General features: G+C 34.2%; 5 protein-coding genes across 5 annotated transcripts; 2 read left to right on the forward strand and 3 right to left on the reverse strand.

Annotated features, from left to right (window-relative positions):
* Nucleotides 1-7,903: 7,903 nt before the first annotated feature.
* LOC102801638 (kappa-type opioid receptor-like) lies at nucleotides 7,904-8,947 on the reverse strand. Its single transcript, XM_006817480.2, has one exon. It carries the CDS (start codon nucleotides 8,945-8,947, stop codon nucleotides 7,904-7,906), a length of 1,044 nt encoding a protein of 347 aa, XP_006817543.2.
* Nucleotides 8,948-21,630: 12,683 nt separating this feature from the next.
* Nucleotides 21,631-67,402, reverse strand: LOC100369519 (E3 ubiquitin-protein ligase LRSAM1-like). The gene is made up of 21 exons (XM_078009975.2): nucleotides 66,906-67,402; nucleotides 46,502-46,555; nucleotides 46,205-46,249; nucleotides 44,020-44,094; nucleotides 42,903-43,056; nucleotides 41,496-41,617; nucleotides 41,127-41,217; nucleotides 38,986-39,143; nucleotides 38,725-38,847; nucleotides 38,420-38,507; nucleotides 37,732-37,783; nucleotides 37,469-37,513; nucleotides 35,388-35,458; nucleotides 34,291-34,390; nucleotides 33,087-33,174; nucleotides 31,928-32,002; nucleotides 31,170-31,346; nucleotides 29,742-29,840; nucleotides 29,330-29,461; nucleotides 27,748-27,957; nucleotides 21,631-27,077 (listed from the first exon to the last, which is right to left on the reverse strand). Exons 1-21 carry the CDS (start codon nucleotides 67,056-67,058, stop codon nucleotides 26,943-26,945), a joined length of 2,247 nt encoding a protein of 748 aa, XP_077866101.1. The 5' UTR covers nucleotides 67,059-67,402; the 3' UTR covers nucleotides 21,631-26,942.
* A 271-nt stretch (nucleotides 67,403-67,673) lies between these two features.
* On the forward strand, nucleotides 67,674-93,772 carry LOC102801865 (superkiller complex protein 2-like). The gene is made up of 24 exons (XM_085492249.1): nucleotides 67,674-67,723; nucleotides 70,946-71,061; nucleotides 71,497-71,588; nucleotides 71,910-72,027; nucleotides 72,289-72,403; nucleotides 72,859-72,927; nucleotides 73,266-73,528; nucleotides 73,686-73,823; nucleotides 75,165-75,310; nucleotides 75,892-76,038; nucleotides 76,527-76,611; nucleotides 77,220-77,326; nucleotides 77,460-77,606; nucleotides 77,882-77,975; nucleotides 78,146-78,358; nucleotides 79,060-79,170; nucleotides 80,029-80,259; nucleotides 82,113-82,388; nucleotides 83,357-83,730; nucleotides 84,080-84,290; nucleotides 84,851-84,961; nucleotides 87,243-87,461; nucleotides 88,223-88,363; nucleotides 91,678-93,772. Exons 1-24 carry the CDS (start codon nucleotides 67,684-67,686, stop codon nucleotides 91,876-91,878), a joined length of 3,765 nt encoding a protein of 1,254 aa, XP_085348375.1. The 5' UTR covers nucleotides 67,674-67,683; the 3' UTR covers nucleotides 91,879-93,772.
* Nucleotides 93,773-95,964: 2,192 nt separating this feature from the next.
* LOC100366589 (cyclic AMP-dependent transcription factor ATF-6 alpha-like) lies at nucleotides 95,965-111,597 on the reverse strand. Its single transcript, XM_002731925.4, has 13 exons — nucleotides 111,439-111,597; nucleotides 106,485-106,552; nucleotides 104,459-104,585; nucleotides 103,636-103,995; nucleotides 102,724-102,893; nucleotides 102,184-102,261; nucleotides 101,940-102,047; nucleotides 101,732-101,838; nucleotides 100,876-101,157; nucleotides 100,235-100,328; nucleotides 99,818-100,015; nucleotides 96,953-97,037; nucleotides 95,965-96,257 (listed from the first exon to the last, which is right to left on the reverse strand). Exons 1-13 carry the CDS (start codon nucleotides 111,509-111,511, stop codon nucleotides 96,043-96,045), a joined length of 1,965 nt encoding a protein of 654 aa, XP_002731971.2. The 5' UTR covers nucleotides 111,512-111,597; the 3' UTR covers nucleotides 95,965-96,042.
* Nucleotides 111,598-111,870: 273 nt separating this feature from the next.
* LOC100378507 (exosome complex component RRP4-like) lies at nucleotides 111,871-121,452 on the forward strand. The gene is made up of 8 exons (XM_002731919.4): nucleotides 111,871-111,993; nucleotides 113,029-113,130; nucleotides 115,352-115,397; nucleotides 116,920-117,075; nucleotides 118,797-118,865; nucleotides 119,740-119,919; nucleotides 120,237-120,365; nucleotides 121,059-121,452. The coding sequence occupies exons 1-8, from the start codon at nucleotides 111,881-111,883 to the stop codon at nucleotides 121,137-121,139; spliced, it is 876 nt and encodes a 291-aa protein (XP_002731965.1). The 5' UTR covers nucleotides 111,871-111,880; the 3' UTR covers nucleotides 121,140-121,452.
* The last annotated feature ends 2,210 nt before the right edge of the window (nucleotides 121,453-123,662 follow it).

Genomic DNA, 123,662 nt, shown 5'->3' on the forward strand with positions numbered 1-123,662 from the left:
GCTTTTACTAGACACACATTTTGTCAAGTGTTTCCACCAGGAACATGTTGAAAAGTGATTATTATCACAACACTTTTAAAGTGCTTTTACTAGACACACATTTTGTAAAGAGTTTATAATCACGACACATAGAAAAATGTCTCAACCGAAGACATGTTTTAATAAAGAGATTTCACTAGCTACATATTGAAAAAGTGTTTATCATCGCAACACTTTGAACAGCAAAACACAATATTGACAAGTGCTCGTAACAGAGACACATTTTAAAATGTATTTACATTGATAACATAGTAACAAATCATTAACATTATCATTTTTGATATATCAAATGATGCGTTTCATGATGAGGCACTTTACACTATTGTACAGTAATCATAACAAACGATAAACAAATCACATAATCAAGTAAGAATGTATTCATAATTATAAACATTAATAAAGTAAGTTCTAGTGAAACTGTAGATATAATACCCAATATTTGCGAAAATTTACAATACAAAACAGATGAGTAATTAACTGAAACGAACAGTAAAATCTTTGAACCCCTTCAGTAGTAACCTATATTAACAGGACAAAATTAATTCGCAACATCAGCAGTTTCATCTTGTTCGCTTCGATCGCTTCTCTTAAATCCTGAAAAGTATAATATTATCGAAATGCAGTGAGTAATGTTCAAATAATTATCATTATTGTTTCAAACAATGCGATATAAGATGAAAATATTATTGTTGTTATAAACGAGAATATGACCACATATTGAACTGTAATTTCCTGTTAAATTCTGCAACATTTTTATGATTTTATTTGGTAACTCAGATCTTGACCTGGGGGGGGGGCGTTGGCATGGACGTAATGTGGTATGGAATTCTCTGGTCCTGTAAATTCATGAACTTCAGTTTAATCAGTTATCCCGCACATAAAGAAATGAATGGAGGCCGCTGCAAATATCAATGTAGTATACAACTCAGAAAATCAAAAAAGACTTCATTCGGTTCAAATTGTTATTGCTTCTTCAACTAATGTGCCGCCTGTCTATACACCCCCGATAGTATAATTCAATCATGAATAAGCGTATGCACGACACAAGTTACCAGTTACTTGAACACGCAACACACATTAATGTCAGCCGTCATTTACGAAAGGTATCACAAAATATTCGTAAAGAAGTAGCAAACGTATTTATTGTTCAATATTTGTTTTCATATTGTATTTATTATATTAATTAAATTTCTGAATAACAATTGAATGACTGTGTATTATCTGGGGGGAATTCTCTTCTTCTCTGGGTTCTCCACACGTGTCAGGGGGGAATATCGTCTCGTCTCTCTATCGCGTCCCCTTGAGGTACGGGATCGGGAAAGTCACTTAAACTTTACAGTCAAATAGACGCACACAACGAAATACGTTTCAACTCTCGTCTTAGTCGGTCAGTCGAGCACTCTATAAGACACAGCGCCCTGGGGAAAAGTACCCAAGACTATCGCAAAGCTGACTCAAGACTCGCCCAAGACTGTGTCAAGACTGCCTTAGACTGCGTATCAAGACTACGTCTCTCCTCGTGTACTCGCCAAGACCAACTCAAACAACTTTATTCACTTTCAAAACCTTAACCAATTACAAAGCAGTATAAAGACTCTAGGGCGTAACCTTCATTCATAAAGCCAATCACACTAAGTACTGGACACGTCATATCTTTTGATTAATCGTTCACTATATTAGTAATTGCGAATACAAACTGTCAGAAATAGTAGTCCAAATAGCGACGGTTATCTCGTAATTAGTTCCAAATCACTGAACCAAGTTCCGTCCAGAACCTCACATGGGCCTAAACGATGACAGACATAACACAGCCATTCGCTAGTAATCAGCAAATTAAGTCGATCAACAGATACGTGCAAACAATTTCATCATAGTATTATTAGAGGCCTAAAGGAGCTCGTTTAAATTAGGCGACAATTTGCACAGGTGTGTGGTACTCACCATATTTGAATTCAACACCGAGGCTCCGCCAATAGAATAAGAGCTGTCAAGAAATTGAATCTAATGATGAGATCAAAGGGAATAATTGCCTGTCTCGCGCACCGTCGTCCAGCTTACTAACTCGAACATTGAAAACAACACCGTGCATGTTCAATTCCATCGGTTATTAAATTTGTGGCAGGTACATGGTATGCACACTCGCAAAATACTAAAATCGGTAAATTTATCGCTACATGCACAGTATGACTTGCTGCCAAATTTGACGTGTGTGAGAATTTTTCCCCAATAAATTTGCTGCATACAGTCGATAATAAGTAGTGTGTCTATTATAGATGCATACAAAAGTGTCCTGTATATAATCGGGTGCTTTAGGTTGAAACATTGCATGTTTGTTTGTTTTCTGAAGTGCCACAAAATAAAACAGTTTAAAAAAAAAGTGCTTTAGTTACATTTTGTACGTATATGTAAACACTTATAAAACATGCATAGTCGGGTGTTTTACCTTGAAACATTACATGTGTGTTTGTTTTACAAAGTTCTTCAAGACAAAACAATTTAACAATTTGGAAAAAAAAGTGTTTTAGTGTGTTACTCTCATGAACACAAATGTGTATTATACATCAACACTTTGAAAACATTTATAGTTTGTTGTTTTGGGTTGAAACATCGTTGCTGATTTTGCTTTCTGAAGTAGTTCAAATTGAGCATTTTTCGAGAAAAATAACATGTGAGGATGCTCAGATGTGATTGGAACTACAACTACCGTTCACCAAATGCGGATTAATAAAATCCGTTAGGCCACGAGGTACTTAATTCACCACGTGTCTCTATTTCTAGTTGTACTTAGGTTGGTAAGACCATATAGGTTGGTGCGTGACATAAAATTATTTTCTGGAGGTAATGTCATGACCCATCGCATCATTACGTCACTTTCGGTGATTGTCTAGTTGGCATATATAGCATAATGTTTACTCACGAGTCACCAGACTTTTCACTTAATTTTGCATAAATGTGGATGCATTAGCCCTTAAATGTTCTATCAATAAACACTTTAATTACACATTTATGTCACCGTAAAACACCTAGTGTTTTATTTCGGAAAAGTGTGCTTAATTTTCATCAAAAAGTGCTTTAATAACTTCCTAAAACAGTTTTCTAAAAATACTCAAACACTACTATTTGGATAGAAAATACAAGTGTTTTATTATATAATACACATGTTTTTAACTACAACAGTGTGTTTGCAATTAAAACGGTGTGTTTTAATGAAAAACATGAAAGTGCTTCCGTCATTTACAGTGTTAGTCGCCACGATAATTGCCATGAATGATGGTTCTAGCATAATTGTTTTGACTATTTTCACGAGAGCCCTAGTACTTTCATTTTAACTGTTATAAACACTTGTTTGTGTGGATGTCTCTTTGTCCGATAAGTCTGTACCGCTACGATGAATCAGTGTACTGCGAAATTACCAATATCGCACTTATGATGGTTATCTTCTGCACATGGCAATCAATAAAACCACTTTTCCTACAATTAACTCACAATGTAATTCAGTGTCTACTAAATATCCTATCCTATACTATATGTTTCTGTCAGTTTTCAGATAGTAACATCTTCTTCAATCTTACTTGTCGTTTCTCCAATAGTCTAACACACCAAATTCAGAGAACCCTGACTCCTCTAGTAAGGAGCATGAATTTAAACAGAAGGGAAATGCCTAGTCACGTACCTACGGATACAGGTTAAACTGTTGTCTGTTAGGAGTGTTGCAAGAGGTCTGAGCTTCCAGATGAAGTTTCCGCCAAATCCGTTTGTTACCATCTCCCGATCTGGATCTTCTACCTCTTTCGCCAAGGAGGTCTTGAGGTATGACTAAAATGTCCACTCTCCCGCTCCACTTCACCCCCAACATTGCTCAAGTGATGTTGCATGTATACCTGTGCATGTAATTTACATTAAAACAACACGTCACGCGAATGGCACTCATGAACGACCTGTATCATTCCTTCAGAACTCAAGTTTTGACTCATTCGATGATAATCGTTTTAGTCTATCATCATCAATCTCATTATTGCGGGTTAGGATGTGCTTTGGTCGTGTAGGGAAAACTGTCAACACATATATTAAATATGTCAGCTCATGTTGTAGAGTGGAGTGCGGAAAGGAAGAGGGATTAAAACAGGGAAATTAATTTGCACGAGGCTTCTTAGAACAAAACAAATTTTTGCGAACTGTTCAGCAAAATCATCGCTGTAAAAAACAAAAACAATAAATTTGTCCAAGGCAGAAATGAAATGCCATATGTGTAGCTGACCTCTGATCGTAATGGTCGTCCCTACACACTGTTAGAACGCAAATCGTGTATGTTATAGAAATGCACACAATGTGCATGTAATTTACATTAAAACAACACGTCACGCGCATGGCACTGATGAACGACCTGTATCATTCTTTCAGAACTAAAGTTTTGACTCATTCGATGATAATCGTTTTAGTCAAGGTGAAATACATTTATGTTGACAGTCTAAGAAAACGGGCTCGTGATTTTGAACTCGCCTTAGCCTTTATCGCGAAACGTATTATATTATTCAGTACTTCCGTTTGGGAGATTCGGCCAATAATAAATATAGTGGATGTGATGAGTTTACATTTAATAGCTGATGGTGTAGATGCTGCTCTAGGCGTTATCCTTACTCATACCATAGTTCTACTTATACATCTTACTCATTAGCCTAATATTTGCAAACCCGTACATAGTTTAATTGGGTAGCATCGCACTAAGAGGTGCAAAGGTCAAGACTAATCACACATTAGCACGTGACCGCGTGACAAATAGGTGATCAATAAAGTTATTGTTGAGACCCCGGGCTCAAGCATTCAGTTTCAGTGTATTTATTGTTTTCGATGTAATAGTGCTTACTGTGTGTGATTGACATGTGGATTACATTGATGTCTGTATTTTAAGAGAATCTGAAACATTGCTATTTAATGACTCTGGCGGATATAATTCACAGTCGTGACGTCAATATTACTGACCATAGATCAGCAATATTCACAGTAAACGTCATTTGTGCTAAAACAGTACGCGAAAAAAACGTGCGACAGTACCGTATTTTATCGTTGCTATTTAAGGAATATCGCAAGAATAGAACGTGGTACCACTTAGATCCATTGCGCGTATGAGCGTAGCGCACAACGTGGCAGTCAATACGTTGGTATTATTAGAGGACAATGCAAATTAAATTATGCTGGCTCGTCAGTGATTAAAGCTACGTCCGTTGTGGTTACATACGTAGTATACATTGGATTTGACCTTCACACAAGAAATGGAGCGGTATATTCTGCAATTCTATGTGTAATGATAACTTTACAGATATTAAAATAATGGCTATGAAGACTGCAAGATTATGAAACATCTGGACGTGTATGGTATTGATATACCCTTGCTTCATCAATATTTACTACCTTATACTAAAATATATTTGAATATTTAGAGTACTAACGAATTCCAACTTATGGTCTGGTTAGACTTATTCACTTTTGAGATATAATTGTTGGTATGTCTTGGTTCTTGGATATCTAAGCTTCGTCGTCCTGTACTTCATTTAGTAATTCGAACTTCCCAGTTTGCGTAAAAAGGGAGAGTTTCGCGATTTTGACATCGAAAATGCCTTTGCTTCATTATTTGCCGAGGGACGGCCGCTTAGGTACGTGCTCTGCAACTTGCAGCGCATAAACCTAAACATGTTAGGTAATCAAATTCACGGGAAGTTGACAATCCTTAATAGTGCTAAATCGCCAGTTGTGAACTTTATCAGGATTCCCGTATGAAGTTACACATCATTCTAGCAAGGACAAATATTGATTAGTACTGTTGTGCAGGTTATATAATAAAATATGAAATAATTAATATTTCATTTTTGTTAGTATATCTTTATTTATTAAAATATGTACACAATATATCCAATTGGGATGGGTATTGCCAAGCAAGTTTATAAAATTATAAACAAATATTTTCGTAAATAACACTGACTGCGAAATATGCCTTTGAGAAGTATTACTGATAAATACTTTATATTGCAATTTCTTTCAATTTGAATTAGTTGTATTGCAATGCATTAGTAGTAGTAGTAGTAATAATAATAATAATAATAATAATAATAATAATAATAATAATAATAATAATAATAATAATAATAATAATAATAATAATAATAATAATAATAATAATATTTATTGCATCTTTAGAAATACAGTATTTCTATCAGTACAGTAGCAATAAAAGTATAAATAATGTAAATATATACATTCCTTTATTTCATTGTTGAGACTGAGTTATATAGTTTGTTACGTACTACAATTTATCTATATTGGAAAACGGTTATGGGGATTATTAATTTCAATAAACAATATTCAACTGTCCTTTGCAACACCAATACGATCATAATGATAATGTTTCTTGGTCTTTGTAACTAGAGGCATTATCAGAGCATGGGTCTTATTTTGGAACTCCTGCTAGGATGGTATTCCCAGAATAGCACCAGTTGTTAAAGAAACGTAAAACTTTAATTCTCAACAAGGATGAAAGGACCAGTTACTGAGACAAAGCCCTACTCCCCGCAAAACCCTACAGATACGAAACCCAATTACCGCGAAAGCCACTCACAGCGAAGCTACTAGTGACCATCATCAAATGTTTATACCATTATCAAACATGCACATACCCACCCCACGTTTGTCTCGTCCGATTTGTTGACGCCACTACGATCTTTGTTTTACCTTCGATTTCAAGCATAACGCGGGATCTCGCAGTGAACGAGAAATGGTCTGATACTATGATTAGCGCCATCCTGCGGTTGTGTAACATAATTCAGTTAGCTACTTTATTCCGTATAATACTAATAAGTGTAGACTGGCCCAGTTGTGGTGATTTTTAAAAAAACTGGAAAAAATAGTTTTGCGAAAGGTGGGGTGAGCGCGAAATCACCACAGACTGGTTATATTTGCAGCTAATCTGTTGCTATTATTTATTCATAATATACAGTGACATCACTAAACGGATACAGAAAAGGAGTGGCGTGCGCGGTGCATAAAGAGATAAACATTGTGGGTCGCGTTAAAGATCAACTTGTCGACAGTGCCAAACTGTTTTTCATCTAAACAGAACGGAACAACTTCAAATGTAATTGATTTGCCGCTTCCACACGGAAGCATAGGCGCTCGGAACGTTTCATAAATAATGACCTAAAGTAGGGTCGGCATAGTCTGTCAGTCGCGGTACATTCTCCTATCACTCATAAAATAATGTACCTACTTACCGACTAACTATGCCGACCCAAAAACACACTAGCTCCTGTTTTCACCACAGAGGGCGCGGCAAAAACGTCCAGTCTGGGTGATTTCGCGGTTACAGGGGATTTCGCGTTAACACCTCTATTTCGCTATTTTTTTATTTAATTTTAAGTTTAAAAAGAAATAAATCACCCAGACTGCCAGTCTGAAATATACGATAATACGCCGCACATTGTCAAATCGAGCCGTAACATTTAAATGTCGTTTATTTCAATACAGATATGAAAATATTGTTCTTCATTTATACTTATAGTAATATAATATAATATAATATAATATAATATAATATAATATAATATAATATAATATAATATAATATAATATAATATAATATAATATAATATAATATAATATAATATAATATAACACTTTAAATGACACATAATTGATGTGAATGTTTTGATCAGGATTACACTCATTATGCGATTAAATATTGCCAACATTATAGCATGGTTATACCATTGTAATTCTCGCACACAAAGTTTGAACAATTCATAATGCTGTATACAATGAAGAACAGGCACGTGTACGTAATAGTAATATTGCTGCGTGTAAAAGTGCTATAATTTTAAATGTTAGAGGCGCTTTCCGTAGACGTTGCTGTTCTTTTTGGCAGGCTGATACCCCCTTGTTCAACATCTGCAGGGTTCGCCGGAAGAGGCGCGATAGCTGAGGTCGTTCTTTGGCGAAATGCCGTGCGCACTCCCTGCTTAAACTGGTTATACTGTATTGTGTAGATGAATGGATTGACTATCATGTTGCAGTTAATCAGCAGCAGGGCGACGTTGAACTTGATCCCCGTCAGATCTACTGGTATTCCGACGCAGTATTGGAAATACATGGCCTGCTCGGGTAGCCAACATAAGATATACATAATGAATACGGTTGCCAGGGTTTTGATAACGTTTCGCCGGGCTTTCTCCATTTTGACAGTCCTGCCAGACGCCTCAACGTTTGCTATGTTTATGTTCTTGTGTCGCAGTGAAATAAACATATGTATATAAGCATACAACATGATCGTGACGGGTAAGATGAAAATGACTGTAATAAACCAGAAGCCGTTGAAATGTAGGTAGGTAGTACTCGGAAAATGCATCATGCAGATGCCGTCTTCGGCTCCGTTCACTATCATCCATACCAATTCGCAAGCGTAGCCCCATGCCCAAACAAAAACAATCATGATCTTGGCTTTCCTGTCAGTAAAATTACCGCGATGAAACAATGGGTATACGATACCTATATATCGTTCAATTGTTACACAGACTAAGTTCATGGTAGATGCCACTATGAGACCATACATAAGATATTCAGATACCCATATCTTGCAGATGAAATCGTTGAAAGCTCCAAATTGCAGTGGCCAGCTGATGGGAATAAATTTCATCGCGACTAAGAAAGCAGAACAGAGACAGTCTATAGCGGACTGGTTAATAAGGAACAGATTAGTGATAGATCGCAGAAAGCGGACTCGTAGGAACACGTAAATGACAAACCCATTAGCCAGCATACCTATGACGGCGATGACGCCTCGGCAGATGTCTAAGTTCTTGTCGATGAGCGAGAGTGGCGTCTGCGATCCACGATCGGGCAATGTATCATTCGTCGCTGCCATATTTACTGACTTTACGGAATCTCCTGATAAGACGGCTAACTTCAGTTGTTTCAAGTTTCAACAGCCGAGCGCAAATGTTGAACAACTACTATGCGCTGGTCTGAATTAGTTGCCACCAATAGCCAATCAAAATTGGTCTCAACAGAATTATTCACTTATATCTACGCAGATGTTGCCATAGCAACAGATAAGTATCCAGGTAGCTAGGTGAATCATGAGTGTAGTATGATATCCTGTATTCATAATATATAATATATTAATACAATTAGGTTTATAGAACTCTGCGCGATGCTCAGTCAATTGTTACCTCTTTAGTTACATGTTGCTTACAATGAAATGATGTCACTTCTAGACTCATTTCGAATAATTCGAAAGATCCGCATTGAAAAATCTTTCCCATCTGAACAAAGGACAGTATCCTTTATATATTTAATGCGATAATGGACTATCTATCTTCATATTTCGTTAGCATATCATACACAGACGTTATTTTGCTTACTATATGTTTACATACCGCATATCAGTCGGACAGTTTCTCGTTATAGATGATGTGTGTTCTTCTAATACCGGGTGGGTTGGGTTCATATGGACAATTCTGTAAAGTCACAAGCATGAATTAGAACACCGTGAGCGTATCTCTCAATTGCGACATACGCCTAACCAATTACTGAAATAGACAACTATAATTGCGCAAATATTGTTCGCATTTGAAATTACAGTAAGAAAAGATTCGAAAAGTGATGAAAATTGGAGGGTTTCCATGAGAATCATCAAAACGCATTCAACTGATAGTTACTGTACATATTTCATCATTGGCTGTACTAGATAGGAGACTATTAATGTGATTTCTTCCGATTTCAGCTTGTAGCGATGTATGTTTATGTATAATCTTCACCACAGACGCGATTTAATACTGCATTGACGTAGAGATGTTATCGAAAACGTGCATTTCACGTGCGAATACGTGATATGATTATGGGCGACAGTGAAATTGAAGAATGTTTCAAAATATTAACAATTGTATTATGTAACTCGCTGTTTCTGTTTATGAATTGAGAAAAACGAAGACGTTCAATGATATGGAACATCTTTGCATCTTTGGTACATTCTAATAAAACACATTACTATAATGGTGATTACGTATTTTACGTGAATTCAGGAACCACTACTTCCGTTGCCTTTGCTATTGACGCTTTCTTCTGTTTAGTTCGAAAATCTAAATACCCTACACTTGACGTCTGTGTTATCTCTCACGTCGGGTGTATATGTTAAGTTGACACCAATTCTTCGTCTTTGTGATTATTTATTTATATCTCCGTTTCCAATACAATATTTCCTTTCGTTTTGTTTACGAAGTAGTCGTTCGAATATTCTATACCTCTTCATCTTCCATGTAATGTATATTCCACGATTGGCGGGTAGCTATATCAGGTTGTCAAAACACTGATCAGTTTCTCGAGAAAAGAATTAAACATGCCCCCTGTATATCAAAGTATCAGAAAACCATTTGCCCTCTTAAACATTCAAAGAACATTACTCTTGTTTGTTTCAGTACAATATCTGCAAACTATTTGCAGAGTCTTATATTATTTTCATATTAAATACATGTTGACCGCTAATGCGGAGCTGATTGTTCGAGTGGTGAGATACCGACGACCCAAACACAAATATGCTTTCGGTAATACCAACTATTTAATAGTGCCATTGGTAGTACCAGTTTTTAAATAGTGAATGATAATAATTAAATATTCATCGTTTATATTAAATTGCATAATAATAAGGATTTGGGATGGAGAATGTGTTTTCTATTTACAGTGATATCGATGAGGATTCTATTATGGCTGCTCGTCAATCAAGTTTGTAAATGGCTTCACAAATTGGAGTGGACGCTTGAAAGGTTTGATGTGCGTAATCAGAAACGAGCAGTTCATCGCCGTATTAAAAAAAACACAAAACGTACCGCGGTTCTAGTGCTACAGTGCTCGCATATTTTAAAGACGTGCGTGGCGAATATACAAATACACTACGAAAAAACAGCTGAGACAAACACTAACTAGTTCTGTCACACTCTCACCTGAATTTGTGGATGACATCACAGAATGGAGTTGGCGCTTGAAAGGTTTGATGTGTGTAAACAGAAACGTAAACGAAACGAGTTCATCGCTGTATTGAAAAAGACGAAATGTAGCATGGCTCTAGTGCTAGTGTGCGAATAAAGAACACTAAAAAAAGTCGAACACTAACCAGTTGTGTAACACTCATTTGCCTATTTCTAGAAATGTATCACCCCACATGCATATCCCAATTTTATAAATATATGATAATAATGATTGTTCTAAACAATAAATGATGGGTTCTTGAAGACAATTGCTCAATCAAATTACATAAGTCACAAATATATACCCAATAGGATTTGAATATCTTTATCTTTATCGATAAAGAGCTATTGCTCGAAACGTCTTTATCGATAAAGAGCCATTGCTCGAAACGTCTAGCTATTTTTAATAGTTATTTAGGACTACGATTACCAAATATTATCTTCTATATATCATATTTATCAGTCCGAGCAGCGTTTATTTATTTATAAACTACTATTACGGTATATATTAGTATATCCCCAATAGTATATCCCCTTTGACACATTCACCCATAGCACATTATAGTCCAGCAGCTTAGAAACTCGAAACTCGACAGTTCTGTTAGTACTGTCGATTTCACGTGTTATATTTTTAAGTCGTTCGTTTGCTGTCTGTTTTGTGTGTGCTCCATTAAAGCGGGGGAGTCGTCACCTGCGCATGCGTCAGATGGCTATAGCGTGTCATTATTTACAAACAAGCGTCTACCCATGAATCTTTGTGTTTTTAGCGTGTGTTGTTATCGTCGCTTGAAACTCAATTCCCGCGCGTGCGCAAGTGACGACCCTCCCGCTTTAACTGCCTATAAATTTAGACAGCAATTGTGTTATTTCTACTTAATATGACGATAGTTGTACGCATGGTTGTGATATCTTAATAACTATGATATTACACTGAGCAAGATGTTATTCTTGTTGCAGGAAATAACAGATTATACACCTGCCAAGAATGTACTAGTATTGACTTATTTTGATTTATTCCACGTTCGTTGAAAACAGTCGTTACGTAAACTCGACCGATATGACAGCATGTGTCTATTATCGAGAGAGCAATGCAAAACTAATTAGTGGTTGTTATACACGGAGCGTTGATTTTGGATCGATATAATATCTGAACGCATCGCGTTTCGGAAATTACACAATGATCGGCCAGTAAACATGCCTCTAGATAGCCGACATAATCTGCTATGGAGACGTTATTAGCAAGGTTGATAACATACATTCGAATACGTGAAATCAAATTGAATTCTTGTTTTATACAATTCTTTGACTAGCCTTTGTCTTAAGGTGTGATATTTTGATGATAATGACGATTGTTATGAAATAGACAACATATTGAACAATATTTCCACGTGATATAGATGTATTTCAGTATTGTGTAATTGATCTAGTCTAATATAATTATAATTCTAAGAAGGTAATTACAAATTGTTTATATCAATATAAATATATATAAATTCGTTGTCTACCCATTAATGGCAAACGGGTAAAACACCTGAAATAATGTAATGGCAAATTATATTTTGAGTGTATGGACAGTTTTACATATAGGTATACATATATATTACATACATAGTATATTTCATATTACATCACTGTGACATTAAAATTACATTCAAACCTCAAATTCAAAAATACTAGTTTGTTCAAAACATAGTTGATGATAATTAGTGCTCGCGAAGTAAGGCGGGGTTAATTATTATTATTTAAGTGTGTTTTCTGAATTTGGTTTTGATTTGGGAAATGATGCCTTTGATATGACTGATCTTTATGTGTACAGCTCCCGGGATAATCATTACAATATTACATAACTTACATCTTTTTCCTTTCAAAAATATAATTCAGTGATTTGCTTCTCTCCCTTGAATTTAGCAATGCGGTTGGAATAACCGTTGAAATTTTTTAATTCATTTAGTCTTGGGGGGGACTTCTCTTACGAATTATGTTATTATTAATGTGAGCACGTGAACACTGTCTCCGATTGTTTCCATTGGGATCCTTTCTTGTGCAATTATATATGTAATTAAAGATACAATCAGCATCTCAGGGGTTCAGAGAAGTGCCGCACTGCATGTAGTATGTACATTTAATTGTCTCAAATTGACATGGTATCCGTTTCCCAAGGATGATTGTTTTCTTGTACTTGTACTGTATAAGAGTTTAGGTATTTGAAGCAATGATTATTTGGGGCAATATAACACTTTATGTTTGCATGCAATCCAAAATGGAGATCGCACCACGTGATAATATATATTTAACTAAATTACAAATCATTTGCTAGTGAAGCTTTTGGAATTTGAAGACGCTTGATGACTAGATGCTACAAGCTAAATATGAAATAAATTTGGTTAGTAGTTCTGTTCAGAATGATTTGTAAGCATGTCATGCCATTTTAACGGTAAATCTATTATGACGTCAACAGTCACTAAAGAGATTTTCTTCATGAATCTAGTGTCGCCATGAGGTGTGCTTTTTTACAGTGGTGAGGCGCTTTACTGTGGTCGTGAGTTCAAATCTCGCGTTGTGTGTATATATATTCGTAACATGTAATGAAATTAGTGGTGCTACTCGGTAAATCAAATATAGCGGAAAGACACGTGGCTGCTAAATTTGTATTTGTTATGTTTTTTTATCTGATATGTCAATGATGTTACAACGTGCATTTCAGACTCACAGGAGTATTAGAAATACAACACTTCTTGGTTTTCCTAAGGTCATTATGGTAGTTACACCACGTGGATAATCGTTGTGATTTTTTCGGAATTGAACCAATTTCAATCCTTTATCTTTCCATTAAAGAGCTGAACTAATGCACCACATACAATTTAATTAAGATTATTAGTTTCAAGTTTCCAAAGCAGTGGGGAGTAGGCTCAATGGAGATCTTTCAATTTGTTTCAATCAAAAAGTAATCCACGTTCAACAGTGGCAAAACCACGTCAGACTAATCGTTAAATGAGTTTTATACTGTGTCGTACGTTGTATCTAAATGCTGAAATACAAATATACGATCAATGTCATTCTTGGTTCTCGAGATAACTATTGTTTTGCTATTTTAAGGGAAAATTCAATACAGTGAAAAAAATCATGTGATAGCGTAACATTGTATTTGTGAAATGGCCAACAATATTTCGAGAGTCCGTTTAATCAGTGCAGATTGATAAATATCAACGTTTGTGAACAGTCCGTTGAAAATCGAAACTCTTAATTAATCGTTCTACCTGATTATATAACGGATGCATATCAGATAGTCGAACAGAAAAAACACAATTAAGAAGTACTGCAAAAAAGGGAGGTGAAAGTAGTAATTAAAGTAATTATACATATTATCTCTAGTAAAAAAATATAATTTATAATTTAAATTTGGCTATAATTTACTGAAGGGCTGTATGGAAAAAAGAAGCAAAAGCAGAAATGTTTAATGAAATGACAATCTTAAGACTTGGCAGAAAATCTAAATGTCTGGAGACACTGGATGCCCATAAACCTGCCTTTGAGCATATCACACATCTCTCGCATATATCAATGATGACTTTGTAAAAAGAATCCAATACAATGCAAAATGTGTTCGGTATACACATGCAGTAATTAGCCTTCAAAGCATGACTGTGGTTGTTAGCAAGGCATTATTGACATCCCTTCCGTGTTTCATAAAACTGCAGTGTTAATTTATTAACATAGACTAAAATGCATATACGGTATACGGATTCATTGGCTGAATGGGAAAGCGACCTCGTTATTCAAATACAAATCAGCGCAGCTGTTTTCTTTCGCTAATCAACATTTATCCCGAAAAAATGGAAGAAATATTTTGTGAAATGGGTTTCGATTGTATTGTTTACTGTTGTTTTATTGGCACAGTACCTAAGTTTTTGCTCTCGATACTGTTAAATCCGGAAATGATGGTAACCCCGCTGCAGAACCTTTTAGTTACTTTTATGCACAACAATATACTTACCAGGTGACTGTGTTGTGATGCTTGTTACAAAAACCGTTGTAAATAAAAAAACGTATTGCACCACCAAAACCAATGTAGGTCTAAATAACAATGAGTTCATGCCCTTCAACGTGTTTTCATTGATTGACTTGTTTGTGGAAAGAGATCTCGTCTAATACGCAAAAATAAAGATTGATTACTGCTGATATGGATATGAGTACAGCTGTCGACTTCAAATTGGTTTGCCCATCGATCTGACCTAGGTGTTTTACTTAACGCAGTCATGAACTTAAACCATTTTGTTTTTCATTAACACACAAGACACAATAATGCATTATTAATTGTGTATGTATTTTTCAAAACCATGTGATATATAATGATAAATAATACATTTCAATAGAAAAAAACTAACACATCCTTCACGCTTAAGCTGACAGAATTTAATATTTGATAAAGAAAAAATATGAATAAGATCCACCAACTTATTATTAATACTAAATAGATAATGTAGATGTTTTGTGACTGGCAACATTTTAAAACCGGTCCATTACTTATTCTTTATTGTAACAGTTGGGGGTACTGAATGATTCTCCATTATAGTACACTAGGATATAATAGTGCAGAAACCTAAAAAAAAGTATTCACCTGCAGTTATTTGACTGTAATGATCCATGGTAATCACACATATAAAGGTTGCAATAAGACTTGAGGCCTGTGCGGAGTACTGTGATAAAAAAGATACCTACATTGTCTGTGGTGTGTCTATTTTAAATTGTCCTTTGTGCTCAATTGAAGCAATATATATTTACAGTGTGATGAAACCAACCACACATACTCGATTACTGTCATATGGGGACAATAGAAACTCGACGTAATGTCTCCCCAAGCTACACAAAGAAATGAAACACATGTAATGGATAACAACAGGCTGAATATTCACTCCACCTACCATTAGTACTATGGGGGTGTATTCTACAATGCAAATGCATTCTAAGATGTAAAAAAAAGACTAGTGTGATATATGTACGTACCAATTGCGTTAAAGGTTATGATCTTAAATAGAAACGTGCATTTCAATAAATTAGTTGATTTAATTACACACTCAACTAGTCGAGACACGTGACGACCAAAAACAAAATGCATCATAAATATGTCATACTTAACAAAGATGTATTGCACAATTTAGTGTAATTTCCTCGTATTACAAGATTGTTATCTCCCAAACACTTAGATTACATGAAAATGAGTAATATGATACAATGAAACTCAGCTTATACTATTGATGCATATATGGAATGCGCTGATCCGTTCTTTTTGTATTCCCTTTTAGCATAATACTTTCATCGCAAGTAGTGCGTCAATGTCTAACGAATAGAAATAATGTGAGAGAAATGAGCTGCTTGAGCGGTGCGCTGTGTCACTCATTTAGTAATATAACTACTGGGCTTGTCACCTGGTACACACATGGTAGGGCTCTTCTTGTTCATTTGCCCTGCTTCAAATTTCTTTGACAACTTGCATCTGGCCATGCTCAGTATACCTGAACATCATTTTTGGAAAGGCGAAAACTGGTGCGCAACTGTAACACTTCACAGTTAAATAATTTCGTTCACTTGTTATGTGCACATATTAGGGTCTAGACTATAGAAGAGCTATTTTAATCAGATAAAATTTAGTGTTTAAAATATGCCTGTATTTTTATCATGGTCTTTTATCAATCAAATATATATCATGCTTCATATATTCTTTTGTGAAATACTGACTATAAGATAATAGACTTTTCACTTTTTGCCATTTTTGTCATATTTGTTAGATAAAGCTTGGTAACATCTTAGTTTGCATTCGTTGGTCTCCGCAACAGTCAAAGTCGCCATCTTTGTTTATATGAGACCCATATATCTCGTGCATGCGTGGCGCGACGACTACCGCCTTTTAAACCACGGTCCCAAAAGTATAAAATTAAAGATTGTAACTAGGTTTCTGTAGGCACTCGCATGTCTGGATTACCAACTTTTTTCTGAGAAATTATTAATTTGATTTATTTATGATCAGAAAAGGTGGATGTAGAAAGCAGGTTAACCTTTAAAAATGTGGTTGAATATATCCAACCTAGTGTGGCTTTCACTCTGAACAAAGTAAACTTCTTGGATTCGTCATAGAAACAGAACCAAGTGCCAATTAGTTCACGTTATCACCTGTACAGATGGGAAGCGTGTTTCAAAACGTGATTACATTCAAATGACGTTCAATGTACAGTTAAAATCACCTGTAACTAACGGTCTAGTTACGATTAGTATTAGTTTTTTTTTCTTCAAAAAACGCTTACCTACATATGTCAGAGCATACACATTGAGTAAAGTGATATATTACGTCATTATCAGTGACGTGCACGTGTAACAGCCTGACGTCAACTATCGAAATTGATGAGATAATCAGTAATTGATGCACGCTAAATATCCAACCACCTAGTTTTGACAATGTGAAGTGTATGTATCCCCTGTAAAAATTAAACAGTAATATTCTGGCTCTGTTTTAAAACACTTGACGATTAAATAGATACGTTCTTCATAATGAGGTATTGTGGTGATCTGCAGTACATAAGAAATATTATTACACATCTGTCACCGTAATGCCATATGTTACAGCGTGCCGTAATTTTTAGGTATTTACGGGGTGTGGAATGATTGCGCGCGTAATAATAATAATAATAATAATAATAATAATAATAATAATAATAATAATAATAATAATAATAATAATATATTATTGCCTCCGTATAAAAAGATTTACATAGAATAAGTACAGCAAAAAAAGCTTTAAAATAATAACAAGATATATGTAAGAATTGTACAAAAACAAAAGAACTTAACTAGTATTTAAATGTTAGATACATATTTTTGTTGTGTAAATATAACTGGCCAGTTCTATGATTATGCCAGGATCTTTGCTTGAGTGTATATATGTGAACTGTATATTTTTATTGTTGGATGAAAGTAGTGTCATCATTTTTTGGATGAAGTTTTCCCTCTGTGTGTTATAATTCAATATAAAATGTTCTTCATCTTCAATTGAATTTGTGTCACAGTTTTTGCATATTCTGTTGTTCATAGGTTTCTTAGGAAATGAATATCTGCCTTCCTCTATTGCCAAGTTATGGTTACTAATTATGAGTGTCAAGTTCATTCAAATATGACTCTGTATACATTTAGCATATGTTCTCAGTTTGCTATTTTCATTGGTATATTTATTTCCAAGGGAGGTTTTTAAAATTTGATTAATTTGTTTTTTTGTTTGATAGTGATTTTTTTTTTCTTTTATGAAGTTTAGTGAATTGTCTTTCAATATTGTATGTATTGCATTTAGCCATTTGTATTGTATAGTATTGTGTTGTGTTTGTTCTAGGTATGCCAGTTTTGTTAGATTATCATCTGGGAGTTCCTTTATATGCAACCAGTAATTAATAGCTTGAACTTTTGCACTGAGTAGTAGTGGATAATGACCCACCTTTGCTCTTGATGCTAAATTACAGGATTTTTTATTTACTTGTAAAATTTGTTTGCAAAATTTAATATTGATTTTTTCATTTGATGTTTTGTCCCATTTAGCATTGTCCTGAATGTCCTGCAAGTCTAGGGCCCATAATTCTGAGCTATAAAGCAAAATTGGTTTTATGTAAATGTTAAATAGTTTCATTTTTAGTTTTATGTCTAGATTTCTTAAAAGTACTTTGTTCATTATGCAAATTGATTTTTCAGCTTTACCTGCTAAATTTGACATGGCATCAGCAAAACTCTCATTTGATGTTATTGTGATTCATAGATATGTATAACTGTTTGTTGTTTGAATGTTATCATTTCCAAAACTGAATTGGTATTATTTTCTCAATGTTGATGAACCGAAGATAACAACTTGAGTTTTTGAAAAGTTCACACTCAATTTCCACTTATTGCAATATTCATTTAGCGTATTTAATGATGTCTGTAGACCGGCCTGGGTAGTGGAAATAAGGGCTAAATCATCTGCATATAAAATAGAGTTAACAGTGTTATTATTCAGGAGTGGTGATTCAGTATTGGCATTATCCAAACTATCCTTTAAATCATTAATAAAAATGTTGAAAAGAGTTGGGCTAGTTATACATCCCTGTTTTACTCCTCTATGAATAGTGAATTATTTATATTAATGCAAGCTTTTGTTTTTGAATCCAAGTTTTTTATTATTTTATAAATCTTGTCATTAATGTTATTTTTAATAGTTTTAATAGAATATCCTTACTCTTCATACCGTGTCGAATGCTTTGGCAAAATCTACAAAACAAACAGTTTTGTTTATTTTTAATGTGTTTCTGAATTAGAGTTTTTAATACAAAAAAATGATCAGTGTTTTTTTCTGAAGCCGGCCTGGTTGTTTTTTAGTATTTTATTTTCTTCAATGAAACGGTTTATTCGTTTATTTATGATGGAACAGAAGACTTTACCAATACAACTTTAAACTGATATTCCCCTGTAATTTTGAATTTTAATAATAAAAACAAACATGGCTGCCACCAGGGTTTGACCAGACTTCGCCGATTCTGTTCTACACTTTTTAGATTTCGGTATTCCCATGATGTATCCTTGGTAGGATAAGATGTATAATAATAATAAGATTATTACGACGATACCTCAAGGTATGCACTCAGACAGTACGCATCGACCTCCGCTGCGCGTCGGTCGGAACTGCCGCTGTACTGTCTTCGTGCATACTTTGAGGTATCTTCGTAATAACTTACGACATCCACTGTGTTTCCTGTACCAATTATTGACATATATGCGTGCAATAACAGGAAATTACCCACTATTTTTTTTAATTCGTGTGAATTACTATACTTTTCTGAATACAAATCTTGTGTAAAGCACAGAGGCGATTGTAAAGTTTACAAGCAAAAGTCAAAGTTCATTTTGTTTTGTGCCACCTATATGACGCCCAACAAGTCCCTCCGGGCACAACAATTTCAGACAAAGTCGGAACAACTGAATTACGTCAGAAAGTTTATTACAATCATTCAGATTCTCTGCATCACTCAACAATGCCTCACGGCGCAATAGACCATTTTCCGTTCACTGCGAGAATCACGCGTTATGCGTGAAATCGAACGTAAAAACAGGACAAACAAAGGTCATAGCGTCGTAGTCGCGTCAAACATCGCGTGGGATTTGACAAACGCGAAGTACTTTCGGGGACATTTCCATGCTTAATAATGTGCTGTCCACATTTGATGATAGGCAATTTCGATTAGGTGAGGGTATTCGGAAGCAATATTCCCCTGTCGAAGATCGGCCGGTCGATGTGAGCTACGAAATAAAGAAATTCGAGTTCAAAATCAAATCGTTCGATTTTTGCGGCAGACGTTCGACGCGCGTCTTTCATGCATCTCGCGAGATCTCGCAATTGTACGGAAAATCACCTATTGCTGAACAGCGGGTGAAATAAGATGGTGCAAGAGTTCCAATGATTGATTCATACAGTCACTTCATCATGCGTGATATGTGCATTTATATCAACCATCTTATGTCTATTCGTATTATAACGTGTTCTATGTCATTATTAGTTGTCGACTGTGTTGAGCCATTATTTCAACCAGCCACATCATCATTAATTAGTAAATCCAGTTTACATTAGAATACATTTCTATTATAGTTATGTAAGTTTTAAATGTATATAAAGTGCATTCATTACACTACACATTTAAATACGTGAGTAACCGAAATAACAAATATTTTTAAAAGCAGCATGTTTTTGACAGCGTTTAAAATAAGCTTGGCTGTGACAAATACATGTGTATTAATTGAATGCGTTTAAAATATATTCATTTTAATTTTATTTTATTTCAGGCAGGACAAAAATATACAAACATGAGGTTGAAATATTCAGCAAATCTTTGTGCATCTATAATACTTTGTTTGAATTGATGAGATGATTCCTCTTTTATATCATGGATTACTCTACCACGTAAAAATTACCACCAGCAACGCCTGGCTGCCAAGTGAGTTATTTGGCAACTTTCTTGCGTTACACAACACTGTTCAAAGGAGAATCATAGCAAAGTGGTTTGCTGACAGTCTGGACAGGCACGTTCAAGAGACAAACGCTGACAATGCACTGAAAACAATAGCACACCATTTTGTTTTTCGATTGTCGATTTTTTGTTCTGAGACTAAATTTCCCTGTATGACTTTTGTATAAAAATCCACAACTGGGCAAGTTATTCACATCTTTGTCTTCCATTGCTATGCAGATTACATGGAAGATGTCATATATAGTCATGTCGCATTATTCCCCTGTACGTATCTTCATGGAGTGTAATCATGCTAGGTTGACAAATCATAAAATGACAGAACCCAGAGAGCCATACATAAGAAAGTGAACAAGAAGTCATACTAGAAAAAGTAGAATATGTTGTGTTCTTTTCATATGTATGCAACATCAAAGGTCACCTCTCAATACACCTTTTCAGGTCGTATACAACCAAAACACACACACCCACACACACACGCACAGAATGGCCCATATTTTACAGATTACAACAGACCAAGTGTGCATGACCATGAGATATGTCATCAATGAAAAATGTTTTTGTCACTAAACTTTTATTTATTAAATGTGAACATACAGCATAGTATAAATGTACAATAAAAAAAACAATTACAAGAACTACACTGTGAATCATGAATGTAACTCCCAACCCCATCACTCCAAGCCATAAGAGTATTTTGTAAAGATGCACTAGTTTCATAGTGTTTCAACGAATGCGCTGTATTTATTCAAATTCGAGATGCAGCTTGCAGCCGAGAGTCAAGGTCGTACCTTTAATTACAGCAAGGTTTCACTTAATCACCCTTCCAACTATACTTTGTATACAAGTTTTCCTAATTGGTTAAGTGAATTTTCTAGTTGGAATTCACCGTACAGTTATGACGATTGTCTGAAAAAAAGCTAAAAAAGAACTCCCCTGCACTGTACTTGAGGCATGAAATAGATATAGGTGCATGCATATAACTGTAATTGTCATATTCTGAATGATTTCAACAAAAATTATCTTCACTAATTTTCAGGAAGCTGTTTTCTTGATAATTTGTCTGTGAACATAGTTGAGTCTATAAACATCATAGTAGAGAATTCACCTTGATGTTGCTTATATTCTACAAGTGTCTCAACTCCTGTGTTTAGTCATACCCAATTAATCAACTCTGGTTATAAGATGGTTATAGGATGCAAAGTGTTCCCGATTTAACAAGGGTCCACCCAAAGTACATGGTACACATGTGCCAAAGATCAAATCAATCTAAGTAGTGAAGGTCAAATAGCAAAATTACAAAAATATTTACTAAAATTACAGAATTGAATCTATTGTTACAAATATTCAAAACTAATAGTGGTCAACTAAGGCTACACATATGCATCAAAACAATTGAGTAGCATTTTTCAATAAGTTGAACATTGAATTGGTAATGCAAAGCAGTCGCATCTAGAAAATAACCCTGAATACAAACCAATCAGATCTATTAATTATAACCAAACACATACGTACCATGTTTAAGTGTGAGATCGTGAAAATAATTCATAAAATATCTAGGTAAGTCATAATTGATCAATTTATACAAATTAGTCAATTAATATGCACAGATTTAAAACCAAAACTGTTTAAATCTGGAGATTACCACAAAGCAGCTATGTTTGAAATATAACGAGTCTTTCTTGACATACAAGTGGATTAAAATTTTTGATGTGAAAAATAATAATAATAATGTGTAATTAATAAGCATGAATTTCAGCCCGAAATCTGTGGAATATCCAAGCCCATGTATATGTACAATGTTCATTCAAATCTGTTAAGTGATTCTTGAGATATCTGAAAGTTGTTAAGTGTGTGCAAATGGCCTAATTAATATGCAGTTATCACATGTCTGTGGTGCAAATTATATTAATAGTGACATTCAGCATAGAATATTAATAACTGATATTTCACAATAAAAGTGACATTATGCATGCTAAAGTCTGCAAGCTCAAATAGGACCTGGGAAAACAAAGTCAAAACCAGAATTTCAAACTGAATAACACTAATCACTCGCACAGTGCAATGACAATAACTCAATAGTTCATTTGGCAAAAATATCAAGGAAAACACTAGTGATTGTAAATGCAAATGCGCATCTATGCTTAGATGTTTCAACTCAATTGTTATAAATTAGCATATGATTTGTGAAGCATAGTTTCATAAAATCATAATTTCATTTCTATTTTTGACACTCAGAGTTGGTCATGGGATAAAAAGGATACCACCTGAGATGCTTATGAACGAGTGATATCAGGTGATAACCTCACGGTATCACCCCTAAACTAATCAGGACTGGATTGTTACACAAGTTTTATTAAAAGCAAACGATTGATAATTGAGACACATGTGAAACTAGCCACTTAATACACACAGATTTTCAACAAAGAGCAAATCAGGTCTGCACATTATCAAAAATCATATACATTTCAGTGAAATTCAGTGGTTAATGAGATATCAGTAGAACACACACATACAGGCGGTAACTAAAAACACTCGTAAAGAAGTGGGACAAGTCATACAGATGGATTCAACACAAATACTTGCTACACTCGCATATACTATTATAAGTGAAGAATACCAAGCTAACAGAAGAACTGTTGACTATCTGAGATGACCAGTTAGCTTAAAACAAGATGTACTGATGAAATACACTGAACTTCATGCATTAATTGGCATGATACAGCTGATGATAGAGGCAGACACTTATTCATCACTTGCTGTTTACTTCAATATACACCAAACAAAAGCAGGACTTTTACAACAACAAAAACATGCTTCTTGCAACAACAAAAGAACAAGAAAACAGCAAATGCATTTCTCATCATGCTGAACAAGAAAACAGCAAATGCATTTCTCATCATGCTGAACAAGACAGAGTCTGCAAATACTTTGACTACCGGTATTTGCATTACGATTTATCAGTAGTGATATTAACATTAGAAACAAAACAAATAGTAAAATTTGTAGAAAAAAAAACAATCAAAGCAGGGAATTACAACAGTCACATCTTAACTTGTATGATACAAACTACAACTACATAATTTCACTATGGTCAGGAAATTCAACAATTTACAAATTATTTACAGTTTTGAGAACACCCAAATGTTCATAATAATTAAATAAAACTATCAAGACATTTTCCATCATACTGTGTCTGCTAAAAATAAAGATATTCAAAACCTACAGTCAGAATTAGAATTAATTAGTAGCAAGAAATGTACAATTCATTAATATAATGAAGAATCAACGGTTGTCTATTTAATGATATTACAATTCGGACCAATTCGGGCCTATACTGTAAAATCCGTATTAGAAGCTGCGATTCTATTAAAATGTTACAATGCAACATAAGTGATGCCGTTTTTACTAGATCATCTACAAATATGAGAGACGAGAATCAATTATCCAAAAAGAATGGGTGCAGCTTCTATTAGGGATGCAGCTTGTAATTCAGATTTTACAATAGTATGAAATAAACAAATATTATAAATAACGAAGAATCGCATGCTTGCTGGATTTATCCACACACTGATAAAATCAATTCTCGTTTACAACACCAGGAAAGACGTAGAAAAGCAGAGAAAATATAAACACATTCCAAACAATTTTGATTTTGATTTGAGATTTTATAAGCATAAGATATTAATGGAGTGATCTAGATATATGACAACTCAAACGTAAGAAAAACAAAGGCTATCAAAATACCTTCTTAGCAGAACACATTATAATATAGTCAAGTCTCAGTTGTTTATAATCTTTAGCCAACTAACAAAGTCGAATCAATAACTTTGAAGAACATCATGTGAAGGTACATTGATTAGAATTATTTACATAATGTAGTTTGCATATCACATGGTTAGTTGCCAGTAATTGTACATCTAATATTAACTCATTACACAGTGTGACTTAAAGTTGTATTCTGAGAAGACCACAATATATTTTTTTTCTGTATAATGTGACAGAATATATATGGGGAAACAAATCAGTATATGTTGTCAATATCAATGTGAATCACGCACCAAAATCGTATGAATCAGAACCAAATGGTATTACGTAATGAGTTTGGATTAACAAACATGACAAAGCACAGATGGCTGGCGACAACTGTCGTTTTTGTGGACCCCCGGAATAGATTTGGAATTATAGATCCACAGAAGTGGATACTATTATTAACGACATTTGAAAACAATAAAATATGCTGACATTATGTTTTCAGACGACGATTTCGTAATTCACACATAAGAGGAAAGAAAATATTTACACGCTGGACAAAATGCATCATTAAACTATTACAGTGTAATACTCATTATGCACATTAGTTAATTTATATGCAGAGATTGAAAGAAAAACAAGTACAAGTAGGAAACTAATATTAATCACTATAAAGTACTCACCAAGTCTGGCATTAGTAGATAGGTATGGATATATACAATGTTTAAGATACAGACAGAATAAAGTATAACAACTATAAACACAGACAATTCAGACTAATTATAACTAACTAATAACTAATAAATAACTAATTATTTCATAGAACAACCATCTAGACAAACTAGGTACGAAAACACAAAATAACATACTTGATTTCCAATTTAAAACACTAAGTGTCTATAATCAATATAATGTGTGTAACTGTGTGTCAGTGTGACTGTATAATTCTCTGTATTCTCAATGTAACACAGATAATCTTTTATCCATTCAACCACAATATTCAACAGCTTGGTCTGATCTACATATATGTCTAGTTAAAAAAATGCTAGACATTTGGGGATAATTAAAAAAGACAAAATAAGAAATTTGGGATTTTAAAAACGCCACTGTTATTGATTCTGCATACTTAGTAGTTAATATATAAAACAAAAACAATATAGGGTGATGTGCTGGTTTAGGAGAGTTTACCAAAAGTGGCACTCTGTAACTTTGAAGTGTACTAGCCTGCATGAAAAGTGTAAAAAAATGTTGAAATCATGATATATACATGAATTTATGAAAAATGATAATCAGAAGGAAATTGCACTGGTTAGGCATCATGACTGAGATAATCCCGGTCATCACCTTTGAGTGTAAATGTATGTGGCAGGATAGCAACTGGTGCTAATGAACGCTTGACCCTGTAACTGTAGAAATATACAATGTATGTATCATATAGATGCATGAATGATATCAGTTGTATATACACTGTATATATCTATCTATCAGCCTCACTGTTAATCACTTTTGTTACAGTTGACAAATAATAGAAGTAGATCCATGTCCTAATAAGTTATTTAAAAACATTTTTAAAAATTACAGTAATTTGTATAGACTGACTTGTTGGATTATCATTCATTTCTTTCACTGATGTTTTTCTCAGATGTATGATTCGCAGATACATGTAATCATCAGTGGTATTTATTTAAGACAGCAATCCAGTATCTTAACCAGTAGTAGTTAGTAGCAAGAATTTTATAAAGTAGACTGCAGTAGGCTCTAAGGGATGATTATATACATTGTAATATACTGTGGAACGAGAAATTATTTGAGAAAAATATATACTGTATGCATGAATATTTTATTTGCCCGATATATATCTTAGATATGATGTTGGGAGCGCTATCTTTTCCTCAGTACCATGCATACGATTAGTGGGGAATGACAAAAAGATTGGAAAAGTCACAAAATTTCAACTGTGCAAAATTGAAACGCTTGACTCTTACACGAAAATAACGATAATAATTTCCAGTTCTACAGTATGAATGCACTTATACTCCCAGGGTATATGACTGGATTGAAAAACAATGACACAAAACGAGATCATGTTTTCTTACAACTAAGGTGTAAATTAAACCTACGACTGATTGGCATCGATGTTAATGATGACTTTCAATGTGATTCTTCCTCTACACATAGGACACTCAGAAATTGTAGATGAGCACTGGTAGCAGCAACACACATGTCCACATGGCAGGAACACCATATCAGACTGAAATAAAAAATTATGAGAACTTATACAGCAGTATGATTACGACTATATTATATCATAGATAAACTACACTCTGAGAGAGAAAGCATCATTTTGGGGTATTATCTATCTACGACAGGAACATAAATAGTAGGTCTGAATAACTATTAGATAAATTAGCAAATATGATAGCCAAGGCTGACTGTCACATGACATGACAGAAACACCAGGTAGTACATTAAAATTTTCACCACCAGTTCCTTCTTTCCATCACAAATTCACAAAATAGTCCCATTTATAGTCTGCACTTTCCTTCACAAGATCGGGACAAAAATAGCCAAATTTTTTGAGTAAAAACTGAAAATTGAATCATATTCTATCTGTTGGCTCCAAAATTATTGTTCATTTCCAGAAATATTGAAGAATATAAGGAAAAAAATTGCAGAACAGTTTGGTGGTGAAAGGGTTAACCTTGTAACTCCACAATCTTTATACAGGATTGGACAGGAGTAATATTAGCACATATCATGTACAACTGAAATAAACTGAGTATGTATACTGATCAATTCATCTACTAATTTAAAGATGTATGGCAATTTCAGCTTAGATGATTCATTCAGATCAAGACTGATGCCGATCTGAAACACATGGATGAAAATGGTTGTAAACCATGGAGGGCATTGTTTCTTACCATTTTATCCATACATACTACACACTCTGCATTGACATGTGTTGTGATCTCTTCGATTGGTGGGGCTGTCGGCTCAGCAGCTGATGGCGTTGCTGATTTAGTGGGTTGTGAATTAACATCTAACCAAGGTTGGTCTTTCATTTCTTTTGTACGATACTCATCTATCGCCAATAATAAGGCCTTCCGTAAACCAACTTCATGTACTCCCATCTAGAAAAGATAAAATTGAAGCATCAATATATAGTTCTTTTTTTTTATTTAAATTCATAAAAATAAAAATAGCATAACTATAATGTGTACATCCTTTTCCATTGAGAACATAAATTAAATAACAAATGTATGGATGGATAAAAACAATATCTCTTCTTTGCATGGTAAATATGTGTATAAAATCCTGAAACAATGTATTATTTAAGCAGTTTGCACAAAAAATAGTTATTTTAATTCCTAGAAAAATTAATTAATATTCATATTCCTCAAATAATACCACATGTACTGTAATGGTATCAATGTTTCTCATAGAATAATATAACTTGATGGTCTACAAAATTCTTGAAAAATAATGGTACAGCAACATATCTAAAATTTGGCAAGAAACACACTAGCCAATGTGTCACCTCAACTAATACTACATATAGTGTATTAATCGCATTGTATCTTATCAAATAATACAGCATAAATTGTAAAATATTTCTCAAATAATAGTTTAGTAATATATTCAAGCAAAATAAAATACTATTCATAATTGAAAAGCAGAAAAAGACTGCACTTGGCACATTTTTGATTGACTGGTATACTCATAACAACTTATAGGTTTACTACACTTGTTGAATCAACAGATCTCAGAAAGTTTATTACTAACATCTGATTCCCATTACCAGCAATATAAATGTCTTCACTCTGTTTACTTACTGTATTTCTACGTCTAAAAATGTTTTATTTGGGTCAACTTTTACCCTACATCTTGAAATATGCACTTGCTAGTTTCACCAAAATTGAACTTTGTTGACATTTTATAGCGATTAGTAAGATTACTAATTTTGAAGCTGGCCCCTAAAAAATTGCTTGAGTTATTGTAACTACAATAAGATGATAATTTTAAATGAAATTTAATGAATATCTGGAAAAATATATATAGAACATGTACCATAAATTGAATATAATATAATATCCAAGTTTGAAAAACATTAAATAAAAAGTAATTGAGTTATTGTAACAACGAGGAAAAGTTTTTATGACAAAGGCAATGATGACAACACTGACAACAAGGACTGACATTTTCTCATCATATACCTTGCCTTTCATGTACAATGATACAGACAAAATATAAAGCAGTAGAAGAAACCTATATACGCTGAGCTTATAGTCTGTCAAAGCTAGTCATCGTTCCTTAATTATTCCCAGCTAGGGAGAAGAAATCTACATGCATATGAATGTAGCAATGACAACTTGCATTCTCACCAAAGATTACCAAAATCATTAATATTCATGAAATATCGAGTCTCACTTTGAGGGAGGGGGGCACACTTTTTTCCAAACATTTTCCGCTATGTACAGGATAGAGTTAATTATTTTAACTTACAATCTTAAGGTCTTCTTCAGTCATAACACACAAGGTTTCAATTGATACTCGGTGTCGTGCAAACTGAGGAATGTAGTCATCAGCTTTAGCCTTTGATAAAATCTTCATCACGGCAATTTCTAAATTGTGCTCCTGTGAAACGAAGTAGACAGTAGAATAATTAGGGTGCATGTCTGTCTGTGTTTGTTAAAAGCCAGAGCAGCTTGTTCTATTGTGAAGATAATCATTATTATTTTTAGATCATTTTTACATCACACTGTTCTTGTATAAATATATCTACAATGGCTGAGAATCAAGTTTAATTGTCAGAAGTTAAATCAATCAGGCATAAACAAAAGTTTTCTACTTATTGTTGATAGAGGGCACTGTTGACATAGCCTAGCAGTCACAGCATAATGATAGGTTGACTTACATGGTCAATCAATGACTGTGGTTTTTGATCCAATAAACGTTGATATTGCACAAGCCAGTAATCAACAGCATCATCTTCCCTTTTTCTTTCCATTTCAAGCTGTCAAATAAAAACAAAGCAATAGTTTTAATCAGTTTGCAGTGTGCGGAAAATCATAATTTCATACTGACAGGGAATGCATGGAAACACAGATTACTGCTTAAAATTTACAATACCAAAAAATGGTTGATAAAAGAAATAATTATAATTTGGGGATTTTTTTACAAAGAACAAGCAGAAATGATTCGACTTTAATGTTGCCTCACAACACTGGGTGACAGGTCAAATAATGCACAAAAACACTAGGGTCAGAGGTCAAATGAAGCACAATAACACTAAGGTAACAGGTCAAATAAAGCACAATAAAACTAAGGTCTTAGAGTTTTGTCTAATAAAGTACAACAACATTAGAGTCACAGGTCAAAAAGTACAACACTAGGGTCATGGGTCAAATGAAGTACAATAAACTAGTATCACAGGTCAAATCAAGTACAATAACATTATGGTCGCAGGTCAAATAAAATACAATAGGGTCATGGGTCAAATGAAGTATAATAACACTAAGGTCACAAGTCTGATGTAGTACAGCAACATTAGGGTCACAGGTCAAATAAAGTACAAAACCATTAAGGTCACAAGACAAATAAAGTAAAACACCAGGGTCACGGGTCAAATGAGGTACAATAACATTAGGGTCACAGGTTAAATGAAGTACAATAACACTAGGGTCACAGGTCAAATGATTTACAATAACATTAGGGTCACAGGTCAAATGAATTACAATAACATTAGGGTCACAGGTTAAATGAATTACAATAACATTAGGGTCACAGGTCAAATGAATTACAATAACATTAGGGTCACAGGTCAAATGAATTACAATAACATTAGGGTCACAGGTTAAATGAAGTACAATAGTAAAGTATAATAAGAAACATAATTGAACAACCATTAACCTCATTAAAAGTGCAATAATATAAGGTTATTACGAAGATACCTCAAAGTATGCATGAAGACAGTACAGCGGCAGTATCGACCGGCAGTATCGATGCGACAGCTTACTGTCTGAGTGCATACGTTGAGGTATCTTCGTAATAACCTTATTATTATACATCTATTCCCTTCAAGGATACATCATGGAAATGCCGAAATCCAAAAAGTTTAGAACAGAATCAGTGAACTTCTTTGTATGGAGTCCGGTCAAATCCTGGTGGCAGCCATGTTTGTTTTTATTATCAGAGGACGCTTACGCGCGTAATCATTCCATATTTGGAATTTGCATTTCCAAATATGGTAGTATGAAAATACCCCGTAAAATACCGCAAAATTACGGCACGCTGTAACTTATGGCGTTACGGTAACAGATGTATAATAATAAGGATTACATACCAGTCTTTTCTTAAGTTCTTGTTGTCTGCTATCTTGTTCATCCATCAGCTGGAGCAGCATATTTGTGAGTTCACTACGTCTCATCTGAAGTATATGCTGTTCAGTCTCTGATCTCTCATTCCTCTTCTCCCACTCTATTAGTGACAACTCAGCTAACTGCTGCTGAATCAACGCAATCTACAGGTACACATATTTCAAATTATGTAACACATACAGTTGTACCTCTTACAATGTTACTGTGAAAATCTGTATTAGAAGCTGCGGCTTCTATTAAAATGGTACAATGCAACAGACGGGATGCGGCTTCTATTAAAATGGTACAATGCAACAGAGGGGATGCAGCTTCTATTACAGCATCTACACATATGAGAAATGATGAAGTTTTGGTTCTCAATTTTTCAAAAAGAATGGGTGAGACTTCTATTACGGAAGCGGCTTCTAATGCATATTTTACAGTACTTTTGATGAGACACACTTCTTTCAATTGACAATTGACAAAAGAATGCTGTGAAACGTTGCCACCACATGTGACTGTTGGCAGGATAAACTTACAACTAGTACATGTACTGATAAGTATGAATTGCCTAATTTTGAATATGAAATGGTCAAAATCAAACACGACGGCGTCTACTCTGAGGCATTTACGTACTTATCTTAGATAAGTATCATGACACCTCTGGTAATGAGATGGTTTTTAACATTGATATAAAATGATCCCACTTATGAATACATGCTCAGAAAATAGAAGGACCACTCACCTGAGCATTAACACGCTGGTTTTTGGCATCTTTCTCCAGTTGCAGGGCTTCAAAGGCTTCCATTTGAAACTTTTCCTGTGAAAGTTAAACATAATAAAAATAATGAATCTTTACAATTGCTGAAAGATATTAAATAATTCAATTAGAATAAACTATAAGATGGCAGCAAGCTGAGTGAGTCAGAAAACACTAATAATAGTCATTGGTTTACTTACTTAGTTCATTTACTGCCTAAAGCAGACAATATCCTAATGTACCCAAGACATAACCACCTTTTGTGCATTCAAAAGTACAGTAAACTCTGAGAATAACTTAACTCCTGCACTGACTTGGCTTTTTCACTTAAATTATCTTGTCACTCGGGATTTCAACTTACTATTTGTGAAATTTACCTGTAACGTTGATACAAGGCATTTTTTTGACAGATTCCTCTGCATAATTTAGATATGTGTTGGTTTTGAAAACAATTAAAGTTTGCTTTGAGGCAGATGAAAGCTTACTGAATGTTATATTACGCTTTGACTGAGCTGTAACAGTGTACATACAACGTCATAGCCAACTACTACTAAATATGCTAAAATCAGTCACAAAAGTGATAATTATATTGAATACTACAGTGCATGTGGAAGGTATTGCCTGGCACCTCCCACAGAATAATACTAGGACATAATAAAAACCATTCGCTGCCTATTATTCTCATTGGACGATCAGTAACACATGCAACGAATATACAAACAAGGATTGGTACATGTATGGTTTATCAAATATGTCATCAAATTTGCATGAATTATTTAAACCATCCATGATTCTTTAACGTTAATAAATCCTTCTTATTTTCATCTTGCAAATTACCTATCAGTAAGTTTTTGTCTTTTGCTTGTAAACGTTCTATGCTAAAGCACACTTATCATGTACTGTTGATTTCTTTATCAACTGCATATCGATTAATTTTGTTGTTGAAATTTTGGGCTGTTATAATTGAAATAAAGGCTCCACAATGCCTATTATAGCATGACAACAGGGCTTGAACAGGGATGTTTGCTTAAATCTATTGCTTGATTGCATCTTGCCTATTATTGCGCAAATCCGCTTCTTTGCTCTGTTATCATACAAAAATGGGCAATGTGTCATGCTTTATTTCTTGCATATACATACTTACATCTTTCATTAACTGCTTCATCAGTGAATCTTTATTCATCTCCTTGGCATGCAGCAATAACTCCAACTTGTCAGTATTATTACATTCACTGAGAAGATAGAATAAGAAGAGTGATTGTGAGTTTAAACAGCACATGTCAGCAAAATGAGTGATTTTTTAGGATTTTCTTTGTCTATTTGTGTGAATACGAGATGCTACAGCTCTGTAAAACCTGAAATGAATAAATTATTGAATGAAATGAATGCATGTACATGTACATTACAGTGATATACATGCACAATAAAGAATTAGAAACATACAGCATGGATAGATTCTTTGTAAACTTGTTAAGATTATATATTGAGAGTAAAGCCTTTAAGAAGTCAAATAAAAATTTAGTTCATCACTTGAGGGCACTATTTATTATTGACAATTCTCACAACTATAACTTTATGCAAGTCAGAACACGCATTTAGTTCACCACTTGGGGCACCAGATGCTCCCTGTTTAGGGGCGTGATCACCTGGGTCAAAGGTGAGACTAACATTTGTTCCTTTGTTTACTTCTTAGCGGCTGTGTACCTGTGGGTTTATTCTGTGTGTATTTGGATGTTCTAATCTTGGCGAACATATGTACATTACAGTTATATACATGCACAATAAAAAATTAGGAACATACAGCATGGTGTTTTTCCAGTGATTTCTCTAGGTGCAATCCAAATACAGTAGGTGTGTCTTGTTTACCTGAGATTTGCAAGAGGTGGCCAACATGTTAGTTTTTTTCATGTGGTTGATTACTGGCATGTTGATTTCCCATTTTTAAGCCATGTTTTCAACTTTGTTTATTATTTTCATATAGCAATCTCGTCATATGTTACATTGTCGTCGATGGAGTTTCAATTAGTGGTATGAGCCCATAACTTTAGAGACAAGTAAGAACAAAACCAGTTCACCACTTGGGGGCGCCATTCATTATTACTGATAATTTTGATCACTATTAGAGTTTTCTGATTAAATGGTTTTAGATTGTTCACAAAAATTATCGTAAAAATTTCGACTCGCCAAACACACGGCAATTCATTACAAAATGAAATGGCAGTGAAGTCATGTTTGATAATGGGCCAAATGACATATAAAAAGTGTTAAAAAACATTGTTTGCTTTATACAAAAATTGAAGATGTACTATATAATAATGGCTGACACGAATTTAAATATCCAAACTTACCCTATTTGTGTTGTTTTAACAATCTCAACCTTCCTAGCTTCATAGGTCTGACGTAATAACTCTAAGTTGTAAGTTTCTTTCAGCATGACATGCATAGACTCTGTACAGAATCAAATAAACACAACCATTAGAGTAGATGTAAATTAATGACCAACAGACAGGAAAAACATTGCAGCACATCCCATCTTTCAAACATTATTCAATTCATCACTTCAAAACATCACACATTATCTGTCATTGTCATGTAAGATTCACCATGCAACAAATTGAACATTTACATATTATTTTTTTTCTTCATGCTCTGAGATAGAAAGAAAATGCAAAAATTGAATATGATATTATCAAGATTGTAAATACAAAAAAGTGTTGTCATACAGTTATAACTACTTCACTGAGCGTGTCCTATTTTGTGGCGTAAACTTTCAAATTTACAAAATGTTTGTTAAATAATTATGTATAATGTAATTTGCATTCCGATACACTGATGATTCACAAATAAATATGTTAATTGCAACTGGTAGCTGTTGTCATCATAGCTGTGGTATCTATGTTAGCCATGGTAGCCAGTTGTAGCCATGGTGTTTTAGTGTACCGGTAACACCCACACAAACTGTATGGTCAGCATTTTGTACATGACTTCATGACTTTGTACATGACAAATCAACCAAAACACAAAATAAATACAGCAACTGCTCCACCTTTTTGATCACATTTACATAAACATAAAAAGTCTCTATTCAGTTCTTTGTCACACATATCATGAGAAAAAAGTCTTAATTTGTATAGTTATCACAACCAAATTTCTCATAGACTTAATAATATAGGTCCCAATATCGCAATAATAGTTCCAAACAAGCTTGGCCAACTTTTTCAATAGTTGAAAAAGAACTATAATTCACCCTAAAAAATCAAAAACCTTGACACACTAAATAATTTGCTGATTCACAAGCAAGTAAATATGTAATACCCCTCACCCAAGCATTTCTACTGCCATTCTGTGATTCCATGGATGTCAAAGCAACAGAGTTTCACAGACATGTCATTCTTATGCATACAATGGTTTAAAAAATGTTTTGTTTTTTTTATTTTCTACAAACCTAAGACATCCTTCTCCCTGAGATTATTGTGTTCTTCATAAGCAATTTTAAATGTTTCGTCCAGTTCCATTCTACAATGTAAAGAGATCAATATATATAATGTAAACTGTTTTAATATTGCAATAGACAAATTTTCATGGATTTCGTGTGCAGGGATTTTTTTAAACAAGGGAGCAGGGGCGCAGCGCCCTCATGCCATGGCAATGCAGGCCCTTACCTGAGGAGCAGATCCTCTGGCAACCATAACATTCTTAATGACCAGGGATCACATGTGGCCACAGTCTTCAACTGTGACTTGTCTGATAGTAATTTTGGCCCCAAGGAGGCCATAAATGCTCCATTTTAACTTATCATTAAATATTTAAATTATCAAAAACCCCACACCCTGGTAGGGAGAACCCTATCTCCCCCACTTGGTGGCGCCGCTGAATTGCAGTGCTCCCTTTTGCATTTTTTTTTCTAGAAAAAAACCCTGGTGAGTCAGTGAGAATGTTTCTTTTCAACTCCAAAATCTTGTCTTCACAAACGTGAACAATTCCTAGCAGCCAATTTACAATAATTAAATATGGTTAAAAAGATATTTGAGTCTGCATTATGTCCAAATATGGTGAACAAATGAAATCATTTCAGCTATTATACATATAATATATTATGACCCCTTAAAACGATATTCTTGGTTGTTATAACCTTATTTGGGTTTGTTTTACATCTACAACCAACCAAGCCAAGCATCGAATGTCTGTTCATCTCAATGAACACACATGCAGACAAGCATGTAAAAAAAAAAAAAAAAAGTAATGTTCGTCATTTATATTATTTACTTTTACATCCCTTAATACCAGTCAGCAAATTTATCATTGCAACATTATACAGATTCAGGGCCAAGTATATACTCTAATGCTGATATACGGATGAAGGTTTGTTATAATATAGGCTAAAAGACCCTCCAGGTTACCACCAGCATTGCCTTGCTTTTTAGCTTTCTAGCACCATCTGTTCACCCACAAAATCCCATGCTTTTCAAGGGGAGCTATCATATGCACATGCACAAAGGCATTTATTGGCACAAGCATGGTATATATTACCGACATGCTAATTTATTTCAGAACTATAGGAGGGCAGCCTACCTCAAAGGAGTCCTGAAAAGGTTTCAATGCTGAATAAATAAAAATCTTAATATTGAAATCAAATGTTCTTTTAGAAAGTTGTATTGTGTATCATTAACATAATGGTTGTTGGAGTCATTGTGCTTTTTTATCAGTTTTCTGGAAAAAATATTACTGCTGTATAACCCATTTACATTCATCGGTATTTAATTTCATTATTTTGATGTTTTGAGCATATTCACTGTGGTTTTAAATTAAGTTCACAAACTTGTCAGAGAAACAATAAAATTACACTTCTTGCCTATTGCCTATTGAACAAATGACTGTGAGTGAAATGCCGCAGACTGTGATAGTACAAAACTATTTCCTTGAACCCTTTTCAATGTCAAGTCAACTTTTATCCCCTTCCACAAAATAAACACACATACATGTAATGTTTCCCTTATTTTGATCAAACCTGTAGAATTAAATGTATGTCCATTTGGTTCAAAATTATAGAAAAAATCGGTTAAATTAGTCAGGCGAAAAAAAATTATAAAAACTAAAGTTTGGTTCACCATGTGCCAGGTTTAGAAGATATATTATGTCGCAGAGAAAAATAAAATATTTTACCAATCGAGTTGCATTTTACCAATTTTCGAATAGAGCTAACACTTTTACTGAACAAACACAAATGAACATTATTGTATTATTTGCATACCATCAGAGTTTATGATGTAAAAATATCTGTAAGGGTCAAATATTTGCAACAACATCCTTCGACCTAACAGGTCAAGCCTGATATTCTGAAGCCATGGTCAAATTTGAGGTATGAGATAATTCAAACTTGACACCAATAATAGAGATTCTCCCAAAAGTGCAAGGTGGGTGCTTAGTCGAGCATGGGTGCCAAGTTGGACAAGTACAGTACATACTGGTATTATTATAAAATAATGGCAGAAAAATAAATTTGTAGTATAATTATATATAACTAACCTTTCTCTTTCAAGTGCTTCCAGTAGTTCTTCAGTCTTGCGAGCCCTAAGCAGTAAGAACATGAATCAGATAACGATTACTATATTCAAATATAAAAACTACAAATTGATTTATATACATAGATCACAAAGGTTAAGCATTGCGTAATGTGATAAATTATTTATAAAAAACCCAAATAGTTGTAATCAGTAACTCAAACACAAACAAAAAATGTTGATTTTTAAAGCCAGCAAATTTAAAAAAAAAAACACGATTGTACTTACTTCTCATTCATTTGCAACAACTGATTCATCAACAACTGGGAGTTCTTCTCAACTGAGAGAAATAACATAAGGTAAACAATTAAAACAGAAGAAACCTAATTGCACTGTATTACTGTGGTTTTGAATTTGTTTGGAAAATCTATAGTCAGCAATATTGTCAGCTATTTAACTGAAAATACAGGTGTGTTGGTTGCAAGCAATGCTGCCTCCAAACTGATAATCTTCTTCTAAAATCCTTAAAGCAACACTGCTTGCAATACAGCTGTATTGTCAGACAATTAACTGATAATATTGCAGAAAAGGAAACATATCATATCCACAGTAACTGTGTAAATCAAGCCTCAGTCAACTAACCATAGAGAATTTCAACAACATAAACTTTAATGGAGTGAACATGAACTCAGCACCTGAATAGATACATACATGCATTATAGCTACAAGAACAATACACTGGTTGGTTGCTCATTTGCAACAGATGCCATATAATCCATGTTTGCAACGACACACAAACATCAATTCAATTCGATACTGACAAGCACAATTGTTGTCACATGTTAATTTGTATGAATCACCAGTAAACTTTCATGTACAGCTAAATTGCTGCCACTGAGTCACAGAAAACATAGGACAGACACACTATTCTGTTCTTAGCTATGCTACGCTATGACGACAGTTCACATCAATATACCTTGGTATAACAATGATACCAGCTGCATCTGTTCTTGGTGGCTTTTCTCAACCTGTGATCTGATGCCTTTATCCATTTTATCTTGATCCTATAAACATAAATGATTCTTGTTTAAACAATTCCTGTTGCAATTAAGGGAAAGTCATTCATGCCTAAGATAAAGTAATATGGATGAACTAATGAACAAATGAATGGAAGAAGACCGTATTACCGTAAAAGTCGTTGTTTTCAAAGAGGGACTGATAACTGTAAGAATAATATTACATAACTAATGAGTATAAGACAATTAACTATTAGTGCCATACCTCTGCAATGATGTTAATTATATCTTCTCTTTGTTCAGAAGCTTTCACTATTATCTCAGCTTGTTCTTTCTGGTGTTCCTCTAACTGTCGCTCCAATTCTACAGCTTGCAAACGCTTTTGTTCCTACAAAGACAAGTGATGAGTACCGGGGTATTACATTATTTGGTAATGACATGACCCAGGGTAACCTCTTCCTCCATCATCACCCTCATATATACAGCCTGGCCACCCCTATAAAGAACAATAGTGGACATCACCCACCTTGGCTTTCTCGTACTGTGTAAGAGTATCTTGCAATGCATTGTCGTCATCTAGAATTGCTTTCAAGGAGTTAGCACTGAAAGTGGTGGTCATTGTTGTTGGCACTTCCAACAGGTTGAGTAGAAACTTGGAAGGTGGATAGTATTCAGTTCCAGCAACTGTCAACAAAATAAACAAATGCTTTTAGATTAAAGCGCTACAATTGACACACTGAGCAATTACATAAACTGAAAAAAATACAATATTTATAGGCAATTAAACAGTAGCTGTGCAATGACTTTAGAGGGCAGCCACAGTGATTTATATCAGCTTGGGCACTCATAATATCATATGCTTCTTCATAATCAATGTCATTTACTGCAATGTGATAACTATGTATAAAAGAAACTCATGTAGAAGTATCTGGAGTAACAGTATCACATGTAATGGCATTTTAGTTTTAGTTTCAGGAACTATTTCAGTGAACACTGATACATCTCTGATGTGAATATGCCTACCTAGACAGACATACATCTCTAATGTGAATATGCCTACCTAGACAGAGGTACATCTCTGATGGGAAAATGCCTACCTAGACAGAGGTACATCTCTGATGGGAAAATGCCTACCTAGACAGACGTACATCTCTGATGTGAATATTCCTACCTAGACAGAGGTACATCTCTGATATGAATATGCCTACCTAGACAGACGTACATCTCTGATGTGAATATGCCTACTTAGACAGACGTACATCTCTGATGTGAATATGCCTACCTAGACAGACGTACATCTCTGATGTGAATATTCCTACCTAGACAGACGTACATCTCTAATGTGAATATGCCTACCTAAACAGACGTACATCTCTAATGTGAATATGCCTACCTAAACAGACGTACATCTCTGATGTTAATATGCCTACCTAGACAGACGTACATCTCTGATGTGAATATGCCTACTTAGACAGACGTACATCTCTGATATGAATATGCCTACCTAGACAGAGGTACATCTCTGATATGAATATGCCTACCTAGACAGAGGTACATCTCTGATATGAATATGCTTATCTGGACTGAGGGGCATTACTGATGTGAATATGCCTATTTGAACAGAGGTAAATCTCTGATGTGAATATACCTACCTGAACAGATGTAAATCACTGATGTGGATATGCCTACTTGAACAGAGGTACATCTCTGATATGAATATGCTTACCCGAACAGAGGGACATCACTTATGCAAACATGCCTACCAGAACAGAGGTAAATCTCTAATGTTGATATGCCTACTTGAACAGAGGTACCGGTAAATATCTGATGTGGATATGCCTACTTAAACAGAGGTAAATCTCTGATGTGAATATGCCTACCTGAACAGCGGTACTTCTCCAATGTGGATATGCCTACCTGAACAGAGGTACATCTCTGATATGAATATGCTTACCCGAACAGAGGGACATCACTGATGCAAATATGCCTACCAGAACAGAGGTAAATCTCTAATGACGATATGCCTATTTGAACAGAGGTAAATCTCTAATGTCGATATGCCTACTTGAACAGAGGTAAATCTCTGATGTGGATATGCCTACCTGAACAGAGGTACTTCTTCAATGTGGATATGCATACCTGAACAGAGGTACTTCTTCAATGTGGATATGCTTACCCGAACAGAGGGACATCACTTATGCAAACATGCCTACCAGAACAGAGGTAAATCTCTAATGTTGATATGCCTACTTGAACAGAGGTACCGGTAAATATCTGATGTGGATATGCCTACTTAAACAGAGGTAAATCTCTGATGTGAATATGCCTACCTGAACAGCGGTACTTCTCCAATGTGGATATGCCTACCTGAACAGAGGTACTTCTTCAATGTGGATATGCATACCTGAACAGAGGTACTTCTCCAATGTGAATTTGGCTAACTGAACAGAGAGACATCTTTGATGCGGATATGCCTACTTGAACAGAGGTAAATCTCTGATGTGAATATGTCTACCTGAACAGAGGTAAATCTCTGATGTGAATATGCCTAACTGAACAGAGCTACTTCTCCAATGTGAATATGCCTATTAAACTGAACAGAGGTAAATCTCTGATGTGAATATGCCTACCTGAACAGAGGTAAATCTCTGATGTGAATATGCCTACCTGAACAGAGGTACTTCATGATTGCATCAGTTCCTTCACTGCATATAGCAGAAGGTGGCATTGTCATCTGTTTCACATCCAAGATAATATTCTAAAGAAACATAAATGTCATTAACATATATCCATTTCAACCAATCATTGAAATAGGTCCTCCAACAAAATATACATATTAGACAAGATCAAGATACTGCAACATCAAGTTCTTTATCAATTCCCTCATCTGTAATGCTTTGTTATGAATAATTGGCTTCGTCACTCACATCAATAATCTGCATGACTAATATCAGCTGATAATATCAGATCATATAACCTATTCTTACTGCAATTCCACGATGATTATTACTGTAATAATAATAATTACATACTTACTTCTAAAGTCCTAATCTGATGGAAATCACTCGGCAATGACTTAATACTATTGTTGGATAAATCCAGTGTACGTAGACTACCCAAATTAGAAATCTCTTGAGGCAATACTTGCAATTTATTCCCTAAAGAAAAAAAATGACAGTATATTTGATGTGAAACCTAAAATACATTTACTAATAATGGTATGTGTAAAATACAGTTTTTAGAGAACTCACAGATATATTTTATTATTATACATCTGTCACCGTAACATCATAAGTTACAGCGTGCCATAATTTTGCGGTATTTTATGAGGTATTTTCATCCTACCATACTAGGAAATGCGTGATAACGTGCGTAAGGGTCCTATAATAATAAAAACAAACATGGCTGCCACCAGGGTTTGACCGCACTCCACACAAAGAAGTTCTCTGATTCTGTTCTAAACATTTGGGAGTTCGGCATTCCCATGGTGTATCCTTGAAAGAAAAAGATGTATAATAATAAGGTTATTACGAGGATACCTCAAAGTATGCATTCAGACAGTACACTGTCGCATCCACCTCCACTGCACGTCGGTCGATACTCTCGCTGTACTGTCTTTGTGCATACTTTGAGGTATCCTTGTAATAACCTCATATTATTACATGCATATTGTGTGAATCACCATAATATGACACAGAACTGTAGTGATTTGTAGTTTTTATTCAATCTGTATGTCAGATTGAACACGCTAAGATTGTTCTATTGTAATCAACCTCATGAGATGTTACGCCATAAATGGACACCATTAATCTGATTTTAATCTGCTGGATTAATATATTGGAGCTATTTCGATTGGCAGATGCTCTTGGAAGTGATAGGGGTGGCGATCAGGCAAACACAACAGCAGAAACTATGAAATTACATTCTGATGCTGCTGGACGATGTTTCATTTGATGAGTCATCAAAGATGGAACTCATCTAACATGGCAGAAAAAAAACAATGTTCAAGCTCGAAATCAATGCAGGTAATCAGTTTGACAAATGTTTGCATTCAACTACTGCAACCATTACAGCAAACTCCACCTGGAGAACTTTGTTTGTCAGTGTGAGACACAAGAATGGGAGCGAATATGACCCCGACTCACTGACAACATACATGTACAAGCACAGTATGAATCAATATCTGAACGAAAACAGATACTGTAAAATAATTTATTTTAGCTGGAATTAATTTTCACTGAAAAGACTTTTTGGGTGTTTTGTATGGAATTTATTTTCACTAATTTTTAATGAGTTGAATGCAAAATATAGGAAATAAAGGTCTATTTGCTGGATTTTATTTTCACTGAATCATTTCTTCAGCAAAAATAAATTCCAAGCAAAAATAAAGCATTCTACAGTACTACAAAAGCTATAAAACTGTACATGTAGTGTTTACAGTACCTTTAAGTATCAAAGTCTGAAGTGACTGTAATTTGCCGATAGACTTTGGTAGTTTTTTAATTTTGTTGAAACTGATGTTCAAGACCTGCAATGACAGTAGCTCTCCAAATTCTTCAGGAATTTCACTGAATTCATTACTGTGCAGATCAAGTACCTGAAACAAACATACAATCATATATCAGAATACTGTCACAGTGGTTCTTTACAAGGCGTACCTCTACATGGAAGTGATGATAGTTTCACTACACACAATATTGGGGCAGTGGCTACAGCGCCCTCTTGCAGTATATAGTAGAAAAATTATATCTTTTGTTTTTATGTTAATCTATCTAACTTCATTTTGGGTATACTACCTCCTACTTTCTATATGTAAAAACATTATAATGTTATGTTGGTGCTAGTGCCAAACAGAAGTGGCATGGCTGCAAGGTGTTGCTTTAAGCCATATTCTGCCAAAACCATGTACTTGTCCATCGACATAACCAGATAAAGAATATTTAGCTGGAATTAATTTTTGCTGAAAATACATTTTGGCTGTTTTGTATAAAGTTTATTTTCACTGATTTTTGATGAATTAAAATGTAAGATGTAGAAAAAGGGTATTTTCACTGATCTCAATACTGATCTCATCAGTGAAAATAGCAAGGATAAAATCCAAGTGAAAATAAAGTATGTTACAATAGTAGCCTGGTATTTAAATTTTCAATTTCAAAATAAATTACATATTTAGTATATACATACATAAAACTACAGATTTTACCACTAATCTAAACAACTGACTGACAATTGTAAAATAAGTGGAACACTAACCAGACACAGCAAACACATGTACATGTCATTTATCATAGGTGTGCCATTTCTAATTTCTATTCAACTTTGGCTTAACTCAAATCCAATTCCTTTTTTTGAAGTGTACATATCTTTTATTAAAGGTTTCCCATTATTATTTCCTAATCGACCTTGGCTTAACCTGAATCCAAAATTTTTGTTCACAGAAATAACTTAAAATATTAGAACAATTGTACTTCATGTAATCCAATGCGTCAGTTGAATACAACAGGTACAAGTGCTAATAAAGATTTAATAACTGCTTTATCCAGACACACAAAACTCTCACCCTTAAAGTAGCAAGATCACGAAGGCTTCCACCACCTCTGAAAGAACTCAACCAATTGTCATGGAGCAGCAACGCCTGGAAATATACACACAAATATTGTACATTGGAATATCAAACTTTGAAGTAATACAAGTTTATGAAGTGTGTTTGTTTTTCTTAGTGGTGAAGCAAATAAAACAAGAGCAATGAATATTTGAACACAGGGGGCGCTGTCTCCATTTATGATTTTGTATGTACCAGTAGGTTAAAGTGCCTGTGCAATGCCCACCCCCCACGTTTCCCATTTTAGATCTGTGTCCCACTGAAATGGGCAGTTATTGATTTTTTTGCGGAAAATGATTACTCGTATCCAAGTAATTTGGGATATTTCTCGTGTTGTAGCCACGCCCACCTATCCTGAAACGGTCGACTGTTTCCGGATTTTCGACTCTTGCCGAAAGTGCGCCGCCAAATGCCAAAATGTGAGAGGAAGTCATACCCCTGAGCCGTAATAACACTGGTCATTCAGTATACTTTTAAACAATATACATTTTTCAGTCGGCGTTTTTTTTTTTCTTTTTATTTTGTATATTTTCTTTCTTTTTTGAGAGAGAGAGTTTTTAGATGTTGTGTTGTGGGCAGTTGCAGTGAAACGTATAGTCATAGTGTAAGTATTCACACGTTTCTAATCGATCCGAAGGTGCGACATCAGTGGACGAAAGCCACTTGACCTCAGATTCCATTTTTTTGGAAAAACTGTCCTCGTCCATGAAAAAAACAACTAGGTTTAAAGAGAAACGCCGACAACATAAACCTGGCACAACACTTTTGAAAGAAATAGATTCCGGACCATCACGGAGGCGGATTTCAGAAGAGAGAGAGACGTCCGGCAAGTGTTTCAAATGAGTTGACTTTTTTTGAGATCCTGATTATCGTTTTATAGAGACCATTTAGTCCCTGTTAAGTAAAAGGTAGCAATAATTTTGACAGTGACACCAAAACGAAGCGTCGGACAAACAGGAAATTACACAGCCCTTACACACTGCTAATTGTTTTCATTTTCGAAGGCTAAAAGTTTCTGAATTGTTTGGTGATTGGTGTTGAATGTCGAATTCACACCTCTGTTCTTTTTTTACCTCCATGCTTGCAGCTTGATCTGCGTAATAATTTATGAAATAAGAATCCGGGCTTGGTCAATGTGTTTCCACCAAATAAAGTTTTAATATGATGTTATAATTATGACAATCACGCCATGCATCACACTAACTCGAATCCACTCTGAATTTATCTGTATGCATGTCGATCTCGATTATTTTTGTTATCCAATTAAACGCCGCTTTTAACGCACTTGCCCTCGTCGTGACCCGACGCGTTCACCTATTTCAACAAAATTTCAATTTATTTACACGCGGCTGTCATTTATTTAGTAACTGTGATTTGTCGTTTTTTTAATTATTTTATAGTGATCACTATAGTCTAATGTTTAGAATGTCAAAATATGTTCTCTTTTATTTTAATTTTGAAAGTTTTACTCAGATGATCGATGAAATAAAACAGTGTAGTGACGTGCCTAGTAACCTGCTAAATAACGAGATAATTCCTACGTCAAATTCTATTTTGTCTAGCGACAGTGTACAAACGTGCGCCGCTGACGATCACGATGACCAGCTACACCAGAACGGACATATTTCGTATCTAACTCAACCCCATGCAACAAAAATTGATACTATGTGTTCATTATGGTCCATCCCTCCTCGACGAACAAGTACATAAGTGAAAATTTAGTCAAAGACGAGAAAACTGCAGAAGAAATTTGCCTTATTTACACGTATCGGCAATGCAAGCTGCCATGCGACTTCCCCTTCTGACGTCACAAGGGGAATTTCTGTATGCAAATAAGAAGCTAATGAGGAGCCTCGTTTTAAAATACACAGAAATAAAGTTGCCGTAGATTGAGTTTAAAACACATTTTTTCACTTAAAAAAATAATTCATGCTTAGAAACTAATAATATTTATGTATCAATGGATAATTTTAGGCGTGAAAATAGCAGCCATTTCACAGGCACTTTAATTTCTGGGTGAATAAGTGTGATGACTCTTCCAAACCGGAATTATATCATTTTGGGTTTATTAAACACAACTGGAGAATGAGCATCAGTTTAATGGATCAGGATTGATTAATTAATACATCCAAAAAGTACATACCTCTTTCCTGAAAACTTTGCATAGTGAAAAAACTCCACTGGGAATCTGAAAGACGAAATTACAATGCATTTCAGAAGACGCTTATATTTCATAAATTAGTGAATTGGTGAACAGTTCTTAGTCATAGTCATATCACACTGATTCTAAAATCACTACACTTCAAACTAAGTTGAAATATTCAAGTTTAGAAACAAGCTGTCTCCAATCTCCCCCAGAAAGTTGTAAAACACTGAATTGTTGTTGCAAACCAAAGTAAGGGGGAGGGGTGAGCTCACAAAATAATAATGATGTACTCACTTCAGATATTTCACATCTTGAGATGTCAAATGTAGGTTCTGGTGACTCTCTTGCCTACAAAAAAAAGATTCAGAATATTAGTGGGAGGTTTAATGTTGCAGCAAACAACAGATGACCCACACAAACAATAACAAATCTGGAGAAATTCATTCTGCACAACATGCAATGCATAATAGAAATCCCACATTACACTCATTGTTTTTAAACAGGGAAGTGACATCATCATAACAAATTTAAATAATTTAACCAGACATAATGTTGCTGAACACATGTTTTTTTTTGGATATTATACATAATGTAAAGGGGTTAATTATTCACTGAGTTTTAATTTCGCTGACTGAAAAATGTGCTAAATTAAAACTCAGTGAATATGTAAAATTTAGCATAGAACACATTATCTAAATGATAAAACAGTGAATTTAAAACCCACTGAATATGCCTGAAATGGTAAATCAGCAAAATTTAAACCCAGTGAAAAGTAGCTATTTTACAGTACAGTATGTAGCTGCCATCCAAACTTGCACAAAACAAAACCAATTGATGTTCATATTATAAACATATGTTTATATTCAAAAGCAATGGAAAGGTCAGGGTTGAGGGGAAAAGTTGGGAAGGGTAGCGGTAGCAGATTCCAGTGGCTGATTAATCAGATAAGAGTGTACTGAATGAAAGCCAAGATTTATTGTAGCTTGGTCATACAGGTACGTGTTTGCAGGTTTCTACTAAAGCTATAGGACATGATAGTTTTACTGATCAACAACAAGTAATGCCAATGCATACCAATACTAACCTCAGTAATGTTACATGTAATCTGACAACTACATGTAATGTTACATGTAATCTGACAACTACATGTAATGTTACATGTAATCTGACAACTACATGTAATGTTACATGTAATCTGACAACTACATGTAATGTTACATGTAATCTGACAACTACATGTAATGTTACATGTAATCTGACAACTACATGTAATCTGACAACTACATTGTACATGTAATGTTGCATGTAATCTGACAACTACATGTAATGGTTTAGGCTATACAATCTAAGCATGTAATCATGCTAATTTACCAATTATGGTAATGAATTTATTAAACACATGTTTAGTTAAATTTTTTAGATTAGTATAGTAAATGTTTTAATTTATTTTCACACATTATTAGAAATGGGATAAAGAAGATTCCCTCAAGACTTGTTTTAGATTTATAATTAATCACCTTTGAAGATTACATGGCAATTTAACTGTAAATACATTAATTATTCACCTGAGTTTTAATTTTGCTATTTTCCCTGATACAATGTAAGAAACATCCGCTGTATTAAAACCATGTGTACAAGTAAAAATAACAATAAACTTATGTTTTCGATAGAACATTTGAAAATTTGTGAAATTAAAAGCCAGTTAATCCAGCCAAAATATGAAAACAGTGAAAATAAATGGTTTTACAGTACTTCAGTAGTAAATCAACTACTGTTCATATGCAAATAAGCCACCAAACTTGAGATTGGAAATAACACAGTAAAAGAACAGAGCAGTGTTTCGCTATCACCATGTATGGTATGTGTAGACTTAAATTATCATAATAACAATCAGTCTGGGTCACGTGGTTGAACAACACATTTAGCAGCTAGACTACACATTCAATATTTATATTTCAACACTACATTTTTTGATTTGTAATTAATGTTTTCTCTTCTGTCAAAGTAAAATTGGTCTAAGTCTTTATCAAGTACTTCCTTAATTTCATATACCTGGGTTAATCTCACAAATCTAAAAACATTATTATGCAAGTCATAGACATGCATTACTATTCAGTATGTGTTCAGTTCAGAAGGAGTAGTTTAAATGGATGACAAGTAGATACTATACACTGGCACAACTGCAGAACACATGGAGTGATGCATCATGGGATTCCCATAAATGGAAATAAATTATTACATTGCTAACATAGACACATGGTTATTTACAGCTGTTATATTACCACCCACTAGTCAGTGCAGCAATTTAACATGTTAATTCTGTTTATCATAATTTATGCATAATTTCAGGTTACACATTTTTATATGCGGTCAAAGAAGGGGTCTTCACTCTAAACATGTGGCTGTTATGAACAGATACTTAGGACAACGAATACAAATGAGGGTTTTACCATGCTGATGCAAATATACAGATGAACTGAATACTGTGTTTTATAATCATATTTAATAAACTACACAGCATTAAAATCATAATTGTCGCTAGTTAGTGTTATTTATGCTTTTTGTAATAATAATAAATTACCACTCTTTGACTCATTTATGCTCTGGTTTATTGTTCATTTTGTTTATTTAAAAAAGTCAATGATTTGTGGTGTTCAGTATTTCATCATGCTTTTACCATTACAGAACATTTCAATTTCAATTTCAATTTTGGTCATTGTTGAAGAGCGGACACTAAACTGATATGTACCAGCAGTTTCCGGCTGCCATCAGTGTCACTGTGTACATATGTGTTAATGACCACAGGTGTCCGTCTTTTTGAAAGTCACCTCACAATTTCCCATTTCATTACCGATTGAATTACCTTGAAGCAAATATTCTTTGTACAAACCATGGCACACTCTGTAACAATAATATAATAATATAACAATAATAAAATAATTCAGTTGTGAATATCTGACCACTGATCTGTCAAGTGGTTTTTATACAGATTGCATATATTTGCAATATCATACATTAGTGCATGTAACTTTGCACAAATTATCAAGAATAATAACAAATTTTAAACTACTTACTATTTATTGCAAGCAAAGATTTGGTTGAAATACGCCATGCTAATCAAAATAAAATTCACACATTTGTTTTGTAAAGTTAAAATTCAGTAGTCAGAAACAAATTTCATAACTTTTCAAAATCATAACAGCTCAAAATAAATATGTGTATATCTGTATACTGAGTGAGTGTTTACCACACAAAAAATATGAAATGAAATGACCATTCTAAAGTGCATGTTTACTGAGAATGCCATTGATTTGGTAACCTGCTCTGGTTGATGTTGTGGGTTCAAACCCCATATCAAATAATCTAGTATTGCCGGACCTTGTAACACTGGGAGAACCCAAACAAGTGAGCCGTGCAATAATTTTGCATATCACATCTGGCTGTTTGACCATATATAATTATACTTTTATAGAATTAGAATGGCACATCCTCCAACTGGTTCCAGTTACTGGTATATTGTGTTCCGAAGATGACAGTTTGTATATACACGGTTTGCGTTGATATTGACAAAACAAAATTTTGCTTTTATGTTGTGGGGTTTGCCTTTATAAAAGACTGGGAGATATTTAGGGCAGAAATCTAACAACACTCAAAAGAATACGAGTTCTTGTCAGGGTTCTTGGTGGATGGATACTAGTTAGAAGGAGTTGCGGTAGTTTGAGTGTGACTGGAAGTTATAACGCTCGCGTGTCTTGTTTATGTTACGACGTCAGACACAGAAATCTCAATCCACAATGTGAATGGAAGTATAAATGGTAGAAATAAGAATAATAAAACAAGATAAATGAAACACCAGTAGTTCAAAACGATTGCATTTATTTTTAATGGTGTCTGTCATAGGACCTTGGGTCGCAAAAGCTGTAGCAAGTCCATATAGACTACACATTGTACTACCATAGATACAATTGGTTTACAGAAATAAAGTTGAATGGTTCACATGACCAAATGTGGTAGAAGTACAAGCATGTATATAATTTAGTGTTGCCATAGATACAACAATAATTAAAAGATTCAGATTCTTTAATAATAATTTCCTGACATTAAAAGATTTCCAGACACGCGCACACAAAACAGTAACAATATGCAAGCCATACATATACATGTACAAGGTTTTTGAGGCATGTAACTATGTTACCACTTCAAGGTAAGAAATTAAAAATAAAATGTTTAAAACGTGTTTTTCATATTTTAAAATGAAAAGACAATTTACTAGCCTAAATTTATGCTGTTGAATTATCAATTACTTAAAGCGCTACATTTGTGAAAATGTGAAAACATGGAGAAAATCGTGAATGAAAAGTTGATAGATTTAATAACTAACGAATGTAAAAGAGAGTGCAACCATAGTAAACATTAAAAATAAGCAAATGAAGAAGGCAGCATTTGGACTGATGAAGCGTATCGCTTTCCACCATTGAATAATTACATGTAAGCACTCTGGAAGAGGGCACAGGGCAGTTAATCTTTTTTAATACGCAACCATAATGGACACGGTAATATATCATGCTCTTTATTACTATTAAGGCTAGGGCAGACGTATAATGTTATTTAATTACGTAAAAGGTCTGCACTTGATGTGAAATTATGCATTGGGAACCAAACACCTGCACATTTAGTATATTTAGTAATATAATTAAATACAGTACAGTCAGGTGTAACTTAACTTCCTCGCTGCCTATCAGTTAGCTTTCCCTTACTGAGTATACATAAATACTTATTTTTAAAGCAAGTATTATTTCCATCAATAATTTCAACTTATTCTTTGTAGTATTTAGCCACTAATATGAGACATGGTTAGACAGATTATTTTACACAATTTAGATATACCGGTATGTGAGTTTTGGAGCATGCTTTGATGCCCTCTTACAATGTAAAGATAGTAAAATGCAGTTTATTCTTCTATTGGGGATGCACTTGTAATATATATGTAAATTTTGTAATATATGTATTATGCAGCTCTATAGGCATCATTTATGTAATGTGCTTTAATGGCGCATAAATATTTGATACAGGTATTAGTACAGTATACTCATAGAATAAACCCGAATGACAACTCTGTGTTTACTGCTACTCTGATTTCATCAGAACTATGTGGGCCTGTTCACAACAGTTTATGCTAATATAAATTATACAACAATTTGCACTAATCGACTAATATTATTCCTGTTTTTCACAGAAGTTCAAATCAAATATTAAATTTAAAGATAATTTGGAGAAATATTTTAACGAATATAAAATGACATGATATGATCTTGAATGACACTGGAGACCAATGTGAAAATATCATTGAAGTAGGTTTGTATAAAGTTTTTATAAAACGGTTATTGCATGTACGAGTACATGATGTAAATTTAGAATTCAGTCAAAACTATGAGAAATGGGGCAGAACCACACTAACTGTTGTATGGCATGACCACTGATGTATAAGACTATTGGGATTAGAAGAAAAGGTTGCTATAGTCAAGGCATAATAAAATATCCAGGCTGAATTTTCATAGACCATCAAATAAATACAATATTGCTGTACTTATTAATCTGCAAATTCAGTGATTGAATAATTCTACATACATGTAACTGTAGCATCTATTTTTAAAGCAGCAATATTAACTTTTTTCTCTTTGATTTTCATTTTAATAAATAAAACATTCCCTGTAGCATTAGTGTTAATTTGTAATGGACATTGCTAGAATGTGTCACCATCTTGAGAGGTTAAGCCTCTCTTTCATAATCTCTCACAGCTGATTTTATGTGTCATTTCTCATGACAGTGTGTCTTGTGCATCACATTTTTTAATAGTGACTAGTTTTCACAACACTTTTCATGTGACAGCATAATGAAGGATCACTTTGACCGTACAATTTTGACTAAAACATTATTTTGGTAAGATTTGGCATCTTTATGTGGTTATATTTAAAATGATATAAATCACAGCTTATTAATAATTGTCACTTTATGCTAAACAATATTGTAAACAATATGTCAAACACTGTCAAATAATTTTTTCTTTCTCATTAATGTCTGTGTACATTTTTTTTTTAATTTTACCACATCCCCCCACCCCCACCCCACCAGTTGTTAATGGTTTACTCCTAACATAGGTCAGCATAAGTCATTGTATAAATATTTATGAACATATTTAAGATATTTGAATAAATTAAAATGGTCAGAGTAATATACACATATGATACTTATAAATATGATATATTACCTGTAGCATTACCGTTAGTACTGTTAAATATTATATTTTACTTTTAATACCTGGAATTATTTTTTCACTGAAAAGACATTTCAGCTGTCTTCTATGAAGTTTTTTTCCCTAATTTTTGATGAGTTGAATATATATTACAGGAAAAAAGGTTATTTTCATTGGATTTTATTTTCACTGATTCATCCCTTCAACAAAAATAGTGAAAGTAAAATTCCAAGTGAAAATAAAGTATTTTACAATAGTTTATGCAGAGATGTGTACAGTATATAATAAGTCATATTTTTATGATCAGATATACAATAAATGTATAACTATGTGTTACAGTAGTGTAGGAAATCAGACAGACACAATGTATTCCTACAGGTTCCAATGTGTGATGTGATACGTGATATTGGAAGTCATGAACCTTAACACAGACACATGTAACAAGACCTGAATATTAATATCACACTGTCCTACTACACAGGCCAAGGACGTCTCAACAAGGACAAACATCTCTCATCTACACTTGCAAGGCCTTGATTGTCTCCAGGGTTCTAGAGTATGACTAACAGTCTCTGAGATCATATTCTGCACATACTGTGTAATCTCTTTGCTGATGAACACGATATTTGATGGGCTTTAATACCAGAGACTCTTAGTTTAATACTTCATGAGAATACTCATTGGTATGCATGGATGGATATATCCTATTCACAATTGAGTATTAAACTGGTGAGACCTTGAATGACATCCCTCTCAAATTTGTTTGACATTAATTAATTGGGAACTTTTAATTGTAAACAATATTTAGATTTATATCTTTAATTGCTGCCAACCTTGTTGTTTTAACATAAAATAAATGGTAAACCCTTCCATGTGTACATGTTTCCGATATCATCACTTTAAGTGTAATGGTGTAATGGCCATGAAACTCCATGTGGAATCTCATAATGACATGTAAGGACATTGTGTCATAATGACATGTAAGGACATTGTGTCATAATGACATGTGTGAAGACAATGCCATGATGACATGAAAGGACAATGCCATGATGACATGCAAGGACAATGTCACAATGACAGGTAAGGACAATGTCACAATGATGTGTGAAGACAATGGCATGATGACATGAAAGGACAATGGCATGATGACATGAAAGGACAATGCCACAATGACATGTAAGGACAATGCCATGATGACATGCAAGGACAATGTCACAATGACATGCAAGGACAATGTCACAATGACAGGTAAGGACAATGCCACAATGACATGCAAGCACAATGCCATGATGACATGCAAGGACAATGTCAAGATGACATGCAAGGACAGTGTCACAATGACATGCAAGAACAATGTCAAGATGACATGCAAGGACAATGTCATGATGACATGTAAGGACAATGTCACAATGACGTGTGAAGACAATGCCATGATGACATGTAAAGACAATGCCATGATGACATGTGAAGACAATGCCATGATGACATGTAAGGACAATGCCATGATGACATGCAATGACCATGTCACCATGACAGGTAAGGACAATGCCACAATGACAAGTAAGGACAATACCACAATGACATGCAAGACAATGTCACAATGACATGCAAGGACAATCTTACAATGACGTGTTAGGACAATGTCATGATGACATGCAAGGACAATGTCATAATGTCATGTAAGGACAATGTCACGATGACAGGTAAGGACAATGTCACAATGACAGGTAAGGACAATGCCACAATGACATGCAAGCACAATGCCATGATGACATGCAAGGACAATGTCAAGATGACATGCAAGGACAGTGTCACAATGACATGTAAGGACAATGCCATGATGACATGTAAGGACAATGCCACAATGACATGCAAGCACAATGCCACAATGACAGGTAAGGACAATGCCACAATGACATGCAAGCACAATGCCATGATGACATGCAAGGACAATGTCAAGATGACATGCAAGGACAGTGTCACAATGACATGCAAGAACAATGTCAAGATGACATGCAAGGACAATGTCATGATGACATGTAAGGACAATGTCACAATGACGTGTGAAGACAATGCCATGATGACATGTAAAGACAATGCCATGATGACATGTGAAGACAATGCCATGATGACATGTAAGGACAATGCCATGATGACATGCAATGACCATGTCACCATGACAGGTAAGGACAATGCCACAATGACAAGTAAGGACAATACCACAATGACATGCAAGACAATGTCACAATGACATGCAAGGACAATCTTACAATGACGTGTTAGGACAATGTCATGATGACATGCAAGGACAATGTCATAATGTTATGTAAGGACAATGTCACGATGACAGGTAAGGACAATGTCACAATGACAGGTAAGGACAATGCCACAATGACATGCAAGGACAATGTCACAATGACATGCAAGGACAATCTCACACTGATGTGTAAGGACAATCTCACAATGATATGCAAGGACAATGTCACAATGACGTGTGAAGACAATTCCATGATGACACGAAAGGACAATGTCACAATGATGTGAGGGACAATGTCCCAATGACATGCAAGGACAATGTCACAATGACATGCAAGGGCAATGTCACAATGACATGCAAGGACAATGTCACAATGACGTGTGAAGACAATGCCATGATGACATGCAAGAACAATGCCACAATGACATGCAAGGACACTGTCAAGATGACATGAAAGGACAATGCCACAATGACATGTAAAGACAATGCCATGATGACATGTAAGGACAATGCCATGATGACATGTAAGGACAATGTCACAATGACATGCAAGGACAATGTCACAATGACAGGTAAGGACAATGCCACAATGACAAGTAAGGACAATGCCATGATGACATGCAAGGACAATGTCAAGATGACATGCAAGGACAATGTCACAATGACATGCAAGAACAATGTCAAGATGACATGCAAGGACAATGTCATGATGACATGTAAGGACAATGTCACAATGACGTGTGAAGACAATGCCATGATGATATGTAAAGACAATGCCATGATGACATGTGAAGACAATGCCATGATGACATGTAAGGACAATGCCATGATGACATGCAATGACCATGTCACCATGACAGGTAAGGACAATGCCACAATGACAAGGACAATACCACAATGACATGCAAGACAATGTCACAATGACATGCAAGGACAATCTTACAATGACGTGTTAGGACAATGTCATGATGACATGCAAGGACAATGTCATAATGTCATGTAAGGACAATGTCACGATGACAGGTAAGGACAATGTCATAATGTCATGTAAGGACAATGTCACGATGACAGGTAAGGACAATGTCACAATGACAGGTAAGGACAATGCCACAATGACATGCAAGCACAATGCCATGATGACATGCAAGGACAATGTCAAGATGACATGCAAGGACAGTGTCACAATGACATGTAAGGACAATGCCATGATGACATGTAAGAACAATGCCACAATGACATGCAAGCACAATGCCACAATGACATGTAAGGACAATGCCATGATGACATGTAAGGACAATGTCACAATGACATGCAAGGACAATGTCACAATGACAGATAAGGACAATGCCACAATGACATGCAAGCACAATGCCACAATGACATGCAAGGACACTGTCAAGATGACATGAAAGGACAATGCCACAATGACATGTAAAGACAATGCCATGATGACATGTAAGGACAATGCCATGATGACATGTAAGGACAATGTCACAATGACATGCAAGGACAATGTCACAATGACAGGTAAGGACAATGCCACAATGACATGCAAGGACCATGCCATCATGACATGCAAGGACAATGTCAAGATGACATGCAAGGACAGTGCCACAATGACATGCAAGGACAATGTCAAGATGACATGCAAGGGCAATGCCATGATGACATGCAAGAACAATGTCATGATGACATGCAAGGACAATGTCACAATGACGTGTGAAGACAATGCCATGATGACATGTAAGGACAATGTCATGATGACATACAAGGACAATGTCACAATGACGTGTGAAGACAATGCCATGATGACATGTGAAGACAATGCCATGATGACATGTGAAGACAATGCCATGATGACATGTAAGGACAATGCCATGATGACATGCAATGACCATGTCACCATGACAGGTAAGGACAATGCCACAATGACAAGTAAGGACAATGCCATGATGACATGCAAGGACAATGTCAAGATGACATGCAAGGACAATGTCACAATGACATGCAAGAACAATGTCAAGATGACATGCAAGGACAATGTCATGATGACATGTAAGGACAATGTCACAATGACGTGTGAAGACAATGCCATGATGATATGTAAAGACAATGCCATGATGACATGTGAAGACAATGCCATGATGACATGTAAGGACAATGCCATGATGACATGCAATGACCATGTCACCATGACAGGTAAGGACAATGCCACAATGACAAGGACAATACCACAATGACATGCAAGACAATGTCACAATGACATGCAAGGACAATCTTACAATGACGTGTTAGGACAATGTCATGATGACATGCAAGGACAATGTCATAATGTCATGTAAGGACAATGTCACGATGACAGGTAAGGACAATGTCACAATGACAGGTAAGGACAATGCCACAATGACATGCAAGCACAATGCCATGATGACATGCAAGGACAATGTCAAGATGACATGCAAGGACAGTGTCACAATGACATGTAAGGACAATGCCATGATGACATGTAAGGACAATGCCACAATGACATGCAAGCACAATGCCACAATGACATGTAAGGACAATGCCATGATGACATGTAAGGACAATGTCACAATGACATGCATGGACAATGTCACAATGACAGATAAGGACAATGCCACAATGACATGCAAGTACAATGCCATGATGACATGCAAGGACAATGTCAAGATGACATGCAAGGACAGTGTCACAATGACATGCAAGAACAATGTCAAGATGACATGCAAGGACAATGTCACGATGACGTGTGAAGACAATGCCATGATGACGTGTGAAGACAATGCCATGATGACATGTAAAGACAATGCCATGATGACATGTGAAGACAATGCCATGATGACATGTAAGGACAATGCCATGATGACATGCAATGACCATGTCACCATGACAGGTAAGGACAATGCCACAATGACAAGTAAGGACAATACCACAATGACATGCAAGACAATGTCACAATGACATGCAAGGACAATCTTACAATGACGTGTTAGGACAATGTCATGATGACATGCAAGGACAATGTCATAATGTTATGTAAGGACAATGTCACGATGACAGGTAAGGACAATGTCACAATGACAGGTAAGGACAATGCCACAATGACATGCAAGGACAATGTCACAATGACATGCAAGGACAATCTCACAATGATGTGTAAGGACAATCTCACAATGATATGCAAGGACAATGTCACAATGACGTGTGAAGACAATTCCATGATGACACGAAAGAACAATGTCACAATGATGTGAGGGACAATGTCCCAATGACATGCAAGGACAATGTCACAATGACATGCAAGGGCAATGTCACAATGACATGCAAGGACAATGTCACAATGACGTGTGAAGACAATGCCATGATGACATGCAAGGACAATGCCACAATGACATGCAAGGACACTGTCAAGGTGACATGAAAGGACAATGCCACAATGACATGTAAGGACAATGCCATGATGACATGCATGGACAATGTCACAATGATGTGAGAAGACAATGCCATGATGACATGCAAGGACAATGCCGCAATGACATGTAAGGACAATGCCATGATGACATGTAAGGACAATGCCATGATGACATGTAAGGACAATGCCATGATGACATGTAAGGACAATGTCACAATGACATGCAAGGACAATGTCACAATGACAGGTAAGGACAATGCCACAATGACATGCAAGGACCATGCCATGATGACATGCAAGGACAATGTCAAGATGACATGCAAGGGCAATGCCATGATGACATGCAAGAACAATGTCATGATGACATGCAAGGACAATGTCACAATGACGTGTGAAGACAATGCCATGATGACATGTGAAGACAATGCCATGATGACATGTAAAGACAATGCCATGATGACATGTGAAGACAATGCCATGATGACATGTAAGGACAATGTCATGATGACATGCAAGGACAATGTCACAATGACGTGTGAAGACAATGCCATGATGACATGTGAAGACAATGCCATGATGACATGTAAAGACAATGCCATGATGACATGTGAAGACAATGCCATGATGACATGTAAAGACAATGCCATGATGACATGTAAAGACAATGCCATGATGACATGTAAGGACAATGCCATGATGACATGCAAGGACCATGTCACCATGACAGGTAAGGACAATGCCACAATGACAAGTAAGGACAATACTACAATGACATGCAAGGACAATGTCATGATGACATGCAAGGACAATGTCATAATGACATGTAAGGACAATGTCACGATGACAGGTAAGGACAATGTCACAATGACAGGTAAGGACAATGTCACAATGACAGGTAAGGACAATGTCACAATGACAGGTAAGGACAATGCCACAATGACATGCAAGGACAATGTCACAATGACATGCAAGGACAATCTCACAATGATGTGTAAGGACAAACTCACAATGATGTGTAAGGACAATGTCACAATGATGCGTGAGGACAATGTCCCAATGACATGCAAGGACAATGTCATATCATGTAAGGACAATGTCATGATGACATATCTATAATTCTATATTCGATGTAATTGTTGAGGTTTATTATCAAATCATGAAACTTGTCGGCTTGTTTTATTGATTTTTCTAACATTGACATACATCATGATTGTTTACCAGGAAATGAAAAAACAATCAGTACTTGCAGCTTCCACTATAATAGATCCACAAATGTACGAGCCCTCTCTTTAGTTAGAAGGGTTGCAACAAATAAATAGATGAAATAATGAAAAAGGTAATGTGGATAGATACAAGTGTTTGTTCGACATTTGGGTTCTAAATTGCAGATTGGATTAATCCCCAAGTTGTCCAGAAATCTACTTTAATATCAATTTTTTACAATTATATTTTATACAATGTATATGAATAAAACAATTTGAATTACATATAGGCCAAGCAATAGCCGAGGGTTGTGTTCTCTAATAGCTAGATTACAAAGCATGGCAGTGTCTGCCTCACAATCAATTTTAGCAACTTCCTTTCAAGAATACTCGTCTGCAGTTTCATGCAGACATGTTGTCTGCAACCTGATTCTGTAAAATGTATGTATATGGTTATGCAGGCATCCAGGTTAAATGCCTTTGGGAGTTTACACACACACAAAAATAGTAATTTTTTCATGATACACACAGATGTAGTAAGACCAAATATGAATTTGTGATACATTGTATTCTGGAATGCATGCATAGATTACAAGACATCTCTGCAAGGACAACATTAGAACCTACAGAACTGCAGCAAAAAAGCATACTAATTATGAAATCAATTCATCTATCTGTCATGGAATAAATGCTGTGCATGCTAAAATCTCTATTTTGATATCAATTTACTGAGAGTCATACATACGGATAGAAACAGTAAACACCACATAATATCGGGATGATAAATAGACATAGTGCATATTGCCGTCATAAGTTATTTAAAAAAAATATCATTATTTTTTAAATACATACTACTTCTTTTCAGCCAGAATAAATTTATCATCAATAAATGCATCATTTTTTTGATATTCAATAATTAGCAAAAGAAATATGTATTTCATAATGATAAAACTGAGGCCAGACTATAAACATAGCGAAACTGTTGTGACCTTGCCCTCGCCCAGAGAGAAAATAACTGACATGCATGATATACATGTACAGTATGTGAAGGTCTAAATTTAATTTGTAGAGAAAAAAAAAAAAAAACAATTATAAGGTTGTCCTTGTTGATACAGGTACAGGTACAGTTTAGTAGGAAAGAATTTAAAAGTGTAATAGGTATCAATGATTAAACATGGTGACAATTATTTCAGCCAGTGACGACACATGTACAGGGCAAAGTGAGAGTATTCTAAATGTCAGTTTTGAAAGCAAAAAATTAAAATTTGGTTATTAGTGATTATTTATAAAATTGATTTGTAGGTACGCAAATTAATATTACATAAACCATATTAATCTCAAGGTCCATCATAGAGTATACATCACAAATTGTATGACCAGTGTTCTCCCCAGGCCTTTCAAGCACTACGGGCCCGCTTCGCTTAGACAAACAGCCGCGTCGCTTTTGTTTCGCCCACGATCCTTGAAATCCTGCCTGCGATGCTTATTCACGTTGTATTGTTTACAAGTGTCAGCCTCATCTAGCACATCTTTAAAACAATAACATGTATTGATCGAAAGGTAATCCCGCCTTTGTACATAGTTAGCCTTACAAAAACAGTGATAAAAACGGAAGTCTACAAGAAGTTACCAAGTCTATCAAGGGTGGGAGCTGGCAAACCCAAAATACTAGGGTAGTAATAATTTGCCCATTGCGTCGGGATGGTTTATCCCGAGTTGCTGCACTGCGATTAATTGCGTTTTTACTACTTCATCGCCAGTGACACTATTTACCAAGAATTAAAAAAACAAGTGAAATTAAGTCGCATCGGAAAAAAAAAACTGTAAATAAATCGAAGTAAAAATTATTCAACTGCAGACGAGACGGACGAGGAAAAAACGAACCCTGACCTCTAGAAATACCTCATTCATAGTGCGTCATTACCGAGGAACGCCACCCTAAGGCGACGTAACGCATGTAGTGACATCACAACCGATGCATGCTGGGTTACAACGGAGATTTTGATTGAGGTAGCAAAGATGGCGGCGCAGAGTGCATGTTTTTCCGCGATGTTTAAAAACAACATTTCGTTGGCGATTTTGATGTAATTTCTAAGTTAATCATCAATGAATCGTTTTAATTAAGCAAACATTCTAAGTTTGTGTATTTTTAAACAAAAAAGTCAGGGGCCGATGATCGCAACAGCAGCGGTCAATACCCGTTCAACGCAATGCCGTCAGCTGACAATGTTACGGTGATCGTAGCTTTACACAAATAATAGATAGATCAATAAAAAATCGATGACTTTAGTTTTGAAATGCCGTTATAGAAAAAAAATGTCATTATTGATTTATTAATTTCTTCATACAGATTTTACAAATTTAACAAACAAACTGTATTTGACTTGATGCACACATAAAACACAATGAATGTAAATGATAAAAAATATATGAGATATGTATCTCTTCTTTATTTCAGTTACAATGTTTGTTGGGGAAACTAATTATTATGCAAACAAAATTATGCAAATAAGATGTATTGTTATGTAAATTAGCCGCGATGCTTGGCTTAGAGTCTGGGGAGAACACTGTGTATGACAGTTTCAGTTTACAATAATCAGTGGTTATCCAAATAACTTTATCGCAACTAGAGATGATACCACCTCAACAGACGGTTACCAAAATTAATACTGTGAATGCAATTTACAATTTACAAAACTTATGATTATTTGTAGCACAGGATTTTAAAGTTAATTTTCAAAATGTAACTCGTTTTGCTAACATGCATTAACAACTCATTGGCATAGTCATAATGCAATCTCAACAGAGCGTTAATGTGTGTTAGCCATTAGGTAAGCAAGTTTTGAGCTGTACTGTAAATCTCAAATTAGGTAATGAAAAATACCCAGTTGTTGTGTCCTACAATTAAAATACATACACCTACTCGAAATATTAATTGTCTCTCGCACACTTTAATTTTATAATATACATTTTGTTGAATGCAAAACAATTTATAACACACAATAAAAATATTCTCCCAGTTACTTTGATAGTCTAATTAAAATCTGGGTGAGATTATTTGCATATTAAATATAATATGTAATTTGTGTTCAAAGTGGTAGTTATTTTATTCTATTTTTACATTACAGAGTGAAATCTATTGTATCTGGGGCGAACCTTCCTCATCAAGGCCAAAAAATATTGCAGATTATTTTTTTTCCAAATTATAATTTCAGAAGTCCTCCTTTTGCTAAACTTGTTTACAAGTTCAATCTGTAAGAAAATGAATTATAGAATAGTGAATATAATTTATTATGCCATTCAATATTTATATCAAGTAACATGATATTCACTGACAGTAAGTTAATAATACAACAGATGTTTCTATGGATGCAGATTTAGCTGATGTACAAACATTTTTCTTTTCAGGTATGTTATTGACACAGTACCATTGGGAGTGATACAGTTCAGTATTCAGTAACTATTTTCTCCATGAACAGAAACATTATCAACATTACCCGATTTCCCCTAACTTGTTACCTAAGTTTCCCCAGATATATTTGTTTAATGTATAGTGCTGTTTTGTAGCCAGCCACCAACTTATCATGTAACCAACACATGTCTTGCAGCCTACCACCTATTTACATGGCTTGTAGTCAGCCACATGTCTATCTGTTTTGTAGCCAACACCTATCTACATGTACATATCTTGTAGCCAGCCACATGTCTATCTGTTTTGTAGCCAACACCTATCTACATGCACATATCTTGTAGCCAGCCACATGTCTATCTGTTTTGTAGCTGACACCTATCTACATGTACATATCTTGTAGCCAGCCACATGTCTATCTGTTTTGTAGCCAACACCTATCTACATGTACATAACTTGTAGCCAGCCACATGTCTATCTGTTTTGTAGCCAACACCTATCTACATGTACATAACTTGTAGCCAGCCACATGTCTATCTGTTTTGTAGCCAACACCTATCTACATGTACATAACTTGTAGCCAGCCACATGTCTATCTGTTTTGTAGCCAACACCTTTCTACATGTACATATCTTGTAGGCAGCTACTGAGTCACCCATCTACATTATCTTGTAATTGTCTAATTGTTTCTTTCCTATATTTTACATTCAACTTATCAAAAATCAGTGAAAATTGACTCCATACAAAACACCCAAAAAGTAGATTGGGATATTAATTTTTTTTAGCTAAAACTGAAACAGTATCATTTTAACACAATTAATGTTTTTATTTTGTTCTGGGAGTGATGTTTGACATATTTACAGAGGGAATGCAAATTTAATTTGTGTCAGGTGAGTTTTTTTCGTCTTTTTTTATAAATATTTTTGTGTGAGGTGATATTTCCAGACAGGAAGTTACTCCTGTCTGCATATGTGTGAAACAGTCTCCCAAACCTAACAATACCATCTGATTGGAATGACTGCAGACTGTATACTCTGATTTATCATATTGCTAAGTGGTGGGTTCCAGAAATCAAACCCAGTACCTTCCTGATGCAAGGTGAACACACTAACCACACTGTACCATCACCCACGTGACAGTTCTCAACACAGAGTGTCACTGACGTCTTGTCTGACTTTTTGTGTTAATTGCAAGTAAAACAAAACACATTTAGTGTTTGCAATTATGTTACAACTTTTTACATCTTTATTATTTCGTTGTAAAAAAAACACAGTGCATAATTTATTCATTTATTTCCCAGAAAGGATCATGATGTATGTATCTAAGTCGACGGACTGATTTTTTCAATTACACTTGCGTTTAATAATTAATGTTCAATAACTAATGCCCCAGTGATTGATTACTAGTTTTTTGTTTTCTAACACATTCTAAAATTGTTGTTGTTGCCACATTTGATTTTTACTTATGCAATTCCTATTTATTTAAATTGTGATTCAAAAAGGTTGCAACAAATAAATAAATATCACATATCACCTGACTAGTCTCACAAACTATGCAAAAAATTATTTGGTATTAACTACCAAATTACTTCAATAGCAGTACATGCAAAGCCATATATATTTCTTGACAACAAATACAAATATCAAATGAACAAATAGCAACTTTGGGAGTTAATACGTGAAGGCGACACACATACACATAAAAGTGATTATAAAGGCAATCCTAGCTGAGTTGATCGTCAATATCATCTATACATATACATGTCTGTTAATCTCTTAAACATATTTATGATGCTGATACATTCACTGTACATATAACTGCATAAAACAGTTATATCAGTGGATTTTATGACATCATTGCAGCAGATTATTCGCGATAATGTGTCTCATTATTGAGCATCAAGGCAACATAACATGGATCTATATGTTTTGTGAAACTAGCATCATGGAACATTTCTGATTATTTGCCATATTTTGGGTGTATAACTGTAAATTTGAACCTCTATTTTGACTTCATAATGGGCCGAGAACAAAGGTGAATATTGTAAAATACTTTATTTTAGCTGGAATTAATATTGTGATCGAGAATAAAGTATTTTACAGTATATAATGTACATGTATCTAATCAGCACACAAGCAATACCACTGATGAGAGATCCAGAAAAGCTATATTTACTCTAACAAGATCAAAAAGATGAAAAACCCATCCATTTTTTGGCAATACATGTACATACAACTACATATATAAATATCAAAGTATTGATTGTATGCCAAATTTATAAAGATTACCTAAGCATTAAAAGACTTCCTTGAAAACCTAGTTAAGATTCAAGGGCAGAGAAGAAAAAATAGAAGTTTTTTGTGAATACACTATTGTCAATCACTACATGTGCATCTGAATCAGCGCTTTTTGTATTGGAACACACCGATTGGCAAATGTTGTAGTAAAATTCACAGTGAACAAAATATACAGTCCCTGGGTGAGTTCATTTACAGACATCCAGATATTCACAATAACTGAGGCCTAATATCTTGGTCATGTCAAAAATAGCACATGTTATGATTTATTGATTTCATCTTGGTGATTTATGATTTATGATTATGATTTATTGATTTGACCCTGGTGATTTATAATTTATTGATTTCATCTCTGTGTAAGAAAAACTAAAAGTAATACAGTCTTTGTGTGTTCAATAATAGATTATTTTATAAACAATAAAAACAGATACAGAATCTCGAAAAATATTTACTAATCACAGTAAAATTTGTAAATCCTCATCGCAACTATAATTGTGAATAAGTAGAAGCATGTGTATATAATTAGTTACTGAAAAGTGGGCTAAATGTACGAGCACAACGAATAAATTATGCAATTAAATATGCTAATTAATATGGAAATTAACCACCATCCATAGCCAAAATCCAGGGAAGAGCACATAAAAAGGTTAATTTATATATTGACAATTTCATATATTAATAATGAATTTATAGGTTATCAGCAATCCCAACTTCAGTTTCAATCCACAATTGTAAAACTGTGTTTTCCTAGTCACAGTCAAATGCTGATGGCCTCATTGAGAACTAAGGCATAAAGTAGCACAGTTGTGTTTTGAACAGTTATCATGGAAACTACACACCTTATTCATTTATTAATCAACACTTGATTTTGCTCAAATAAAGAATGTGAAAATCATTATTAAAAAAAATACTGTGAAGTACTTTTTAGTTGGAATTAAATTTCTCTGATAAGAATTTTTGTTTTGTATGGGATTTATTCTCACTTATTTTAGAAGAGCAGAATGTAGCATATAGAAAAAACGTTTAATCACTGAATTTTATTTTCACTGAATCATCCATTCAATGAAAATAAAGTGCAGAATGTCATGTTACTAATTCAGTTAATGACCTGAATGATGTTACATAAAAAATTAAAATCTGGTAAAATTCTTCCCTCAGATCTTAAATTAATTTGTTTATTTTACAATAAATGTCATAGTTTCATCAACTTGTACTTTATTTGAGGGCACATGGATATAATATTACATTTAACTTGTATATTAAGACTGCCTTTCAGCAAAATGGTTTTCCACGAAATGTTGTAGACATCATAGACTCTTATTTGTGTGTTTTGTGTAGCCAGACAAACAAGGCAACTTTTCTGGTGGTTGGCTTTTCTTAAAAAAACACTTAATAAGGTCACTACAATTAACATGTTTTGAATATAAATGTATCAAGTGCTTATTCACAATTTTGCTGATTTTGCTCATAAGTATTAAATTAAATCAAAAAATATAAAATAAATCATGTTTTTGTTATGCACCCATGCACTCATGAGTCAGCTGACTGGACAATCACTTAGTAATAGATGATTTACACAGAGGAGGCACAGACTGCAAAGCATCATGTTTCGTTTTTTTTTCTTTCTTAAATTGCATTTTCAACTTATCTTTTTCGTTGTATATGCATCTATTAAAACAAAAGCGTAATAGAACTTATACCACAGTCACTAGAGAAAGAAATCTTACTCATAGACTTTATTGTATTTTACCAAGACGTTCATGTCGATTTAGTCATCTTCTCCGAACCATAAATAAAAAAAGAAACAATTATCACAAATAATCTATCGAAATGAAAATAAGTCTTACCAGGTACAGACAATGCTCCAGTTTCTTCTTTGATGCATCGCTCTGTCTATGTCCGAATAGAGGCATCTCGGAGTTGCGTCGAGATGATGGAGACTGACAATGGTTTATACTGTCAGCTGGGATAGCCTGGCTCTTGTCACAGAATGATCCCATCCATACGGGAAACTCTCTCAGACACTAGTGATACAATCGGCGTCAATGTACTGAAAAAAACATTCATTAACAAGCGGTATCAACTCCTCGTTGACGATGTAATTCTCCAATGCTGGAGAAAAAACGACTATGTTATCGCGTCTTGTGATCTTCTGGAATTAGGTCGCGCTGTCAGGTAAACAAAAATAAAATAACACTGAATATAAACGGAGCTCCAGACAGTGTTTCCTTTCAGATACTGCTCACAAAACGTATTTTACAGCTTACAGCTATGTCCCTGGAATTTTAACAACACACACGCGAAGGAGTGTAGAACGTTTTGCGATAAACTGACCTAAATTTTGACGATTAGATGCAAAGTTCACTTCCTGCTTCGAAATTTCACGTAAGGAATGACGTCATTAAGCAACACGATAATTTGTTTGGTAAGCGTTTACTCCAGTGTATCTCGAGCTTGATCGTATTTACACCAATTAGGTGTTGCGATAATTGATCATTTCAATTCAGGTACTCTATTGAATATGCAAATAACAAAAAATGAACAATGAATCGAGTTTGCAAATAACAGTTGGCTGTATAACACTTGCGAAAACAGCGCCCCCAATAGTAAGAAATAGTTTTCAAAATGGCGGCCCAGTTGAAGCTGCTCGAAGAACAGAAACAAGGTATTTTTTCTTATAATGTGACGCAGTAGAAATTAAATAGTCTGTGACGATTGAACACATTGTGAGAGGTCCTTTGACATTACAGAGTATGGCAAGAAAATGTATTGCACGCATATAGTTAACGGAGGCTATCTGCAAACGATGATTGTGTCATTCACATCTCTATAAGCTCAATGTGCAGTCAGTCCCCTTGGGTTTTTTAGTACAAGGCCAGACGTAGTCACGTGGGTAGAATCGGGCGATGAACTTTCATTCAATATTAATAAACATTCAACATACACAGATTAAACTACGCTTTGTTAATGAAAATTTTAAGTAAAACTAAAATTGCAATCTGAACTAGGATAAATAATAACATAATGACAGCACTGCATATAGCAGAAATAGATTCACTATTTCACAGTCCATCTATAGACTCTATAGAGGGACTGTTACTATTCGCATCACAATGGTATGTGTAACAGAAATACATAAACAATTTGTGCTGCAGTGACTAAAAACAAAATTAAAAAGCATCCAGTATCAATTTGGCAAGTTTTTCTTTAAAGTTAATAGGAATGTAGCATGCCCAGTAATATTGGGAGATTTAGGATGGCAAGACATCAACTTTATTCACGATAAATCGCGATTACAGTATTTGAACAGATTACAAAATATAGTATTTGGACAGATTACAAAAAATGAATGATACCAGATGGACCAAAATAGTTTTCTCTAAACTACATGAATCATATCAGAACAAGGCTAAACTTGCGTGGAACTGGCCAAAATATATCAATAATATTCTAATTCAAAATGGTATGGATCATGTTTATGGCCTAAAAAGACCACAGAATATTAGTTGGATTAAAAGTTTTTATAAAATTAGTGAAGAAAATGAAATAAAGCACTATGGTTGGATTAAACACAACAATAAAAAGGAAAATTATATAAAGGATCCCCTTGATAATCATGGCATCTCACTCCTCTTTAAGGTGAGGTCAAACGCAATAGACTTGGAAGAGAATAAAACAGGATGGGAAAATTATAAAGGTGACAGGGTATGTAAGCTTTGTAATGATGGAAAGGAGGATGTTTATCACTTTTTATTTCTTTGCAAATCAACTAACCACTTGAGAAGTAAATTCTATTCAGCACTGTCTAATACAATAGTGGAAAGTGGTGGAGAACCAACTATTGTACATAGATTTTTCTCAGGAGGAATTAATTTCAAATTTAATTTTCTCTTCAGTGATGCTTTATGGGCAATCAATAAGGATTTGAGAAATAATACATCAAACGAAATCCGAAACTTTCTCGAGAAACGAGAAACTGAATGATTTACATGTATGAATTAATGCTTCTTATAGACCCACCATCCATGATGGATATAACAGAAATAGATCAATTAAAATTATATTTACACCACAGCGATACATATAGTAGAAAAAAGATCCATTATTTGCACTGCAGCGGTGTCAGTTATATTTACACTACAGCGATATGTACAGTAGAAAAAGAACCATCATTTGCACTGCAGTGGTGTAACAGGCAGTTGGTGTGTGTGTCTGAAGTGTAGAGAAAAAAGAGAAAGTTGCAAAACTACTTTGCCGTCTTTCTGTTTGTGGGATATCGCCCATTAAATGACACATTGGGATATCACCCATTAAATGACACACATTGGGATATCACCCATTAAATGACACATATTGGGATATCACCCATTAAATGACACACATTAGGATATCACCCATTAAATGACACACATTGGGATATCACCCATTAAATGACACATATTGGGATATCACCCATTAAATAACACACATTAGGATATCACCCATTAAATGACACATATTGGGATATCACCCATTAAATGACACACATTAGGATATCACCCGTTAAATGACACACATTGGGATATCATCCATTAAATGACACATATTGAGATATCGTCCATTAAATAACACACATTAGGATATCACCCATTAAATGACACATATTGGGATATCACCCATTAAATGACACACATTGGGATATCACCCATTAAATGACAAACATTGGGATATCACCCATTAAATGACACACATTGGGATATCGTCCATTAAATTACACATATTAGGATATCGTCCATTAAATGACACACATTAGGATATCACCCATTAAATGACACACATTAGGATATCATCCATTAAATGACACATATTGGGATATCACCCATTAAATGACACACATTGGGATATCGTCCATTAAATGACACACATTGGGATATCGTCCATTAAATGACACATATTAGGATATCGTCCATTAAATGACACACATTGGGATATCATCCATTAAATGACACATATTGGGATATCACCCATTAAATGACACACATTGGGATATCACCCATTAAATGACACACATTGGGATATCGCCCATTAAATGACACACATTAGGATATCATCCATTAAATGACACACATTGGGATATCGTCCAATAAATGACACACATTGGGATATCAGATGTGAGTGTCCAGATGTGACTGGTACTTATGAGGCAAATTTTAAGAATATATAAAAATTATATTTAGCAAGCTAATAAATCAAACACACACATTATTGTCACTGAAATATTGTTTTGTAAACAATAACTGCAACATTGCCTGAAAGTTGCCTCAGACGACTATAGAACAGACTAGCAGCGCCTATTGTTGTAGGTGTGAATTGGGGATTATGCCCATAGGATGCATGCCTTGACAGACTTTGCTGGTAATTTATTGACACTTGTTTGTCTTCATTCTAAAATTAACCTGCCTGCTTTGTGTGTTTTCGTAATATCATTCTAGTGCTGAATACACAGGCGCATACTTTCAGATCGAATTGAAAATGAAATCTGTGAGTTTTGACCTTTTGATTGTCATCACTTCTGTTCAAATTTTTAATGAGTTACGGCATTTTTAATTTTTCCTATTTTTGTCTAAGATATTTATGAATACATAATGAGGAAATTTATAAAAATATTTCTCTTAATTTTGATTTTTCCCAGAATGTGTCAAAGTTTTTCTGTAAAGGTCAAATAGAAGTGTCTTTTTTTTTGTGGACGCTTTGTAGTTTTTGTGGACAATTTATATTAAAATTTTGAATCTGTCTGGCTCAGGAAAAGTTTGTTTACAGATCTTCTCCCCTCCCACGATAGTGATTTCCTCCCACTTTTGTATCAACTGCATTCATAAGCACAAGTATCATTGATGTTTTTTTGTAGGTCTTCCACCCAATGACCCGAATGGTATACAGTTTTCATTATTAGAAGTGGGTACAGCTGGAAATGTAATTGTTGTACCTGAAAGTACAAAGAAACCAAATTTACTGCTTTCAACGGTAAGATACTATCCTGAAAGCACATACAATATTCTATAATATTCTTTAATTCATTCTTTTATTCATGAATATGAATGAAAATTATATTTATTGTATGCTAGATGAATAATTCAAATACAACTTACCGGTAGATTGCCTTGAGTCTTAATTAAGTGCACACGCTACTATAGGAGTAAAAATACAAAAGCTACACTTAAAAGAAAAGAAATTTAAAAGAAAAAAATTGTTTATCTTCGTAAAAGTGTTTTTATCATGGCCTTGAAACAGGCATCTCAAATTTGTTACGGACATGCCTCAAATTTGTCATCAGAAATGCCTCACAAGAGATTTTCCAACAGAACTCAGTACATGTATACATGTACATCTGTATCTTTGACTGTTGTCGTTGCCACTATACTAGTAGTGTGTTTTTATTCTCCTATATTCTTCACTAAGGTACCTCAAGGATTACCCCCAGTTTTAAATGATATTAATACAGAATTAGAGCATTATTTATCATGTCCAGAAGATATTATACATTCTCAAAAGTAAGTAAAATTGTCAGTAAAGCAATCATTCACTTCTTTTATTCAGTTTTTCACATCTTCTGCACAGAACCACTCAAACTCAGGTAACTTTTGAAATTTCCAACCAAGCAGTGTTTCATCATTGATCTAACTTGTTAGGACCTTCATAGGAGATGATACATGTATATCAAAAGAAAATTGAACAAAGCAGACAATTAGTATCCCATAATCCCACACTACAAGTACCATATTTTATGCATATTCTAGTTTAAACATAATGTTGATGGCCAGCTAGTAAACTCTTGTTTTATATAATCATAATGTATCTTTATTAATACATAGATTTTTTCCGAGAGAGCCATGCTTAGAACGTCTCTACCATATGGATAGCTGTCCAGTACAAACCACACTTCAAGTCCAAAGAAACCCAACAACTGGGAAATTACTTGGATATGAAGAGGTAAATTAAACACGCTTATTGTTTAATACTTGATGAGAAATATTAAGTTATGGATAAATGTATAACTTGATATTTAGCTGCATCAGGGAGATTGCAGGCTCAAATCAGTAGCCCCCCAAAAAATGCATTCAAAATATATTGTTGTGAGGTTTACACATGCAAAATTGTGCAAGTGACAGGAACTTGTGTCGATGCTGGGCAGTTATATGCACTTTTATTGGAGCAAGCATAATATTTTTTTACTTTTTTTTTTCTCTTAAGGTTGATGTATCTGGTAGCAACATGTCATCAAAGAATTCTACTTCGCTGTCAAGAGCTCCTGGACCATTGTCTGAAGCTGTCAGGGGGAGTTCCACAAATTTCCCATTCTGGCCGGGTATGTGAATTCATTATTGAACAACGTCTTCCTTGAATAGATGAATTTCAAGTGGTTTCCTTGATACTGAGCATATGCTCATTACAAGAATGTTTTGTCATTTTTTTCTCAGGACTGCTCGAATTAACATATGTACACATATATATGTATGTATAGGAAGGTTATATGAAAGTTGTCAATAACAGTCTTGAAAGTGATTATAACAATTCAAACATGCCTGTACAGGAATTTTTTAATAGCTTCTATGGTTTTATATGTATGATACTACCGGGTAGTAAAACTCATAACTCATAAGAGAAAAATTTTCATGAATTTAGTGCTGGCAAAAAAATCACTAAATATCATAGCAGGGGTGATTTCACTGGGTACTTCAAGACAAGAATTCATGGTCGTTTTTTCTAAACTTTCTTCTTTTAAAGTATTGTATGCTCTACTCTTGTTTGTTATATCTATAGGTGGTATGGATGAACCATCTTTGGAAACAATAACATCCGTGACTGGTGACAACATCGATTGGCAAGATGGTGAGTAAGATTCTTCTTAATTTATAATTTGCTTAATATAGCTTCTTAAAGAGAATCTTGTTACAAGTCGCACCACAAATTACAATAGGATAAATTAAGAGTGTAATACACAAAGGTGTCACGTGGTACAGTTTCAGGGATTAATAGCATTTGCATTGAAGTGGCTCTCACCAATTCCAGGGATGGCTTCAATGAATTTTGGGATACCATTGTTTACATTTTAACATGTGCATGTATATATGGTGATATCAATGTGAAACTACGTCTATTTGGTCCATTCAAGGTTGGTATGCAAAATCTAAGCAAGGTGATTTATTGAAAACACAATGTTTTTTTAGATCTAGAAACGATTCCACCTGGTTTCCAGAATGGGATGTCATTTGAAACGAAGAATCCTGATGCAGAAACTGAAGAACCAACAGAAAATGAACAAACACGAGTTGGTGAACGGCTCACCCTTTCAGATATCATGTCTGGAATTGAAGACATAACATTTAGTGATGATGATAATGAGGAAGATGAAGAAATTGATAAGAAAACAGAGTTAGGTGACAACTCAGAATTACAAAGAAGTGAAAGCTTGGAGAATATCCTGGTTGAGGTGAGTAAAGTGGATTGTTTGTCTTTAATACTGAGTATATTAATCATCTGCGTATCATTATTTAAAAACTGCTCCGGAAGCACCTATGCCACGTAATATATACCGGTACATGAAACTATTTGCTGCATTCATGCATATGTTATTTTAATTTTACCAGAGTGGGTCAGATCCAAGTACGAGAGACGCTGACGTGAAACCTGAACCTAAAGTTATTGAACAGCAATGGGCTATTAATGTAGATATATCAACCCCTGTAGCTGACTTCCATAAAAAAATTCCTCATCCTGCATATCAGGTATGTGTATTTTGCTATTCAGATTTTTGCCTTTGACTGTTTTTTTTTTGACACCTCATTTGAGAGAACCACTAAACAAAATAAAGTAGAATTTTCTTTGGTGAGAGAAGATAATATCAGCTGGTACACCTGACATTCAAAATTGTGGTTCGGCAACCATACTGGATGTAAGAAAATCTAGAAGTATTCTATTTATAATTCTCCTAGGGGTCTTAGTGATGTAAAATTTATTGCTGTAGCATCAATGATACATTCTCTAAAAATATCACAAATAAAGAATATAGCGTGTCATGTTACTTTTCCAAAAAATGGCTAAAATGTTAACAAATCTTTCAATTCAGAAATGCCAACCACACTGATCTGAAATGTGTACAGTTTGATGGAGAATCATTTAACATTTGGTAAAACTTGGACACCTTCTGTGACACTGTTCACAACTTTTATTATGTCATTGCTTTTGTCATATAAAATGGCATGTGCCCACTTATATAACGATTTGAATGATTGAAATTAGTCGTATTCAAGTTCAAGTTCTGTTTACACTTATGTAATTAAAATGTTAGTAGTCTCCACTAGTTAATTGATGGGTTTGATAGAAAATTCAATAATGGTTATATGTGTATATTATTTTGTTTTACAATTTAATAAAAATGGCTCTTTGGTAGACATTTTCTTTTCAACATTTTTTTATTTCACGATGTTTGATTTGTGAAAATGTTTTTCAGACTCTTCACATATCTTAGAACTTTATTATTTGATTAAATATTCAAGATTCTGTTTTCTGATTCAATAAAGTACATTGTATGTATATGTTCCTTACAAGATTTGACATCCAGTAGCATAAAATCAGTATTATAAGATGCATCCCTAATAGAATATTTCTTTTTGAACAATTCAGACCCAAAAATTCATCATTTTTCATATGTGTAGATGCTCTAATCAATGCCTCTGTTGCATTGTACCATTTTAATAGAAGCTGCAGCTTTTAATACAGATTTTCCAATACCTTGGGTAGGCCAAAAATCAATCGCGCAACAACTCACTCATAGCCTAGTTTTAGATCAAGTTAAGCTGACACAAATGTCATTGTATAAAAAGCAAAACATGTCTTTTAAGCTAGCATGTTGATTTGGCCAGCTTAGCTAAATTGTAATTTTCCTAAGATGTACCTTATTTAAAAGAAAGTATATTCTCATAATAAAATTGTTGGCACTTTTACTAAATTTAGATTCCGTTAATACATGCATTGAGTCAAATTTGCTAAAATAACATGTAGGTATTTCAAAGTGTTTCACAGTATTTAAACACTTCACTGACATGCATTTATTGTTATTTGTGTAGTGGCCATTTGAATTGGACGTGTTTCAGAAGCAAGCTATCTTACGCCTGGAGAACCATGAAAGTGTGTTTGTTGCTGCCCATACATCAGCCGGTAAAACTGTAGTTGCAGAATATGCAATAGCACTGGCTGAGAAACACATGACAAGGTATTCACAATGCACTGTGCTGTATATTGGGTAAACTCCATCATGGGTTTAATATGAATAGCATTTTACAGCCAATAATCGTCTCTCTTCAGATATGTTAAAAAATATATTCATGCCTGTGATGTAATAATAATTTTATTCAACACGAAAATCTACTACAGAGAGTAATTTTATGGTTGTAAAACAAAAACAGAAATAATACTTCACACAACTAATGTGAGTGATGTGATGTGAGTGACATACATTGACCAATTTTCCAGCCCAGTCTGTTTTTTTCCAAAAGATGAAACGATCATCTCAGTACTGTTAATAGTTTGTATAGGATCTTAAAAGAGGTTAGCCATATAGGTCTACAAACATCAGCTCATTCAAAAAATAGTTTTAACCTATGTCAGGTTTAATCTGAATTTAATGAACTATCACATGGGAAACTTGACAAAGGTATCTGTATGGGTCTAAGATAGTTAGACTTTCTAGGCTGGTAATGGCAAAGTTGCTTCTGTAGAAACCTCACAAAGTTGCACAGTAACTTGTATATTAAACCATATCTCTTTATGTTATTTTTCACAATATCTGTCCAGAACTGTTTATACTTCACCAATAAAAGCGTTATCCAATCAAAAGTTTCGTGATTTCAAGAATACATTTGGAGATGTCGGTCTTTTGACAGGTGATGTGCAGATACGTTCTGAGGCTTCATGTCTCATCATGACGACAGAGATTTTAAGGTAAACATACTTTCATATAAGAATATAAACTTACTTGCAGAATTACAGGAAGTAGTAACGGTACATTGTTAGTTAACTTTTTTTTTTCTCAAGAACAATGTTCCTAGGTGTGATCCTGTTAATTGTTATGTCAGAATTGGCATACTAAAAATGAATACTTGTAGCTATGAATATTATAGTAAATCTTTCAAATGGAAATTGGATACAGTGGCGTTCAGGGCACTCAGTTCGAGCTAAGTGTTTGCTAGCCTATGCTAAGGGTCTAGACCGGGTCTTAAAATGGTTCAGATTTAGTTTGTACTTACCATTACGTAGCCTATGCCAAGCATTCACACACATTTTTTTAGCATGGGCTAACATTTCAAAAGAGCTATTGAAAGTAAGCCTCCAAGACCTGTTGGATCTGGAGCTGTGCACTCTATTATATTCTACCACTAATATGTTTGTCAGATAAGATGAGTTTTACCTTGTCAGCACTTTCATTTCAGGTCTATGTTATATAATGGTTCAGATGTGATACGAGATCTGGAGTGGGTCATTTTTGACGAAGTCCATTATATCAATGATGCTGAGGTAATATAATCAAATTGAAGCAAGATTCAGTCTTTATACTTTAGGTGTTACATATTCATGTACTATATACTAGGTGGCATGCATTAAACTTAATTTGATGTTTAATATGACAATGGCATTCCTCAATGTTTAGTGTGTTCATCTCTCATAAGGGTTGCTGAGGGTTTGATCCCTCACATCGATTACTCACTCAGCTGTAAAAAGTTGAGTACTTTGAATCATATTTTGTCCTGCCTCACCAGTCATGAATAAAAATAAAATGCATTTGACTTATTTTATGAATTTTTAGTAAACATAAAAAAAGGTAGCCTTTGTGACTATAATACAACTGAAGCAGTTGTACGTGTCACCGCTAACTTAAGATCTTTGCATAAAACTGTATATTCTTGGTGATCCAAAGTGGTAACTGTACCAACGAGAGAACCCTAAGTTTGTTAGTATCAAGATGATACATCCACTTTTTAACTTTTTTTTAAAAATACAGATTTATTATTCAAATCAGTATTGTTTAAATTTATAAAATATTTTTGTATTCACTGATGAATAAATATGAAAACTATTTTTTCATAGAAAAGTTGTATTTATGGTTTTGTGTTTTTGTATCACAGAGAGGAGTGGTGTGGGAGGAGGTATTAATCATGTTACCGAACCATGTCAAGTTAATACTGCTTAGTGCTACTGTACCGAATACTATGGAATTTGCTGACTGGATTGGGTGAGTTAAATATCAATTGGTTAAGTGAACTAAGTAATTCTTTATAAATTTGTAACTTTTTCACAGCATACTGGCAATTTTCATATTCTCTGAGCCCGATTTTCTGATGTACATGAATTTTTTTTCTTTCTAGTCGCACAAAACAAAAGCAGATTTTTGTTATAAGTACTTTAAAGAGACCAGTGCCACTAGAGCACTTCTTGTATACCGGCAACAGTAGCAAAACTAGCAATGAAAAATTCCTCCTGGTTGATGCTAATAGAACATTTCTCACAACTGGGTAAGTAACATTTATTTTATTGACAGTGCTATTTTTATGTACAAACTTGTACATGTAAGACTGTAGCAATATTGATGGCCTGTAACCTTTAGAGTATGTTGTGATGTTGCATCATGGTCTGTACTACAACACCGGTAGTACCCTGATGTTACATGTATCAGTTTTACCTGAGAGCAAGTGATATTCAGTGCCAACATCAGTTCAAATGAAATTGCAAGACTTATCAAAGCCAGTTAATTCAATTCTCAAAATATTTCAAAATCTTGTGTTTTTAGGTATCAGAAAGCAGTTAATGCTAAAAAAGAACGAGAAAGTAAGGCTAAAAGTGGTTTTGGTGCTAAAGGTGTACGTCGTGGAGACCCAAAACAGGTACCTAATACAGATGCAATTGTTTTAATCTGTAATTGTCTATTGAGAAAAAATAATGTTTTAAAGAGATTTAAACAAACACCAAGCCAACAAATCATGTTGTCATTTTGAACTACAAATTTGAGATAAGAATGCTGAATCATTATGCTGATGTATTGATTTGTTCATAGGAGAAGAATGTATGGTTGTCACTGATTGAAATGCTACGCAAATCAGATGGGTTACCTGTGGTGGCATTTACATTCTCCAAGAGGAAGTGTGATGAGAATGCAAGTCAGCTGACCAGTTTAGATCTCACTACATCTAGTGAAAAGAATGATATTCATATATTTATACAGAAGTGTGTACAGAGACTAAAGGGAACGGACAGGCAATTACCTCAAGTGAGTTAAAGTAAACACAGTGGAGAACCCTGTAATGGGCAACTGTGGTCTTTTTGATATCTCCAAGAATTTGAACACATGTTGTGAACATTGTATAGAACATGTTTTTACGAAGGGGTTATATGTAATATGGTTGTTGAGGACTTCTTGCACAGATATTTTCATAGTGGCATGCTAAAAGACATAGCATTGATGTATGCCCCAGTTGTTCATCACTAATTTCTCTAGTGTCTTTAATTAAGTTACAAGAATCAGATATTGTCAATCATGCCTAATATCACTTTGTAGCACTTTCACACAAACATTGTGTTTTGTCTGTAAAAAGTAATTGTAATCTGTGTTCATATGAATAAAAACTGCTTGCCCAAATTTTTGGGGATATTTTCATGTTTAATAATGTCCTATGCACATTTTATTATGGTTAATTTTGGTGAAGTAGGGGTATTTTAACATCATATTCTCTTTTGAAAGAGAGATGTTTTGACATTGAAGTAAAAAAGAAGTAATTCAACTTCAAAAAAAAATCACCAGATTGCAGTTCATTCCAAGCGTAATACAAAATCTCATACAAGTACAGAAAATCACCTATTTGTCATTGTGCCCAAAGTTGTACATATCGACACCAATGATGCATTAGGTGACGGTAAATTTACAACACAGTTGATATGACCATACATAGACAATGGGAAATTTATTTACAGGTACGTCATATGCAGGAGTTATTAAAGCGAGGAGTGGGAGTCCATCACAGTGGTATACTACCAATCTTGAAAGAAGTTATTGAAATGTTATTCCAAAGAGGACTAGTCAAGGTATGACATTCGTACTTATTGAAACACTTTGTTCATTTTATTTTTCTCGTGATAGATTTAGGATTTCTGCTTTTTCAGTTTGAATGTTAAATGTACCGTAAAATCTGTATTATAAGCCACATCTCTAATAGAAGTCGTATCCAATATTTTTGAATAATTGAAAACTAAAAATTCATCATTTCTCATATGTGTAGATGCTCTAATAGAAGCCGCATCCACTCTGTTGCATTGTACCATTTCAATAGAAGCCACGGTTTCCAATACAGATTTTACAGTAGGTCTGTTTGGCTTATGCAATTTCATGTATGTTGTTTCAATACCAAAAATGTCATATGATTGACTTCAAATAAGAGTGATCATGTGATTCAAACCAAGAGCAACAAATCACTAGCAAATTAGAGCATGCCTTTATAATGCCTGTAACACAAGTTCTGAGTGGTTGATGATTCAATGAGAAACCGAACATGAAACAATCATTTGTTTGGTCAGATACATAGATGCACTGGTGAAGCATCAATCTACATACATGTTTGACTGGTTTGTATATATACAATGCAGGGATCTATCCAGCTCTTTGGGAGTGCTGGTCGTTCATTAATATTCATGAGCTAATTAATATTCATATTGTCAATGTATACCGGTAATTGTAATCTAATCACTGTAAAGTGTTTTAATAGTTTTGACAGCTAAAACGTTAAAATTTCAGGATTGTATTGTGTTCACTGCTACTTAATTTCATAATTCTATACTGCCCATGCATGAAATTATTAAAAGTAGTTTACAGCATGTGTTTGCAACTTAGTCCTTCTTACATATCATTGAATGTGAATAAAGCCGTAAAATAATTTATTTCTACAGTTACTGTTTGCTACAGAGACATTTGCAATGGGTGTGAACATGCCAGCTAGAACAGTAGTCTTTGATAACATCAGGAAACATGATGGGACAGCGTTCCGTGATCTACTTCCAGGTGAATACATTCAGATGGCAGGACGTGCCGGAAGGAGAGGACTTGATACAACCGGAACTGTTATCATACTTTGTAAAGGTGATGTACCAGAGATGGCGGACCTTCATAAAATGATGTTGGTGAGTGGTTATAGCTCGTTCTCTGCCAACAAATATTGGTTATTTGCTGAATAGCCTGAGCAGTGATACAAAACTATGCGGTAGTCACCATGTAGGATATGCTATCACATAGCAGTGCCGTTAATTTGTAATAATAATATAATAATCTTTATTGCATAATCGTATCCTTATTTGAATATTGACTCAGAAAAAAAAAATTAAACTGGGAAAGTAACAAATTGGAAGCGCTAAAATTGAAAAGAATTAAAAAAAAGAAATAGTTTATTCATTTAGGGGCAGCTGGTAGTTTTTGACTCCCGTGTGCGAAGCACAAAAGGGAGTCTTTGCAGTTACCCTGTCTGTCTGTATGTCTGTATGTATGTATGTATGTATGTCACTTTTTTTGTTCCACCGTTATCTCAAGAACCACTAATCAAATTTTTGTGAAACTTGGTACATAGATGCTCTGGGATAATGCGCAGAGTTGATTAGGTTTTGGTAAAAATCTATGAATATTAATTATCTAATTTGAATGATAATTAACTGATTTCAAGCTGTTCCATGACTGTTCCACTGATATCTGAAGAACCACTCATTGGATTTTGATGAAACTTGGCACATGGATGCTCTGAACTAGTGCGCAGATTTGATTAGTTTTGGGTAAAAATCTATGAATATTAATTATCTAATTTGAATGATAATTAACTGATTTCAAGCTGTTCCATGACTGTTCCACTAATATTTGAAGAACCACTCTTTGGATTTCAATGAAACTTGGCACATGGATGCTCTGAACTAATGCGCAGATTGATTAGTTTTGGGTAAAAATCTGTTAATATTATTAATTACCTAATTTACATAATGATTAATCAATTTTCGGCTTTTCCACTGATATCTCAAGTACTAATCATAACATTTCAATAAAACTTGGTACATAGATGTCATATGACACTGCACAGACCTGGTAGTGTTTAGGGTAATATCAGTACATATTAATTACCTAATTTGCATAATTAATTAATTTTCAGCATTTGATATTTCGAGTAGTAATGATCACATTTCAATGAAACTTGGTACATAGTTACTTGAGAACTGAGCAGAGACCTAATTAGTTTTTGGGTAAATATTTGTGCATATTAATCACCTTATTAGCATAATTAGTTAATTTTCAGCTTTTCACCTGATATCTCAAGTACTAATTATCACATTTCAATGAGACTTGCGACATTTTCTAGGACTATGCAGAGACCTGATTAAATTTGGAATAAATAATTGTGCCTATTAATTACCTAATTTGCATAATTAGTTAATTTTTTGCTGTTCTATGGCTGTTGCACTGATGTCTACAAACCACTCATTGAATTTCAATGAAACTTTTAAAGAGTACCCATCACATTTCAATGAACCTAGGACTATACACCATATTAGTTTTTGGTAAATATGTATGCTTCTTAATCACTTAATTAACATAATTAATTAATACTGATATCTCAAGTATTGATCATCACATTTGAATAAAACTTGGTACATAAATGCTCTAGGACAATAGACAGCCTGATTAATTTTGGGTTAAAATCTGTTCATATTAACTCTCTAATTAGCATAATAATTAATATTTTTTGGGTTCTATGAAACTAGGTACATTGTGCAGACCTTATTAGTTTTACATATAAATCTGTTCATATCAGTTACCTGATTTACATGATTAGTTTTCAGCTATTCCATCAATATCTCAAGTACAAGTAATTTTGAATTAATTTTTACTGTGTCTTCAATACTCTCAGCACACGGGAGTTCTTTCTAAGCTTTCTTTGATTTTGAAATGATTTTTCCTGGCACTGAAACAAACACTGTGACTATTGTGTTTTTTATAGGGAAAGCCAACAGAATTGGAATCTCGATTTCGTCTGACGTACAGTATGATTTTGAATCTTCTACGAGTGGAAGCTCTGAGAGTTGAAGACATGATGAAGCGTAGCTTTTCTGAGTTCCATATGCAGAAGAATGCTAAAGTTAATGAAAAGAATCTGGAAGAACTGAGTGAGAAAATGAAACAACTGAAAGAGATCCAGTGCAGTCAATGTGGAAGTGATCTCCAAGAATATTATGTGACGTGTAAGGAAATACATTCCTTGCGACACTCTTTGCAGGTGAGATGCCACATATAATGTCTTGTCGTATCAGTTTCATATTCCTGACATTGTTGAATTTCTGCCAATGTCAGTGTCACATTCCTTTCGTCTGTCAGTCAGGCCAACATCATTTCATGGACATGTACAATGTATGGAAAAATTTTGATTAACCTTTTCACCACCAGTTCCCTCTTTTCATCACAAAATAGCCCTGTTTATAGTACTTTCCTTCAGAAGATTAGGACAAAAACAGCCAAATTTGTTGAGTAATGGTTCCAAAATTTGGGTTCATTTCCAGAAATATTGAAGAATATAAAAAAATGCAGCAAAATATGGCGAGAAAGTCTGGTGGTGAAAAGGTTAAAGCGACAGTAGCTGCAACTATCAATATTTTTTCTCTGAGTTTCATTTTTAATAAAACATTCCCTGTGTCAATTTGTCATTACTGAAATGTGGACACTGAAAGCATAGCATGTACACTATATACTGATGTTGTACATCAAATCACTTGTGTCTAGCCTTCCACATGGGGCACCATCCAGTTTTGTGAAGGGAACCTCAGGGATTACAGTACAAGATGACAACTGTCAAATGTGGCACCATCTCAAGAGGCTAAGCCTCTCACTGACGATCTCTCACTGATGATTGTGTGTCATGATACTGCGTGTCTGGCATTACATTTTTGTATGGCCCCATCACATGACTGATTTCAATGGAATGGTGACTTCTCAACCCTTAGTTTTAAAATCATATTTCATATGATATTTGCCTTGTGTAGGGTCATTTTGCCCATGCAATTGTGTCAAAAACAATATTTCAGTAAGATTTGGCATCTTTATGTGGTTATATTCAAACAAAGAAATGTTCAAAATCACAGCTATTACATAAGGCCATGTATTTTTAATTCAAAGGCCGATACTGTGGCATGTCTTGTTAAAGCTTTATAGTACACATTGAAAGATTGTTTCATATTATTTCACTTACAGAAACTCATTGTTACAAATCCCCACGCTGCAAAGGCCCTCACACCAGGTCGTATCCTGGTAATCAACTACGATAATCTTCGGAACTTACTCGCAGTTCTTTTGTCCGTGAGTGGTAGTTCCAGCACTGTCCGCACATTCACAGTGCTCATAATAACTGACGCAAATGCAGATTCACCCATCAGTCAATCAGTTTCAAATGCCACGATGCCGATAACGCCGACGAGTAAAAGGTTATATCATCCAGAGGGTACATGCGGACACACTGTTGTAGAGGTCAAAGGTGAAAATATCAGTGTAATAACAACAAGAACCATGAAAGTGTCAGGTGATAAAGTCATTGAGGATTACAAAAAAAGACAAATTCCAAGGTTTAGGTAAGGGACATTTACACATGGTTAGAGATGCCCTCATCCAATAGAGAACTATGGTCAGTGTCAAAATTACCATCAACACTTCTTTATTATTATAGAAGCAAACTGAGTCTAGCTGAGTTTTCAATTAAAACATAAACTTTATAGTATTGGAAATAAAACAATAACTATTGGAAATAAATTTGTTCTTATTCCTTTGCTAATCAATAGCAGCAGACACAATTGATTAAAATTGAATCTAATTTGTTGCGTTTCAGGCTTATGAAAAGAATTGATATTATAATTGTATTGCAAAATTACTGAACTTTTCTTCATACCACTAAGTATACAGTAATCTTTTGATTTCTTCTAGGGATGCACCTCCTGGTCCATCGTGTAGCGGTGCTACTCAGGAATTATTAAGACTTATAGAAAGTAACCCAGATGGTATGGAAGCTCTGGATCCAGTCACTGACTTCCAAATCAGGGACATTGACATTGTTGAACAGTTTTACCAGAAAAAAATGATGGAAAATTCAATTTCCAAATATAAATGTCTCAATTGTTCACAGTTTGAACAACATGTAAGTTGATTTCTGCTGTCTGTTGTTATGAGCAATATTCTCTACATATTAAACCATGCTGCAAGCCATGAGTAGATGAGTAGAAGCTACGAGTGCACTGAGGTCGTGCGGCAGGAGCACCCAAGCTTGCGAGGGCAACTAAGCCATACGACCAAGGGCAGCAAAAGCTGTATCCAGTCCATAAAGGTTTTATCATACAACCTTATAGGTGTAATTACATTTTACCACAGAAAATTATTGCTCTGATGTGAGGGCGCACTTTCCATAGCGTTAAGGCAATACAAGGTATATGATAAGACGGTATATTGCAATGTTTGAGGTTTGCTGTGAAACCTTGAGAGAAACAAAATATACAAATTTCTCTACAAAGAAGAGTACAGTGTATCATGTAATTAACATATTAATTATTTGCTGGTTTTTTATTTTGCTATTTCTGTTGGTACTAAAATTTGCTAAAATATATCCATGTAAACATGTAGAATAACTTGAATAACCACGTTCCTGAACTTGGTAAAATAAAAATCTTCCAATGTTGCAAATAATATTTTTATATTTCACAGTTTAATCTAATGCATGAAAACATGAAAATCAAAGACAAATTCCATCACCTGAAGTATCTTTTATCAGATCAGAGTCTTCAGCTTCTACCAGAGTATGAACAAAGAATTAATGTAAGTAGATGAACCCTGCTCTCGTTGAATCAACAGACTAGTCTCTAGTCAATAAATAATGGGAGGTAGTAATCATTGTGCTTGGTAATTAGTCCCCGTTCGGACAAAGTCCGAAAACGGGGACTTATAATTCAGTCTCCGTCCGTGTGTCTGTGCGTCCGTGCATCCGTCCGGAGTCATATCTCAGAATCCCTTGGACCGATTCCGTTCATTCTTTGCATGTGCCTAGTACTTTATGTGGGACATATGCACATGCAGTGGTTTAGCGATTCGATTCAAAATGGCCGACTGGCAGCCATCTTGTTTTTTGAAAATGTTGTATTTTGGACATGCTTTGTCAGTTTTCATTCAAACTTGGTACATAGATTATACATGTTGGGCTACATGTCCATGACGATTTATTTCACAATTGGATCAAAGATGGCCGACTGGCAGCCATCTTGTTTTTTGAAAATGTCTTATTTTGGACATGCTTTGTCAGTTTTTATTCAAATTTAGTACATAGATCATACATATAAGGATACATGTCCCTGACCATCTGTGAGTTCCTGAGTCTGTCCGTCCGTCCGTCAGTCAGTCAGTCAGTCAGTCTGTCCGTCTGTCCGTCCGTCCGTCCGTCAGTCTGTCTGTCCAGAGTCATATTTCAGAATCCTGTGGACCGATTTCGTTCATTCTTTGCGTGTGTCTAGTACCTTATTTGGGACATATGCACATGCAGTGGTTTAGTGATTCGATTCAAAATGGCCGACCGGCAGCCATCTTGTTTTTTGAAAATGTTGTATTTTGGACATGCTTTGTCAGTTGTCATTCAAACTTGGTACATAGATTATACATGTTGGGCTACATGTCCATGACGATTTATTTCACAATTGGATCAAAGATGGCCGACTGGCAGCCATCTTGTTTTTTGAAAATGTCTTATTTTGGACATGCTTTGTCAGTTTTTATTCAAATTTAGTACATAGATCATACATATAAGGATACATGTCCCTGACCATCTGTGAGTTCCTGAGTCTGTCCGTCCGTCCGTCAGTCAGTCAGTCAGTCTGTCCGTCCGTCCGTCCGTCCGTCAGTCTGTCTGTCCAGAGTCATATTTCAGAATCCTGTGGACCGATTTCGTTCATTCTTTGCATGTGTCTAGTACCTTATTTGGGACATATGCACATGCAGTGGTTTAGCGATTCGATTCAAAATGGCCGACTGGCAGCCATCTTGTTTTTTGAAAATGTTGTATTTTGGACATGCTTTGTCAGTTTTCATTCAAACTTGGTACATAGATTATACATGTTGGGCTACATGTCCATGACGATTTATTTCACAATTGGATCAAAGATGGCCGACTGGCAGCCATCTTGTTTTTTGAAAATGTCTTATTTTGGACATGCTTTGTCAGTTTTTATTCAAATTTAGTACATAGATCATACATATAAGGATACATGTCCCTGACCATCTGTGAGTTCCTGAGTCTGTCCGTCCGTCCATCAATCAGTCAGTCAGTCTGTCCGTCCGTCCGTCCGTCAGTCTGTCTGTCCAGAGTCATATTTCAGAATCCTGTGGACCGATTTCGTTCATTCTTTGCATGTGTCTAGTACCTTATTTGGGACATATGCACATGCAGTGGTTTAGTGATTCGATTCAAAATGGCCGACCGGCAGCCATCTTGTTTTTTGAAAATGTTGTATTTTGGACATGCTTTGTCAGTTGTCATTCAAACTTGGTACATAGATTATACATGTTAGGATACATGTCCATGACGATTTATTTCGCAATTGGATCAAAGATGGTCGACTGGCAGGCATCTTGTTTTTTGTTTTTATGTGGTATCTTGGACGTGCTCTGTCAGTTTTCATTCAAATTTGGCACATACATGTACTTTATACATGTTAGGATGCATGTTGTTTTAAAATCTTGTCAAAGCTGGCCGATTGATAGCCATCTGACTTTTTGGCCTTACTACTATATTTCCACAATTTATGTACTATTTTCATTCATATTTGGCACATGCATCATACATATCAGTGTGTTTCATAATCAGATCAAAGATGGCCGAATAACGGCTGTTTTTATTTTTGGCCATATTACTACTACACAGTACACGTGTTTTGATGTAAATAAACAATCTGTTGAATACGCCACTTGGAACTCAAGTTTCCGCTTTAATATGACAAGCACAAAGAAAACTTTCAAAAATTTAACGGGAACTGTGTCATTTTCAATGACTTGTTACTCAATAAAAATGATTAAGTATTTTTTCCATAGTGAATGTTTTCTAACAATGCAGGTATTAAGAAGCCTACGATACATTGATGACAGCAACACAGTGCAGCTGAAGGGAAGAGTTGCTTGTGAAATAAGCAACCATGAATTGATTATTACAGAGCTGGTGTTTGAGAACATACTCACATCACTACATCCCAATGAGATTGCTGCCTTGTTATCATGCATGGTTTTCCAAGAACGTCGCTGCTCTGAACCAGAACTAACTGAAACACTTGAAAAGGTAGCAACAACATCTATAGATACCCGGTATCCCCAATTTTTTAAGTGTGTTTAGGTAGAAGTCTACTCATGAATTCATATACCCGGAATTTATCCATTTCTTAGCTCCGCTGTCGACTTTGTCGAGCGGAGCTTATCATATGAGTGATTGTCCCTCAGCGTCTGTGTCAACTTTTTAGCTCTGCTGTCGACTTTGTCGAGCAGAGCTTATCATATGAGTGATTGTCCGTCGTCGGCGTCCATCGCCCTTGTCAATGTTTTACTTTTTCGACTTCTTTTTGAAAATTACAAGCTTGAATGCTTTTATACTTGGTGTATATGTACCTTGAGTAGACCTCTCTTAGATTTGTTCATTTCATGATGATTTCTTCAATTCTCTAATTTTGGTGCATATTTTGGTGCATATTTTTGTTAAAAAATGATATTTTAGACTTCTTGTTGAAAACTGCAAGTCTGCATTGTGAGCAATTTTACTTCTGGAAGCCACTAGACTGTTAACAGTTTTGGAGGCAACATTCATGCGTGGCCACGGTAAACTCCGTTTAGTATCGGTAAATCATTTTGTAAGAAAACTTATCGCACTGTGTCATTGATGTCACAGAGGTAGCAACAATAATGGTAATTTGATCTTTCACTCACCTGCTTGAGTTAACATTCATTTCAAAGCTTTTTATGCATAGTTGTTATACAAGCAGTATATAAGTTTCAGGAGAATTGCACCAAGACATGTATGTATTAATGTAAAACTTGTTTTTTTCAAAGGGTCAGGAACAGATAGTGTCAGTGGCAACTCGCATTGGAGAGTTACAGAAACAGTGTGGTCTCACAGAACCTGTGGAAGACTATGTAGCTCAGTTTAAATTTGGATTAACTGAAGTCGTTTATGAATGGGGAAGAGGAATGGTAAGATGACACTTTTATGGATGATTTAGTACATCTATGGATGGATTAGTAGAGTCACTTATTTGTGTCAGTGTTCGGAATCTTCTAGGCAATTTAAAATAATTAAACCATGCCTAAATGATAATCTTGCTCAGCTGATTTTTCACATGTATAATTTCCAAATTTGTTTTTGTTTTCACCACCAGACTTTCTCGCTCAAATGTTACTGTACTTTTTAGCTCCGCTGTCGACTTTGTCGAGCGGAGCTTATCATATGAGTGATTGTCCGTCGTCGTCATCCGTCGTCGTCCGTCGTCCGTGTCAATGTTTTACTTTTTCGACTTCTTCTTGAAAACTACAAGCCTGAATGCTTTGATACTTGGTGTATATGTACCTTGGGTAGACCTCTCTTAGGTTTGTTCATTTCATGTTGATATCTTCAATTCTCTAATTTTGGTGAATATTTTTGTCATTTTTGGTAAAAAGTGATATTTTCGACTTCTTGTTAAAAACCGCAAGTGCAAATGCTTTGATAATACATATATAGGTACTACATGTGGACCTCTCTCAGATTTGTTCATTTTGTAATGATATCTTTAATTCTCTAATTTTGGTGAATATTTTTGTCATTTTTGGTAAAAAGTGATATTTTCGACTTCTTGTTAAAAACCGCAAGTCCAATTGCTTTGATACTACATATATAGGTACTACATGTGGACCTCTCTCAGATTTATTCATTTCGTGATGATATCTTCAATTCTCTAATTTTGGTGAATATTTTTGTCATTTTTGGTAAAAAGTGATATTTTCGACTTCTTGTTAAAAACCGCAAGTCCGATTGCTTTGATATTACATATATAGGTACTACATGTGGACCTCTCTCAGATTTGTTTATTTTGTGATGATATCTTCAATTCTCTAATTTTGGTGAATATTTTTGTAATTTTTGGTAAAAAGTGATATTTTCGACTTCTTGTTAAAAACCAATAGTTCAATTGCTTTGATATTACATATATAGATACTACATGTAGACCTTTCTCAGATTTGTTCATTTTGTGATGATATCTTCAGTTCTCTAATTTTGGTGAATATTTTTGTCATTTTTGGTAAAAAGTGATATTTTCGACTTCTTGTTGAAAACTGTAAGTCCGATTGCTTTGATATTACATATATAGGTACTACATGTGGACCTCTCTCAGATTTGTTCGTTTTGTGATGATATCTTCAATTCTCTAATTAATTTATTTTGGTGAAAATTTTTGTAATTTTTTGGTAAAAAGTGATATTTTCGACTTCTTGTTAAAAACTGTAAGTCTGATTGCTTTGATACTATTCATATTGTTCATTTTCTAATCATGTCTTCAGTTCTTTAATTGAAATGTGCATTGCTAACAGCGGAGCTATCTCAGCCGATAGGCTGCTTGTTTCTAATATTCTCTAATATTTCTGAAAATATACCCTAATTTTGGAGCCAACGGACAAATTTGAGTCAATTTTCAGTTTGTACTAAAAAATTGGCCTATTTTTGTCCTAATGACTATAATTGTGACTATTTTGTAAATTCTTTAATATTTCTGAAAATGAACCCAAATTTTGGAGCCAACATTTTCAGTTTTTACTTTTGGTTATTTTTGTCCCAATCTTCTGAAGGAAAGTGCAGACTATAAGTGAATTTATAATGAAAAGAGAGAACTGGTGGTTAAAAGGTTAAACGATAATGGGATGAGATTCTGTTGCTCAAATCGGTCATTGCTGGTACTGTTGCAAGATAAGGAAATATGAGATTGTGTTTTACAGAAAATTTTTTTTTTTCAGAGTTTGATCTATAAAAAAAATTAAAAATCACTCACTGACTGAATTTCGTTCGTAAAGGGTGTGGTTTTCATCGTGCAGCGAATGTTTAAATTTCATAAAAACAATGTATTTTATGCACGTTGAGTGTGTCTCTATTAGTTCCATATCGAACACTGCCCTTCAAGTATACTTATATTAACAAAATATTACTCATGGCTAGTTGATAATATTATACATGTAGTTGCAGCAATTCCAAGCACTGATTTGACGCTGAAGTAGTGCTAGATGTTGATAACTTACTACAATAGGTTACACACTTTGTTTTCACATTTACGTAAGTTGTAACTGGAAATATAAGCATCGGCTGCAAATCAGAGGAATGATTGACAGATATTGTCCACAATGTTTTCTATTTTTGCTACAAAGTCAGGTACACCTAGACTTTGCGGCGTGTCTGTCTGTTAGTCTCTTTTGGTCAGTCATCGTGTTGATTGTGTGTCTACAAATCGGCATTTGTCCAAGTTGTTTGAACACCACGATGAAGAAGCAAGGAGTCGAAGAACCAGTTGAAGTGAGAACAAGAGTTGTTGATTTGTATTTTCGTGGACTGTCATTTGTGTTTCAAAGCAGACAGCTTATAATATCGTCAAACAGTTTGTTACCACCGAGAGTATCCTGCCAAGAAAGCGTAAGAGCGACCAATCCGCGACTAAAAAAACTAACTGACAACGTTATAGACTATGTCGAATATTATAAAACATTGCGACCGCGCATTTACGGACGGGAAATTCGACAAAAACTACTTGTGTATGTACGGCGGCAACCCTCCCCGGACGCGTGATCGTGTGTTGCCAGTGATAAGCTTTTTAAAGCGATTATTTGTTGGCACATCAACCTTTTGGTTCACATCGTCGAGAACTAATAATCAAATAACACCCATTCTACTTATGTACATGTATTCAATTTCATTATTGATATACTAGACGAAGTCTTCATAGGACATTTGTTGCAGGCAGCTTTCAGTTATATACGTCGACGTGATACGGATATTTCCATAGTAGGAATAATGCACTTTGATCAATTATTCTGTTATGATCTGTCGGTCAGCTGGTTCTGTTACTCTACGGGTAACTAACTGTTTTTACAGTGCCACCACTTTATGCGTCCCTCTCACTAAAATAACATGTGACGCAAATTTAAGTATGAAACTAAGTTGAGAGCCTCAATCGTTTATTGGAGGAAAAATTCAAAACTAATGTACTGCCACTTTTATGGGCGGAGCTTTCTTCCGGTGCGCTTCAAATTGCAGACATGCTGTCTGCGTTATTTGTAACAACTTCTGTAAATGTGAAAACAAAGTGTGTAACCTATTGTAGTAAGTTATCAACATCTAGCACTACTTCAGCGTCAAATCAGTGCCTGGAATTGCTGTAACTATGTGAACATGTTTGATTTGTTAATTGATTGATATAGGGAACAATCACTGAGACTGAATGTGTGAATCAATTTCTCAAATACCTCGTTGTATTTCATCTCAACAGCCTTTTTCGGAGATTACCGATCTGACCGATGTACAGGAAGGCATTATTGTAAGGACTATACAGCGACTAAATGAAGTATGTATAGATGTTCGCAATGCTGCACGTATTGTAGGTGATCCTACGCTGTATCAGAAGATGGAAGAAGCTTCTAATGGCATCAAGCGAGATATAGTGTTCGCTGCTAGCTTGTACACTCAGTAAACTTTCTGAATTCAAATTTCTGAAAATTGCTGAATATCTGAAGGGTTTTAATTTTCTGTTCATGTATAGGTTTATCCAATGCCAACCAGTGTGCGACTGTCAGATCACAAATGTTGCTCATTGATCAGAATTACAAAGTTGCCCCTATAATATAATTATGCAATATAATAAACAGCAAACAAAGCCGTTATTTTCAGGTGCAAACCATTCATTCTTACTGACCCATTACTGCACAATCGCACAAAATACAAATAAGTGCAATGGCCTATATTGCATTAGAAGTGCTCATAAACTAAAAAAAAAGCATTAATTATATTCTGGATCATTAAAATATGACAAGAAAAATGTCTGTGTCGAGTCAGTGTTTTCTGATTCTTTAGTTCTTAGAATTTTAATATACAATTCACTTATAACCTTTTCTTTGTAATCTATAAGGTATTACTGTAAAATGACTAATTTTCGCTGGGTTTAAATTTCGCTGATTTACCATTTCAGGCATATTCAGTGGGTTTTAAATTCATGATTCTATCATTTAGATAATGTGTTCTATGCTAAATTTTACATATTCACTGGGTTTTAATTTAACGCATTTTCCAGTCAGCGAAATAAACAAAATTAAAACCCAGTGAATAATTAACCCCTTTAAAGTATTATGGAATATAAATAAATAATTTATGTAATAATTTATGTATGTATGTATGAATAATTTTATTGTAACAATCACTATAACAGAGCTATGTTCTATTGTTCAATTTTACTGATTGACTAGCAGCCTTGTGCAATCTACTCAGCTTTGACCAAAACTATTTTTATTTGTGAACTCACATGGTATTTCTATTACTTATACAGAACATATTTCATAGGACAAGATTTGCATAGCACTGCTTTTATAAATAATCAGTCATCGTCTAACTGCTCCATTTTCACTCAATCGCATGTCCATTGACTCGGCACAGAATTATACCTCACATTTTGCTTAAAGTCAGTTGTAATGTTTCGGTAATGAAATACCGATGATTTGCCAGCAGTTACTTGTAACGTGTAACATTCAAAACATATTCTCCTTTCTTTGTTGTGCTAATTTTTTGTCATCCTTAAAGGGGAACCGATACTCTAAATAGGGGCAAGATGGTCACCGCAATTAGTATGTATCCAAATAAATTTCTACGGGAGCATGAATATGTACGATAGCGATTACACTGGGAGGGCTTTTGATGTATAAATGTTGTTTTCAGTCGAAACGTGCCGCGACAAGTAAAAATCCTGAGTTTAAAATGGCGGCTAATGTATGCAAAATGCCTGTCAATCACAGTTCAAGTAAGCGAGCTTAACAAGCATTTATTTACATAGTGGACAGAGGCAGAGTTAATTTACCCATGAGCATGTGGTGCAATCTATGGGATTGAGCGGTTTCCCCTTTAACTCACAACCTACTTTATCAACTGTCACTATGACAGCTGTAGTTCTGTCGTCACATCTGATGTTCCTGTAAATGCATTAATTGTTCACTCAGTTTTAATTTCGCTATTTTCGCTAATCGTGGTAAAATCCACTAAATGAAATTCACTTGAATAAATTAAAAAAAATACTTATTCTATTATAAATAATAGAATCCATTGTTTTCCTGCTCCATTTATGAACTTAAAACCTAGTGAAATTGAATGTCAGTGAAAATAAATGGTTTTACAGGAGTATAATTTATGGCATTTCCTTGTCTATGGTCAACTATGTTTTAAGGGCAAATTAAAAGGGTTCGCCGCCAAGCGACATTCAGTCCTGTTGGAACACAAAGAAGGAAGAGTAATTCTGTCATTGCCACGTTGTATTTATAATCTTGTACAATCATGTTGCAATATTGAAATTGTTTTTAAATAAAATGTTTTCAGCTGTTGCATGTATCAAGTATTTATGTGTCATACATATCAGACATGTGCACATGCATTTGTTTCATGATCCGATTCAAGATGGCCACGATTTTAAGGCCAAAAATGCATCTAAACATTTTTACCATAACGGAACTGGATCTTGGTCATGTGTGGATGGATTTAGTATAAATTTGGTACATACATTGAACAAAATAGGACCTTGATGCACATTTCAGTTTTTTTTTTTTTAAAGTAGTTCTGAATCTATATATCCAAGTCCATCAAGCCTGGGCCGTTCAAGTTTAAACTTCAAACACGTATTTGGCATATGAAATGCATTTGTTACATTGCTCCGATTCAAGATGGCCGAACGACAGCAAGAAATATGTCAGATTCTGAACAAGACCTTGATAAATAGAGTTTAAAAGAATTACGTTCCGGATTCATATATCAGACATGCCTGGGCCAATCAAGTTCAAACTTCACATGTGAATCAGACCTATATCTGACAAATGCACATGCATTTTGTCAACAAATCCAAAATGGCTGACAGAAATCAATGAATGCAGTTACACTGAAAAAATCTTGTACATGCCTTGACCTATCCTTGAAGTTTAAATTTCACACATCAAGTCATTATATTCTGGAATTGAATCTACAATGAAAGTAAAGAAAGCTCCAGAGAATTTGTATTTTGAGTAGCAGTCAGATAAAAGAATCACACAGCACTTATGCCCATTGCCATAGTTGCTTTACTGACTCCTCGCACTCTGGCACCACGTTGTCCATGTCATAATGCACTTGAATAGTTCACTTTATACTCAAGTCATTTGCACACAGAATATCTTGGGCTTTGATCAATTTCATTCACATGCTGCTAGTTATGTTGCATACCAATTTCAATCAGTTCTTTATACATGTAACAAGATTTAACATACACATGATATAAAACCAGGTTTTTTCATAGATATTTATTTTTTTAATCTCAGTTGCACTGAGCTATACAATTACATTACAGACAAAAATGATAAAAAGTATATGGAAGATTTACTCCATAAAAAGTAAAACATTTAATGTATAAGTAAAAGTCCAAAAGTAATGTGCAATTTGATGATTGCACCAAAGAAAAAAATTTGCAAAAGACAGGGCTTGACATTAAGATCCGAACTGAATAGTAACTCGCTTGCCTTAAGTAAATATAAAGGCAACATACAATTAGGAAAAGCGAGTTGGAAATTTAACATCAAGCCCTCACTGATACTAGTCCCATAGTTTTTAAAACTTACGAGTACAATGCTGCCCTCTATAGGCAAGTTGCAACTAAATATTACCACACGTTCTAATATAATAAATTTGATCACATACCTTCAATATAGAGAATACTAGGTTAATTTTGTTTCATTTTTATATACAATTATTGCTATTAAGTTGAGTTGTAAGAATATTAATAGAAAGTGAGTCCATGGCCAGTCTAAATCATACATTATTTATATATATATATATATACAACAACTGTCCCCAAAGAGAAATTAGATTTTCAAAATTTTTTGAGGTTTCAACTCTGACTGATCTGCCCAGGCTCAAAAACTTCATTGCTTGCCATGATAACCACACCCCCCCCCCTAAAAAATATGCACAATCAAACACTTTTGCATGTCATGCATGTTTCCCATAAAAACTTAGAAATAAGATCACATAGATTTAAAAATTAAAAAAAAAATTGGAATGCTCCTGTTTGAATAATTTGGTAAATTATAAATTCACATATTCTTTTTGCACTCACATCTACAACAAATGGTAAAATAAAATAATAATAAAATTGATGAAAAATAGACTTCTTGTCCTCAGTCTCATTGTCAAGACAAAAATATAGATTTCGGAATACATAAAACAAACATTTACCAGAATATTAAATATTGATTGTGCAGTTTCTAATGGAGGAAATTGAGTATACAACTATTCAACAAAAATTAACGATCTTTTAATTTAATATATAACTCTCTTTTCGAACGGTTGTTTTCTTGCCCTGAATTACTGCCAAGAATCCTTCAATTACTCAGAGAATTTTAAATCCTGGGCTTGAATTTGTGAACCATTCATTAGTTTCTAATCAGAAATGCACAAAGTACCTTGTGTTATACCACTTGTAACTTAGAATCACGAAGGCATTGTCACCTATGAACTGAGTTTTCACCAATTTTTCATTGAGCTAAAATAAAGCTTCTTTTTTTTTTTTTTTTTGAGATTCTGACCTTGAAATTGTGTGCGTTTCAAACCCTTGAAAACAATAATATGAATATCATGGTGATTTGTTGCGTGGTCTGTCTCGTTGCAGTTTGGCACCTTTCTGTGTTAGCATGCTGTCTGTGTGATTATTGTGACGTTCTTCAATATTGACATCATGGAATGCAGTGGTCTCGTCGCCGTTTTTCACGTGCACCACTCGAGTATTCATTACTTCACAGTCTATCTGCATCATTGAGAAGTGTTGATGTGGAGTTTTCAAAACTGTGTCTGTGAATAGTAAAATACAATGCTTATTTAAAGACCTATTTCACTCTTTGTAATCCCTGGCAATTAATATGGTGTCTACTGATGTTTGATAGGCAAGCAAAAATACTCTTATGCAAAAGTGAGATATTATGGAAGTGAAAAACAGACACTGATGAAGAACAAAACTGTGGATTTTGTGTATACATGTACATTGAGAGTGTGCTCCAAGATTATTTAAGACTATTTAAACCAACAAAATGTTATTTCTAATTATTGATGAGTACTGTAAAACATGTTGAAATTGTACATGCAATTTCAGAAAATTTGACTCAATGCACCGATTAATGGAATCTTAATTTAGCTTAAGTGCTAATAATTTCATTGTGAAAATATACTTTATTTTAAATTAACAACATCATGAATTAGCTAAATTACCTAAAATAATATGCTAGCTAAAAAAAAAATACTTTTTGTAGTCATACATTGTATACTGTATATGTAAAATGACTACAGTAATTTTCACTGGGTTTAAATTACGCCGATTTACCATTTCAGGCATATTCAGTGGATTTTAAATTCACAGTTTTATCATTTAGATAATGTGTTCTATACTAAATTTTACATAATCACTGGGTTTTAATTTAGCGCATTTTCCAGTCAGCGAAATAAAGCAAAATTAAAACCCAGTGAATAATTAACCCTTTTACAGTACTTACCATTCATTCCAATAGCTGGCACTATCAGTGTCATTTTAGGTCTGCGAGTTGAATTATGTGCTGTAGCGGGAAGTAGTAAATGATCCTGTCAATCAAAGAAAACAAGTTTGTATAGATTAACTTGACTGTAATGGTAACAAGACACAGGACACAAAACCTTATGCTGTGTTATTGGCTGACAAAATGTTATGCTGAATGGTCTTACACCAGTGAACACGTTCAAACTTTGTCTTTTAGAGGTAGAATCTCAGCAGATACCATTTAATAACAGCATTTAATTTCTGAATTGCAATGGGTAAATTCGCGACACACTGTTCACATCATGTTGAGTTCACAGCAACTATCTGTTAAAAGTGAGGGTGTCGTCACCTGTGCATGTGTCAGATGGCCATAGTGTGTCGTTGTTTACAAACAAGCGTCTACCTATGAGCCTTTGTGTTTTTAGCGTGTGTTGTTATCGTCGCTTGGAACTCAATTCCTGCGCGTGCGCAGGTGACGACCCTCCCGATTTAAGTGATTGAGAAATCGCCCAGGACTGAATTTTTCAACAACCACTCAATTGAAAAATCAGTTGATTACACTGGTACTAGTATCTTGCAGTCATTAAAGTGACTTGCAATCCTTGATTAATAAATGTACATTTACAGACAAGGGAATACATCAATTTTTGTTTTTTAATTTTTGTTGCTGTTTCCATAGCTATGACAGATAATAAAATCATTACATTTGTTTTACCAGATTTGCATTAAATAACGATACTGTAAATGCATTAATTATTCACTGGGGTTTAATTTCACTATTTTCGGTGATAAATAAAATCTGCTAAATTCAATTCCCACGAACATGTAAAATAACAATACAACTCATGCTTTCCTGCCAAGTGTGTGAACTTAAATATTAAGTGAATACGCTCAAAACATGAAAATAGTAATATTAACTGCCAGTGAAAATAAATAGTTTTACAGTATATCATATGGTACCCGACATAATAGTTTATACTTATAAAAATACAAATAACTGTTTCATGAGTAAAGCATTATTCCCAGAAATCGTTATTAAAACGACCACATGCAGCCATTTTGAAATCAACCACAGGCACTATTATTTTGCAGAAAAAACACTTAAAGAGTGACCAAATAGAAACTGCACTAGGGGGTCATGAGCAATGTACACATTTTAATCCCATTATCAGTTTTGAGGAAAAATTCAATTTTCTTTCTCCATATGGAACACTTTCATTGTATTCAGTTGTGCCTCATTTTTTAAGCTGAATTTTTATAACCAATTATTGTTAACAAATCATTCCATAAAAATAGCTTTGAAGCCAGTATAGCAACAAGTAGTAGCAAAACAATATATCATAAATTTTACAAAATGAATGTATCATTCTAGTTACTTTAAATCTAAATATATTTTTATAACCAGAACCATAAACATACATGTGTAATTTACAACATAAATACATCTTATGATTAAATCTATATAATAGGGTGGGAATGTAATACAGCTTTGTGCACAGCTGTAGGTCACATGAGGTCACATGTGTTATTTTGCCTTAAATTCAAACAACAAATTTGCATTTAATATACATGTAACTAATGCATTAAAATGCATATATACATTTCTAATTACTAAGAATAAAATAGTCCAACCAAATATTAGAGTGTAGTATTTTAATAGGTGATTTTCCGAACAATTGGGAGATCTCGCGAGATGCATGAAAGACGCGCGTCGAACGTCTGCCGCAAAAATCGAACGATTTGATTTTGAACTAGAATTTCTTTATTTCGCAGCTTACATTGACCGGCCGATCTTCGACAGAGGAATATTGCTTCCGAATACCCTCACTTAATCGAAATTGCCTATCATCAAATGTGGACAGCACATTATTAAGCATGGAAATGTCCCCGAAATACTTTTGCGTTTGTCGAACCCCACGCGATGTTTGACGCCACTACGACACTATGACCTTTGTTTGTCCTGTTTTTACGTTCGATTTCATGCATAACGCGTGATTCTCGCAGTGTACGGAAAATGGTCTATTCCACTGAAACACTTATTAGACATGCACTAATAAAATTTTATTTGACCTCAGTTGTTTCAATCATTACGTTTTTTTTTTTTTTTTTTTGTAAACATTGGTCTTTGTTTCCTATTCGTTGTAAAATTTTAATCAATTGCTTCAGATCTTATCAAAGTTGTCTCCAAAATTTAAAGACAATGTAGCAACTTTATTTTGTAAACCTAGACTTTGTATTATTAAATAAATATATTAAATATGCCACGAAAAATCTATGTTTTCAAGAAGAAGTTTTTAAACTTAAGGTAAGAGGTGAATACAAAGCATTTAACAACAAATTAGCTAACCACAAATATGTGTCAATGTTTATATGGAAAAAAAAAACATTCAAAGATTAATTGAAATGACATTTGATTATTCTGACTGAGAACACAAGTAAACATTTTGATTCAGTATCAGATTTGGACCAAACAGAATTGGTGATTTTAAGAACTGAGGGGGGGGGGATTACTGCATACTGTAATATATTTTACTTTCGCTTGGAATTAATTTTCGCTATTTTAGCTGAAGGAATAATCCATTGAAAATATAATCCAGCAATATACCTTTTTTCCCATTCCATTCATTTTATATTCAACTTGTCAAAATTCAGTGAAACTAAATTTCATACAAAAAGCCCAAAAAGTTTTTTCAGCTAAAATTAATTCCAGCTAATATAAAGTAATTTACAGTACGGGTAATGCCTGAATCTTACTATTCAAAGATGGTTATGTGAAAGACAGGTCTAAGGAATAACAGCCTAATCTCTACAATAATGTCCAATAAATGAACAAAAAAACACTTACCTTTCTGAAGGACACTACATAGAAAGTGTCATCTCTTCTGTTTAATGCTTCTAAGAAATTAGTATAAGTTCTCTCAAATAATGAATCAAAGACTTGTAATGATGTTTCATCTACGTATTTATCTGGCTCCGGCAATGGGGGGTTTGATAGTCTGGATTGGGATTTCACAGGCTTTGATTTTTGTCTCTTTTTGAACAACTGAAATGAGATGCGATGAATTTGACTTATGAGCTGACACATGGAAACAGTTCTAATTCCAGAGAGAACAATTTCATATGGCAAAGGAGTCATGGGTACTGAGAACATCTATAAATGCTGAAAATTATTTGCAGCAAAAATGTAAAGGTTATCAAGAATGATATGAATACGCAACTTAGAAAAATCCATGTGTGCATCAAACTAACGTTTAATTATTACCTTTCCTCTAATCTCATCCTTTTTATCTTGTTGCAACTTCTCTTGTTGCTTCGCTTCATGGCCATGCACCCATCCTGTCAGTTCATCGACCAATCTGTATGAAATGAATAGCACATGCAAAGTCAATGAAGTAAAACAGCCCATATGAATATAAAGTCATTGACATTAATAACACCACAATTACTATGTATGCTGCAATATGCAACATTTGGCCACCAATCTGTTGAAGTTACTGTAGAACACTTTATTTTTGCTTGGAATTTATTTTCGCTGAAGGGATACTTCAGTGAAAATAAAATCCACCGAATATAATTTTTTTCCTATTTTTCACATTCAACTCATTAAAAATCAGTGAAAATAAATACAAAACACTTTAAAAAAAGTTTTTTCAGCGAAAATTAATTCCAGCTAAAATAAAGTAGTTTACAGTATATTGCAGGCAACCAACATGTTACTGAAAGTGCTTTAAATTTCAATCCAAGAACATACAATTATAAATTCAATACAGGGTCTATTTGATGGAAAGGGATGAAAGAAACACCAAAAGACATTTAATGCTCTTTGCCAGCATGTACAATGTCAAAAATGATTCTAAGAACACCATGAAAGACATTTGTCATCTAAGTATAAATATAACGTACCTGGATGTATCCGTCGTGTTAAACATAGGACACAGTTCCAATTTATTAGTGACCCCAAGAGATGGTTGATCCTTTAAAACCATCAGGTCTTTCCTGTCTATGTCAAAATAACTACCATTGTCGTTTGTCAATTCCGGAATGAACCTGATGATGTCTCCAATAACTGTGTTGTTTTTCACTAAGATGTTATGAACTACATCATCGTCAAATGAAAGCAGTGCTCTTCCATGTTGACTTGATGTGAGGTACTCTGATGTATTTTCAATGCTTGAGCTAAGTAAACTGTAAACAAGCAAACCAATAATTAGTCTGGATATAACATGATTTAAATATTGTAACCAATCATCAGCTAGATGTTATTTTCACTTATTTTTTTTTGATAGCTAAATGCCCTAAATTAAAACCAACAGGAAATTCAAAAATAACAGAATGTATTGTTATTATCAGGCAACTGAAAATCCATTAAAATAGACCCCTGTGAATAATTCTCCTACAGTAACAAATTTGAACTTATTAACTGATTTTAATATTAAAACTAGTTAGACGATGCAGATATTGTGAATAATAAATGGGGTTCTAGGCAGGGATCAGGGTAGCTTTCATGATTTTGTTTTCACATTATTCAAATGGAAGCCTCTTTGTAGAATAATTCAATTCTCGATTGCAATAAGGCAAGCTAAATAGGTCGTTTTGTTTCATAAAACCCCTTTTAATTTTAAAATGTATGTATATTTCGTAAATAACTTACTTACTTACTTACGATCTTTAAGGCAGTGAGTCACAATGACTTTTACAAAAATGGATAGCAGCAAAAATAAAATTGTTCACGTGTACTGACAACTAGACTGAAACTTACCTAAAGGGGGCAATATTAACCGCCATAAAAAACAATACTGCAAGTAAACATGCTGCTTTTTTGTTGGTTTGAGCAAGAGGTGATTGTGACTTCCTAAGTTTTTCATTCTGAAACACAAGAGAATAAATAAATAAATACAATCAATAAATATGTATTGATTACATATACATAGTAACAATGTTTTGTGAATTTGTATAATAACACTCACTTCACTCTGTAGTGCAAGTATCCGCTTCCTCAAAAGTTCATTTTCTGTTCGAAGTTTTTCATTCTGTGATTCCGATTCGTGGAGTTGACCTTCTAAACCTTGGAGATACTAAAATAGATAGGGGAATTCCTTACTGAATGTGACTGTACAATATAGACATTGTAATACGACATGAATACCACTTCTTCTTTCCTTGTCTCAATGCCAAAAAGTATGCCAAGATTCAAATAAGACATTTACAAACCTCTTTTTTTTTTCGTCTTGATAAGCACGCTGACTCTCTGTTCTTTATCATTCTTTGCTGTCTTTTCCAAGCTTTTAACTGCAAGAAAACACATACTCAAGTTACATTGTTTCACTATCCAACTTTTCAAAACCAGTCCACTCGAAGGAGTAGGGCAGTCAACTTTTCTGAACTTATCAACAGTAGAGCAACAACAACTTTAGTAGGGTAACTTAAGTCTCATTCCTACTAATATGAGGAGAGTGAACTTGATAAATCAAAGAGTTTGCTGCTTTCCAACTAGAAAATATAATTTAAATATCATTACAGTACATAGACTGTCGAGCAAACAAGAACTGAAAAGAGAACACAGGAGTGAAGTCTTTGATTTAGCTTTCAAAAAAACCTCTATAGTGAAAAGTCCATCAGAATCCACTTAGTACATCTCTCATCTCTCTCTCATCCCAAAAAACTACTATTTTCAACGTAAAATACATTTTTACATATTTTTTCCTGATGAATCTTGAAAATAAATATCCATGAATAGTGAATTGGACTTACATCAACGTTGTTTGGTGGTACAGTAGTAACTGGAACACTAACACCATTACTTCCTGTACATAATTTACTTTGTTTCACTGGTGGTTGGTAATTGACAACATTTACATTTTGTGGCAGTGCGTTCACAGCATTCCCTTGGCTTACGATAATAGACTGTGATGACACTGTAACTGAATTGAAATAAAATATTCAAATGAACTGTGAAACCTGTATGAATGTAGACACTGACAAAAATAAATACACCCGGGTAGAAATGATAACAACATGCATTGTGGCTCTATTAGACCTGCCGCACAGCAAAGTAATGTATTTTTATCCCCTTTTGGTGCAATTAAAAGTAATTATATATTAGACTGTTATTTATTGAGAACAAAGATTGAATAAAAATGAAAGTGTGAGGGAATCACACTTTTACCACTCAAGTAATTTCAATGTATTGGTCACTGGTAGCATAGTGGTTGTCGCATCAGACTCATGATCGGTAGCCCCAAGTTCAAATCCTAACTTAGGCTGAACATCAAAAGGGTCGACCCCTACCCTGGGTGAGTGTGCCACAGACTCAATAGGAAGGCCAATTCCACTGGCCGAGTTTCATTCACTTTGGAGGAACTTTGGTTAAGGTCGGCAGATGCTTGTGTTCGACCGAGCCTGGTTGACGCCAGGATAGCGCATTAAATTGATATTTGATAGGAAGATGGCTGCACAGCCCTGTCATATAGTTCCAAATATGAATATGACTTCTGTGGCAAAAATGCACTAGTATGTGTCAGCACAAGCACTTGCAATTTGCACATACAAAAAAAAGGAGAGACAACAGTGACATTCAATTGTTTTTGCATGCAAAGGTAGGCAGATTTGCTTATCACGCATACACTGATGCTCTATATTGATTGATTGATTGATTTATATTACCTGGTACTTGCTTCACTGTTATCGTCTGAGGCTGTGTTATTTGTATTACTCCATTTCTTGTGGGTACACCTGGCTCTAGTTTTGGCAATATAGGTGGTCGGCTTGTGACAGGTTTGGATAATACAGTAACACTATTTGGCACTGTGGTAGTGGTGGCTGTGATCAGTGATGTTGTAGATAATGGTGATATACACTGGTCTTCCCTTGGTGGTGTCATAGGGGGAGAATCTAACCCCATATCAAAGGGTTTACTAAATGCTTCAAACTCAGTGGATTGCAAGTTGAAAGAAGGCAAGTCACTGGATAAGTCAGAGCAGGAGGAACTTGATGGAGATAATGGTTCATTTTTTATCATCACACCTAAAATTATCAAAACAGAGAAAATCACAAACTGTTTGCAGACATCACTGTGCTAAAAGTAGAATATGATAACAAAAATCCACAAGATGTACAACATATCAAACTTTGAAACTAATGATGCAAGTATGCGTAAAACTACTTTCGCATGTCAAGTTTTTCACCATCTGATTAAATTGTAATTAACAATTACAGCAAAAACAAAATTTTAACTTTTCTTTTCATAACCACCTCCAAAAATAATCATTTTTTTAATGCTTCAAACAAAGGAAGAATCATAGTAGTGGCACACAGATGGATGGATGGTTGGAAGGATTGATGGACGGATGGATGGACGGACGGACGGATGGATGGATGGATGGATGGACAGATAGATGAAGGAAAAATATACAGACAAATGACGAGTACTGAATGGGGCTGAAATGGTAGTGAAAATCAGTTTGATGCTATAAAATAATGTTATCACCATTTATCAAATCATCAGAGTAATTTGGGGATTCCCAGGGTTCTCCACTGAAATCAGTACCAGTACTGAAGGCATCATTGCTGCCAGTATCATAAAATGGACTACAATCATCAACAAGATTAGGAATCTGAGAAGGAAAAAAAAAAGACTCATTAATATTCAGACTGCCAGAAAAATGATAATAAACGTACATGGTTAATCTGAGAAGGAAAAAAAAAAGACTCATTAATATTTAGACTGCCAGAAAAATGATAATAAACGTACATGGTTAATCTGAGAAGGAAAAAATAAAAGACTCATTAATATTTAGACTGCCAGAAAAATGATAATAAACGTACATGGTTAACAAAGCATCTTAATACAAAGCTTTTGAAATGTCATTATGAGACAGCAATACAGTCAAAAGGGTCATTTGCAAATTTAATCAATATATCACATTTCAAATGAGTCCACTGCAATTTACTATTGAACTACGAAACAATATACTACATGTACATAAACGGTATTCACTATAATTATTTTTTATGACAAAACCTATATCTGGGAGTTAATATTGAAACTAACTAAAGTCTCAGTATGATGTTGTGCATGCGAGATTGCTTCTTTTAATTTATGACATACTTATTCAGCCGAGGAGTGCAGTAATTGTAAAAAATAATGACAAAATAAGATTAATATCTGTATTATATGTAAGGCCAAACATTCTGGAAAGAATATACTATTTTTCTCTGTTACTGGTAAATGAAAGCTGTGCATACAACATAATTTTGGAATTTAATTTCTACTATCTGATGGTTATTAAAATTAATATATCACGATTGAGTCATATTTGTGATTCATGTATATTACTAATATTTTTTTTTTTTTTTACAATATTTTTAGTACCATACATGTGCAACATTTCCAGACAGTGACGTTTTTTGTCTTGGATGCTAATTGCTCCAAAACGTAATACTGCAGGCAGGGCAGGTTGTACTCAAATTCATATTGTTGAGTGAACAGTCTGCTAAGGGAACCAGACCCAGTACCTCCCCTGAAGCAAGGTGAACATGTTAACCACTTTACCATCACAAAGGCACATGTATCTTAGATATACATTTCATACCCGATATCTCAGCAAGACAAACACAGAAATATTTTCATTATTATATACAAAAGATTATGTTTATCACCATATACTTTTTGAGGGTTGGTACCAAAAAACACAAAAACTAGGCATATGCAAAATTACAAACAGGACGTGGCTAGAAAACCAATAAAAAACAAACAGATGGATTGCACCTTATGAAGTAAATGCAGACCATGTGATAGCCATATATTTTCAGTATACAGATGGCTTAATACTACAATATGTAGTGTTGTATTTCACTTTCATAAATACATCATATTCAAATAAATATGGAAAAAATGGTTAAAAAAAGTAATGTGGTGATTAATTTCAATGTAGATTTATTTTAATAATACATACCGGTATTACCCAGCATAATTAAGTCTAAGTCTGCAAACTACAATGCAATACCTGTATTGTACTAGAAATATTAAATAATTTACATAAATAGGTTTTTTTCACTGGTAGGTAAATGACACAGACAACTTGCATATTTATTAGACTTGACAACACTGTCACATTTCCACCCCACTTAATTCCAACCCGTAGCACTAAAGAGAAACCAGAACCTCAACATGTACCTACAGTAAACCTCTAATTCTAATATTGGTATACTCACTAATCAATATAATTGATTGAGGTGAAATTAAAACCAATTGTTTCATTGTAAAGTCTGTGATTTGAAACCCAGTAATAGTAACAGTGCAATTAAATCTCAAAAGGGACAAATTTCCGTGAATTTTGTGATTATTGCGAGTCAATGACAATCATGACATTTTGTAGCAGTAGCGGTAACATTTTTCTGGGGTGCTACGACACTAAGCGTCAAAATTTTGCAGTTTACACTTGTTATGCAATACATTGTAAACTGCAGTCAAAGTGAGCAAACACCTGTTGAATAGAAGTATAAGGTCATACCTGTATATCTGGTATTTCTTTTAACAATTCCTCTCCAGTAAGATTGCCTAGATGTTTCACATCTGCCCCTAGTAGAGTAGAAATATGACAATGATTAAATACAGACAAGCAATAAGAATGGAATATTATGATGAAACCTGTCTACTTGAGCCTTTCAACACAGCTTAAATATTGAATGTTTGAACTTTTGAAGATGATATCAGCAAGACAAAATAAATCAATTACATGTACTGTAAAATCTGTATCAGAAGCTGCGGCTTCTATTAAAATGGTACAATGCAACAGAGAGGATGCAGCTTCTATTAGAGCATCTACACATATGTGACAATGAATTTTTGGTTCTCAATTGTTTAAAAAGAATAGGTGTGACTTCTATTAGAGTTTTACAGTATTGTGTATACCATACATGTAATACACAAATTATCCATTACATGTGAACATTTTGCTGGGCAAAACATGTAGTTCTCAATGTGAGTGAAAATACATAATACCCACTACCGGTACTGTATTTCAAATACATATAGAAACGCATACAATGTATAAACCGAAAATTGCATTTGTTGTGTATACTGAATCATTAAAATATTACTTTCCTTGACCATAGAAATCTCTGTAATTTACATGAGCATATGTGCTACTACCGGTAATTGAGCAGAAAACAGAATGTATTTTTTTTTTTCAGACATCCATACATATTATGTACATGTATGTGTAACCAAGTTGCAAGGGAATATACATTGTAAACATACAAGTTTTTTAGTCTGTTTCAATTCAATCCATAAACCACCACCCTTTGACACATTGTCATAATAATTTATTGCATCCTTAGAATTTAGTGATTGACAGCAATAAAATGTTAATAATAAAATACAATTCATATAATACTAATTTAAGTAAAATGTCAGTCCTTCATATTTTTGAAATCAATGATGTCGTATAAATATTTACCAGCTTGGTTTGTTATTAGGTCTTTTCTTGAAATTACAATATATTTAAATACGTGATAATCACTTTTTAATTCTTAAATTCTTGGAATATTGATATTACTGGGGTACAGAATAACTTTTGTGTTTCTGTTTGTCACTACATGTCACTACATGTCACTACATTTGAAACATTCCATGTATAGATACGTTCTTCATTCAATTTTGTTTTGGCAATATTGCATACAGATTCTGTTTTTACATGAATTCAGGGCAAAGTCACCTACCTACATGTATTTCAACAAAACATAGTGCAGTAGAAAATAACACAAGAACAAACAGAAAATATCAGCACATCATGTATATTGTATATACATGTACAAAATGAAAATAGAGGCTTCATTTATGTTTTACTAGTATGTCAGGTTTCTCCCAAGAGAATAATTTTAGATCAACAATTAATTAATTAATTAATTAATTAATTATCACGAATACAATTGAAGTGATTAATGTGTACTCTTATTGTTATGTAAATTAGCAATAACTGTGCCATTTGGGAGGGGAGATAGTGTCTACATGCTGTATAATGCAAATAAACTGACTTGCTCGTACAAACTTATAACTCAAATGATGATATAAAATAGACCCATTGCAAGTTCCAAGGCAGTGCTCTCCCCAGAAATTTAGAATAGAATGGCTAATTTACATTATATGATATATTAATTACCCTCCATTGTATTCATTGTTATGCTAAAATGGCTCTATTGTATATCCAAAACTAAACAGTTGCGAATCCCTACTGTATAATACCCTGGGGAGAACCCTGCAAGGGCATGTGATACTGTAAAATGACTAATTTTCACTGGGTTTAAATTTCACTTATTTGCCATTTCAGGCATATTCAGTGGGTTTTAAATTCACGGGTCTAACATTTAGATAATGTGTTTTATGCTAAATTTGACATATTCACTGGGTTTTAATTTAGCGCATTTTCCAGTCAGCGAAATAAGCAAAATTAAAACCCAGTGAATAATTAACCCCTTCACAGTATTCTTTTAAATATTCATGTCTGACTTATATGCAAACTCGTTTATGGTTGGTTCAAAAAACACACATTGGATAAATACATGTAAGCCTACCATTCACAGTTTAAGCCTGAAATATCACTGCTGATACAACATGTATATGTACATATAAGGTACTGTTAAATTCATCATTTTGTTATGAAACTGGGTTGTCTACGCATGCATGATGTGTGGCAGGTGTCGCCCGTTGACACCTATATGGAAAACTGTGGCACTCACAGCCTGGCCATTCAGAACGAGTGAAAGTATTACATTGCAACAATGTATTATTTAATATATTGATCACGACCCATATGAACATTATTTCAAAAAGCATGTATTGTCCAATCAGGTCAGGCATGCGAGTCACGCAGTATCCGATCGGGTCATGCAAGTGTTCTTATAAATATACTTGTCTTCACTCTTGGAAACACTCTAGAAATATGTACTCATGTTGAAAAAGCGGCATGCAATTTCAGCGAATTGTGGTAAAATGACGTAATAGCAAAATGCTGATTTAGCAAATCTCTCTTGTCATTGTTTAGCGGCCATTTTGAATTGATAATAAAGTCATTAGCGACATCTTGAATTAGCAAATCAGTTCTCTCGCTAAATTCGCGAAAAAGACATGCTCGCGAAAAAGACATGTTTTACAGTATAATATATACTATGTAATCCAATGTCATCAAAGAACTACAATTACCACCTTTTTATCGTTAGTCATTGACAATTTTATGCATATTTGAACAGTTATTTTGTGTATGGACAGTATTATCCACTTCCCTCTTCCGGGAATATCCCATTATGGTAAATTAAGTTTTGATTACTAGTAATTGTCCGATAAGATGGATGTTAACCAAGGTAGTAAAAAATACTAGTTCATGGCTATATGTCTATGTTCCACTTTCAACTACCATAGTCAACCAAGTAATTTCAAACAGATTTCCAATTCTTCCAATTCCTCATTCATTTTAGGCCATCAGAATTATTCGACTTGTATTCATACAATCTAAAAATGATTACAATGCTCTGATCCACCCCTCACAAATATACTGTGCATATATTAAATGTATAATTAATTTATATATACATGTATATACATCTCCTTGTCATATTCTTCATTAATTAAAGCTCTGAGTAACATTTTCAGAGATTGTAATTGTAATGTTGTTGAAAAAATTATGCAACCCACACAATGACATGAAAAATTGGAAGAATTACATATCTGTTAAAAACATCGCCCGGTGAGCTCACCACCCCTGTCAATCAAATAAACTATTTTGTCAAGCTCTATCCAAATGTAGCCAAAGTAGACATGGTAACAATAGAATGAACCTTGTTTTCAATTAGTCCTTTTATTGTTATTTGTTACATGGTTTACAAGGTGTAAATGTTCTATCGCCTCTTTAAATTCCCATGAAAAAAATTTAACAAGAAACGAAAGTGATATTTTCATACCATGATTGATTATTGCAGTGTCGCGAGTGAAAATATACTTTACAAAAGTTAAAGCTTTGTTATTGCTGATTACTCATTGTATACGTTTACCTATGATTGTCAACAAATTATCAACATGTGCTGTAAAGCAGTATAAAACAAAATAGTTGGCAAAATTCATTTTGTCATTGTACAAAAAACTTAGTTTTGATAACTGTACTTACAATATACGTATGAACTCTAAATATAAGGTTACACAATGACCTTATTAACATTACAAGTAGATGATGGTCACAGCTTGGCAATAAATTATCAGTTAAACAAAGACTTTTAATTACAAAGGAAAACTCAATAATCACTAAAAAAAAAAGAGCCATATATATATATATTGAGATATACAACATCTGATATATACTTTATACACAAAATTTTGAGAGCAAGGCAATACCTGATGACATTGAACTAACCATTCAAATTGTAACTGTTACATTGTTATCACTAGGAATGTTCTTGATTTAATAATTTGTTACCGCATGTGAAATTTTCAAAGCTTCACAGTACAGTACTCTCAATTTAAAGTAATTTACTTTTCTTTTATTGTGGTAAAGTGTTTCAGATGAGTATATTTAAATATTATTAGCAAAATGGGTACTACTGAGAGATAACAAATATAAAATATAATTATTAAAACTGTAAAGCATTTTCTGGAACATAAATTCATTTTGTGCATAACACATTACATGAGAATAAACTTGTTTTGTAATATTGCTGGTACATGCACACAGACACGTGTACTTGACTACTAGTATGAAGTGGATATGAAATACTATCAATATGCTACTAAACATGTGAAAATTTCTCACGCTCTTGTCCACTTTTCTATTGTTTTCATAGTCTAATACTACAAAGGCATGTATTTTGGCACATTGTGGGACCACCTTCAAATAAACACACAGATATTATATAACCAAATATCTCTATGGTATTGTAACACAATTTGTGGATTCGGGGGTGATCGAAACAAGTTGTCCGTGTAACGCCTCCTGTGTTATTGTCAACCCGATTACACTGTAGTATGTTTACAGACACTCCCTTTTTGAAACGAAGTACGGCAAGACAGCTTTGCCATGCCATGCCAGTCAGAAGCAGTTGCATTATTTTTGGATACCATTACAATAAGCAATCGACAATGACCGAGACAGACACCCAAACACGATTAAGAAGGAACTGTAAGTATTCTGTGGTCATGTTGGTTTGAATACAACAGGCCTCTCGCAAACATACGGTATTTTTTAACGGTTATAGGTGACTGCATTTTACTATTTTGTTCGTGTTACGACATCAACTATGAAGTAGTAAAATTATCAATGTGCATAGTACCTGAAATGTCAATATTATTTAAATCAATTTAAGTAAATTCCATGATGACAGTACAAACCAGGAATTTGTGTGTTTGTTTGCATGCGGAAGGCATGGCTGTAGAAAATTCATACTTTCCGAAACCAAAGGCGATTTTTCGCATTTACTTACCCCAGTCGTCCAGTGACAACAAGTTGTCGGCAAAAAACTTCTCGTCTGCTTCTGTGACGAAGTCCAATGTCATACTTGCCCTGGAATCTTTGAATATTCCAATATTTTCCCTAAAAACACAACCAGAATCGACACGTATCTTTACGCTTTAGCGTCTCTTGAAAAAATTATAATTTCCCATGACTCTCTGCTGGACAAAACAAAATTTTATATAGGGTCCATCATATCTTTTATTTCGCTCCAAAGTATAGAGATACGCCTGTATACAAAAATAGAATCGTAGCTTGAGTACATAAATAAATTCGTATCAAGTCAAGTAGTTGTCAGTATTACAAATAATGAGAAGAAAGTTACTCAACATTGACGGTTGAATTTGAGTTTTCCTATAGAGAATGGTTTCTACCGCCGTGGCCCTTGTCCGCCAACGAGGGCGTACTTCAAAATGGCTGTTGATATTCGTCTGCCTCGAAAGAGAAAACGTGGGGAACTCACTTCAGAACCCAGAGGGTTGGTGAGTCCGGGTGATGTTATAACATCAGACACAGGTTTTATGAGGTACGACAGTCCCATTATGTGATTGTAAATTTTTCCCTTTTTTCATAATGATACACAAATAGAACACCCCATCTTATTCCTCTGTATATTTACTGCTGTATTTTCCGAAGTCGGTGTTGTTTCAATTATAAATATTACAATGTAGTAGCGGGGAAACACGTTTAGAACACTGTCGGTAGATATCTATAATTAAGGCTAGGGACTGTGTTTGGAGGACTAATGGAATGATATGGTACTGTATGTACATAATGAATGTACTCTGTGTTGATGGTCAATATAACCAGGTTAAAATTTATAAAGTTTATTTCGAGACTTGAACTTCGGAATTGAAAGTGAACTAGTTTCAGGGCGAAGTTCAACACAATTATCTAGCATACAGTGCGTGACGGAAACCTGTAGCTTAGTTCATAAAAGCATTTATAAATATTTGTAAATACCCAACCTCAGCTTTCATTCTAATACAAATTGTGTATTTGTCATTCAAGCCGCGCTCAACAATGTCTACTCCCTAGCCCTGCGTACATGGCTGTGTAGGGGTGATATTTACATTGGGCTTCTTACGCCACCCCAATATTGGGGCGCAGATAAGGTCCCGATAAATAGGAGCGCCTCCACATTCACAGACCTGTACACAGAGCTATCTACTCCCATACTCTGCACACATGTCTTCAATCGTATATAGATGTGATATTTTGTCTCTGACCATGACCGCGACTGTGATTGCTGATTGGACGATGTTGAACTAACTATTTAAGTCTAATTTATATCCTCATTATACAGGTCTTTCAATCATGTTAATGTTATCCACAACTTTTTCACAAGTTAAATAAAAGATTTTAAATAATTACATACAATTTGTCCAAAATTATTATTTACATGAAAGTATGCAGAATGTTGGGGTAAAAGTTGTGTTTGGAGGGTTAATAATGATTATGAAAATTAATTCAACATATATGCATATATTGGAAAATATATTGAAAAAAACACTGATATTAAATATATGCAAATTTATTCAATGATTCATGTTCATTTCAGAGGTCATGGAACCTATATGGAAGATGATAAACTGCACGCCTCAGTAGCAGGTGTTGTAGAAAGAGTCAATAAACTCATTTGTGTACAGCCCTTGAAGACAAGGTAGGTATTAACAGTTTTAAAAACAGTGTACTAGTATATCTGTACTTTTCATTGTTTATCTGTTTAATACCAATTGCTCCTATACCTGGAAATCTGAAGAGCAAGGCAATTTTGATATTAGCATAAAGATGATTTTATTTTAGTTCCTGTTGACAGTCAATGAGTGCCTGTGTTGTGCTGTCTGTCTGTCTGTTCAGCAAATTTGTGAACACGATATATGAAGAATCGGATAAAACTTAGCATGGGACATTTGCAAGATTTGACAGGTTTTGCTTCAAATCCTTTAACAATTATTCAGGAAAATTTGCATATGATTGGAATCCTTATTTCCTTGGTATTACAAGAATTCGTGCTCAGAATCACCTGAAACTTAACAGTCATACAACTATGGAAAAATTGCAATTTATAAATGTTGTTGGTAATATGTACATAATTAATTAGCTCAATTAGTATCTGAATTAAATTGAATTGAATTCTTGTTGGCACTGTTTACCCTTGATGAAAGTTTTAAAGAGTCAGAAATAATATTAGTTCCAGAGACAGCTCTGAAACTCTTTTTAAATCTAGCTTGGTTTCTTTCTTTCCCACTTTTTTTCTCATGGAATTTGGGAAATCGGGATGTTGCTGTATTTTTAATTTTATAATAGCATGTACGTCTTTTTAAGCAAGTTGTACAGACATTTTAATGGGGTTTATAAATTTATAATTTTTAGACCTCTTACTAAACATCTGTTAAGAAGTGGCTCCTAGCCAATTGACCTTTGTACATTTGGACAGGGCTCTACTGATATCAGTATTACAAAATTATTTTGTCAACTGGGTGACAGTTTTCATTTTCATTTTCAAAATAAGGTGTTTTATTTGTGTTTGTTATATCAACAATAACCCTCAAACATGGTGTATTGAGGAGGATTATTACTTATTTGGTGTTTATTTCCTTTAACAAGTCATACTCTGTGACTTACTGTAAAGGGGGTAATTATTCACTGGGTTTTAATTTAGCTTATTTCGCTGACTGGAAAAATGCGCTAAATTAAAACACAGTGAATATGTAAAATTTAGCATAGATCACATTATCTAAAAGACGAAACCGTGAATTTAAAACCCACTGAATATGCCTGAAATGGTAAATCAGTGAAATTTAAACCCAGTGAAAATTAGTCATTTTACAGTACCTCTCCGGGTTTACTCCGGGTAAGCTAAGTAGGTCAGCATTTTTGATGCATTATTTGTAGATCTGTGGATTATAAATTATTTACTGTCCCTCGCATACAAAAATGTTCTGACACCTACAAAAATTACCAGGGTGACCGCTAATAGTATATGTGCAATTTGTTTACTGTTTCTTCAAGTTTTTTTTTTTAAATTGTACGTGTAAATATGTTTGTTTTTTTTAATTTCAAAATCACTCAGTATTGAATTGATCTAATGAATTTTATACAGGCAGAATTCGCCTAACTTCTATTATACACTGTAAAATACTTTATTTTAGCTGGAATTAATTTTCGCTGAAAAGACTTTTTTTATTTATTTTCACTGATTTTTGATGAGTTGAATGTAAAATATTGAAAAAAAAGTATATTCGCTGGATTTTATTGTCAGCGAAAATAGCGAAAATTATTTCCAAGTGAAAATAATGTATTTTACAGTACATTAATTTCTTCTTTTACTGATCTACATCTTTTAGCCACTTATAGAATCTCTTTTACCACAGTGCATTTCATTCTACAAATACACTATCACTTCGTGTTTTTGTTGCTCCTACCACTGCCAATTGTTGAGATACTGTGTCCAGATGCAGTATTTTCTTTTGGTCTAATGTCCTCTTTTGGTTTTCAATTAAAGTTGGTTGTTTTGTGTTTATTTATTTTGTAACAGGTTATTACCAGTAGTGGTCATCTAGTGAGTAAATGTGGTGTGGGGAAACTCTCGCTAATACCAAATATTAAAGACAAACATTGTGATAGAAATCAAGTTACTCACATCTAATACAATATATGGTGGGAGTGTGTTCTAGGCTTCATATTGTACACTATTTGAGAAATTTTAAATGACCATTTTATACAAGAGACAGGAAAGAATACTTATGCTATTTATTTGCATTATACTTTCCACTTTTACAAATTGTTTGTAAATAAATATCTACTTACCGGTATGTATTATTTGGCTAGATACTAGCTACATAGTGACTATTTTTGATTATTTTGTTTATGTTGTTTAGATATAATGGAGAAGTTGGTGACGTTGTCGTGGGTAGAATAACTGAGGTGAGTTATAAAAAAAATCTTCTGCTCTTCGTTGTTGGTTGTCTTTCTCTGTAATATTAAATGTGGTAAGCCTGAGTGGATGTGTTCTCCTGAATGTGGTAAGCCTGAGTGGATGTGTTTTCCTGAATGTGGTAAGCCTGAGTGGATGTGTTTTCCTGAATGTGGTAAGCCTGAGTGGATGTGTTCTCCTGAATGTGGTAAGCCTGAGTGGATGTGTTCTCCTGAATGTGGTAAGCCTGAGTGGATGTGTTCTCCTGAATGTGGTAAGCCTGAGTGGATGTGTTCTCCTGAATGTGGTAAGCCTGAGTGGATGTGTTCTCCTGAATGTGGTAAGCCTGAGTGGATGTGTTCTCCTGAATGTGGTAAGCCTGAGTGGATGTGTTCTCCTGAATGTGGTAAGCCTGAGTGGATGTGTTCTCCTGAATGTGGTAAGCCTGAGTGGATGTGTTCTCCTGAATGTGGTTTCTATAAATACTGTTTCAAATAAATAAATTATTTATAATGGACTTTGGTATTAATAATATCGCTATTACAATTGAATCCACTGTGCAGTTTTAATGTAGAAAAACAATGAAAGTATAAAGTGCAGTATAGACAATGTAAATAAATATTGTATTTTACACGCATTGTGTACGTCGCTATGGATCTCATATCAAACAGGTCACCGCAAGAAGATTAACACGCTATAAATAAATGGAATTAACAAAATGAAACTTGTAAAAGATTTCTATCTTTTACAAGTTTCATTTTGTTAATTCCATTTATACATTGATAAAAGATACATTGAAATGAAATTTATAAATATATAAAATGTATGTACCAGGCAATGATTATTTTGTGGTTTGAATTGAGGTAGCTACTAGAGTGCTTTTAATGCTTTCCTCTATTTTTGTGAAGTAATTATGAACATATTTTGATAACTCAATTTGTATTTCTTTGTTTGTATTTCTCAGAATGCATATTAGTTTTTCTTCATCTGTTTTGTTAGTTGGCAGTATTAAAACAAGATGTGGGTGTGTCATTATCCAAAAATAGTAGCATGTATCCAAACAATCAATGATCCAAACATAGTTGGATCATTGTTTCTGGTTTTATGACCAAAATGGGACTCCATATTAATGATCAAAAAATTGAATTTATAACAACATGTTCATGGGGATCTAAGTTGTTGCATTATAATCATAAATTTTAGTGTTTGGAAACTGGAGAATATTTTTTATGTTTTTATTTTTATAAACATGTGCATCCACAAATTGTTTTAATCTAAGAAACATACGAACAAAACCTACTGGTAGAACATATTTGGCTATGTTCATTTTAGGATTTATTTTCAGCCTGAGCAAGGCTAGTGTTATATATATACACCACATGATTGGTATATTTCAGAAACTCTGCCAACCGAATATACCAGAGATACAACATTGTGAATTGTTACCATTAGAATGCATTGATCAGAAAACAAACTTGTACATGTTTTCAGACTTACTTGATCAGACTTCTGTACATATTTCTAATTTGTCAGGTTGGACAGAAGAGGTGGAGAGTAGATACCAATTCCCGATTGAATTCCATCTTGATGTTGTCATCTGTCAATCTACCGGGAGGTGAACTAAGAAGAAGATCAGCTGAAGATGAACTAATGATGAGACAATATTTATCTGAAGGTGATCTCATTAGTGTATCCTTTTTTGCAGTGACGTAATTAAACTAGAAAAGACATTTTCAGTATATACCCTATGTATAAAATTTATTTTTGAAATGCAGGTCACTGCTATTTCATCACCGAAGTGATTCACATCTTGAGTGTCCAATAAATAATGTACAAATCAAACTTTTGGGTCTTAAATCATGTATTGGAAATGATATGCAGTATTTCATATTAATATAGTATTTAAATTTCAAAACTGAAACTGCATCTTTCTATTTTCACAGCTTTCTTTTAGGATGTCCAATAAAACAAACTCACTGAAGGGACATTCTTTTCCATGTTATATTCTCTAAAAAAAAATCTATATCTATAAATCTATAAATCTAAAGAAATTAATTTATTTAATAAGGAAAGTACTGAAAAAAATAAAATTAAACTGTTAAGGGCTTATTAGTTATATTATTATACTTGTACTGTAAAATACTTAATTTTTGCTGAAAACACATTTTAAGCGTTTTGTATAGAATTCATTTTCACTGATTTTTGATGAGTTGAATGTGAAACACAAGAAAAAAGGTATATTCGCTGGATTTTATTTGCACTGAAACATTCCATCAGCGAAAATTAATTCCAAGTGAAAATAAAGTATTCTACAGTATATACAAATTTCTATAAACCGATAAAAAATGCATAAGAATGCAATAGAGATATTATTATTGGGCAAAATAATCATCTATTCATGAGAATCTACAGGTTATTTGATACCACACAATGTATACCATCAAAGTTACCACCGGGGGTAATCCTGAAAAAGAAATTACTTGAGCCATTGTTGTCTTATATAATAATAATAATAAATTTATTCATAATACTGTAGGCCTCCGGCCTCAAGGTATACTCATTGTAATTACATAACATGTTACAGAGGACAATGTCATTTTACAGTGACTGAAAAAGAACAAGAAAATATGAAAAGAACATGAACTGTCAGACCAAAATAATTGTGTTACGTTTTTTTGTGGCGAGAAAAATAAATTTAGAAATGTTACGCAAGATTACTGCATTTTGTAATTGTAATAGTGATATAAATTTTTCGGGTGAGGGAAGTGTATAATAATAACTTGGGATGTATTTAGATCTCAACTCTTGGTAAAACGGACAGATAATGCAAAAATGGTACTCCTCTCTACACAATTGGTATTACATAAAATACAAACTCTTTCTGTGTGTGTATTATAGAATTTTCTATCAGTTTCAATATGTAGACAATGGGCAGAAATTCTTAAGTGACACAATGCTTCCCTGTAACAGTTATTTTGGACTGTTTTAAAATAATTCTCTTGACCAAATATATATTTAAATTTTCTATAAAAGCACAGCTTCGGAAATAGCTCGAGTCCACTTTGCTAATTTTGAATATCAATGTCCAAGCATCGCTGTTTGAAAAGCTTAACAAAGTATTCAGAGTTCCCCACCCCTTGGTTGTCTTATATGGTGTGAGATCTATGTGGTCATCCATGTTTTATAAAAAAAAACACAACATCTGTAGAAAATTCAAAGTTATTCTACTTTCATGTAAGAGGGAGAAGAATATATAGAATACTATTTGTTTTTTGGTGAACATTAACAATTAGGGAACACCTGTCAGCAAAATACAATCTAAAGAACAATGCATAATACATTTGATCTTTATTTGACATGTTAATTCTGATGATTGTCTCTTATCTTTAACCTTAACTAATTGTCTACAGGCTGAAGTACAGTCTGTGTTTTCGGATGGCGCTCTTTCATTACATACAAGGAGTTTGAAGTATGGCAAGGTAAACATTCTATCCAATACAACACATGTACTGCTCACTACAAGCACATGTACCTAGATACTTGTCACTATGGTTGCATTTGTCAATTTATACAACATTGGATAAGAGTACCGTATTTATTCTTCTTACTATTACAAATCACTTAATGTAGAAGCCTTCTCATAATAGAAAATACCAAGAAGTTATTCATTTTACAAAATTGTATTCCAGGGCAATATGAGAAAGTAATAGTTGTATTTTAGTGAAGAGTTACCGTTTTGGTAGTATTATTATAATAATAATGCTTTTACCATAGGTTTTTATGGCAGAGATATTATGCCATATCTAAAATTGTAGGCTGGTGACATAGGCTGAAAAAATTATATATTTTTACTGATGGGGTACTTTTTGTTGTCCTGAATTATGTCAAAAAATACATTTTTTCTTTAACATTTTGGTCAAGTGTGTTTCATGGTGCCATGGGACATAAACCAATAAACATTTATGGCCAACTTTCCTAAAAATTTTGAGTAGGCTTCTTAACTTTGGTAAAATGCACACAGCATAAACTTCTATGAAATCTTTATCAGTTAATACTACAATGTATTTGTTTTGTGATATACAGTTAAACTATGCTAGTGACCGCCTCTATATAAAGACTACCTACCTATAGTGACAATTTTAAGGCAGTTGAAAGGCATAATTTATAAGCAACCTGTGTATAAAGACCTCATGTGACCACCATTTTATTCCGCACATGATTTGTTCGAACTGTATGATTGTATTTTAGTTCGCAAGGCCAATCCAATTTTCATTGCATTGTTTTTAATAGGAAAAGAATAACATTCTGTTTTGTTTATATAGAAATTGTAATTACCGGTAATTTGTTTTTCAGCTAGGTCAGGGTATTCTACTCAAAGTGTCACCATCACTTGTTAAAAGGCGTAAAACACATTTCCATAATCTGCCATGTGGTGCCAGTGTTATACTGGGAAACAATGGGTACATATGGATTAGTCCTACTGTTGAAAATGAAAGCTCAGACACAGCAGGAGGATTTATACAGAATCTAGAGGTGTGTTCACTCACATAGATATATCTTTTTTTTATTATGAATTGCACACAGTTGTAGGTTGTGAGCCGGATGTGCTCTACAGCAGTGTGTCCTCTAACAATTTTTCTAGAAATCAGCTTTTGACTCCTGTGGAGGTCAGTCTTCAAGAAAAAACTTGTGACTGTATAGGTGACTTGAAATACAAAAAAGAATTTTTTTTTTTATTTCTGATTGGTTGAATCAGATACTGCAAGTCATTTTATGTTTGAAATTGACAGTACCAATTATGACTACCATTGTAATTGTGATAATTGTTTGTTTTTTTCTTATCTCCACAGCCAGTATCGGAAGATGAGAGAGGTGTAATAGCTAGACTTAGAAATTGTATTTTAGGATTGGCAGAACACAGACTTATGTTGTATGATACTAGTGTACTGTATACATATGAAACATCCACTAAATACGAGGTACATGTAAATACATTATACTGTAAAATGACTAATTTTCACTGGGTTTAAATTTCGCTGATTTACCATTTCAGGCATATTCAGTGGTTTTTAAATTCACGGTTTTATCATTTAGATAATGCGTTCTATGCTAAATTTTACATATTCACTGAATTTTAATTTAGCGCATTTTCCAGTAAATAAGCAAAATTAAAACCCAATGAATAAGTAACCCCTTTACAGTAAATTATGATGCGGAATATCGCTTCTGGATAATTTGATGACTACATTGGCATTGGAGGACATACGCCTTGATTCGTCACTGTTGAACACAAAATTTATAAGAGGAACTATTTGTGGTCACGTAAGGGGTCATTTATCGCAAAAATCAATGTTATACAGGGAATTTTATGGCCATTCTGGCTTGTTCCTATGCGCAAACCTTGATGATAAATAAAGTCACCAAATAAGGAAATGTCAACACAGAGTAATACTTTTGAAAGGCTTGTCTATATAATTACCGGTATGTAGTTTTAGAGAAGAAGTTTATATAATTTGAACAAGTTACCGATTGTTTGTTTTGCGCAGTTCAAGTTTTGAATGCATTATGTATTCACTGAATTTTAATTTTTCTATTTTCTTTTTGATGAAGTGAAATCTGCTAAATTATTAAATTATTGAATCTGAAAAACTAAAATATGTTTGCTTTCACAGATCCATGAACTATTAAAACCTGATGTGATGGAAGAAGTGATACATTTAGCAAGGCTGAAACTAGAACAGGAAGGCACATGAAAATTGCTTGCATATAACAAAACATGCTACTGCCATGATATCATTTCCTGATGAACATATTCCAAACTGTCCATCAATGTTTTCACTGAACTGCCGGGAGTAATCATCTCTACCTAAATACAGCGGCCATTTTGTGCATGACATTAAAGGTGTCAAAGTCTGGAGCGGCTCTAGTTTTGGACAAATAAATAATGTTTTTAAAAGTTCATATTAAAGATTTCTATAATATCTAAGTCACCTGTTCATGATCCAAGACTATACTTGCAATATATGCACAATAGTACATTATGCAATAAGACCAACAACAACAAAATGATGTGGTGTTCCATTTGTTTTTATAAGACTGATTACTGAAACAGAAAAAAACAAACTTTTACCTATTCTATTTTAGTTGAAAGAAAGAAAGTGGATGACGTGCAGGTTTTAACCAGACATGCATGCAAACTAAAAGCAAAACTTTTTTTCAGTGTCCTAATATTAATATTGGCATTTGACCTCGGTAATTAATGACTTTTATTTCACAGAAACCAAAATAAATATGATTACAGTAATAGAGAGTACCGGTAGTACCTCTTGTGTGTTTGTCACATGTTCAGATCCCTTAGGTAGGAAATTTGACACTCCATTAAAATAAGGTCAAGTTCCCCTACTGGTTCTCCTTTCCCAGTAAACATTGATAGGTGCACTGAATAAATACTTACCTTTTGTACCAAGGTCTTTTACATCAATTAAGTACTTTGTAAACATTGCAACAGCGCCACCAACATGAAATCTTGAGTCTGCAAAGCAAGGTATATTTCAGTTTCTACATGGACTTGACCCTGATGTTAAAAAAACAAACTACAAGAGATAAAAAAAATATACTTTATAAAATATACAATAGCTATAAACACTATTTGAGTGAATAAAAAGTTTGTGTGATAAAATTGGCGATTTGTGTCCAAGTAGTTTTGGATGTACATAGAAATGTTTAACCGAGATCAAACAATTGAGCTGTATGTTGTAGAATTCACACAATCTATGTGACACAAGGAAAGAACATAACGCAGACACTTGTAATCGAGTAGTTTTATCTTGTAACACGGAATACTAAACACCATCAAAGTATTTCTGAAATGGTGCCCAAACCTGCAAACATTATTATTGTGAAGAACATAGGTGAAATAAAGAAATTTCAAAATATTATATTCGTCAAAGTGACTATAGGAGTACTTGGTGAAGTTTTATAAGCATCATGCACTCGTATGTGTACAAAATTGAGGTTACAAGATAAATAAATGTCTTTACTAGAAACTGTTGATTGCCCACCTCGTATCAGTGGCTGATGACATTGGATTTGTTTGAAAAGAAAATTGTATTTGCTGAAGTTGATATTATGTCTCCCAGCTCAATACCCATTATATTTGTTAATGTGTGTAACAAACTCCAATTCTCGGGGGGGGGCGGACATCCGGGCATTTTCTACCGCCTGGCAACCCTCGCGGTGAAAACAAAAACCAAAAACTCGCAGAAAACGGTACGTTGCGATGGTTGTTGAGAGTCCCCTGAACAGTGTAACAAGATTAGCCCTACGTGTGTAACGTATATGAATTTGGTTGTTCAGGATTACTTCAAAGTTGAGTTTGTGTTGTTTTCTCGAGTTTTCACTGGCGTTCCACAGCAGCGCGCACAGAGCCCATAGAAATACATGGTACAGTGATGCGCGTCTCAGCAACGTAGAACGTCCGTGACGTAGCTCCGTCCCCGAGGATACGTCTCAGTTGTAAATATCCCAGTGCCATCAATGAACACTAAGTGAAAAACAACTTGTATATAACTTGTAAAAAAAATGATTTGAAGACTAACCTTTGAGATGAGACTACCAAGGGCAACCTTCTGCTATCTGTCTAGCAAGTACACACCTTGCCAAGACCAAAAGTTGTCGTGCAAACCATGACTATAAAGCATGTATAACAACAAGAGATTGGATTAAAAGCTTTCTATAGAGGCAAACATTTCAGATACTTATAGGAGGGCGGGCAAGGGGGGTAGCTGGTACAGTTTTACGGGAAATAAAAAGGGCTTTTTACAAATTACAAGGGAAAAAAAGACGTTTTTACAGTTTACAGTGAAAATTGAATTTTGCAGTGAATTGTGTCATCTAGTCGTTTTACAGTTTCGATAACGTAATTTCCCTGGATTATTCTTTACGGCTTTTTTAATTTGGATGTAAATTCTTGTACGTACCGAGAAAAATAACACATTTTTACAGTGTACGAAAAAAATATTTGATTGATTACGTTGTACGTCTAGCCTGTGATTCTCAGGAAATATACTAAAGTATGTTGCTTGCCTCAAGAACTATTTTGTTATTGTCACAAATTCATTGACCATACATTTTGTTCATTATGTGTGAGTGGCTCGACAACACTAGAGGACGCCCTAACAATGATGACGGAATCATTCGTCGATACGGCACGGTTTCTAAAAGTATGCAATAGCGTAAAACAAGCAAAAAAATTGAATTGTTACGAAGTAGTTCCA

This window comes from Saccoglossus kowalevskii, chromosome 17 (genome assembly GCF_978046115.1).
Source record: "Saccoglossus kowalevskii chromosome 17, keSacKowa6.1, whole genome shotgun sequence".
NCBI classification, from domain to species: Eukaryota; Metazoa; Hemichordata; class Enteropneusta; family Harrimaniidae; genus Saccoglossus; species Saccoglossus kowalevskii.

Coding starts and splice junctions, on each gene's coding strand:
- LOC102801638 (XM_006817480.2), bottom strand. CDS start 8,947: ATGGCAGCGACGAATGATACATTGCCCGATCGTGGATCGCAGACGCCA.
- LOC100369519 (XM_078009975.2), bottom strand. CDS start 67,058: ATGGGATCATTCTGTGACAAGAGCCAGGCTATCCCAGCTGACAGTATA. Junction 46,250..46,501: donor CAAGATGTGAAATATCTGAA/GTGAGTACATCA, acceptor TTCGTCTTTCAG/ATTCCCAGTGGAGTTTTTTC. Junction 32,003..33,086: donor TGAAGCAGTTAATGAAAGAT/GTAAGTATGTAT, acceptor TAACTTTCACAG/GAAAAGTTTCAAATGGAAGC.
- LOC102801865 (XM_085492249.1), top strand. CDS start 67,684: ATGGCGGCCCAGTTGAAGCTGCTCGAAGAACAGAAACAAG. Junction 72,404..72,858: donor AAATTTCCCATTCTGGCCGG/GTATGTGAATTC, acceptor TTATATCTATAG/GTGGTATGGATGAACCATCT. Junction 84,291..84,850: donor GTTCACAGTTTGAACAACAT/GTAAGTTGATTT, acceptor TATATTTCACAG/TTTAATCTAATGCATGAAAA.
- LOC100366589 (XM_002731925.4), bottom strand. CDS start 111,511: ATGACATTGGACTTCGTCACAGAAGCAGACGAGAAGTTTTTTGCCGAC. Junction 101,158..101,731: donor GTTAATATTGCCCCCTTTAG/GTAAGTTTCAGT, acceptor GCTTGTTTACAG/TTTACTTAGCTCAAGCATTG. Junction 100,329..100,875: donor AACACGACGGATACATCCAG/GTACGTTATATT, acceptor CATTTCATACAG/ATTGGTCGATGAACTGACAG.
- LOC100378507 (XM_002731919.4), top strand. CDS start 111,881: ATGGCTGTTGATATTCGTCTGCCTCGAAAGAGAAAACGTGGGGAACTC. Junction 111,994..113,028: donor TCAGACACAGGTTTTATGAG/GTACGACAGTCC, acceptor TGTTCATTTCAG/AGGTCATGGAACCTATATGG. Junction 120,366..121,058: donor AAACATCCACTAAATACGAG/GTACATGTAAAT, acceptor TTGCTTTCACAG/ATCCATGAACTATTAAAACC.